General features: G+C 34.4%; 7 protein-coding genes, 1 long non-coding RNA gene and 1 pseudogene across 10 annotated transcripts; 4 read left to right on the forward strand and 5 right to left on the reverse strand.

Moving 5' to 3' along the window:
• Positions 1 to 5,083: 5,083 nt before the first annotated feature.
• On the reverse strand, positions 5,084 to 8,246 carry LOC128168915 (uncharacterized). Its single transcript, XM_052835081.1, has 3 exons — positions 8,105 to 8,246; positions 6,236 to 6,406; positions 5,084 to 6,081 (listed from the first exon to the last, which is right to left on the reverse strand). Exons 1-3 carry the CDS (start codon positions 8,244 to 8,246, stop codon positions 5,084 to 5,086), a joined length of 1,311 nt encoding a protein of 436 aa, XP_052691041.1.
• Positions 8,247 to 23,247: 15,001 nt separating this feature from the next.
• Positions 23,248 to 27,094, reverse strand: LOC128168922 (uncharacterized; annotated as a pseudogene).
• A 5,514-nt stretch (positions 27,095 to 32,608) lies between these two features.
• Positions 32,609 to 35,593, reverse strand: LOC128168918 (uncharacterized). Its single transcript, XR_008241476.1, has 3 exons — positions 35,122 to 35,593; positions 34,031 to 34,097; positions 32,609 to 32,761 (listed from the first exon to the last, which is right to left on the reverse strand). It is a non-coding gene; the product is annotated as an uncharacterized LOC128168918 (long non-coding RNA).
• Positions 35,594 to 38,972: 3,379 nt separating this feature from the next.
• Positions 38,973 to 45,413, forward strand: LOC128168917 (uncharacterized). Its single transcript, XM_052835082.1, has 6 exons — positions 38,973 to 39,039; positions 39,535 to 39,694; positions 39,825 to 40,048; positions 40,225 to 40,449; positions 42,687 to 42,764; positions 43,963 to 45,413. Exons 1-6 carry the CDS (start codon positions 38,973 to 38,975, stop codon positions 44,214 to 44,216), a joined length of 1,008 nt encoding a protein of 335 aa, XP_052691042.1. The 3' UTR covers positions 44,217 to 45,413.
• A 6,470-nt stretch (positions 45,414 to 51,883) lies between these two features.
• LOC128168920 (conditioned medium factor receptor 1-like) lies at positions 51,884 to 63,525 on the reverse strand. Its single transcript, XM_052835083.1, has 11 exons — positions 63,311 to 63,525; positions 63,139 to 63,220; positions 62,473 to 62,621; positions 60,075 to 60,211; positions 59,718 to 59,829; positions 58,542 to 58,701; positions 57,609 to 57,788; positions 55,211 to 55,300; positions 54,335 to 54,479; positions 52,323 to 52,438; positions 51,884 to 52,011 (listed from the first exon to the last, which is right to left on the reverse strand). Exons 1-11 carry the CDS (start codon positions 63,434 to 63,436, stop codon positions 51,890 to 51,892), a joined length of 1,419 nt encoding a protein of 472 aa, XP_052691043.1. The 5' UTR covers positions 63,437 to 63,525; the 3' UTR covers positions 51,884 to 51,889.
• A 102-nt stretch (positions 63,526 to 63,627) lies between these two features.
• On the forward strand, positions 63,628 to 77,343 carry LOC128168921 (phosphatidylinositol transfer protein alpha isoform-like). Its single transcript, XM_052835084.1, has 10 exons — positions 63,628 to 63,770; positions 64,534 to 64,564; positions 66,484 to 66,680; positions 66,954 to 67,053; positions 67,305 to 67,382; positions 68,038 to 68,118; positions 73,020 to 73,097; positions 74,112 to 74,207; positions 75,681 to 75,803; positions 76,222 to 77,343. The coding sequence occupies exons 1-10, from the start codon at positions 63,742 to 63,744 to the stop codon at positions 76,273 to 76,275; spliced, it is 867 nt and encodes a 288-aa protein (XP_052691044.1). The 5' UTR covers positions 63,628 to 63,741; the 3' UTR covers positions 76,276 to 77,343.
• Positions 77,344 to 78,346: 1,003 nt separating this feature from the next.
• On the forward strand, positions 78,347 to 102,718 carry LOC128168923 (ATP-binding cassette sub-family C member 3-like). Of its 2 annotated transcripts, none has more exons than XM_052835086.1 (30): positions 78,347 to 78,627; positions 88,443 to 88,625; positions 89,138 to 89,269; positions 89,910 to 90,038; positions 90,250 to 90,378; positions 90,506 to 90,600; positions 92,063 to 92,200; positions 93,053 to 93,313; positions 93,484 to 93,664; positions 93,990 to 94,310; positions 94,550 to 94,687; positions 95,110 to 95,256; positions 95,839 to 95,923; positions 96,037 to 96,106; positions 96,261 to 96,387; positions 96,498 to 96,674; positions 96,800 to 96,967; positions 97,085 to 97,277; positions 97,393 to 97,492; positions 97,578 to 97,692; positions 97,787 to 98,018; positions 98,238 to 98,548; positions 98,788 to 98,987; positions 99,433 to 99,553; positions 99,668 to 99,772; positions 99,879 to 100,022; positions 100,723 to 100,881; positions 101,061 to 101,227; positions 101,309 to 101,503; positions 101,668 to 102,718. In XM_052835086.1, exons 1-30 carry the CDS (start codon positions 78,577 to 78,579, stop codon positions 102,050 to 102,052), a joined length of 4,959 nt encoding a protein of 1,652 aa, XP_052691046.1. In that variant the 5' UTR covers positions 78,347 to 78,576; the 3' UTR covers positions 102,053 to 102,718. The 2 variants fall into 2 exon arrangements, with proteins under 2 accessions (XP_052691046.1, XP_052691047.1); XM_052835087.1 differs by having other exon boundaries at positions 90,539 to 90,600.
• An 8,170-nt stretch (positions 102,719 to 110,888) lies between these two features.
• Positions 110,889 to 116,734, reverse strand: LOC128168925 (60S ribosomal protein L23a-like). Its single transcript, XM_052835090.1, has 5 exons — positions 116,603 to 116,734; positions 115,163 to 115,397; positions 113,427 to 113,603; positions 112,361 to 112,430; positions 110,889 to 110,954 (listed from the first exon to the last, which is right to left on the reverse strand). Exons 1-5 carry the CDS (start codon positions 116,628 to 116,630, stop codon positions 110,940 to 110,942), a joined length of 525 nt encoding a protein of 174 aa, XP_052691050.1. The 5' UTR covers positions 116,631 to 116,734; the 3' UTR covers positions 110,889 to 110,939.
• An 88-nt stretch (positions 116,735 to 116,822) lies between these two features.
• On the forward strand, positions 116,823 to 129,184 carry LOC128168924 (ras-related protein Rab-34-like). 2 transcript variants are annotated; one of them, XM_052835088.1, is made up of 10 exons: positions 116,823 to 117,094; positions 117,428 to 117,517; positions 118,799 to 118,890; positions 119,864 to 119,929; positions 120,227 to 120,328; positions 120,764 to 120,828; positions 122,288 to 122,415; positions 123,765 to 123,855; positions 124,715 to 124,831; positions 125,669 to 129,184. In XM_052835088.1, the coding sequence occupies exons 2-10, from the start codon at positions 117,449 to 117,451 to the stop codon at positions 125,731 to 125,733; spliced, it is 795 nt and encodes a 264-aa protein (XP_052691048.1). In that variant the 5' UTR covers positions 116,823 to 117,094; positions 117,428 to 117,448; the 3' UTR covers positions 125,734 to 129,184. The 2 variants fall into 2 exon arrangements, with proteins under 2 accessions (XP_052691048.1, XP_052691049.1); XM_052835089.1 differs by having other exon boundaries at positions 116,823 to 117,050.
• The last annotated feature ends 383 nt before the right edge of the window (positions 129,185 to 129,567 follow it).

A 129,567-nucleotide genomic window follows, 5' to 3' on the forward strand; every position in this document is an offset into this window, starting at 1 on the left:
TGGCGACCGAAAACCAACACGATTGCCTTGATATATAAAGATAGACGAGAACGAGTACATATGAAATTCAATTCTATTTATAGACAACGTTTTAAAGTTATATTTAGAAACTTGATCAAGATTCCTTGATCAAGCAGACAGGTCATCTACTAACCCTAACCCTAACCGAACCCTAACCCAAACCCCTAACCCCTAACCTTAACCCTATATGCTTTTGTTTAAAAATTCCACCCCAATGAAGGTACCCATTATTTTCTGTTTCTCATTAAATTATCAGTATGGTTAATCACAAAGAAAACATTCTAAATCTTTTGGAATTTATATTGGCACCCTTTTTTGGTGCCTAATATATATATATATATATATATATATATATATATATATATATATATATATATATATATATATATATATATATATATATATATATAGTGATTGTTGTTTAGGTTAAATTTCTTAACCAGCCATTTTACCTTATATTTTAACTTAAGCGTGAAACCTAAAACCATAAACTTCTTTTTGAACCCTGTATGGGGGTTAGGTTTTATATAAATATATTGAAACACAATAAAATCCACAGTGGTCGGCGAGTTATGGATAAAAAGTAAAATAAGAAAACACGAAAAACGTTCAATATAGCTTGAGCGCTTTCATTTTAAAATCTTCAGAAGCTATATAATGGTAACATAGTAACGTGACGTCAAAAAACTTGAACGGCATATCTATTAAGACGTCATAGCTAAATTTAGCGGAAAAAATATAATTTACAACATAGTAGATAATATACAATTCAATACATTATTATTACAGACAGTTCAATTTGGGTTTAAAAATACAGATGAAATGTTTTTCTTTTTCTCTTCTTTGAACATTACTGTCACTCAACAGTTTGTAAAATGGAAATATTTTAAACTGTTTATTGCTGCAAGTATCCAAAATGTTCACTTAACGGTATCTGTCGATATCCCGGGGTGTTTATGTGTTGTTTATGCACACGTACACGGGCCCGAAGTGGATTGCTTGTTTCCCCAATATAGTACTCGTTGCAGCCTGGACATGTTATAACATATAATACATTCTTAGTGTCACATGACATGACCGTCTTTACGATGAATTCTTTTCCGCTGAAGTCGTACTTAGATCCCTCTGTAATATGGTCACAGGTCCCGCATCGTGGGTTTCTACACTTAGTAACTGTGTGTTTAGTATCAAAATGGGAAGTGCATAATATTCGTTTTAGATTTTGAGGCTGACGTCAGCTGTTAATGAAGTTTACATCTTTGTAAATTTCTTTCGTGGATTGGTCTTTGATGAGGATATTATTAAACTGATGAATTATTGGCGTAATGTTCATATTTCTTGGATTAAAGGTATGTACAAATGGAATAATATCAATGGTTTTTTCCGGATGTTTACTGGCTAATTATTCCGATCTATCATACTTCCTGGCTTTACGAATTCCGTCGTCAATGAGACCTTCGGGAGAACCTTGGTTAGTGAGGTAATGTTTGAGTTCCTTGAAGCGTATGTCTTGGGTGTTTTCATCGCTCACAATGGTACAAATACGTCGAGCTAAATTATATGGAATAGCGTTTTTTGTATGATGAGGGTGACACGAGTTAATATGAAGATATTGATGTGTGTCAGTTGTTTTGAAGTATATATCAGTAAAAAGTTTTGAATTCTTCTTTATAACCAGAACGTCCAAAAATGGTAATTTGGTGTCACTACTTTCTAAAGTAAATTTGATGTTGGGATCAAGGTTGTTCACAAGTTGATGAAATATCTCTAAATTTTCGTCACTATTATTCCATAAAATAAAGCAATCGTCTAAAAATCGTTTCCAACTAGATTTAATAGATCTGGCTTCTTCTTCTCCCCAGAGTGAAAGTATTTGTTCGTGTAGCTTTTCTTCAAGGTTTCCAAGAGTTAGAGTGGCGTATGTTGGTGCCACCTTTGTCCCCATTGCTGTACCTTTCACTTGTAAATAATGATTTTTTCTGAATGCAAAGGTGTTGTTTTGAAGTATTATATGTAATCCTTCGAGTATAAATTCTTTTTTAATGCGATCTTGCAGAATTTCAGGATGCTTGTTGATCCAATAGCTCACCGCTTTTATTCCAAGCTCTGTTGGTATATAAGAATATAAACTGACCACGTCAAATGACACAAGTTTTGCGGTATGTTGAACACTTTCAGGCAATGGGTTTATAAAATTCACATCATCCTTGTAACGCTTCTACCATCTTTTTTTTTATAGTTTTATTTAGATGATAGACAGTGGTAATAACTACAACAAAACAAAGACGAACATAAGCACATATGACATGACGACATCAAATGTTTTCTTTTAAATATTATAAAAATAGTCAAAATTTATATGCTTAGAATAATCAGAATGTACAATTATGAATTTTCATTATTATTAAACTTATTAACGTTAATTAACTTACTCCATTGTGGTTTAAAACATGAAAAAGATTGACAGTAACTGATGTTTCTACTGTGTTTCCTCACGAACCGCACGAGACACGCTGAGTTCCACAAATCACAACACACGGATATAAACGGAACATACACAAATTTCACAACACAGACAAAAACGGATAAACACACAAAATAAGCCGTGTAACGGCACACTCCCCGCCTGTGAAGTCCAACATCGCAAACATTCTTACGGTACAAACAGCAGAACAGTCTCTGTAACTGGTCTCACATATGTAACGACACGGCCATTTTTACGACACGTAATTCTATTTTACGCACTCGTCCATCTTCACTCGGGAAGACACGCTGTACGATACCCATCGGCCATTCATTTCTGGGAGAGTCTTGGTCTTTCAATAGTATGACGTCGCCTTCAGCAAGGTTGTTTCGAGGGTCTATCCATTTCCGTCTAGACTGCAACAACTGTAGGTATTGGGAATGCCAGTTTTTCCAGAATTGGTTAGTCAAGATATGGACATATTTCCAATGAGATTTATACATGTCCTTAATATCGAAATGTTCAAAAGGTCCAACGTCCAATTCGGTCTTCTGTGTTAATAGAGTGTATGGAGATAACACAGAGGGTTGAGATGGGTCTGTTGATTCAGGCACTATAGGTCGGCTGTTTATGATTGCTGTAACTTCGGCCATAAGGGTGTTCAATACGTCATGGGTAAGATTTTTCTTTGATTCCTTAAGGATCATAGAGTCCAATATGCGTTGCGTCATTCCAATCATCCTCTCCAACTCTCCTCCCATATGGGAAGAATGGGGAGGGTTGAAGATCCAAGTACATCCATTGTTGGTAAGAAAATTTTTCATCGATAAACTTTCTACGTTGACTGCAGCAATCCCTAGAGCATCTGTGCTACCAACAAAATGTGTCCCTCTATCAGAACGGAATTCTGCTACTTTTCCCCGGATGGCTACAAATCTTCTCAAAGCATTGATAAAAGTAGGTGATGACATATCTTCTACTAGTTCAATATGCACGGCACGACATGTCAGGCATGTGAATAAAATTCCCCAACGTTTACTGTTCACTGATCCGCCCCTTGTATTACGTGTAGTAATCTCCCATGGTCCAAAGGCGTCAACGCCAACATAGGTAAATGGAGGGGATGGTCTTGTACGACATTCCGGAAGATTTCCCATCTTCTGATGTTCTAATTCACGTCTAGGTTTTCTGCAGATTACACACGAATGTATGATTGATGAGATCAATCTTTTCCCACCAATTACCCAATATCCAGATGAACGAACAAGTCCTTCCGTCAAATGTCTCCCCTGGTGTTTAATAGTTTCGTGACAACGTTGAACAAGAAGTCAAGCTAGGTGGGTTTTCTCATGGATGATGATTGGACCATGTTCATTGGATAGAGCATCTCCAGTACGAACTCTTCCTCCTAGTCGTATGATTCCATCATGAAGGTAAGGATCCAGATATCGTAAACAGCTATCATTGGGTACGGGTTTGTTACCAGCAAGATTTGTGATTTCAGCAGCAAATGTAGTATTCTGACATAATTTCACTAGGAATAGTTCGGTAGCACGGTTCATGTGCACAGTGTCCAATGGAGGTAGGTTAAGCTTCTTCCTAACAGCTCTTCTAAGAACAGTAAAGGCTCTAACCATAGACGTCCAGGAGGAAAATTTCTCTATTTTCTTGTACACTTCCAAAGTTTTTACACACATTTTTTGCGATATGACATTCACATTTTTTATTTCACTGTCATTATCTGGGTTGACAAGTGGATAGTCTTCTTTTTCTGCTCTGTCAGTTTGCAAATAACTAGGTCCTTGAAACCACAGGCTTTGTGTTAATTCGTTTGCTAGGACTCCTCTGCTTCCGACATCTGCAGGATTGTCTTCTGTTGAAATATAATTCCATTGTTCTGGATCTGAATGTTGACGGATACGCTGAACACGATTTGCGACGTAAGTATGGAAACGCCTCGTTTGGTTATGGATGTATCCAAGGACTATGCGACTATCCGTAAAAAAAAATCACTTCATGAATGGTTGTGTCAATATGTTTTAACACAAATGATGCCATTTTTGTTGATAAAACTGCTGCAAATAACTCTAGTCTGGGAATAGTGTTACTGTGTTGAGGTGATAATTTCGACTTTTCCGTTAATAGTCCATGATAAGTTTGTCCTTTGTTGGAGACCACACGCAGGTAAGCTACTGCACAAACTGCTTTCTCTGATGCGTCTGAGAACACGTGCATCTCTGTACGAACACTATCTTTAAGTGTGGTTGGAACAATGGTTCTCGAAATTTGTATGTTTGACAAATGATACAGGGAATTACACCAAGTTCTCCATCTGTTTGCAATTTTCAATGGAACAATGTCATCCCAACCAATATGTAAGTTGATCACTTCCCGAAATATGAATCTGCCTTGCAAAATCACAGGTGCTATATATCCAAGTGGATCATACAAGTTGTTCAAACATGAAAGAATATCTCTCTTTGTAGGTGAAAAGTCCTTGGTACGAATTGAAATGTAAACGTATCCGACTTTAAATTCCACGCGAGTCCCAGACTTCGCTGTAAAAGGTATTTGATGAAAGTCTAAATTCACATCCCCTTAGTCTTTCGCCCTATCTTCTGGAGGAAGTTTATCCATGACTTGTGGACTGTTCGACGCAAATTTATGAAAGTTCAAGTTCCCTTCCTCTTTAAGTATAGTTTGTGTACTCTGTAAGATTTCAAATGCTTCATCTTCTTCTGTATAAGATACGAGACCATCATCGACATAGAAATTTCGGTTCACAAATTCATATACTCTTGGGTCACAGTCTCTTCTCTCTTGAATACATCGTCTTAAACAATAAGTTGCTACTGCCGGAGATAGTGAATTACCAAAGAGATGAACACACATCCGGTATTCCGTTAGTGGTAGAGTGGGATCATTGTCTTGAAACCAAATAAAGCGAACAAAGTTCCTGTGATCTTCTCGAATTTTGAATGAATGGAACATTTGTTCAATGTCACTTGTCACTCCTATTTTCTCCTTTCTGAATCTTAACAGTACTCCATGAAGACTGTAAGTTAAATCTGGATCACATAACAAGATGGAGTTGAGAGATTGTCCGTGGAATGTTGCGGAAGAATCAAAAACCATGCGTTTTTGCTTCGGTTTTTTGGGGTTGTAGACTCCAAATATAGGAAGATACCAACACTCTTCTTCATTTTTAAGTACTGGTGCTATTTCTGCGTGTCCTTTGGAAAATACTTTCTCCATAAAAGAAATTGAATGTTCCATTTTCAAAGGGTTCTTCTTACAAGATGCTAAGAATGATAAAGTTCTCTTCATAACTAGTTCATGGTTGTTGGGAAGTCTTTTTCGATCTGTTTTAAATGGAAGAGGTGCGGTCCGGGACCCATTTTCATCTCGGTAACATTCACTATCCATGATCTTCAGGAATTCTCTGTCATTCACTGATAGGCCAGGTTGATCATCATCGGGTGTTCTCACAAAGATATCAGTAGTTATGATCTCCTCGTTTAATGTATCATACAAATTATTTCTAACTTCTGACACTTTCATGTAGGCTGGACAAGGTAGAAAGGTTGAACTTCTTCCTGGTAAGATATATGTTTTGTTAGTCACAACATGAGGTATATGTGTGTTGTCAAGCTCTGCTCTGATCATCTATGATCGCGTACATAGATTTTTTGTCGGATGGATTATCTGTTGGATAAACATTAACAAGAATAATTTTCGAGCATGATTTGCCTTCAAAGTTCATTCCACATATCACAATACACTTGTTCTGCACATCAACTTTCTTTTGGTAAGTTGTCTCCTTGTACTGGGCTTCACGACTGAGTCGGTCATCTTGAAGTGCGCTGTGATGATTTTCACTATCACAGTACTCACATTTCACGACTGTTCTGCAATCTCGAGCTAGGTGATTCCAATCCAAACATCAGAAACACCCGAATTTTTATGTATTGTTTTTCTTTCTGATAATGGTTTATGGCGAAATGTTTTACAGTCCTGAAGACTATGGTTAGCATTATGAATAGGACACCACTTTTGCCCTCTGTAGTCTAAATTTCTGTTGGGTTCCACTTCAGTTTTGCATGATAGAACTGTAGTATTTTTTGTTTTTCTGTTCTGGTTAGGTGTAGGAGCACTCAAGGATGCTTCGTACTGAAATCCCGGATCATTAGGGATCTTGCTCATTTCTTGTAAAAATTCAACAAAATATGAAAATGGTGGGTATGGAACACTCTATTTGGTTTTATAGTTTGAGGCACGCATTGTCCACTTTTCTTGAATGTTGAACGGTAGTTTATTTACAATTGGGTTGATTCCAGATGATGAATCAAAGTAAGACAACAATGCTGAATAGTTTGGATCTTCTTTAATGGCCTCAATTTCTGCTAAAATGTCCACTAACTCGTGTAGTCGTTTACTGTCTCGATTGGTAATTCTGGGAAAGTCTCTGAGTTTTGTTTTCAATGCATATTCAACTAACTGCGGGCTTCCATAACGTTCTTGAAGTCTTGACCAAATTCTTTCAAGTCCTCTCTTTGGATATGTTGTATTTGCTGTTCTGATACTAGCTGCAAATTTGGAGGATTCAGGACCCAGGAATTTCACCAATAAATCCATCTCTTCAAATGGGGTAACTTGTAATTCTTCAGTAATACTCTTGAAGCTAGTTTTCCATGTAGTGAATGTTTCTGATTTATCGTTGAAATGTGAGAATCTTGAGAACAAAAAATCTTTCTTGAGTAAAAATCTTGTAAGATCACTCACAACAGTTGGACTTTCAGGAGTTTTTACATTTTGACTTGATAATTCTCTCAATATAGATTTTTGCATGGTTGGAGTCTCTTTGTTGTTTGACTTTTCATGGTTAGTTTTTGAAAAAACACTTTCTGAATCACAGGTTGAAAAGGGATCCATGTCAAATTTGTCATCACTGTGATCATTGATATAACGAGCAGTGTACTGATTACGGTTAACTGGGGTATCAATGTGTTTTGTTATGATGGATCTCTGTTTACTATCCGTATCAAAATTCTGTAATACTCGTACTTCTGCCTCCGCCACAGCCGCTTTACGCTCCTCTTCTAAAAATTGATGAGTGGCCTCTAGTTCTGCTTTTTTCCTTGACGTTTAGCTTCCATTTCTCTGAGGGATGCTTTCTGTTTTAAAAGGGATAGTTCTTTTTCACGGAACTGAACATTTGCACGTTGTGTTTCTGCTTCCATGCGCTTCTTGAATAACATTGAACTAACACTAGATGACATAGTTCCTTGTGAACTCTTTGAGACACTTTCAGTGATTTCCATGCGAGAATCCCGGATTCTTTTTCTTAAATTCTGAATAATATCTTTTCCTTTGTCAAAGATAGCCTTCTGGGAGTCCACCTCCTTTTGACTTTCAGATGTATTGGTTCGAATAAGATATTCGAGAAACATTTTATTTTCATTTTCATATCTTTTTCCCATGTCATCAAGATTGGAAGCCAGAGCACGTAGTGCTTTGATATCGTAACCAATGTTTTCAATTTCACTTGGAATATCTCATTCCATATTTTGTCAATTTTTGCAGAATATTTCTGTACTTCATTTTCGATAAGTTCTTTACCTTTGTTAGTAAGAGTTCTTACACGTTTTTCGTCTTCCGTACGTTCAGGTTCAGTTTGTTCAGCTGTCTGATTTTGGTCCTTTTCTTCGTGATCTCCGTCGACAACGGTTTCTTGTGGGTTCGATTTATCTGCTGACGCCATGTTGAAATATGGGAATGGATTATTACTGTAACGCTTCAACCATCGTTTTTTATAGTTTTATTTAGATGATAGACAGTGGTAATAACTTCAACAAAACAAAGACGAACATAAGCACATATGACATGACGACATCAAATGTTTTCTTTTAAATATTATAAAAATAGTCAATATTTATATGCTTAGAATAATCAGAATGTACAATTATGAATTTTCATTATTATTAAACTTATTAAAGTTAATTAACTTACTCCATTGTGGTCTAAACTATGAAAAAGATTGACAGTCACTGATGTTTCTACTGTGTTTCCTCACGAACCGCACGAGACACACTGAGTTCCACAAATCACAACACACGGATATAAACGGAACATACACAAATTTCACAACACAGACAAAAACGGATAAACACACAAAATAAGCCGTGTAACGGCACAATCCTTAATAAAACTGGGAACTTTATTACAGTAGGGTTTTAGTAAAATATCAATCAAATGACTTAATCTTTGGGTGGATGAATTAGGTCCTCCTACAATAGGTCTAAAAGAGAGGACTTCTGGATTTAGGCAGCAAATATATTCTCCAGTCTGGGTTTCTACAGCATTTTTTATTTGTAATGATTTATGCACTTTTGGTAATCCGTAGAATTGACTTTCTCGGGCATCAAAGTTAATAAGATAGTCTCATTATTTTGTAGTGATATTTGATAAATTTTCATTCACAAATTGTTTAATTTTTGACAATTTTTTCTCCTGGTTTTCTTCAACGTGTTTATAATATTCTGGGTCATTAAGCATATCTAATATTTTAACTTCATAATATGCCCTATTCATTACAACAACTCCGCCTCCTTTGTCGGCCGCTTTGATAACAAAGCTGTCATCATCACATAAATCTTGTAAGGTTTGTTCCTCTTTTTTCGATATATTTGACTTTGTTTGTCTTGGAACGTTAGAAAGTTGGAAATTATCAAGAGTATTACACACTGTATCTAAAGTTTGATTTCTACACCGTTTTGTATTAAAATTTGACTTTGTTCTTGTTCCTCATCTAGATTTTGTGTAGAATCGTCATCATCCTCGTAAAAATATGCCTTTAGTCGAAGTTTTCTTGTAAATTCCTTAATATCCGTTTTAAGTTGTTCGTTATTCATACGGGGAGTTGGTGTATATTTCAAACCTTTTTATATTAATTTTATTTCAGTTTCATTTAATACTCTGTTCGAGAGGTTGAACACTTTAGGATTATGTTGCATTGGTTTCTGTGTGAAATTAGCTTCACGAACATTTAATACATCTGTGTCCATTGTTGGCGTTTCCTCGGCATGTATCTTTGCCCTCGATTGGGCTTGCCTCCTCCTAAAAAATGATGTTGTACTGAATGTTGAGGAATTTCCATGTTTTTTACTATTGTTGGATACAGGAGAAGTGGTTTCCGTTTGTTCAGCATTCCCAGAATCCATATCCGCTACAGAGGCATAGCTTGCATTTAGGTTTTGCTTTGTTGTTTGTTTATGTGAGTTTGAAGTCGGTTTTGGTTTCTTAGAAGTCGGCTGTATATGTGTTTGTTTAACATTATCTTTGCCGTAATTTTTCGCATAATCAAGTAACCAGGCTTCGGTGTACCGCCATTTGTTGAATAATCGGTCCTCCTTCTTTTGACAGTCAGATTTCCACATTTTCTGCAATTTTTCTACGATAAATCCACTGGCAATTTGATGTAATATTTGATCAATTTCTTCATCAATCTTTAAAACGTTCAATTGATTGTTTTCTGCTCTCATTTGCAGGAATAATATCTCTCCGTTTATCCGATTTATAGCCATTTCTACCCGAATTTCAGTATGGTTTTACGGTTCTCCACGAATTTCTTTGATTCTGAATTTTCGAGGGATGATGGGATTGCCCTGACTTATCCATTTTACAAAGTAATTTGCATGATTAGCATTGTTAATTTGCTTGTATTATGTTTATTTTCTGTAGCGAAGAAGTCTACTCCATTCGGCTTTAATTCTTTGTTTAATCCGATATGCTTCTTTTTGTAACATAAGCTCATTTGTTTCTCTTTGAATCATTAATGTTGGTGATTGGTATGAGCTTACTTCCAAATCAGTTGTTTTCAGGTACGTCTCCTCCGTATCTTCTGTATTCTCTATATTGTTGATGATAACATTGTTGGAAGATTTTCCCAAACTATTTTACTGCTTTACTGCATCAATCAGTTCTCTTAAAAGATCGTTCGTTATGTCCGTTTTCATCAAAAGTTCCGCTATGATATCCTTATCCATTTCTTTCTCTTTATTCGCTGTTCTCCGTGTCTCCATCTCGATCACTGGTAGTAACACATTGAAACACAATAATATCCAGTGGTCGAGTTTTAACTTTTCACTTTCACCATATTTTATCCTATTAAATCAATTATGTTATGATTTTCCTTAAATTCTTTCCTTCAAAGAAGTCTACATTACATAGAGATATGAATAAATGTTATAAAAACTTATCTTACTTAAAGACAAACAAAAAGTTCCCTGCACTACAACAAGAAATAAAAAATGGCGACCGAAAACCAACACGATTGCCTTGATATATAAAGATAGACGAGAACGAGTACATATGAAATTCAATTCTATTTATAGACAACGTTTTAAAGTTATATTTAGAAACTTGATCAAGATTCCTTGATCAAGCAGACAGGTCATCTACTAACCCTAACCCTAACCGAACCCTAACCCAAACCCCTAACCCCTAACCTTAACCCTATATGCTTTTGTTTAAAAATTCCACCCCAATGAAGGTACCCATTATTTTCTGTTTCTCATTAAATTATCAGTATGGTTAATCACAAAGAAAACATTCTAAATCTTTTGGAATTTATATTGGCACCCTTTTTTGGTGCCTAATATATATATATATATATATATATATATATATATATATATATATATATATATATATATATATATATATATATATATATATATAGTGATTGTTGTTTTGTTGTTTAGGTTAAATTTCTTAACCAGCCATTTTACCTTATATTTTAACTTAAGCGTGAAACCTAAAACCATAAACTTCTTTTTGAACCCTGTATGGGGGTTAGGTTTTATATAAATATATTGAAACACAATAAAATCCACAGTGGTCGGCGAGTTATAGATAAAAAGTAAAATAAGAAAACACGAAAAACGTTCAATATAGCTTGAGCGCTTTCATTTTAAAATCTTCTGAAGCTATATAATGGTAACATAGTAACGTGACGTCAAAAAACTTGAACGTTAAACGGCAATGTCTTTTATGACGTCATAGCTAGATTTAGCGGAAAAAAGTATAATTTACAACATAGTAGATAATATAATTCAATACATTATTATTACAGACAGTTCAATTTGGGTTTAAAAATACGGATGAAATGTTTTTCTTTTTCTCTTCTTTGAACATTACTGTCACTCAACAGTTTGTAAAATGGAAATATGTTAAACTGTTTATTGCCGCAAGTATCCAAATGCTCACTTTACGGTATCTGTCGATATCCCGGGGTGTTTATGTGTTGTTTATGCACACGCACACGGGCCCGAAGTGGATTGCTCAATTCCCCAATATAGTACTCGTTGCAGCCTGGACATGTTATAACATATAAAATATTCTTAGTGTTACATGACATGTCCGTCTTTACGATGAATTCTTTTCCGCCGAAGTCGTACTTAGATCCCTGTAATATGGTCACAGGTCCCGCAGTCAAGGTATATTGTGTAGGGGTTACAAGTGTTAAGGTATATGGTGTACGGTGTGACGGCTAGAAGGGTTAAGGTATAGGGTATAGGGTGTATGGGTTGCAAGGGTTGCAAGGGTTAAGGTATATGTTGAAGGGGCTATAAGAGTTAAGGATTCGGGTGTAGAGGTTACAAAGGTTAAGGTATACGGTGTATGGTCTAGGGGTTAGAAGGGTTAAGGTATAGGTGGAAGTGAAAGGTTAAGGCTCAAAAGTCCGAGTATCCTCTGCTGTCGATAAATAGTTGCCATGTGTTTTTTGTACAAAAGTACTTTTCGGTATTCAATTACAAATCGTTAATTAACACCAAAATAACGTGTGCAAAATATTCTGTGTTTACCCATAAGAACAAAGGAGGCTTAATGTATATTTTCAATATTTTTGAAATATTTATTCTTATTGTAACGGCATATGCTGACTAAAGTGTTAAAATTAAATCCTTACACTAATCTCTTCACCAGCCATTTGAATTTACACAAAATGCCCCAACACCAAATGTTCCATACCGTATAATGTACACCCATTTGCTAAAACATAAACAATTAATCGAGAATTTATCGGTATTCTTAACCGCTTTCTAACCTTAACATTTTCCAAACGACCTCATTTCTACCTTATTAACTCTTAAATAACACCAAAACCTACAAAACATTAACATTGGATGGAAGATTGACCCTTTATATAGCAATAAAGACAACATGAACAAATGATAATTTGTACACACATTTCAAGTTATTTCACATTTTGTTATTTTTTACAATTTAGATGATTTGAAATTAAATCACTCTTTTGTAAAACATATTTACCATTTACACATTGTACTAGGTTTATTCCTTGCACACAAGTCCTTTGTTAAAATTAAAAATTTTTCTTTAGATTACACTTTAAGTCAAGAAACGCACTGAACAAAGGAAACATTTGTTATATGCATCCAAATACAGACAACAAGTTTCAAATCGTTGATTGTATGAGTTTTTAAATACATTACAAAATTCTCAGGACATATACTGTAATTAAACAACTTTTCCTTATGAACAATACAGTATAATGTCTCTTTCGAAAAGAATATCCAAAATGACGTTCAAAAGGGACAAATATCAAAACGAGACTACAAAGGACAAAATGAGAATAATATCATACTCATTTCTATTTTTAAGCAACATGATAAACTAGCTATGATCAAGCAGCAGGGTCAACCTATAACCCTTAACCTTAACCTCACCCTATAACCCTAACCGTAAGGGTTGGGTTAGGTAAGGGTTAGGTTTGTTTTGGGTTAGGGTTTGGGTTAGTACCTCAGATTAGACATTAAACATTGTTAATTTCTCAAGTCACATTTGTTTTGTGGGTCCTTTTACGAGGTTATAAACAATGTACGTGACTCATTAGGCTTTGGCTAATTTTCTAATGATTGGATTAACTCCGGTCTAACCCTAATGATAAATACATCTGAAAAAAATTGGGAAAAAAGCTTTGTTTCCTGGGATGTTTGAAATGTCACTTTTTTAACTAGTGTTTCGAAAAAGTAGGCATATCTTGCATAACTTACTAAATATCGTAGTAGAGCACTTAAACTTCATGGAAGGATTAAAAATGGGGTGAAAAATTACAATGTTTACAATTTTCACAATTTTTCACAATAACTTAGGAAATAAAACTTTTCAGCGGATAGATATTTAGGTATATCTTGCCTTTAAGAATTATTGTAAAAAATTTTACATTAATTTCAAAAGTACGATGGCTTTCGTAGCCATAGGTACGAAAGCCCTGAAGAAACATGTCGATTTTTTTAAATAAAGCAAACAGTAATTCGAGATCTCGAATTACACATCTCGTTATCACGAATTACTAACTCGTTCTCTCGGATTGAGAATCCGTTATCACGAATTACTAACTCGTTCCCATATATTATTAATTCGTCCCCTCGATTTAAACAGTTTTCTCGGATTGTAATTTGTTTTCTCGGTTTGAAAAATCTTATCAATCAGATTTTAATTCGTTATTACGTTTTGATGAATCCATTAATCCCTCATATCCCTCATATTAATCAGTAGCAAGAACAGGCACTAGAATGAAACATAAAAAGTAAATGTAATTAAAGCGATTAGAGAGTAATTTTGACTAAAGATATATATATTTATTCTGTACCGTTAAGTGCAAAAATGATAAGTTGGATGTCTTTGCAACTTTGAATTGTCTTAATAAATCCCGGGCTAGTTATCTTTATTAGTTTAATTTATAACTAGATTTTGACCCGTGCGTGCACGGGTTGACATTGCATATGATATCAGACATTTAAGAAATAGACACATCGACACACCGTATTGCTGACATTTACCAGGCTTGGGGTAATGCTTAATGTTATGGTAATGCATTGCAATGCATTACATGTTTTCAAAGTAATGGTAGTAATGTGTAATGCCACAAAATACGCATTGCAAGTAATGGTAATGTAATTCATTACTTTCCAAAATCTAGTGTAATGCAGGCATTACATGGCGTTACTTTGCATCATTATGCTTATTTAAGCATGCTCATTTTAAAAAATGTGATGAATAAATGAATAGTTGAAATAGAATTTGATTAAATTTAGTTTTAAAGAAGAAAGAAATAATTATTGAGATAAAAATGTTTTAATTGTATTATTAAAAAGATTTCTAAAGATTCATTTTTGAATTGTTAATATTACTAAATATAACAGCACAATTTCATAACATTTTCAAGAGTGTTGTTATTAAGAGTTTTAATCGTTTAAACAATTTACTCTAATTAGTCTGCACTTCAATAAGAAATGTGTCAACAACACACTATGCCCCCCAGGATAATCTAAGTATCAAAACAATCTATTGTTATAAAAAGTGCTTAACACCCCAATCCCCTTCCCTTCACTATGTCCCAATAGAATAGGAGAGAGACATGCACCTTTAAAAGCAAAATGAATGCACTGTCCATCCATGATGAAAACCAATATCACTTCCAGTATTATAACCCATTTGAAAATATTTTTACTTACTTATTCTCTCTCTCTCTCTCTCTCTCTCTCTCTCTCTCTCTGCCTCTCTCTCTCTCTCTCTTATATTAAGTACATTGTACATTAGTTTGGACTGATAGAAAATACAAGATTCATGTATTTTTTCTATTATTGCATTTAATATATCCTAAGATAAAGATCGTCAAACAGTACTTTTCAGTCCAAGCTTCGACTGCTTCTGTAAAACATTTATTTAGTATAGCTGGGAAGATTTTCAAACTAACAGGATGCAGTTAAAAGATGAACACTTTAAAACTTCGATCATAAAATGCAACAGCAATCTTTTGTCTTAAAGTGTCCTCAGAAGAAAGAAATATGATTAAAATACCGTATCTTAAGACATATAACTGGGAAAAACCATCTGTTTATGATTTTATACAATTAGGTGTCCAAAATTATAAAGATTTGTGTAATCTGGGGAAATATCTCTATTTAGCTTTTGATAACCGCAATATTATTCCATAAATTGCTTTTTGTTATGCATGTAATTCTGTGTCTCTATTTCGTATCCTACATTGTATTATGCCAAATGTCTATAAACATCATTTTACTTATGTAATATGTTGTTCATAATGCCACAAGATGATTATATATTGAGCAAATAAAGAATGACTCTTGTATAGTCATTGAATTTGAACCTGATACTGAACATGAACCTGTAGATATGTTAAAGAGTGTTTTATATTTGAAACATTTGCTTTATTAGCTTTACTTTTTAAAACAAAATAATGGTAATGGTAATGCATTACTTTACTCATGTAATGGTAATGTAATGCATTACTTCAAGAAAATCAAGTAATGGTAATTGTAATTTAATGCCCAAATTCATGAAGTAATGGTAATGTAATGCATTACTTTACAATGTAATTCGCCCCAAGCCTGACATTTACATAACCAAGCTTTAAACCTACAATAATGCTATTAATTTCACTGCACTATGCTTAGTTAAAATTTCACTGTGTCTCAGGAAGGCATTCACCACAATTAAAATGCCTCCCATATGCCCATTGTAATATTCATGTTTCTTAAGAACATGTTGAAGAACAACCAAGTCCGTGCTGCACGTTTTACTAACTAGTTTATTCCCGGAAGTCCCATTTTACAAGTTACAAAAATGTAAATAAATGAAAACCTGATAAAAACGGAATTTACAAATAACATTACACCCATAATGTAGCAAAACATTGGAGGATCGCTCCAAAACGATTTTGGAGAAAAGTAATGAAGCTGTACTGATAATAACACACAAATTATTCATAACAAACCATTTTGAGGCTATAAATACCTTTCATTTAAAAATTTAATTCATATTGATAAGAAATTAAACACTTTTTCACCAACGTTTTTAACGCTTTTTGTAATATCGTTTCTGAGTTTATCCATGAAAATGAGATATTCTGAAAACATAAACTAAAGAGCCTCTCATGATTTAGCGTGAATGTAATGCGCATGCCCAAGATTGTAAAATCCCAAAAATCCAGATGATTCCCAGACTTTTTAAAGGAATTTTCGTTGATTGTTAATTCGCGAAGCTTGATTGAGAAAAAATAAAAACAAATTCGTAACCGTCGAGTACCAATGATGTTTAAGGTATATATATATATATATATATATATATATATATATATATATATATATATATATATATATATATATATATATATATATATATAGAAAATTTGAAAAACGAAAGACAACACAGAGTAAAACGTTAGCGCTTTCATTCAATCTTCAGACGTTTTTAAAATTTTAAAAACGTCTGAAGATTGAATGAAAGCGCTAACGTTTTACTCTGTGTTGTCTTTCGTTTTTCAAATTTTCTATATATAAAACCGGACACTGCGATATTTTTTGGATTTAACTATATATATATATATATATATATATATATATATATATATATATATATATATATATATATATATATATATATATATATATATATATATATATATCCGTGTCCCAAACCTTTTCCTGTCACCTTGGGCAAAATATTCTGGTATTTCAACCACAAAGCCATGTAATATAACCCTATATGTGCAATAAAAAAAAAGGAAAACGCGATTTATATATCTTATAGTCATGAATGTGATAAGAATGTTATGAATATTTGGTTTATACTAAAAAGAAATTAATTGAATATTTGAGAGGACAATAAAAGTAATGTTACAGGAAAACAACAGGCACGTAGCTTCAAAGAAGGGAGAGGGGGTGGCAGGGAGACAGGGAGAGGCCTGTCTCCCCACCCCTACCCCACCCCACTTTTGCTCACAGCAAATATTTTCTTAAATTTACATATAAAGACGTGAATTAATATGGAGTTGCTCCCAACATTTTTAAATCATGTACAAAATTGAAGTGAAAGAGAGGAAATAAACAGTGAAATTGAAGTATAAGGTACCCTTAGCCTTACTATAGCTACCCCCACGGTTTACTATTTTTGCATTTTTGAGAAGTATTTTTTTTTGCATGTAAAGAATTTTTGAGTGAGTCTCTCCTCACCCTTTCCACTTTTCTACTATGCTACCTTTTTGAACAACATATCATGGTTTCATTACAAACACTAGTAAGAGGAATTGGGTATATATATAAACCAATATTATTTCATGCACTGTGCCATTAACCGGGTTCTATAAACACCTAAGCTTAGTTTCAATTTAAAAAATCCAATGTAAGGAGGGGAGAGAGGGATAATTTATTTTGTTTTTCTTTTCTTGTCAAGGGTTTTGGGGGTAAGTGGGTCAGAACACCGACTACTTGTAGATCTATCTAAGACCCCTCACTAAGGTATCTGTGCCCATCACCAGGGTCTGTATACACATAACTAGAGTCAGTATACCTATCACCAGGGTCAGAGTACATATCGACAAGGTCTGTTTGCCCATCACTACGGTGTGTATACCCATAGCCAGAATTCCACCTAACCATCATCAGGGTCTCAATAGCTTTTACCAGGGTCAGTGTACGTATCATCAGGGTCTATATAGAAGTACCCATCACCAGAATCGGTATACCCATCACCAAATGAGTTTACCTCTATAACCAAGGTCAGTGTACGTATCACAAGGGTCTTTACATGTATACGCATAACCAGAGTCAGTATACCCTTCACCAGGGTCGCAATATTTATCACAAGATATGTATTGAGACCCTGCTGATGTGCACCCAGACCCTGGTGATACGTATACTGACCTTGGTGATATGCATTGAGATCCTAGTGATGGGAACACAGACCCTAGTGATACGCACACTGACCCTGATCATAGGAATTGAGACCTTGATGATGGGTCTACTTACCCTGGTGATTGGCAAACAAACCCTTGTGATACGTACACTGATCTTGGTGTTAGATATTGAAATCTTGGTTATCGGTATACTAACAAAGCTTATAACCATACAGACCCTGGTGGTGGGCAAACAAACCCTGGTGATACGTACTCTGACCCTGGTTAAAGGTATTATGACCCTTGTGATGGTCGAACAGACCGAGGTTATACGTACACTAACTCTGTTGATAGGTATTGAGACCCTGGTGATGGGTATACTGACTCTGGTGATGGGCACATATACCCTGGTGATGCGTAATGACCCTGGTGATAGGTATACTGACACTGGTGATAGGTTTAAAAAATCGAAGTGATACTTATAATGACCCTTATTATGTTTATAAAGACCTGTGGACATACAGACCCTGGTGATGGGTTATTAATAGATCTTCAAGGGGTCGGAGTCCTGACAATCCCACCCATCCCTCAAATTATCCCTGATGAGAAATTGAAAAGAAAAACAAAATGAATTATCCAACTCGCTCTCCTAGCCTTGAATTTATAATTGAATCGGAGCTTAGGTGTTTATAAAACCTGGTGAACGGCACAGAATGCAAGAGATAATATTGGTTTAAACCCAAGTCTGTATTACTGGTATACGGTTTGTAATGAAACCATGATATTTTGTTCAGGCACGTATCATTGTAGCAAAGTGGAGGTTTGGATAAAACCCATCAAGAAATCTTGACATACAAAAAGAAAAATACTTCTCAAAATTTTGAAAATCCTAATGTGGGGGTATGAGGACAACGTGTACCTTTATCTTCAATTTCACTGTTTATTTCCACCCTTCCACTTCAATTGTTGATATGCTCCTAACAAACTTAATTCACATTTTATATGTAAATTTAAGAAAAATGTTTGCTGCAACAACAAGTTTGTGGGGGGGGGGGGAGCTGCCCCCTCCTTCTGATGCTATGTGCCTGTTGTTTTACCTGTAGCATTGCTTTTATTGTCCACTCAAATATTAAGTGCAAAACCAAATATTCATAACTTTTTTATCACTTTTAATGACTATATGATATAACATATTTCATTTTCCTTTGTATTGCATATATATCATTTCGAAGTTCCTCCAAAAAGCACATCCTAGTTATAATGCATGGTTACGTTATATAATATACTATCAATCCTAAACCAGACCGGCGCATAATTCACTTTTTTTTAAATATATTTAAAAAATGCTCGTTGTTGTAAGCAGTGATTTAACAAATTTTTGAAATTTTGCGCAGAAACCAGATTTATTTCCTGGTACTTTTGGTGAAATTGCGTTGTTACATATTTAACAGTTCCTATCTATGTAGAAATTCTGGCAAAGCCCATAAAGATGTGACTTTTGGAGTTGTTACATCTGTTGGCAGGATTACACCAACAGCTGTGACGATATGTTCCTCCATTTTTGTTTTTACATCAGTTTACTTCATTTGCCATTTTGTCCTTTAACGTCATTCAATTGATCAGCGCATTTCAGCGTACGCCCATAAGGGACCAATGAAGTCTGCCCCGTTTAATTTTATCCCGCAATATATGAAATTTGTGTATGGACGCAGCACAGTCAAAGACCGGGAAAATAAGCACTGCCTTCAAATTTACCTGGTCAGTGTACCACTATCAATCAACGGAATTGAGACATGAGATTGGATGTTAGAAAATGATTGAAATTCGTTTACTCGTCCCGTATATACCATGTCTAGCGCTCACAAAGATCGCGCAATTCACTTTTGTCTATTCGCGCATACCGTGACGATAAAACGCCATGTCCCAAAGCAATGTAATAAAAAGAAGGTATTGTCGACAGAATTTTTTTTCAAAAATTGATAAATATGAAATAAATATTTACTCATATGAAATCTATGTTTGACACCAAAACTGCTGATCACATAGTCTATCAAAATCATGCGGCACCGATCATCAATGAAAACGTACTTTTAATAATAATTATGTTTATTTGTAAATAATTGAGAATAAATAATAAAATTAAACCAAACCTTCTGTCCACGATTTAAAAGTACACGTTTGACATTTCTTTAAGAAAATTTACGAGCCGATACCGTAAGAGAAACAAGTACAGACATTTCCGGTACGTGCACAGCTAGTAGAATTATTGTTCACAAAAGCAACTGATCAGAGAAGTTATACAAACGTATGTTGCATGAATGTTGCATTAGTGTTTAAGTATATGGTACTATGATCATTTATTGCATAAAACATTGCAGCAAATATTCATTCACTCCTGTCGAAAAATTGTTCAAACAATCGAAGATTTTGTTCACGTCGCACATAGTAGTCCACGTTTTAATTCATTTCAACGATCGACAATTTGTTTTCCTAGTACATATATAAATACGATAATTTTCTAGATCATTGGAATAATTTTGTTAAGAGCAATTTTAAGTCCAGTGCATAAAGACATGCATACCAAAGCGAGCATATTTGCCTTGGGGCTTCTTATCTTTATCAGTTGGGCTCCATCCCTACCTGAACTTCCTTTCATTTCATTTTATTCAGGTAAGTATATCAAAGAATGCCATGATTACCAGATAAACACATCATATAATGCCTAGTTAACCCGAACACGAGCACTTTTCTATCAACTTTATTCGTGCGTACTTGTGTATGTATGTATGGTAAGAAACTACAATATTACAGAAAGAAAAAATATCAGTACATATATCATTACCCAAAAAGCGTGTTCCGCATACACAGAAAATACTAAAAATGTTTAACATTAATGCAATACACAAATAACTATTACGTGTTTACTCGTTACAATACTATACAACTTTATCGAGACTTATAAAAACTTCACTTAAGAAGTAAATACTACGGTATCTTAGAAAAGACTTAAATGTTATAACAAATGAGAAATGATATAATAATTAGTAAACTTTGATTAAAACAGCAAATAATTTGTAAACTTACATTTGTGACCTGACTGCAAACTACAGTTACATTGGCGGTAAAACTGCACGGACTAACGCTCTTCAGTAAAAAAAAGTCAAATATATATACCCTAGAAATTAATAGAATTTCGAACCCGATGGAAAAAACAATATTGCCTATCGTAACAGCACACATCAAATAAAAAAACCAGACATTATCACAGCACTATGCAAGTTCATAAGAATCAATTTGTTCAATATTATTATGATATAGATTTCATGACATACAAACGATAAATATTACCTAAGGATAACCCATTAAAGCCTTGTTAGAAAGCTTATTTCCGATGGGGTCCTTACAGAACAGTTAATAACACCAAAAGTGCAGGATAAATTTACATAATGGAAATAAGGCAGAATACTGAAAAGGAATATAGCACAATGCTTTGCAAAATGACATGTTTCCTTAATTATTTATTTTACTTGAAAGTAATAACAATACATAAGTTAAAAATGGATTTGGACAAGCAGTTATATGGTATCTCTTGCATTTGTAGATATGAAAGATTTTACGGCTTTCTTAAATTTTTGTTTAGAATTACTATTATAATAGTAATTTTCTTGACCTCCAAGGGCAATCCATTCAAGTCTTTGATAACATTGTAGAAAAAAACATGAATTCTCTCTACCTTTCATCTTAGGTATAATGAAATTCTTATTTGTTGTGCATTTCATGCAATATTGTTATTCAATACAAAATGATCATTAAGTTACTTACATATATCTTAGGTAAAATGACCGGTTGAAAACCTCAGCCTTAAGGTACCTCACTACACCAACACTTATACTTTTTAAGACACCACGTCACAAGATGGCGATTTAAATGTTTTGTTAAAGTGTTTATGTCATTCAATTAGGTTGTATATCGTCGTAGCTCAGTGATTAAAGTAGTGGGCTTCTGCACCGCAGATCCGCCTGGGGCTTTTGTTCATGTTAACTGAATTAAATTTTTGAAAATGTAATTTTTCATTCAAAATTGCAAATTGTTTTTGCCTATTAGACTTAAATACTTCTTATCCGTTATGATATCTATCATAATCAAGTAATTCTCTGCTGATTTGAGAAAATATTTCACGTTGTAGTGAGCCACCTTAAATTTCTTTACTGAAAACATGCATATGTTGAATGGTCGTGTATCATTTAACCCATATGAAATCATAAAATAAAATATATTCCAGTCACGTGTAGAAGCAGTATAAAGGTCATCAAAATGTTTTACTACCACGGCAGCTTCGTGTTAAAAATCACAATTTAATAAATTGATATCTTTAAATCATATTGAAGTATATGAAAATAGCTTGAAGAGATTCATTTAATATGATAAGTAAGCATATTCATCAGGACCGTGATAAACGTTTTAAAGGTCACTTTATACATATATCAAGAGCAAATCAAAGTATGTTGAACAATGTATTAAGCCTAAACATGAAAATACTTTACAATTATTCGACACCAACAAAAGCACAACAAATAAATATACTGACAAAGCATAGATTAAAAAATATCACACAAAATACAACATATTTGGCCTTCTCGGGGGCTATTCACATATAAAACTGAAAAACTCCTGGGTTGACACCATCAGGAAATTATAAGCTGTACTTAAGAAACCCGGGTTGACACCGTCGGGTTAATAATGGTTCCCGGGTTGACACCATCGGGATTTAAAGAGTAATTCCCGGGTTGACACCATCGGGATTTAAGGAATGGTTCCCGGGTTGACACCATCGGGATTTAAGGAATGGAACCTGGGTTGACATCAGGTTTAAATGCAGGGACCCGGGTTGACACCAGCGGGTAGATATACCTAATTACATAATGCATAGAAATTTATCTGAATTGGGGGTAACCAGGCCAAAACGAATAAACATCATATTGTAGTGGATACTAATAATTGATGTGAGTGAGTGCCCCCAAGAAGATAAAATTACAATAATTTACAGTGAGCACATTTTTGTTTGTGCAGACTTGATAATATTTTGATTGATTCTAATGTACCTTGTATAAGAGTCTGAATTCCAGCGACCTAATGACTGAATTAAGTTATCTTGAATACCCACTGCAGCAGCAGAAGTGGCTGCACCAATTCTGAAGGAATGCCCAGAATATCTTGCCTCTTCAAAACCTAATCTACAGAGGATTTGTTTCACATGAAATAAGAAAAATTTCCTGGACATTGGGTTACCTTTGTCATCAATACATAAAGCAGCATGATCTTGAGTGTGACAAAGGTTCAAGCGTCTATCGAGATACATTTTCATAGTTTTAACTGGATTTAAATAAGAGTTCTCAAAAATTTTAATGTCAATCCCATGTCGAAAGGGATCTGTTTCTGATGAATTCAACCTCAAGATATAAAAAGACTCGTCCTCTGAAAATGTGACATCTTGTATAGTTAAAAAATCTTTCTGCTGGCGAAAATTTGTTGTAAATTCTCCACATCTTAGGAAACCAAAAAAAGGCATTTTACAGATACAGTCAAACATAAGATCTAACATTGGTGAAAAAATACCTTTGTTCAGACAATCATACATTTGAGACAAAATTGAAAAGTTGATTGGTAATCTCTTTGATCTAATGTTGCATTGTTGCTTTTTGACACCACACAAGACACAATGAAGCCTCTCAAAATCTTTAAACATAAGACATAGGCCATCTTTCAGGTAGAAAAAACGTAAACCAGCAAGATAAGTTTTGATTGTTTCATACCTCAATGTTAACATAAGTTGACAATGGGATACGAAATACACAAGGATATCTTCATTTATGACAGGTAATTTATCAAAGGCTGAGCACATTCGAGACATCAATAGAAACCTTAAAAAACAGTCTAGTCCTGCTCTGTATGTTGCAGTGCTGGCCTCAATGGAGGCATCAATTAAATGTTCGGCATGGTTCTTCAGATCGCGATGAGGTTCGAATATGCTGGGCATGGTTTCGGTACAGGGTCGGCTTGTGGGGGCCAGATGTCGGAAGCGGTCCATCTGAAATCGAGGCATCACAAGGCATCAGCAGTACAGTTTTTGACACCACTTATATGTTAAGCAAGGATAATAAAATTGTTTTTTGCTGAACATAGAGTTAGTTTCCGCATAAACTTCATAATTAAGGGTATTTTTGAACGCCCTTTGTTAATGATGTGGACTGTCGCTTCATTGTCACAGTTGAATACAATTCTGAAACCAGACCACTGTGCCCCCCAGAGCACAGATGCGACGACGATAGGATAGAGCTCGAATAAAGCTATTGATAGGGATTGGTCTTCCGAGGTCAGTTCTTTGGGAAAATAACCTTGAAACCACTGATTTTTAAAAAATCCTCCAAAAGCCGTATCTGTCGCCTCTGTGAACAGATGAAGATCGGTGGCATCTGTGGTAGCATTGTCCAAGAAAAACGACCTTCCATTCCATCCTTCCAGGAATTTGGACCACATATGCAGGTCAAGTCTACACTCCGAATTCAAGGCGACGTAATGGTGTAATTCCCGAGCTTAGGTGGAAAGCGAAATAAGATAAGACAAAAATGATCTGCCATGAAGGACCACACGACTGGCAAAATTAAGATGACCGAGAAGACTGAGTAATTCACGTTTCGTGCAGGATTTCCTTGTAGAAAACTGCTGTACCAGTTGAGATATTCTAACCAATTTTTCTTCTGGTAACCTCGCCTCCATCCTGTCGGTATCCAAGGTAATTCCAAGATATTCTAGTTCTGTAGATGGTCCCATTGTTTTCTTATGTGATAATGGGATACTAAGTTTAGCAAAAACATAGTGAACCAAGGCCATAGTTCGTGTTGCTTCAAAGTCTGGTGAATCAGTTGTTAAGCAATCATCAAGTAAATGAAGAATGTTTGAAATTCCATAATTTTCCCGCAAAATCCAACACAACACATATGATAGGTAGTCAAATATTTTTGGGTTTGATCGGCTACCAAAGACTAGTCTATTGAAAAAATAATATTTGTTGTTGTTTTTAATCCCATGATATGGCCACAATGCAGGGTGAATTGGGTTAAGTTTGAAAGCGTCCATAATATCAGCTTTACATAGCCAGCTTCCTTTACCCAAGGATTGGATTATTCGCACTGCATGATCTATAGTCACATATTGTAACGAAAAATTCTCTTTGTTAATGAGTTCGTTTAGACTTGGATGATCTTGGTTATTGTGTGGAGCTGACATATCCACTATCAAACGCTTCTTTTTAGAGTATTTACTTTGTGCTAGTCCTAGGGGGTTGATCAAAAGGTATCTCCTCATACGGTCCAATGAGATAACCCTTATTAAGTTCATCGTCTATTAACCGAGTAATTGTGTCTGGATCTTGCCTTGCCGATAAATGATTTTTACATTCTAAAGGTATGGTGGGTAGGGGGTTAATTCCTGTGTGGAATCCTTCTGTCAAACTTTTAATGAGAAAATTCACAAATGATTGGTCGGGATAATGTTTCAGTTCCTCTTGCAGCACGGATACTTTTAAAGATGATGAAACACTAGACTGAAAATTAACCCCGCTTAATGTTTGGAGCGGGGTGTCTGGCCGTTTTTTGAGTCGTTGCATTTTTTGGCTGAATGATCTCCTCGGCACCGCAAACAAACATGGGCATTTCCAAATCTAGCATTTACACAACCTTTAAATGAGTTGAAGCTATTGCAAATTTCCCTGTCTTGATATGCTACACGAGGACGTCCTTCACTGTCTGATTCTTGACCTTTCCTTTGAATCTGTATAGTGGAGTTGTTCTTGGATGTTGTCAAAGGGCAAAATCCAGCAGTATGGCTAATGCTATTACATACATGTATGTAGCATGCAGAAGGACGCAAGTTTGCAAATATGTTGCAGAAAAGAGTTTTATCCCTAACAGACCAGTCTACAGGTATGTTTCAGTACTTCAAATGTGCTGCTGCTCGTGCTAAAAAGGTTTTATGGTATTCATAAAAGCCCTTACCGCCATAGCGATTAGATATGTCTACAATGTCTCTCTCATACAAGTCCAGCTCCTCTCTTCTCTGCGGGTAGGTTTGGCACATGATATTTTTGTAAATGCCAAACGGATAGATGAATTCTGAGATTGACAGACTTCTATAAAGTCTTGGATCTTTTTCCGGTTTCTCTTCTCCATATTTCATTTCTTTGTCCCTGAGAGAAATGGCGTTGGTCGTTGGTATCAGGAGCTGTGCTAGGTTTACGTCTTTGCCTTCAATAATGGCCTTACTAATCGAAGGGGACACAGTTTCCACAAAGGGCAATGATTCAATAGCATAACCAAACTTCGTTTTTTGAAGAAAGCTTGACCTACCCTCGACACTTTGGCTTGGATTCCGTAGAGCGGATTGTAGAGTGAAGCCATCGTGATGATCGTCTTAGGGCCTCTGCTGTTCCCGTGCGATCGACCGTCCCGTATCCATTGCATCAGAACTCGTTGCTTGATCGCTGTATACTTTACCATTCTTAGTATATCTTGTAGCTTAGACACTGTTTCCGTTAGAGTCAAGATCGTTTGCATTAGTTGGCGATGGTCGCCGCCATCTTGGTATGCGTTTCCGTTACTCGAGCCCGAGGCTAACTCTACAGGGCGATCTTCATGTTCCACGCGACTACGACTGAGGGTCAGGTCCTTCACCTTCTTCAAGAGCACACTCTTTTTGTCGGACTGACGAAAACTAACGTTGTTCTTTCTCAACTCCTCTCTGAGTTTCTCGACTGTCCAGTTCTCGGGTCTGTTGAGATCGTACGGGGCACCTGCACCAGATCTCGCTCGTGCACTTCGGCGGTCTGCCATTGTAATTCCTGTGAAATTATAGAAAATTTTAATGGTTTGAAAAGCTGGTTAAAAGTTTGGAAAATAATAATTGAAAACACAATGCGGCTGCTTAGGTCCGGACAAAGGAATGATGCTACAAGTAGTTACTGAAACTTAATACTGCTTAGATAAGAGAATCACGCGGTGGCTGACCACCAGAGATGTAGCTGCCCATTACGCAATGCATTACCTAATTTGGACATGGAATTTAGGTATCTGCAATAATTAGGGACCCACTGTCCTGTCTAAAAATAACTACTTACAGAGTGACGATCATGCTTGTTTGCATATAAAGTATAAAACAAAATCCTACATTGTTGACTATAAAATAATATCCAGCAAATGATTGCTTAAACCTAAATACATGTAGACTACACATTACATGAAGAATGAAAATATACACATGAAAATAATTGGTTTATATGTATAAACAAAATTTTTTATGCATAAAAAATAACATATAATATATGGCGCGTAAGGAGGTGCGTATTATATGCCACATAATCTAATAAAACACCACCTGCATCAAATTATAACAGGTATTGTAAAGTCGAAATACCGATTCGAATCTTTAAAATGCAGCAAACTTAAAAAATATAAAACACTTTATTCTTCAATCATATTTCTTTATGCTTTATTTTTTTTAACTGCATTGATTTCCTCTCTGTGTCATTTTGTAGCAGATGTGGTCATAATTAGAATTCCTGTGTGATCAGCCTCTCCTAAGTTTCAGTGTGGTAGAATTAAATTGATGACGGTTTTGTTATTAATTGCTTGGTTTCATTTATTAATACACTGACAACTTTTATAAGCTTACCGATTCTTTGACGCCATTATAGACATATCCCGTACATTTTTGTCTAAACTGACTTTTTTGGCAGTCTGAACAGAGCTGCACGTAATCAAATTCTAATGGACTGATTCTGATTATTATATACCTGGTACTCAATCAGGGACTTATTGAATAAATTTGACACCGGATGTAAACTAGTGATTGTTTTCCTGTTTCTCAATTAATTTGCCTCAAACTTTCATTTTTAGAAAAACAAACATCTATTGTTAGCGTGAGGATGAATAATACAGCGTATAATCAATAAGTTGATTTGTTTTCAAAATCAATCAAATATACTGACTATGTCCTTTCAACGATTCCATGCTATACTACTCAGACATTTATCTTTTTATTGAAATAGTTATTTTAGGTATTTTGAATTGTTCATCAATGGATACTTTCATTCTTGGGATACAAACTTTGAAGGTATTTAATTATTAATGTTGTATCTTAAATTATTTCCAGATCGATATAAAATGATTTAAGATATTGTAACGATATATTTTTATTGTTAAAAAACTGATGTACTATTATACGTTCGGGGAGTTCTTTTCTTTGTAATCAAATTGACTACACCAACATTGGACATTCTAGAACAAAATGTGTTCATTAAAGTAGAATTGATTATAAAAATAAGCGCTTAATATCCTATTTTGCAAAACAGGATATTAAGCGCTTATTTTTATAATAATAAGTTTTTTTTCTAATAAACCTTTATAAAATGATTTTGGAGAGAATTAATTCTTTCCAATTTTTACCGATTAGATTGCTAAATTGGTAATTAGTTATCAACTCGAGAAAAAACTTTTTTGTAAAATATTTTTTGGCCATACATTTTAATTTCAATTAATCCGTCATTGTTGTAAAAAGAAAACACATTCTTGATTTTTAACACTATTTATTGGCTTCAAAAGCCATGATAAATAGTATTGTTATACTTTCATGTTAAATACTGAAATCTGATTGGTTAAGACGCAGTTAATAATATTTACTATTACCCTCAGCGTTAGCAACGCACTTGGCAACGGGTAACATTAAAAAATGTTACATGCGCGAAAATTATGCGCGTACGTTTCGCTGTAGAATTCACGTTATTCCTATATAAAAGCAGTAAAATTTTCTTAAAAATTTTAAAAAAGACATTCAGTATAACAAAATAAATAATGCCTGTTTGGGAGGATAACAGTTGAAATTGACACCCCCTCGAAAACCATTGTCAACCTCCGCTTCGCGTCGGTTGACATTGGTTTTCTCGGGGTGTCAATTTCAACTGTTACCCTCCCAAACAGGCGCTATTTATATAAAATTGTTAGAATTTAGCGTATACTCTATCAGACATATACGTTTAATGAATCAGTAATTTCTCTCATAATGAATCACCACGCTTTTGATGACACGTTGCTTGTGAGATAAATTTGCATATCTTATCAAAGGTTTATTGCACAACAATACAATGAGCTTTAATCTCAGCAGTGTTCTACAATTATTGACTTAGCATATTGACATGTTTGTCCACTAGTATCAACCACACTTACCAAAAAACTTGAATATTAAGGGAAGACTGATATTAAATTTCAAAGTTGATAAAGATCAGGTAATTACGTTTCGTTTTATATAAATAGTGCCTGTTTGGGAGGGTAACAGTTGAAATTGACACCCCGAGAAAACCATTGTCAACCGACGCGAAGCACTATTTATTTTGTTATACTGAATGTCTTTTTTAAAATTTTTAAGAAAAATTTAAGAAAATTTTACTGCTTTTATATAGGAATAACGTGAATTCTACAGCGAACCGTAAGCGCATAATTTTCGCGCATGTAACATTTTTTAATGTTACCCGTTGCCAAGTGCGTTGCTAACGCTGAGGGTAATAGTAAATATTATTAACTGCGTCTTAACCAATCAGATTTCAGTATTTAACATGAAAGTATAACAATATAATTTATCATCCGGACCTTAATCTATTTTCAACTGTTGAACGACGCTCACAAGATTTAATGGTATCTTTAAAGTCAAAATCAATTCCAGCAATGCTTTTAATGGTTATAATTGTTCTCGTTATTGTAAAACAAATCAAACAAGATAAATCATCTCATGACGAAGAGCAGGGTTTTTTTAATAAACGGCGTACTGTCCAGGATGTTTGTAATTAAACACAACACATCGTCATCTGATATCCCGTGAATCAATTTAAGAAATGAGTTCCCTTTAATCAATTTTCTTAAGGCGTAGTACTTTGTATGAGGACATAGGAAATTATTCAAAAATTAAATCTAAAATGTATGGGTATTTTTATTTTTATTTATGATACAGTTTTGCTTGAAAGTAATTTTTGAGATTATAAGGTGGATCTGAATGTTTGTTTATCAAGCATCACATCTCTTTAACGTATTTTTTATATTAGCAGTAACGATTACGTAACTTTTGAAATCGATGAATAAAAGCATTAACTGTAGAAACCTACTTGTAGGCTGAAATTGTGTAAATGAACTCTGGGAACTATGTGAGAAGTGATTGCTTAGAAAAGAGAAAGAATAACAAAGCATCAAAATATGCCTTAAAACTAGAAAAATTGTCTTATTTGATAAAATAGGGTTCATTTTTCTGCTAATATCTATGCAAATTTTTATTTACCTCGAAACCACCAATTCACAAATGCGCAACATTTATCATTCAATGGTTGTTAAGAATAACTGAAAATTGTAGATTTCACTGCCGTATTTTCCATGTTTGTATATGGCAACAGTTGAGTACCTCTTTAAAATGTTTAAAACAGAGAGATATTGCAGATATGCACCTTCCTGCAGAATATCTTAAAGGTACTCACGTGAACCAATATGTATTTTACGAATTTTTGAAATGTTAAGAACAAGTAAAAACAAGATGATTAAACAGGATGATAAACAGTCTCGTTTGAAGTCATCTTCTTGTAAGTTCTATGGTCGATACAACGACCTTGTCAGCAAATACAATCTTCTACTGGGTCTCATGCTGACTGACGTTAATTATCCAAATTGCTTATATTATGCAAACAAGCAACGAACTCTTCATGTGAATTATCCAAATTGAATATGTACACTTTGTTTTTCTTACTGTTTATTTAATATGTATATGTTCGTATATATAACCTATGAGACATTTGTCTCTCGGAATAAAGAACTTGAAGTAGACCATAATTAATCACCTAATTTTCTACGGACTTTTTCGGGGTTTTTCCCGATTACGAAAAAGAGCACAGGGCGTGTGTGACCGGTCAGCAGAGGATGCTCACTCCTCCTAGGCACCCACCTCTATCTTTTTAGAGGCCTGTGTTGCTCTGCTTTGTATTTGTATTTTGTTTTATTGATCTTTTAAATGGTTGACGGTTTGTTACTGTCATTTTTCATAAGAACAGAAAATAAAAGAAAAAAACACTATTTTTATGGTAATCATTTCCCTCATTTTTTGATAAGCAGAAACTGATTAATAATGATAGTGACTTTTTGTGATAATCATATCACCTGTTATACTTTGTAGGTAGATAGGGTATAAGCTTAATTTACAACAACAAAATTTGTAAATACATTTGTCAATATCTAATCAGCCACCTGCTGATTTATTGTGTGTTCAGTGTATTTCCAGTGAAACATGCACCAGTCTATTGTCGGACTCCCCGGTTGAATTGATTGCAAATTTATCAACTCTAATGTTTTGATTTCAAACTCTTTCATTTTCTTCTTGTATCCCGTTACATGTAGTTAAAGATCGATCGTGTCCAATTTAGTTAGTATGATTTTCGGTATGATTTCCGGTATACACTCTTTGGAATTCATAATAAATATGTCCACACAAAAACATGTATGGTTTCTATGAATTCAGCCTCTCAAGACAATATCACAACATTATCTATGTGTTCTTGGCTTTAAATAATCAAATATTAATTTTAATGTTATCTTCGCTTCCAATATTGATCCCATAATCTCTCTCTCTCTCTCTCTCTCTCTCTCTCTCTCTCTCTTTCTCTCTCTCTCTCTCTCTCTCTCTCTCTCCATTAAATATGATCTTAATTCTTAAGACATGTAAATACATGTAAGAATAGTTAAAAGGTTCTAGATACGATTTGAAATCAATTTTTTTTTCATGTGTCATGTATAAAATTGTCTACTTGTGCGCTTAAAAACATTGACTAACATCTGAATGTTATAAGTCAAGATGCAAGCGTAATGTAGATGTCAGAAGTCATTGATATGTAGGCAAAGGTCGAACTTTATATTTGTTTACATAGAAATTGTCTTTTCTTCGACAAATTCGTGTCTAGGTCCCTTTAACCCTTTAAACTATTATCAGAAGAGATATGCATATCACTAGAACAAAAATAAAATGTAAATGAAGAAACGTATTTATAATGGCTTGCTAGCAAAGCATGCTTACGGAGTATATGTTTCATAGAAATATTTCTCAATAAATCTGTATTACTTTTTCATTTAATTAATGAAAAATATACCCCGGCATCTAACAATATAAAACGCGAGATTTTGTGTGAAAATATCAATGCCTTAAACGAAGAAATAATAATATACACAGACTAAAATAATTCAAACTTCGATATTTACCTGTTTCTTCGTTAAATTCAATTACCATATGGGTATAGTCCACTAATGCATTTTCCATAGGCGGTAATGTTAACGTTATGGTTCATAGCTCCGGCCCTAATTTTCGTTCAGCAACGAGAGACCTCTCGAATGAAAGCTCATCAAATTGTCTCTTTCCTGTTAAAATTTCGTGGTTTGAAGTCAGATTCGTTTTCCGGCAAAATGCGTCTGTATTGAAAAACTCTGAAAATGAAAGTAAAAGTAGGGAATTTCTCAGTTTTGGAAAGGGTGTACATCAAACAATTTCAATTCTTTTCTTCAAATGATAATTCAATTTTGACACTTGTTTTAAAAATTGCAAATCCTCTTTTCTGACATGTGTCAAGCATTCTGATTTAAAATGTCCCAATAAATGTATATACACTCTGCAAGTATAGGGACTATTTTGCTTAAAGGCACTTCTTTGTTGTCCTACCGATTCTAAAAATAGTTAGAGGGATATACCCAATATAAAACAGTCATTGTGGTTATTTACAATTCTTAGCTTATATATTCACTCTAGACACTATAAAGAACCATGATTCCAAATTTGGAAAAATTCAATACATAACTATGGATTTTGCAGCATTGATACACATGCATGAAATTTGAAAAAACAGTCCAGTCATAATTTACCTAAACAACATATAGCTCATTGGCACTCGATGCTCTTCAAATTGCATAAATTGAGGAAACTTTAATCTCAAGGATTAAAATACATGTAAAACATAAACATTCAATATTTTACCAAATTTATTTTGTTCATATTCTTATGAAAAAGCTCAATTATGTATGATTTTATAAAATTGTTGTCGTAAAAATCATGAGTTTTTCTTTAGTTACAAAAAAGAATTGTTTTCAAACACCACGAAAAAGGTAAAATAGAAAAGTATAGGAATTTCCCTATCCGTCAAGGTATTACATGTAGGTATTGGTTTATAAATGATAAAGTTATATGACTCTATAATGTGAGGCCCTCATTTCAGTTTTTGCTCCATTTTGATGCTAGCTTGAGATTACCTCACCTATGACGTCATAATGACGTCATAGTGATGAGTTGTTTTTACTCATATAAGTGTAATATTTGCTGAACTTTTATTTAAGCCTAATTTCGGAACAAATGCACCATGACTTAACTCATTAAATATATGTCATAGGGAAAAGAAACTTGCTAATAAGGATTTTTTCTTTTACTCTTGTATATTGTTACCATGGTAACAAATTTAACAAAAATTATCAAAAGACATATCCTGTGGAAGAGAGTCTACATTTAACTAAAGTTCAAAATCCAGAAGAACAAGAAATACCACCACAAAGACTGTGAAATATGTATAATCAATGTAAAGTTTCCCAGTATCTATAATATTCTAAATTATCTGCATGTAAAATACTGGCCATGCAGGGTATATAGTTTTGATAGGTTCCTTCTTTTAAACTTGGACGAGTGAAGTTACAAAAATAAATTTTACTTACATCAAGTGTGGCTCATTGTTGTGTTTTTATTCTTTGAAGAAGACTTCCATATCAATTTACATGTTATCTAAAATGAAATGTTTTGAATTAATTAATTCTACATTATCCAACACTATTCCCAACATTTGCAATTCCATATCAAAAGCAGCCATATGTTGAGAGAGAGAGAGACAGGCAGACAGACAGACATACAGAGACAGACAGAGAGAATTAGAGAGAGGGGGAAAGATACAGAAAGAGAGAACAGATAGGCAACAATAACTACATCTTCATGCACAACACATCTATACAGCCTAAAGACCAACACCCCACCCCCCCCCCACCCCCAATAACATTCAATATCAACCCCCACCCCAACATATTGATCTATTTTTTCAATAGTATGAATAAATAAATACTAGTAAATATCTACTTAAAATGATTACTGATAATTTCATTCAATTTTGATTATGATAAACAAAGATAGATTTTGTGGATTTGAAAGTACTAACCAACATGGTAGGCTTCTACAGGTTTAAGAGTGCATACCTACATCTTCGGTACATATAGTCATGTCACATGCATGACAAATTAATTTACTCCAATTTAATGCAAATCTATCATCATAAATATACAATTGGAACCTACCGGACACTAATACAATTCCCTTACAATGCAAACTAATCTTAGATAGCTGGACACTGCTAGAATGAAGTATTTTTCCTCACCGGAAAACTTTCACTTTTGCTCGCTTGAAATGATCGCACTAAAAACCCGAAGTGATATTTGGTCTCAAAATTTATAAAAATGTCTTCTTAACTCATATATAATTAGAAACACGCCTACATTTTCATTTTTTTAAATGTAAAAACTCAAAATGAATTACATTCAAGTTAAGATCACAAATTCTTTAATTTAATTGTTTTTTTTTTTTGAAAATCCCGGGGGGGGGGGGTGTTGTGATGGATATTTTCTTGGAAAATATGCTATTAAAATGATTAAACTTGTTGAACTTGTTGGAAATTTAGTTTATTTATATAAATGAGAAAATGTACAAAAGAAAAATGCACGTTTATCATAATAATTGCAAATAAACAAGAAATACGCCTTACCAGCATGGAGCTCAATATGGGTATAGTCCACTAATGCATTTTCCATAGGCGGTAATGTTAACGTTATGGTTCATAGCTCCGGCCCTAATTTTCGTTCAGCAACGAGGGACCTCTCGAATGAAAGCTCATCAAATTGTCTCTTTCCTGTTAAAATTTCGTGGTTTGAAGTCAGATTCGTTTTCCGGCAAAATGCGTCTGTATTGAAAAACTCTGAAAATGAAAGTAAAAGTAGGGAATTTCTCAGTTTTGGAAAGGGTGTACATCAAACAATTTCAATTCTTTTCTTCAAATGATAATTCAATTTTGACACTTGTTTTAAAAATTGCAAATCCTCTTTTCTGACATGTGTCAAGCATTCTGATTTAAAATGTCCCAATAAATGTATATACACTCTGCAAGTATAGGGACTATTTTGCTTAAAGGCACTTCTTTGTTGTCCTACCGATTCTAAAAATAGTTAGAGGGATATACCCATATACCCGTCATATTTCTACATTCATTTTTTAAATCATAAAATCGGTATAATTCATTTCTTAAACCTCACTATTTCTACAAAGACACCTACATATTTAATCCTCGGTATTACTACAAAGACACCTACATATTTAATCCTCGGTATTACTACAAAGACACCTACATATTTAAATGCACCACCGTAATATTGTATATCAGCACTGATCCATGTTTTTATATGAAAAAAACTTTAAGCTAATTTTCATATAAAAATTTTAATAAAAAAAATTTCATCAATTGATTATAATGTCTAAAAAAATGTTATTTCATAACGTTTCTGTACAAAACCTAACGTCTGGCTTGCATTTTTCTCATCAAAATATTAATATGGTAAACTCTGTTTGTAAAAGTATGATAAATCAGAAAAAGAAACACAGTAAACGTTAAAAATCTACACTATACCAACTGTGGTAATTTTTTAAGATAAGACGATTTTTTTGTGTCTCTAGCTCTTTGAAATGCAAGTAACTTTTACTAACACTCAATTCTATATAGAAAATAGAGGGGGAGAAATGAATTTGTATAAAGTGCATAATCTGTTAATTCTTATAATAAAGCAAAACATATTTGAAGGTAAATATCCAGAATTTCTAAAACGAGTTTTTTCGTTTTTCGGGGTAGACTATCTGTCTGACGTTACTGTGGGATAAGGGCCAGTGTAGAATCAGACCTCAGAGAACAAAACAGATAAACGCAACGTATGTACAAAATCTTGGTCTACCATTACCAGGCTATGGATGAAACCGAGCACTATCTCAGCTTCTCTATTAGGTGTCATAGACCAGTGGCCTAAACCAATGTCTCTTACCAAACGACCCAAACCAAGTGACCAAGCACAAGGTCTTCGTGCTACCTGGTGAATCTTTACCAAGTTACTTCTCAGTAACAAGGGTATCTGCGCTACTAGTGGGTCTATACAACAGAATCAGTAACAAGGGTATCTTCGCTACTATTCGGTCTATACAACAGAATCAGAAACAAGGGTATCTGCGCTACTATTCGGTCTATACAACAGAATCAGTAACAAGGGTATCTGCGCTACTATTCGGTCTATACAACAGAATCAGAAACAAGGGTATCTGCGCTACTATTCGGTCTATACAACAGAATCAGTAACAAGGGTATCTGCGCTACTATTCGGTCTATACAACAGAATCAGTAACAAGGGTATCTGCGCTACTATTGGGTCTATATAACAGAAGTTCATACACCTCTTCCTGTCCCCTATGGAGGATACAAACACCAACACCGTAGCCAAATTGCTCAACAGAGGATACCCACTCCTCCAAGAGCCCGATACCCTAGATAAGACGCCAACACTTCTCTTTTCTGAAAACCACTACGTGTTCAACCTTTCTAATTCCCTCTCGAGCTGTACCTACCGCTGTATGATGCCAACACCTCTCTCTCCATCGAGAACGCAACCGCTACAAAAGTGTTCAACACTTACCCCGCAAAAAGTACCCACAGACAAGAGTTTCAAGGTTATAATATCATGGCTATGAACATGCAATATATCTATTACACACTTTAGGAAGAGCCTTGTATAGATAAACTGATCTAAACAATTAATGGCTGTTTAGTTTCATCCAAGCCATATTTTAAATAAATAATATTGCCTGTATTATGCAAAAACCTCTGTTATCTCTGCGGCTAACTATTTCTATACAATAATTATTATTGTAAAGAAGAATTGATAATATACTAATGATTGAAAATAAGTAACAAGCATCTTATTATGTTAATCGATACAACTAAGAGAGGTAACTCTTTCAACAAAAATGTGTGGCTTGCTACAAGTTTCATTGCACTTAAAAATCTTATAAAAAAAACAAAATATCTTTTGCAAAATATATTTTGCTCAAAAACTGTAGATTCTCAGATTTTTTAGAGGCATTAATACAATACATGTGACTTATTATTATAGCAGACTGATTATATTTGTTGACCAAAATATAAGACAGTAGATAATAAACAAGTACTTCTTTTAAAGGAATGATCGGCATTAAATATCATTGGTCAGCTCTGTTTATATAATATACGCTAAATGCAGTAAACTATATATAGCACCGTTTTATTGATTTCCGAAATGGCAAGGCATGAATGAGCTTTACTTTTAGTAGGCGAATTATACTTCCAACTAATATTCTAAGTGAAAAAAAACGTGATTTGAATCACTACGTATGTAACTCTATAAATGTTTTATTTTCAGGGTAAACGGATAAAATTACCGTTTTAGTAATCTACGTCTAATTAAAGATTTGAATAAGGCTGTCATTGCAAAGTAAATAAAATAGTGCAAGGCACAATGCATGCGCAAATATGCCTCATATGGACACAACTGTGATCGGCCGAAGCCGATCACAATAATTAAACCCCCACAGCACTTCTTCGAGAACCTTTCTCTTTTTTACTGGCTTTATCTATCTTTTACATGTAGTTTACTAAAACATGTGTAAATTAGTAAAATGTGTAGTTTTGTATATGTGACCAATTTTATTCTCATGTTAATTTTAACAGATGATTTGTTTTATTTTAAGTTGTATGTACTTGTAATATTTTGTACTGTTTTGCCAATAAAATGTATATAATTTTTTTATATAAATGATATAAATTATTTTATCCTTTTTTACATACACCCAGGTGCCAAAAGTATGTCATAATTTTTTTTTCTTTTCACTATATATTTCATTGAAAACCGACTTTCTTTAAAGAAAAGCATCATATTTAAATAATTGTCCAACCTTCAGTTCTTGAGATTTGATATGCACAATCCAAAGTAAGATTTTTCGGCTTGCATTTTGCAAAAAAATATATAGAATTTAAAACTATCTTTGTGTTCTGTTTGAAATATCGTATTTTACAAATGAGTTGTCAAAAACTATTTCAGGTTATGTCAAAAAGTGCTAATTGAATCTACTTTAATTAATAACAATTTCTTCAAAATCTGTCAAAAAAAATATCAACAAACACCCTTTTAAATACAAGTCTTGTTTTCAAAGAAAAGTTGAGATACTTTTGGCACCTTAGTGTATGTGTTAGTCCATGCGCAGATCCAGAAATTTTTTCCAAGGGGGGGGGGGGTCCGTAGGATAATTGTTTGCCCGGGGGAGGGGGTGGGTGTGAGGCATATTTGCCATAGTTATACTATGCATATTTAATAAATTCTCATTTTCTGGGGGGGGGGGGTCGGGACCTCCCTGACCCCCCCCCCCCCCCTTTTGGATCCGCGCATTTAATTTGTAATGAGATAGCAAAAGTTAGCAATAACAAATATAAAAGATTCCAGTCCTTAGATACCGCTGAAATATGTTACCCTTGATTGTTAATGTTTACAGATGCACAGTTTATTCATCCTGATCATCTCGTGTATATTTGGTCCGAGGCCTTTGTTGAGTTTATTGGGTACGTTCAGTTATTGCGTTTTTTCTTACATCTAATATGAACAAGGAATAAAATTAAGATAAATGCAAAATACGAATGTGTTAATGTTGAATATGAAAATCTCAAAGCAGAAATAAAAAAAAATAATACAATAATAGTTAAAAGCAAAAGCTACAGACAAGATTAAATAATTCTTCTTGAATTTTATGCCATTTTATAATTTTATGCCATCCAATAAATTCAAGTACCTCATAAACATATGAAAATGAATCTAAAGAGAAGTGGATGTTGGTGGTCATGTTTAGGCTATGTTAATATGCCTGCGACCAGCACAGAGAAGACTGATTAAATAATATTTTAATTGACAAAATAAAAAATTACGAGTTTATACGAAAACAAAACATTTAATACCAATTATTGATATTTGAGTATGTATCGTATGAATGGGTGTTGTTTAATACTTGGACAAATACGTTTAAAGCTGTGGCACTATTTTAATTGGTTTTATTTACTTAGATAAAGATCCAAAATGTCGATATAGAGTGCACTTTCCGGAAGCGCCTTGGCAGACGGCGTATGACGTTTGCTCACGTGACAACATGACCCTGGCAAAGGTGTCAACCCCAATTGAGATACATTTTATTGACATCGTTCTCTACGAAGCACTACCCATATTGTAAGAAAGATTGATGATGATGTGCTTATTTCACAAAATTTGTAAAGAGTGCAAATCGTGAAACATTTGCTCTTTGTTATGAATTTGTCAGTGCAATGTTTGTTACTTTTTAGTGTATTTATTTTTAAAGGGAATCCGATACAATCGAGGTCTGGACTGGAGGGTTCTTGCAGACCATCAACAACAGAAGCATGACGCTAGATTGTCAGGTCCTTGACCCTCAGCTGACCATTAAGGAGAATCGAAACCTTTCCAGTGATATTCTCTGTCTCTTCTATCATTTCGCTGAAAAAGCTGTCCGTGCCGGTGATTGTCTGGCAAAAAAGGCGTTCATATGTGAAACTTTAACATATGGTAAATCATCCGACGCTGGCAATGTTACATAAGTCTGGCTTTTTTAGCATTTGAACTGACTATGATTTCACCTTTTCCTGGATTAAAGCACTAATTTTTTTCCATACAGACATACATATACTTCCAATATGACAAGATGGATGGAGGTTTTAATACTGTATTATGTATCATTTTAGATCCTAAAGACTGTCTTGTAATGACAAACATGTCGTTCCTGGGGAATATAACTTTAGACTGGTGGGCACCATTTGACCAGTGCAAACAATGGTGTTTGAATACAACATCCTGTTATGGCATCATTAACGAAAGCAACAAGCGTTGCACAACGTTTCGCTATGATGCAGAGTCAAAAAATAATTTGAACACAGAGGATTGGGAAAACATGCAAATCATGCACAAAAGTAAGTGATGCTTGAAGTGTGGTAGAAAACTTTGGAAAAGAATGGTGTTTCTGATTTCCGTTTTCATTGCCGAAATAGATTGAACAAAATCAAATTAAATTCATATTTTTTTTAACGTAGCTTTAAGAAAAATTTCGTTGACTGCTTGCTCATTCCCCGATTATGCATACCAGAAGGTTTACTCCAGTAAAAATTTGTATCTACCAATCATATTCACCAATCAAAGTTTTATATGTGTATATGGCATAAGAAAAAGTAAAATTTTCTATGGTTTTTTTTAGATAAATGTCTACTTTCCTTACTCATGTAGCAATATACAGTGGTTGCAACGTTTTTGTTAACAAACGACACGCACAATTCTGATACAGGAACGATCACGCACGATCACGCACGATACACGGACGATCACTAACTTACTGAATTCTCACGATACACGAACAAAAACGATAAAACACGCAACCAAATGATTCTACACCATTAAACACGTAAAATCAAAATTAATTTTTAAGATTAGAATTAAGGAAACGTATTGATTTAATTTGTATTGCTTTATGTTTGTGGTTTATTGAAAAACGGCATGAGCAGTAGCCATGCACTGTTTTATATTTAACGAGTAAACAAGTTTTACATATCCATACAAAAAAAAATATAGGATTCATACACAAATTATTTTTTTTGTCTCCATAACGAATAACAACTTAAGTGTAAATGAAATGAAGATAATGCATAAGCTACACAAAATTATTTACATACATGTACGAGTTGGCTGTTTATATTATTCAATTCCCTTACGTACGATTTGATAGAGGTAAATTTGTTACCTTGTTACATAGAATTTCGATTTTACACATCCGATATTTTCATTATTTGCAGTACATAATTCATTTATTTCTATTTATTCTAGATTTTAAATCGTCTTAATAAATTTTATTTCAAACAAATGTTTACACAATGTACCAGATAGGAATGAGCATCGTATTCTCATTTGAAAGAAAAACGTTTGGAATAATCGTTTAGTTTAAAACGGGGAATGTGTTAGCTTGGCCGCTTTCATTCAACGTGTCGCTCTGGCTAATATGATTAAAATTATGTGTCAAGACACAATGAATGCTTGATATAGGCTGTTTATAAAATAATGCAAAACTAACTCGACCGAAGAAAGGATTGAATGAGCTATGGAAATACTTACTAAATGTATTTAACGACGACAGATAGAATTATATAATTCTTCTATAAAAAAAGGTTTAAAATTCACATTGTTTTACAAAACTACGTGTCCTGGTTTTAAGAATAAATCCTGACATTCCGTAAAAAAAAGTTACAAAACGAAAAAACCGCACGATCACGCACGAACACGCACGTTAAAAAACGCAGACTAATTTTCCTGATACACGCACGATCCCGCAGGTTACACGAACGATCACCCACGTTACACGAACTATTTAACATGATTGGCTTGTCAACAATAACGTTGTTACCACTGTACCTCATCACCTGCATATGGAGTTTTTGTTTCTTAGTTGATTCGATACGAAGGGTTTGCTCTATGTATGAACAATTTCTAAAACGAGGCAAGCTACTGTTGATAAAACATGATTATCAACAGTCATTGAAGTCATCATTTCTTAAGTTATAAGGTCGATACAACAAATGCTGACTGGCGTTTTTCATACTTATTGTAAGGCCAATATTACTCAACGAACTGTCTACGGATTTTTACGATAAAGAGCAAACGGCGGGTGTGACAGGTCAGCACAGGATGCCCACTCCACCATGGCACGTGATTTACCCTCTGGTTTTTTTTTTGGTTTTTTTTTTGTAGAGGTCTAAATTTGCTCTGCTCCTGTTTTGTGCTTTTCTTTGGACGTTTGATTTTAAACACTGTTCGTTATCAACGTCTTTCACACTGTTTTATCATTTGTTCTCAATAGGTATCACAAAAAACAAATGTCATTTAATTAATTTTTTTCTGGAAACGATCCTCTATTGTCTAGTTGTACATTTGCTTCCAAAATTGAAACATTTCCCTTATGCATGTATTTATTATATTTAAAATCTTAAACGATGTATTTGTAATTTTAAAAAGTAACAATTTCTATGTTCTTTGGAAACTACTGGTGTATCGCTTATTCTCAGTCAGCTCATCAATGGTATCACAAATAAATCAAATGTCAAAATTGAAACATATATTGTTATGGTTCTTTTGTTTAATATGTATTGCTGCTTTGTCTCTTTAGGTTTCTTTATTCCCCATAATACTATCTACACACCCTATCCAGTGTCGGCTCCAAAACCGTTCAATGGTTGGTGTCAAGGTAAGAGTATTATTTTATACAGAGTGCCTCATAATATATGGTACCATTTTCTCTGTAAATAACATTTGATTAGATTTATTTAACAAACACATCAATGCATTTTCATAAAAATATCTGATGTAAATTTTCACTCCGAAAATTCCACAAACATTCATAAGTTATTGAAAAATTGAGCGTTGATTATAAAACACAAGAAATTTCGAGAGAGTGTTCAAAATGATGTCCGTTCTATCAATAACAACGTCAAGATGGTGAGTAAAATTCCTAGCAACAGCCACTGTAGGGGTTCCTTTTATTGAGACCTTCCACTGGGTCGTATGTTGACTGACGTTTTTCATACTAATTTTTGGACCATAATTAATCACCTAATTGTCTAAGGACTTTTCCGGTTTTTTTCCCCGATTACGACAAAGAGCACACGGCGGGTGTGACCGGTCAGCAAAGGATGCTCACTCCTCCATGGCACCTGATCCTACCTCTATCTTTTAGAGGTCCGTGTTGCTCTGCTTTGAATTTGTATTTCGTTTTATGGTTTTTTGAGATGGTTGACAGTTTGTTATTGTAATTTTTTCACCTTCTCACTACTCTAAGAATCTGTTGTTTGTTGGGTTGTTTTTCCCCAGTGTATTTTTTTGCATAATTTTTATAACCGTAAATGGGTACTGTATTTGATAAAACGGTCGTTAAACTAAAGATTCCTGTTCTATTGCTAAATCCATTTTGAAAAAAATCATTTCAACCAAAGAAATATGATGCAATTGTGTGATGTTATAATAAAAATAGAAGAACTTTCTCCCCAATCTTTTTATAAGGGAAAAAAATTGAATGATTTTATTTTTATTTCAGCCATAATTAAAATTTTTGGGGCAAATATTGTTTAATTTATACTAATCTTAAATGGTATTAGATATTCTTGGAGATCCTGTACTTAATCATAATAATTATATTTACTAAGACGATCTGACGAATAAAAAGCTTTCCAAAAACTTAAGCATCATGCAATGAATGATTTATTTTATCCTAAATTCTAGTAAGTAATAGCTGGTTTTGAATCATCATTGGTATAAAATGATTTTCGATTAAATATCAGACGGATAATTGATATGAAGCAATCAATGATTGATATATTATTTTACTGTTGATTATTGATTGATATGAACTTCATATGATAATTGATTATATAATTTTGATTATAAAGAAATCACAACGACTGTTATCGAAGAAAAGATTAAAAATATGCAGAAAAATCTGACGGTGAACAAGAAAGTAACAAGCCGGTACGTCCGTACCCTGACCAGCTCTCCCGACAAGCGACGATCAGCACAAAACGTGGGGGTCGTGGGCGTGTCCATCATTGCAACGGTAGTGGGGGTGGTCGTCCTGTCAGATTGTGTCAACGTCATCAAAGCGCTTCAAAACAAACACAGAGGAGCAAAGGTCGGCTGCGGCTGATTGAACTGCATTGTGCTTTTAGTGGTGAAAGGATAAACATCTCTAAGTATGTCTTATACATTAACTTCGTTTCCGTTTTGTAAGTATGTAAAGAACTAAATATTTATCTTGATGACACGTGTTGAAGATTCATTGACAATTTGCAATGTATTGCAAAATGTTAACATCGAAAGTACATATAAATGTCACGTTATACATGTACAAGACAATACAAATTACCATTGTTTTTTTGTGATTCTACGTACGTAGGCTAGTTAATGCTAAAATTGATTAGGAATGAGTTTTTTAACATTGAAACATTGACAACTATTTGTAAATAGATAGTCATGCCGTGACCTTGAATTGCTAGTATAACCTATTGTTCACTATGATACTTATGTATACCTAGATACTGCGCAATGAATAGTGGTAATGATAACTAACAGAATGAACTCTATGACTCTTGTAGCAATTCGTAGTATGATGTTATGAAACCAGGAGCATAATACGGGAATAATAATATCCAAATAGAGAGTTCAAAATAAGTATCATATTTGGCGATTATGTGTCTGCATCGATAGCTCTGGTACTCTATATTGAGTCATGTATTGCATATTCCATATCACCTTTGTAACCTTTTAAACCATGCACTCGTGTATCCAAATACTCTTAGTCCTAAGTGAGGCTAATTTATTCTGGCACAGTAAATCCAAACTGAAAATATATGAACAAGTTATCAACAAATTGTCATATTTGGCATCCTATGTCCGCAATGAAGGGCCTATTGCGAGTTAGTCTTGTAATGCTATTTAACCTTTGTAACCATTAAGCCATGTATGAATGAATGATTTATGCGCAAGCGATGCAACACACCCAAGTAAGAAACTCAGAGACTCGGACTCGGAGACTCAAAGCCTGCATCACAATATTATTTCTGACAGTTCTGACAGTTTAGTTGCTTATTAACTCTTGAATTTGACCACTAAATGTTCACTCATGATCATCGTAGATGGGCCCAACTGGTCAAAACTGTCAATCAGAAGTAAAATGTTATATATACCCCTATAAAATGATGTTAGACGAGAATTTTAGAATTTTAGAACTTTTAACTAGAATTGTATTTCTGGTTTTGATTCCGCTTATAGAGATTCTTTGATTTGGGCTGCTTTTAATTGTTGTAACTTTGACTATACGATCACGCTTTAATAAAACCGCTTGTGAAAGAACTACTGGACTTGGTTATTACTAAGTTTGAGCTTACCCTCAAGTGGATCAATAAGACGGAAGGGTTAAATATTTCTCGTTCCAGTACTTTCAAACTTGCCACATTTGAAACTTTATGCATGTCTTCAATATTTTTATTCAAATGATTTAATAACTCTAAAAATAAAGAAAAAAATCATCTTCGACAAACAATTTGCAAAAATTACACATACGTTTTTCTCTTGAAATAGGAGGTTTAGAATATTTACAAGTTTCAATAAACGATGACTGGGTACTAATTCTTAGTTTTTTTTAAGGACAGATCCAGTGGCATAGCTATGGAATCTATATTTGTTAGCAGGGTGGGCGGCAGCCCCCCCCCCCCCCATCCCCCCCCCCCCAAAAAAAAAGAAGCGGTGCAAATTGTTCAATTACGGTGGCAATAACTTTAATCTAGTAAAATGTATTAATTCACAAATATTAGTATTCAACGGATATTGATAAAAGCACAGTATTTGGGGTTTCTCTTTTGTCTGCATAAAATCTAATTAAAAAGGGAATAAAAAGTAAAGACAAACTAAAGAAATATAATAGACAATGTCACACACGTACCAACAGATACCAAAGAATGAAAAAAAACATTTAATTAAACTAAAAACAAAGTTTGTAATAACTTCCTTTTTACCAAAACTATGTTCTAAAAAAAACGTTCTTTTTATTTTAATAGGTATTGGTGCGCTGAGTCGATTGTAATGAAATTAAAATTTGTTAATATTCATTGAATATTGGTCGAAATCCATAACTGATCCTTCAATTTGAGCCATTCGATTGTATTACTATAAAAGCTTGTTCCTACGATAAAGTACTTGTATATCGCATGATATAATAACAAGGTATCTATTGTCTACAAAAACGCGGAATACACCATCTGTTACTGATATAAGCAAAAAACATATAGTTCATCGGCATAGTACCTACATAAGCATGATATGTGGGTACATTCTTGAAATAAGTAACAACATTTTAAATGAAGATATCAAAAGTAGGTAATCACAGATTACAAATGTTACCGAGACGGGGCATCATCTTTATGAGGCCACCTTAATCATATTATATGAAAATCATAGTTAATGATCTTGGATATTCGTGGATACTATAGTGTACTTGACACAATATCATATGTTAAAAATTGTTTGATAATCAAACGTTAATTTTAAACGCTATTGTTATAAACCATTTTAATGAATATAGAAGCATAATTTAAAACACAATATTGCATTTTATGATACTATATAATATTGTGTGATATGATATATCGTATAATACAATATAATACTGTAATATATAATGAAACAAAATGATATTGTTACATATGACATTATATCAAGATATGGTATTTAATCATAAAATATAATATGTTATTGTATCATGTTAAATATAACCGTATTACATCGCATTATACAATATCATAAAATGATAATCTATAGTATAATATGATAAAACTTCATTTCACATAATACATAACAATATTGTAACATATGGTATTATATTGTATGATATCATTTAAACAATAAAATGCTTTCTTTGGTGATTCATTCGGAATATGAAGCTAGTGACTTTGCTGAAAAAATACATAACCCGCGTTAGCGGGTTATGTAAATTTTTTCTGCAATGATCACTACCTTCATAATCCAAATGAATCATCAAAGAAAGCATTTTATTGTTTATATTAACATCTTTCTTTAAGCTAATCGATCAAATTACTTAGAAAAAGTAAGTAAAATTCACTTAATTACTGTTTATGTACGTAAGTAAGTTCGCTAAATGAAACAGCCAAATCGTCTCCCGTGAGACTTTGAGTCTGACATCGTCATTATTATTTCGTGCAGTCCGTGATTTTTCCTAGGTCGCTATAGGTTTGGACCAATCGATAAACAGGGCGTGTCGATATCAGCCCTGTCATTTTCTTATCAGTTTCAGCCGCTGTAGATTTCGACCAATCGATAAATGGGGCGAGTAGATTTCAGTCTGGCTGTTTCTATAGAGCTATGAATTACTTATAATTTTCCGTAAGAAATAGAGGGGAAAATACTTGGGAGATGTAAATATATAGAAATGATATTGTATCATATCATATCATATTGTTTTGTAAAATATTGAATCATATTTGATACATACTAATTTGTATTATATAATGTGATGTTTTTTTATCGTATATTACAATATCATATGATACAAAATCATTAGATAAAAATTTTATATTACATAATTCAATATCATATTTTTTATACAATATCAAATCATATGATACAATATTATGTTTTTTACATTATCATATGATACAATTTTATTTGATACAATAATACATTTTTTAATACAATAACATATAAAACTATTTTGAATCATATGATATAATATAATATTAAATACAATATTTATCACACGATACAATATTATTACAATATCACGTAATAAAAAAATTTATTTTATAATAAAATATTATACAATATCGTATCATAATAAACAATATGATACATGTATATAAATATTTTATGATACAATATCATAATATACAAAAAGTTTAATACAATTCTCACATTGTATCATGTTATTTCAATTACAATATAATATTATATTATATAAATTTGTATCAAATAATACAATAGTGTATCATATCATGCAATACTGTTTTTAAAAAAAATTCTATCAAGCAAAGTCGGGGTTTTTTAGCATCCTTGATAATGAAGATCAGGCTCTATATCTGAAGATTCCTCTGCGATCATTTATATTATAGGTGAATCAACCATACAAGTTTGAAATAGAACTATTATCTATTAAACATGTGACCTGCTCGAAAACACTAACTGTCGTCGGGCATCTTAAACCTATTGCTCCGATATAGCATCCTTGCCTGTGGAGTGCATTATATTCATAAGACGCACCATCTATGCAAGTTCGGTGAAGTTAGGCCCATCAATAACGAGGCTATAATCATCAGAGGGCACCTGCTCCAAAAACTTTCACCTGTTCCAAAAACCTTTACCTCATTCAGCATCCGAAACCATTAGCTCATATTCATCATTCAAGCCTATCATGTGCATCAGTATCATACGACGCACCATCTATGCAAGTCTGGTGATGTTAGGACTAGTTGTAGCTTAGAAATGGCTATCAAAGTGCACCTGCACCAAAACCTTCAACCTGCTCCAAAAACAATAACCTCCTCCATCATCTGGAATTCATGACCCAGATTCAGCATCCAAGTTTTTAGTCCATAAGTAGGTCCAGATGTATCATCCATGGAAGTTTGGTGAAGATAGGACAAGTAATAACTTAGATACAGGACCTGCAACAGAAACGTTAACCAGGTCCGGACACCGACGTCGATGCCGAGTCGAGATAATTATCCAAACGTTTATGTAAAAGGCCTATAAAGAGTTTCCCGAGACACCTTGTAAATGTATAACACTTAGAGTTCTATAATTGTGTTTGTATTATTGGGGTCTTTTTATGTATAATAATGTAATGAGTGAAAGATAAAATTCTTTGGCATCTTTCAATTTTGTAGCAAGATAATAAAAAAATTTGTAAGAATTGGTAATAGGATATTGTGGTTGACCTTGATAAACTCATTAAAAGTCAGGTACAGCACTTTAACAATTTTTTCAGCTTCAGATTGCTTTGATTTACTTCATTTTAAGTAGCTAAAGGTTTTAGTTCCATATATAGTTCAGTATAATTGTACTTTGAGCTTTCCTCGTCAGTATAATAAATGTTTAGTAGAGTTTGTAGTGATCGACAAATTCGAAAATTCCCGACAGTTTATGCATTCGTTTTCCTAAATTTGTTTTCTGTAGTGTTATTCCAGGAGTTATTTTTATTTTGTGGTGACTATGATCATGAGTTTATTTCATCTACAATTTAATTGTAAACAATTGATTCAAGACTTTTCCTTAGCTTATTCTAAGTATTTCTACCTTTTGAAAAGGTGTTTAGTTACCAGTTATTCTGATATTTTTGTACTTTCTACCCCAAATTTCTTACTTCCTTTGGAAGTACACAACTTTTGTTTTTGTTTCATTTTCGGTCGTGTTTTTGTTTCATTTTCGGTCGTGTTTGCTGCATTAATCATAATACTTGATAGAGTCACATCAAGTTTATTTAGATCATATAATTTATCATCTTTTACTTGGTCAAGTAAATTATCAAGCATCAATGTTTGATTTTTAGTATCTCCTTCCATAAGAGCGTCTGGATATTTGTTTTTACAAATACTTGACCTAAGGTATAGTCCTTCCAAAAAGCATTTAAATTTTTCATTTCAAAGCACGTCAATGTTCATATAAATGCTTGCAGTTATAAGACAATGATTTGACATTTCTGTTGGGGGTAATACTATGAAATGTTCAACTTTGTAGTATATAACATATAATTAACAGTGCTTAAACCATTTGAATTATAAAATGTGAAATATCCTTGAAAGTCACAAAGAAATATCCCATTTTGAATAGAAAATCTACAAGTATATGTTTTACAAATAGTTGTGAGCAATTGCCCTTGAAAATTTGATGTCTTATCGAATTGGCATCTGAATAAAGTTGTCTTCCGCTCGGTATTTTGTTGAAACAAACAATTTCATTGAAGTTGATTTCCATTTACATCGGCTCTGAATCCTTTTATAGATGTGAAATGTCGATAAATTTGACTTCCATTGAGAATCTCTTTATCTTTGCAGAGACAAACAATTCCAATGAAGATGACCTCGAAAGAGTACAGGCCTTTTCCCTTTAGATACAGACATGCCAATAAATTCACTTCCATAGAGTACCGTTATCTATCTTAATAGGGAAGGAAAATTCCAATGAAGTTGACTTCTATAAAGTATAATTGTTTATTTATAAATGGACGGACATGCCAATAAAACTGACTTCTAATGAAAACTGCTTTATATCTGAAAATAGACGGACATGCCAATGAAGTTGAATTCCACGAATTATAGCTTTTTATCTTTGAATAGACAGACACTGAAGATGACTTCCATCGTATACTGCTCTTTATCTTTGTAGAGACGGACATGCCAATAAAGTTTATCTCACTAGAATACCGCTCTTTACCTTTATAGAAAAGGACACTATCGATGAAGTTGAATTTTATAAAACAGTTTTTATTATCTTTGCAGAGACTGACATGCGTGTGAAGTTGACTTCCACAGAGAATCATTCTATGTCTTTTTGAGAGGGAGTTCATAATTCAGTTGACTTTTATAGAGTACAGTTTTTTTATCTTTGAATAAACGGACATGAAAATGAAGTTGACTTTCATAGAGTACTGCTATTATACAATATATTTTAAGTTACAGCAATGACAACAATGTTGACCTCCATAGAGTACCGCTCTCATCTTTGAAAAGGCAAACATGCCTATAAAACTGAATTCAACAGTGTAACGCTCTTTATTTTAACAGAAAAGGATATTTTCTGTGATTTCATAGAGTACCGCTCTTTTCTTTGGTGGAGACGGAGATACCAATATAGTTGACTTGTTTTTATAAATAAATGGACATATTATCAAAGAAGATAACTTGCAACTTTGTTGACAAGAACATACCATAGAAGCTGACTTATCTTTAAAAAGAAAGGGACATTATCAATAAAGTTAACTTGCATCTTTGTTGACACGGAACGCTCTTTTTCTTTATAAAAAAAAAATGACCTCATTAATGAAGTTAATTTCCATTGAAAATAGCTATTTATCTGTGTAGAGACAGATAGACCAATGAAGTTGACTTCCATAGAGTACCACTCTTTATCTTTTGATAGACGGATAATAGCAAAGAAAATGGTATGTTGTGACAGAACAAGTGTTAGCATTATTAAATTTACGATAGATGGATATTTCCTTTTCTTATTTTTCAAGTCAAATCTAATTTGATAACACATAGACCAATCCAAAACAATCTATAATCTTAGTAGCATTTTTTTCCAGAGTTAAATCCACTGGCGCTATTTACTCCTTTGTGTAATAATCATACAATGTCTTCGATCTTTGAGAAATGTTTTGACACTTTTTATGTAGATGTGAGAAAATAAAGGTTAAAATACAAAACTATAAATTTGTAGTTTAATTTAATCGTTGTAGAGGAGCCTTTTCAAAAACTCCTGCTTCTTTGAGAAATGTTGCAATATACAGAAGGGCCCTTCTCCATATAATATTGGGTTCGATACATTGCTCTATTATTATACTATGGAATAAACTTCATCTCAAAGGCAAGAACACGTGGTCAAACAATTGCTCTAAGTAGCTACGTTATTCCCAACACAACTTTTATTAGAACGTAAGACTTATAGTGTACACTTACTCATTTTACTGTATAAACATTTGTTCAACAAAGAATCAGTACTCATTTCTTTCAATCAATATTTGTTTTAACTTAAAATCATTTATGATTATACTCTATCAATACTTACTTTACATATATAGAATCAGTGTTTTTACAGAGATTTATTTTCATTTTTCTTTTGACCGTTAAATCTGGCTATTAGTAGTCTCAATAATTCATATCCTAAAGTTAAGGAAAACTCTGGCTTCAGCATGTACATTTTTGGAACTCTTCCTGCAAAAACATATTTTAAGTTTTATTATTAATTCCTTTGAAATCTTATCATTTATGAGATATTGTGACATAAGAATAAAATAAATATGCTATTAAAATTGAACACAGCACCATTTAATTCATTTTTTTTTCAAGCATCAATCAATGCATATCAAAGTTTACCATAATGACTAAAACAGCGCACTTCTAAAGATATAACTATTCAAATCTGTAGCTTTTATTGACAGAAACTTTATAATGATGACAAAAAAGACAACCTAGTTTTCACTGTTTTATTTCACAGATGCAGTAACTCCATGATTTCAATTTACCTGTCATGATATCAGCCCATTTAGCAAGGAATTTGTCTCCCTTTCTCTTCAGAGCAGCCGCAGAGGCGTCCAATAAAATCGGATAGCGATACATCATTTGGCAGAAGATCATGGACCTTCAAAAACATAGTAAAAACAAAATAAGTACTACAACAAGCATAATCATGATGCTTTACAGAGTAACCATGTACAGGGCACTAAATTATACTAAATACATAAAAGGAGTACTAGGTAGTGGGCACTATGATACATTAACGGAGCACCAGGTAGTGGGCACTATGATACATAAGAGGAGTATCAGGTAGTGGGCACTATGATACATTAAAGGAGCACCAAGTAATAGCCACTATGATATATTAGATGGTTACCAGGTAGTGGACACTATGATACATTAGAGAAGTACAAGGTAGTGGGCACTATGATACATTAGAGGAGTACTAGGTAGTGGACACTATGATACATTAGAGAAGTACAAGGTAGTGGGCACTATGATACATTAGAGGAGTACTAGGTAGTGGGTACTATGATACATTACATGAGTACCAGGTAGTGGGCAATATGTTACATTAGAGGAGTACTAGGTAGTAGCCACTATGATATATTAGAGGAGTACCAGGTAGTAGGCACTTAGAGGAGTTCCAGATAGTGGGCACTATGATACATTACATGAGTACTAGGTAGTGTGCACTATGATACATTAGAGGAGTACCAGGTAGTGGGTACTATGATACATTAAAGGAGTACCAGGTAGTGGGCACACTGATACTTAAGAGGAGTACCAGGTAATAGCCACTATGATATATTAGAGGAGTACCAGGTAGTGGGCACTATGATACATTAGAGGAGCACCAGGTAGTGGACACTATGATACATTAGAGAAGTACAAGGTAGTGGGCACTATGATATATTAGAGGAGTAAAAGGTAGTGGGCACTATGATACATTAGAGGAGTACCAGGTAGTAGACACTAATATAAATTAGAGGAGTACCATGTAGTGGGCGCTATGATACATTAGAGGAGTACCAGGTAGTGGACACTATGATACATTAGAGAAGTACAAGGTAGTTGGCATTATGATACACTAGAGGAGCACCAGGTAGTTGGCACTTAGAGGAGTACCAGATAGTGGGCACTATGATACATTACATGAGTACTAGGTAGTGGGCACTATGATACATTAGAGGAGTACCAGGTAGTGGACACTATGATACATTAGAGGAGTACCGGTAAGTAGGCACTGTGATACATTAGAGGAGTAAAGGGTAGTAGGAAGGTATATAGGACATTAAAACAAAACAGTAAATGTGTTTAGTTCTAGCTAACCTATGATCCTTAACGATGTTACAGTGCAGTTGAGGCTTTGATACAGTAAAACGCAGCAAGCAATACAATTGCTGCTATGATTACAAAACTCCCTTGCAGGAGTGATTTTGTACATGCCAACTCTTTGTATTTTTATGCAAGCACCCTTTACTCAGCCTCTTATAAACTTCCAAATTTCCCTAACACTGAGAGCACTTTCCATTCTTCACTGCGTCAGGTATTTCATTCACCTGAACATATCAAATAAAACACCAACAAAAGTTCAAAAAGTGCACTGGAAGGACCTATCCAAGAAGACACCTAACAAACACATAAAATAAATTCAAGCCCACATGTTTCAAAAATCATATTTACAGAGCTTCTATCTTTGTCTGTCATGACATTTGACTGGTGTAGATGGTGCTGAGATGGTGTGTTTATTTGTAGAAACCGACAAAAATTATAACAATAGAATGAATTTGATATTGGAGCAAATTTTCCTATAAACGTTTTAATTTTCTACTGAGTGTACATTCTTTAATCAATTCTTTTTGCAAAATAAAGTGCAACTTCTTTGGAAGTAGAAGAATTTCATTCTTTTGCTCGAAGAGCAACTGACCAGTAAAATTATGTAACAGTTGAGAAACTATAAAAAAAAAATCAAATAGTGACAAATACTTTTTTGACTGGGTTAGTTTTAACAACTCACCACTTAAAATCAAAACCAAATTTGTTCATCCAACGCTGATGGTAAATTTTCATCAGGCCCTCATCATAGTTACCCTTTTTGATGGCTTCATCCAGAAACAAAGCAGCCAACTTCCCTCCCTCCATAGCATGGTGTATGCCTTCTCCTTGTCATCACAAATTTAAAATCAACAGTCACTGTCTAAATTAGCTGCAGGTCTGTAGCTCTTGGGCTGAGAAAATTTCAGATGGACAACCTGGGAGCTAGTTCCATATGGGTTATAAAAAATTGTGCTAGCTTTGGACTGATGTATCTTATTTCCACACAAATTCTAGAGATAAAATTACTACAATAAAATTCTTCCGGCAATTTTCTACTGATAATGATATGGTCACTTTACTTGCCCCAGACGTTCTATGTAATTCAGGTAAAGATTTAGAGTCACCATTTTGACATGTAAAAAAAAACTGCTCTTGATGTTTAAAAGAATATCGGAGACAAGTGATGATATCTATAGTACCGGGTAGAATGTCTGTGAAATTTTTGGGAATCAAATTATTTGTTCAGAGTTTGTGTGAAAATAAAATTAATCAGTCCAAAACTAGCAAAACTTTTGTGTGCCATAAATTGCAACTTTTTAACATGTATGGAACAGTAGCTCTATTGCACTCCAAATTGTTTTAGACCCGAAGCTAAAGACCTGCAACTATGTCTAAGTCAGCTGCCTAACTTCAACCAATATGATTTTAATTCACATTCAATACAATTGGATAAGCTTTATGAGCAGAACACTTGTTTACTGAGATATGAGAGATTTCCCTTCTACAGAGAGATACACCTTAAAATAAATCTAACTGATGTAAGAGATCTTATCTTCAAACTATTACATTACCTTACCTGTTAATGGATCTATCATTCCTGCTGCATCCCCGACAATCAAAACATGATGTCCATACGACACTTGCTCTCCACCAAGTCTCAAACTGGCTACAATTAATATCACTCTGTTAGGGGCTTTAATAGATATCATGTTCTCTGACTAACTACAGTAACTTTATCATATATTCAGACTGGCTATAACCTTAAAACTTAAGCTAACTCTCCCATATCTTGACTTATATTAGTGACTTGCTTGCATTTATCCTCTCTTTAATAAGCCAACTTTCTCAGATCTTGACCTATGCTTGTGACTTACCTGCATTTATCCTCTCTATTTAATCATACTCTCTCAGAACTTGACTATTATTATTCATTCTTTATATCAAGGCACTTTTTCCGATCTTGAATGTTATTTCTGACTTACTTCTATTCACACTCTCTAAGCCAACTCTCTGAAATTTTGACTGTTATTTGTAACAAACCTGTACCCATTATCCCTATAAAAGACCACTCTTCTGGATCTTGACATATATTAGTGACTAGCTTGCATTTATCATCTCTATATAAGCCCACTCTAACAGATTTTGACATACATTAGTGACTTGCTTGCATTTATCTCCTCTATATAAGCCCTCTCTGACAGATCTTGACATATATTAGTGACTTGCTTGCTTTTATCATCTCTATATAAGCCCACTCTAACAGATCTTGACATAAATTAGTGACTAGCTTGCATTTATCCCCTCTATATAAGCCCCCTCTGACAGATCTTGACATAAATTAGTGACTAGCTTGCATTTATCCCCTCTATATAAGCCCTCTCTGACAGATCTTGACATAAATTAGTGACTTGCTTGCATTTATCCCCTCTATATAAGCCCTCTCTGACAGATCTTGACATAAATTAGTGACTTGCTTGCATTTATCTTCTCTATATAAGCCCACTCTAACAGATCTTGACATATATTAGAGACTAGCTTGCATTTATCCCCTCTATATAAGCCTACTCTAACACATCTTGACATATATTAGTGACTTGCTTGCATTTATCTTCTCTATATAAGCCCTCTCTGACAGATCTTGACATATATTAGTGACTTGCTTGCTTTTATCATCTCTATATAAGCCCTCTCTGACAGATCTTGACATAAATTAGTGACTTGCTTGCATTTATCTTCTCTATATAAGCCCACTCTAACAGATCTTGACATATATTAGTGACTAGCTTGCATTTATCTTCTCTATATAAGCCCTCTCTGACAGATCTTGACATATATTAGTGACTTGCTTGCATTTATCTTCTCTATATAAGCCCTCTCTGACAGATCTTGACATAAATTAGTGACTTGCTTGCATTTATCATCTCTATATAAGCCCACTCTAACAGATCTTGACATAAATTAGTGACTTGCTTGCATTTATCATCTCTATATAAGCCCACTCTAACAGATCTTGACATATATTAGTGACTTGCTTGCATTTATCTTCTCTATATAAGCCCTCTCTGACAGATCTTGACATAAATTAGTGACTTGCTTGCATTTATCATCTCTATATAAGCCCACTCTAACAGATCTTGACATAAATTAGTGACTTGCTTGCATTTATCTTCTCTATATAAGCCCTCTCTGACAGATCTTGACATAAATTAGTGACTTGCTTGCATTTATCATCTCTATATAAGCCCACTCTAACAGATCTTGACATAAATTAGTGACTTGCTTGCATTTATCTTCTCTATATAAGCCCACTCTAACAGATCTTGACATATATTATTAGTGACTAGCTTGCATTTATCTTCTCTATATAAGCCCACTCTAACAGATCTTGACATATATTATTAGTGACTAGCTTGCATTTATCATCTCTATATAAGCCCACTCTCACAGATCTTGACATATATTAGTGACTAGCTTGCATTTATCCCCTCTATATAAGCCCACTCTCACAGATCTTGACATATATTAGAGACTTGCTTGCATTTATCCTCTCTATATAAGCCCACTCTAACAGATTTTGACATATATAAGTGACTTGCTTGCATTTATCCCCTCTCTATAAACCCACTCTAACAGATCTTGACATATATTAGAGAATAGCTTGCATTAATCCCCTCTATATAAGCCCACTCTAACAGATCTTGACATATTTTAGTGACTTGCTTGCATTTATCCTCTCTATATAAGCCCAATCTTACAGATCGTGACATATATTATTAGTGACTTGCTTGCATTTATCTTCTCTATATAAGCCCAATCTTACAGATCGTGACATATATTATTAGTGACTTGCTTGCATTTATCTTCTCTATATAAGCCCACTCTAACAGATCTTGACATATATTAGTGACTAGCTTGCATTTATCCCTCCTATATAAGCCCACTCTCACAGACACTGACATATATTTGTGACTTACCAGCATTCATTCTCTCTATTTTGGCCTCTCCTCCCAGAGCTCGACTTATGTTAGGGTCGTTTGTTTGCAGATATTCATGCCAGTATTTCAGATCATCAGGGGTCACTTTTGGATTGCCAGGAATAATGTATACACAGTAGTTGAGCTCATCGTTTGGATGACGAAAAAGAGCAGAATATCCTGAAACAGATTGTACTAGCATGACAACATGGAAGACAGGGACTCGCAACATTGAAATAATTAACATACCTATATATTCACATCTACCGATTATGATTCCCTCTATTTCTTACAGAAACTAAAAGTTGATTCATAGCTCTATAGAAACCTAGAAACAGCCAGACTGTAATTTACAGGCCCCATTTATCAATTGGTCAAACAGCAACCACAGAAAAATAATGGACTGCATGAAAAATCATCATAATGTCAGACTAAAATTCCTATAAAAGACGATTTGGCTGTTTCTTTTAGCTAACATACTGATGTACATAACAGTAATTTAGTGAACTTTACTTACTTTTTACAATCAATTCATTAATTTGTTAAAAGAAAGATGTAAATATAAACAATAGAATGTTTTCTTTCATGGTTCTGGCAGGTTATGAAGGTTGCAATCATTGCAGAAAAAATAATTAATCCACTAACACAGGCAAGTTATTTTTTCTGCACTTTTCTGCATTTTCTGCTTTCTTTAATTTCAAAACCAGTGCAGGCACAAACAAAATACTGCTTGCTGTTAAGGCATTTCGTTTTACTAACATAGTATACTTTATTACTTATCAAACAGCTTATTCTTAAAAATCACATGCAAATGCCTTCTAAATGAAAAAGAGAAATCCACAGCTAATATTTTATTCAGGTGCATTTATATAAGAAAGATTTAATCATACTATATGTATGCCTGTCAACAATATAATCTAAACATTTGTTTACCTGGCAGCATTTCTTTATTGTAAAAGACAACTCCATCGGCTTTGAATTTGTGGGTTCCTCCTTCCACATAAGCCCTTGAACAGGTGCTATCTGGGGGGCGAGTTATCAAACCAAGCTGTGTTCCCAGCCTAGAGGGGGCCCCATCTGCACACACCAACACCTGTAAAAAACAGTTCAATGTTCTAATTAGAACATTTGTAGTTTACTCCTATAAACAATGGGTCAGTTTTCTTATGAGAAACTTATAGTTTACTCCTGTAAACAACAGTTCAATGTTCTAATGGGAACACTTGTAGTTTACCTTTGTAAACAACGGATCAATGTTCTAATGAGAACAGTTGTAGTTTACTCTTGTAACCAAATGAGATCACTTGTAGCTTACTCCTGTAAATAACGGGTCAATGTCTAATGAGAAACATGTAGTTTACTCCTGTAAACAACAGTTCAATGTTCTATACTCTGTCCCGAGTTTTTGCTTCCACCACTTTTTGCATGATATTTCAATAATAGTAAATTCCTTTGTGCTCAAACTACGTTCATCCACTAATATGAAAAATGTCCAGATTACCTGTTTTGAAACGCCCCCTCTACCGCTTCAGGTTTCAATACACATCCAAAAATTGAAAGTCTATGGAGATTTTGCATTGCATCAGCCATTAATAAGCCCGGATGATAACGTTAAAAAATTGTGCGATGTATTCCGAGTGTATTCCGAATGGAGAAAAGATGTAATTTATAAACATTCCCCATTATAAATCTCCGTAAGAAAATTGTTTTCGTTCCTGTGAAATTTTATGAGTGAAAAGGGATAATTGTTCAATGAAGATATCTTGGATATATTCCCTTTCATCGATTTCAATTGTATTTCTTTCACAGGTATGTGTATTTTTATTAAAAATCATCAAAAATTGATGGAAGCAATAACTTGGGACAGACTATAATGAGAACGCATGCAGTTTACTTCTGTAAACAATGGATCAATATTCTTATGAGAACACTTGTAGTTTACTCTTGTAACCAAATGAGATCACTTGTAGTTTACTCCTGTAAACATTGGGTTAATGTTCTAATGAGAACAACCTATACCTGTAAACAACAGATAAATGTTTTTGGGAGCTCACATGTGGCTTACACATCATTGGCTTTGTTGACAAGATTATGTCTTTTTTTACTCACCCTTGCTTTGAATGTATCAGTTGCTCCTTCCCGATAAAGTGTCCAGAGACCAGCAGAGTTATCAAACTTGGCTTCATTGACAGCCCACTCTTCTCGAAGATCAGCACCCATCCTAATCAGCAACAAAAAATAATTTTACTACAAGTCAGCATTCATCAAAACAAAAAAAAATTAACATTTAACAACAAGATCAACCCCATCCTACAAAAAATAAAAACCAAAAGAGCACCTATTCTATAAAACTAAAAGAATTATAGAACCAAATTATAAATAGTTAATTATTAACAATCTGAACCAAAAACTTTGGGATAATTATTGAAAAAATTTATCAGTTCTCTAACATGAAAAAGGCAGTACCTTTGGGCTGCTTTAGCAATGGCTTCATCCAAGTGTATCCGCTTGCAAGCAATGGCTGCAGGGATTTCGCCAAGAACCTCTTTGCTGCGCCCAATATAGCTCAAGCCCCCAGGACTGACTAGTCCCCCACTGTCTGCCTAAAAATAAAGCCACCATCAGTCTAGAAATATATTACATCTGTCTTCTAGAAGTATTATGGATAAAACAGTTCCAAACCTTACTCCTTTTGAAAACAAGTAGATTTACCCCTTAAAGGTGGGTGGCATCACAGAGTTGAAAATGTCATTAAATCATCATGATAACATTGCTAAAAACCCACGGATAGTCCCCACCCATTTTGTGACTGCGGGTAACTATTAACTCACAGATTTTCCTTTCACATGAAACTCCTTTATTCAGAGTACACATGAGTGTAACAGATTTACAGCTGATGTTATGAAAATATGTTATATTACAGATTATAGGTACTAAGGAATCATTTAAATTCGTGGGGGCCAATTTCGCAGCACTGTTCAGGTTTTCTTTGTGGTCGCCCCGACCAGAAGGTATGGGACATGTTAACTATGACATCATACAGAACAATAAGTCGTCAAAAATGCTAATAAATAAAGTAATTTCCAATTGTTATAGGTACAAAAACATTAAACTTCATTAAAAATTGCCTATGCGTGCAACTTTGTAGTCAAATTAGTCCAACAATGATAAATATAATCAACTGACTGATCACTGTGCACTTGTCGATGTGATGTCATACTGTAAATTTTGACGAATATTTTGTCTAGAGAGAGGCGGATCAATTAATTTTCTAACATGGAAAAATGCATTTTATAAATGAACAGAAGATAATCTTAAAACAATTAATATACCATTAAATTCTATTTACTATGCTTGTATTGATTCAGCAAGTGATTATTTTTTAGAGGGTGTCTTATTTCTTTTACTGTACAAAATCGATGTGTTTGACATTGGGAAACCTATCTAAATCCGCTTTACATGGGCATACACTAAACAGATCATTGCAATCTTTTGGATATAAATGAAGTGAATGTTTAGTTCATTAAGAAGTACTGCTGCTTCAATGAAATCTATAGAATGAATTAATAAATACGTAAATATTACACGAAGGTCATATAAATTCCAACCACAGCTCATTTCTTTGATATTTATTCTAATAAAAGATGAACTCTATACAAAGCAGCAGCACTTTTCAGAATCTACCAGAAAAGTAGAATTTCATTATCATTTAAATTTTTAATTCAAATAAGGTTATGCCCTTGTAATATTAAAATTTGTTTATGACCTCCATTCGGGAGATTTATCAAGAAATGCCTCGTGACTCTCAATTCAGGGGACCACACTTAGTGTCATACAAAGTAGCATTTACAATACTAGAGAGGTAAAGCATTTCAACGTGTACGTGTACAAGTACGTGTAACTAGGGGAATCCCCTAATTTTATGTGTATTATGTCACATTTTCCGCATACCGCGTAATTCTACAAGTTGTACAAAACGTGTAGAATCAAAAGTACACGTAGGTGAAAACTTGTGTACATCAGATGTTGTGTAATGTAAAGCAGACAACAAATTAAGGACAACTATGCTTTTGGTTTCATCAAAGTCATAGAATAATTTCATAAACAATGAGAGTAGACTAAACATGTTGAAAACGTTGAATCTAATTATTTTACACGTACGCGTACACTTACAGTTATATAACATAATCCAAATTTTGGTACGTGTACGTGTAAACAGACTTGTAGCTTCACAGGTACCCGTAGACGTACACGTTTAATTGCTTAACCTCTCTAATGTTTCACTTTATACTACGTACATGTACATTTACATCATGATAAAATAACTTTACATAAATATTTTGTTATAATAGATGCATCGTTTTATGAACATTTAAATCTGCAGATATTTTCATAGTAAGCCTTAACAGTGCTGCGTTACATAGATTGTTGGTTTTTTCGTTGAGGTTGTAAATTCACGGGGAAGGGCTACCAATAAATACCACAAAAATTGAGCCACCACGAATTCTAATGATTCTAATGATTCCACAGTAATCAGCTATATGCCGGACATCTGAGATTAACTGGTGCATATACTGCTCACATTGAGGGTCTTTTAATTTGATCACACAGAGGCCAGACATTATAATATGTTAAAAAGGAAAATTCAATATGTTACTTGCATTAAACCCATTCTTAATTTTATGGAATCATTAAAAATATAAAAAGTTATGTGACCTTTCAATTTGCAAAAAGTCTATCAAAACAAGTTAAAAAGATTATAGGCATGCAGTTCAGCTGGACATTAAATTACCAGTTGAGAATACAAAGAATTAAATTATGGAAGTTTTTTCCTATATAAATCTTGTACATTATTTTTGTTTACCACGTGTGCCTTGTTTTCTCGAATGAGTTGATCATAAACGCCCATGTCCATCAAAATCTCTATAGCTGTTTTACAAACTGCATCGCCGCAATATTTGTCCCGAGGAAATTTCTTTTTTTCCAGAATGAGGCATTTCCAGCCAAGCTTAGCTGTGGTATTCAGTTTTACAAATATTTGGTAATTTTTGGTAATTATATATTGCATTAACAAACTGAAAATAAAACCTATATACAAAGTAACATTTGATCCATACAGTCAAACTTTGTTATCTCAAACTAGATGGGACTGTTAAAAAAACTTAAATTGAGATATCAAAATATTCGATCAAGATATTGAGGGTAAAAAAGTTAAAAAATAAGTGGTTGGGACTAAATTTTTCAGATCACTTTGTATTTGAGATTTCAAAATTAAACTGTATATATATATATAGGATATGTTTTTCAAATAGGATTGTTTACAATTAAAACATTATTTCTCATTTCAATTTATTTTGTATTTAAATAAACCAAAGGCACAAAATTTCATGCCAACCCTGATTACAACAAATTAAATTACAAACTGCTAATTGGCTTTTTTCATATATAAATACTAGAATATCAAATTAATTAATCATTGTTTGGTAAAAGTTTTAATGTCCAAATAAAATCCTGCTGAAAATTCTCTTACCTAAATAATAGGCACAGGTACTGCCTGCCGGGCCTGCCCCACAGATCGCTACGTCATAATGGACTTGTTCTGTGGGTTTGTTCTGTTCACAAGTAGAAAATCATCAGATGAATGGGCAGCAATATTTACCTATATTTCAAAAAGAGTAGTCTCTCTTTGACGAATATCTCACCTTTATTTTATCGGCTGGAAACTTTGACACAAAGTCAGAGATCTTTCTTTCGCCTTTCTTTCTGTAAAACAAATAGAACACGCATGCAGTTATAACTAAAAGGCATGACAATTCGAAGAAGTCCATCTTTTTGCACAAGGTTGATCTGTCACTTAATGAACAGCGTAATCGATGAACATGATCAGCACATGCTGACCTTTGAACTTTGATCCTCGGGAATCGCTTACAAGTTAGTTAACATAAAAAAATAAATGCCTAATTTTGAAAGGTTAATGCTTGTTTATAAGTTCTCCTTAAGAAATCTTAGGATCTCTTTTACAGATACCAGGTGGGTTTATTAACTGCGGTCTTAGTGTTGCTGCGGCGCAACTGACGTCACTTCGTTCCACCCCGTCAACTCAGAATTCACTGGAAACCGAGAGATCGCAGTCATGCCGTCCTCTCCCAACATTAGCGAGTAGTAAGTGACTCCATGAACTAACACGTTTTAAATTTGTTGTCATTTTGCCGTTAACGTGAGTTTTAGAACGAAGCAGTTCAGTGTGTGATTGTCGGCTTTTTGCCCTAGTTCTCCAGATCGTGTTGAGTCACAGGGAACCAGCTGATCTTGTTAAAATCACAATTATTCTCTTCTTAAGCTATCTTCTGGTTTAAGTCAAAGACATAGAAGTCCTGTGAAAAATGGAATTGGATTCGGCTTTTCAGCATGAAAATGAAACTGTATTTCGTCGTTGTCAATACACTACTTGTGTAGTGTAGTGACATGCAAAGGGGATTGAAACCTTTGACGCACAAGTTTTAAGTAAATTAACTACACCAACCTTTACAAAAACTAGGTGTCGAGATAAATCAATCATCACAAATAGTGTTTATTGTCCTTGCTAGTTTCGGAATGTCCTGAAAATAGGGTCAAATTTGGCCACATCAGTATCCATGTTTTTTGTGAAAGATTATGAACTCTGAAATCTCACAAAGATTTCATTATCATAGTGAAACAGATAGCATTTGGACATCTATAATATCTGATGAAGAAATAAGTGAATATAAATAGTGATTGACCAGTGAATATGATTCACATTTCTTTAATTTCTTTAATATTAATTAGATAATATCTAATTAAAAAATCTTAAAGGCTCAGAGTTAAGAATCATGTTGATTTAACTAATCTGAAATGTATTTTTGTGCATGAATTGTTATTAAAGCGAATGTTTATTCTTTTTCAGTCGCATAGTTTTACCAATGACTGTTGATGAGGTAATGTTTTTTCTCTCTTGTGAGATTGCTTGTAGTATGATAGAATTCAATTTTATTTGACAGTTCTATAGCTGTTGATTATGTTGAATAATTCAATATCATTTTAAAATTAGTAAATATCCGTATTATCCCTCTTAAGCACCCTCTCCAGCTTTTTTCAATTGTCGGAAAATAAAGGCTTCATTTGTTAACTTGTAATGAAATTTTACTCTTTCATTGTGTTGCTGGTCCTTACATAGTCATAACACTTCTCCCTGTATATCTAAATCATCCAATTGTCTGTATTTTCCGTTATGTATCGAAAGTCAGTCATTACGAAAAGAGTGTAACAATGAAGTTCAGTAATCTGCACATAAAGAAGTGCTAGTGTTAAAAACAAACAAATATTCTATGAACGACTCAATAAATGATAAATATTTCCTGAAAGTGATAGTTTCGGACTTTCCTATCAGTTGTGTATTAAACCATTTTTGCTATATATTTTTTCCATGGAAGTAAATCAATAGATAAAACTTGAGTGGATTATCTTATTGTAAAGGAAAGTATTTATAACAATCATTAAAAGGTTATATGAATTTCAATTTTTTTTCGAACATTTCTTAAACTAAAAAACGATCACAGAAAAGATTTTAATACAAATACCATAAAACTGTAGGTACATTCCATTTTCACAATTTTCATAGTGGTTGGGGTGCTTGTTAGGGATGATATGATAAGCAGTATTACATTTAGTTTTTTATGACATCTATACTGTTTATAACTTTTGTTAGTGTGAAGATTCAATTTTGTATGAATAATTGTTGGTGAGAACTCAACAGCCATTATTTCTTACATCCCTTTAATAATTGTATTCTAAATAACACAAGGTACAGATCTTTAATGAACAAAGTAATATTTGTTTTGATAAATACACACTGTCTTGAGTGCTGTGAATTATAAAGCAAGGGGAAAAAAGAGATGTTTAAGGAATTTTTTAGTGAAGCTAGAAAGCTATAAATCCCCAGTCTTAAGTTTATAAAAGTAATATCTCATATTGGTATCTTTTTAACACTGAGTGATCATAGTATATGTATTGAGTGAGAGATAGTGTTACAGTAAATAGTTCTAATGATAAGTAATGTTGATCAAGGTGTTCTGATTGGTGCCCCTCTGTTACCTGTCTACCTGCTCAACTACCTGTGACAGGTGGGAAGAGAGTTTAGGTAGGAGAGACAGGAAGGGCCCGGGGCTGACCGCTGTCCCAGCCCCAGGGTTCTTACATAGTTAAACCCGGTGTGATTGGATGCCAGCATATAGGTGCATCGGTCTGTTCTAAAATAATGCAATCCTCTATGTACATAAACAAGACTTCATCATACAGTGTTCAACCATTGAAAGTCGAATTCTGTTTGTTGTAAGTGTATGTATATATATCAATAAAGATATGACAGAGCACACTAAAAATACCTAACAGCTGGCTCTGTAAGCCAGCTAACTTCTTGTAGATTATAAACACACACTCACTTCTTGATGATCTAGCTGATACACACATTTTTTTATCTAGATCAATAATACTCTATAAACTAAGCACTCTAACATCCTCACAATCAGGATCTCTACAGATCAATAGTAAACAGTGGGCTGCTTAAATCAGCTTAATTTTTTTCTCTTTTAATGAAACTTCTGATTTTGTGTTACAAGTAACATTGGCAATATTTTTAAAGTACTTCTTTAAAGGTATTTTTGGAAAATTGAAATTCGGACATTTTTTAAGTGCTCTAGAGTAAAGGCTAGCAAACACTAGAATGTTTTATAAAATAAAAAATGACAATGTCGCAGGGTTGATAAATCATTGTTTGAGAACAAGTTCAGAATGTCAGATCAATCAAACTGCTTACCCAATGACCACCACTCACAAACTTGACATGAACCTATTTCAGTACCAAGTTGGACAGCTGTGGTCTGTAGCTGAAGCCAGCAAGAATGAGACCGGAGGAGGGGAGGGGATCGAAGTGAGGGTAAACGAACCATTTGATGAGAACAACTACCCACCAGAAAGTCCCCTACTCCCCCTAACCCCTGGGGGACCTCCCTTAACAAAGGGCCAGTACACCCACAAAGTGTACCACTTAGCAAGGTAGGAACATTGCCTCACAGCCAGTATGTATATCTGTCTGACAGATATAGTCAGAAGGCTGAACAGGCTTTGGGTAATATTTGTAGGATTTTGTGATAAGGATTTAGTTTTGTTTTTTTCCTTCAAATAGTGAGACTTCTTCATTTACAATTTTTTTAACCATTTAATGTGTGCAGATAGATGTATATATGTAGTGTATATAGATTGAGTATTTCAAAAATATTTGTGTAATTTCAGAAAAGTTTTACATTAAAAATAACCCTATTGTTTCAGTCGTGTCCCAGCCTTTATTCGACTGATTGCTCCCAAAGGATCACTAGAGATTCATGAGAAGGCTTGGAATGCCTATCCCTACTGTAGGACCATTGTGACGGTGAGTCTGCCCTTTCATTTGTTATCTGTGAGTCTGTGTATCACCTGTTATTTCTGAGTCTGTGTATCACCTGTTATTTCTAAGTCTGCCCTTTCACCTGTTATTTCTGCGTCTGCTGTTTCACCTGTTATCTCTCAGTGTTTTCCTTACTCAGTGGGCAGATGAAATTGGAATAAAACCTCTGCCGTTAATGTTACATGTCTTATGTGTCTCTTACTCTACATTTACCAGAGATTGTTTTTGTTTTCTAGAACCCTGACTATATGAAGGAGAATTTCTACATCAAGATTGAGACAATGCACTGTCCAGACAGGGGAACTCAGGAAAATGTACGTATAGTATGGCAGATTGATTATAGATCTACTTACAGTGATACACATTTATAACAAGGCACTGAAGACATGCATATTTACTCTGTTGTAAATCTACCTTGTTAAGAGCTACAACATTCTACTATTTTTTGTTAAATGCATGAATTTCATATTAGTGTGAGGGGCAATAAAAAATGATGAAGACTTGTGTCATCTTAACGTCATGTTTCAAAGATTACTGTGCTACGTGATGACAAAACATGTTGTTTTTAAAATCAGATAACATAAGTACCATTCCATTGAAATGACTGAAACTTCACTTATCAATAAAATAAGTGTTGGTGCATAGATTTATTTGTTAGATAGTACTTTTATGAGAAAATATGATAAACAGCCAGTTTGTATTTTTTGATTGACCCTTGTAACTTAGCTTTGAAAGAGATAAAGCAAAGACAGTACATTGTATTAGCTGGTTTTTGTCATCAGTTCTTTATAAGCATGTTTTATTATGAAAGGTCTCACTGATGAAGTAAAATGTCATAAAAAGAAAGGATACTGTTTAGAGACACTGATACCAACATCACAGTCATTAATGTTGTACTATGTATATAATTCAAATGTTTCTATGGATACTCCAACTCCCAATGTAATTATATGTGTGTATTTTCTACAGATACACCAACTTTCCCCTGACGATTTGAAGATTAGGAAGATAGAAAACATTGATATTGCTAACGATCCTATCAAGTCCTCTGTAAGTATTTCTTAGTTTTATGTTACTGGTGGTCCAACCAAAGTCAACTTTAGTCTGTCCCAAGTTATCGTTTCCATCACTTTTTTATGATTTTAACTGGGTTTTCCAACGAAAAAATCCAGTTATTAGTCCCCTACGGGTTTTCACCGGAGGGGACTATAGCTTTCCTCTGCATCCGTCAGTCCGTCTGTCCGTCCGTCTGTCTGTCCCACTTCAGTTTTCCACACTTTTTTCTTTATACGTTTGAGGAATAATATGAAAGTTGCTGAACAGCTTCAAAATGTCAAACTACAGATCAAGTTTACACTTTTGTGGCGTCTGGTTGACGTATTTTTCGAGAAAATTAATTTTTTATATTCCAATTTTTTAATGTTCGGGTTAGATATTCTGCACAAACAGGTAGGGGACGTGTATTGCTTATGCAAAACTCTCAGAATGCTTGTTAAAATGGTGAAAATGGGGGGCGGGTGGGCGACTGCTAAAAGGGTACCCTCATTATACGGATAACTCCTCCTACGGTTTTCAAGATAGGAAGTTGTTCTGTTGCAGATTAATTGTACATATACCAGAGGTGTGCATATTGCTAGGATTTTGATTTCCGATAATTTATGGAAAAAATACCAGCTTTTGAATTTAGTCATTTTTTGGCAAAATATTGCATGTAGGGTACCCTCATTGTAGGGATAATTTTCCTACAGTTTTCAAGATAGGAAGTTGTTCTTTTGCAGATCAATTGTACTTATATTAGAGGTATGCATATTGCTAGGATTTTGATTTCTGATTATTTATGAAAAAAATACCAGCTTTTGAATTTAGTCATTTTTTGGCAAAATATTGCATATAGGGTACTCCATTTCACTAGATACGGGTTGACATGGATTATGGATACAGTTCACATAAAAGTAAATCGGTTTGCTGTCACATTGACAGCTTTTCACTTGTTAATTAATATAATCATACCTGTCCAAGTAGGGTAGTGCACAAGGCACTCGCTTGTCACCGCTGCGACCCGAGTTCGATACCCGTGATCGACAGTGGTTGTATGTGATAGGGTATGGCGGTCGCCCGCTTGGACACGTGGGTTCTCTCCGGGTACTCCGGCTTCTTCCCACACCAATGACCCCCTCGCGCTAACATCCGTGCCAACGAGAGATATTAATATAAGTTGTAGAACTTGCTTATCAATCGTTGTAAAATAAATAAAGTTCAGGTTTTTTTTTGTTTTTTGTTTTTTTAATCATACCTGTGAAGTGTCAGTGAAGTACAATTCAAATCCATAAAAGACAATAAATCCAAAATTTCTTCTTTGATACATCATCTGCTTTTACCCGGAGAATTTCAAAGAAACAAAAACAAGTATCATATGGAGATTCAAAATGGGAAATGTTTACATCTTCTCTCCATTTGGAAGTACCTACATGTACATGCACCTCACACAATTGTTCAACATTATCATCCATGTACTTTTGCAATGCAAAATCCCCGTAGACTTTCTATTTTGGACTGTGTATTAAACCTGAAGTTGCAGAGGAGGCATTTCTAAACATATGATCTGGATTTTTTCATTCTAGTAAATGGGTGTAGTTTCGGCTCAAAGGTATTTATGAATATCAAGATATTACTCAAAAAGTGGTGGAAGTAGAAACTTGGGACAGAGTATAGAAGTATATCATTATGTAATGCTGTTGGTAGGTCAAACTTAATCATTTAGATATACATGGTTGTCTGTTGTTATAACCAACAAAGTCATCTAGATGTTTATCATTGTCTTGTACAATAGCTGTTTTAAGGTATCTTGGTATAACACTGACAAAGTTGTTTGTTTTGATCATGTCTTACATGCTTAATGCTATAACAAAGTTTAAATCCATGCTTTCTGTCTTTTTCTGAATAAAAATATTCTTGCTAGTGCTTGGATATAAAGCTCAAATATAACAAACAAGTTTTGCATCCAAAGTTAAATATATGTAAATGTAGGAGTGTTGAAGTCCAAAGGTCAAACAAAATGAATTACAAGGGTGGAAAATGCTGTTCAGCTTGTTCCCAGTGTCAGCAACATTATCACTGGGTGATGATGCCTGGCCAGGAGACTGTAGACACAAAGAGACCTTGACCCCCCTCTTGTTGTCCTTGAACTCCCCCAAAAACCATGTCGTCCATTATGTACCCACAGCTGTGGTGGTAAATTTGCATGCATCATGTTTTGTTTTTATATTTTATGACCTGCAGAGGGTAAGATATATGTTTCCCTGATTGTCACATTTTGTGAATCTCTAATCTACATTATAACAAGATGTTGACATCTCTCTGAACAATTATTTTCCTCTATGCACTACAATGATTTCATAGCAATTAGTCATACCAGTTTCTAATCTCAACACAGTTTTCAATATATATGTGAATTTTTTGGCAATGCAGAATAATATCTTCCCAATAGATTTTCTTAAAGCTTTTGGGGCAGAATTGGCAAAGGATTTATTTAGCATTAATGCTTTCAGTTTTAAACTCTATGGAGTTTGTAAGACTTTGCGGTTTGCTTATTTATCTCAGACACCAGATGAGTTTCTAGAGTCCAGTGAGGATGGATTAATCAGCATTGTTGTTAGACATCACAACCGAACTATGAACACATTTTTACCTCATTGAATAATTTGTTAAAGATTCCAATTTAAATCAATTTAACTATAGAACATATTTTAGGTATATGAGATTACAATATTAACATTTTGTATGATAAATAATATCTTAGCTCTGTTTGAACTTATAAAAAAATATTTTAGACAATTTACCAGTAGAGAATCAACATCAAGTAAATTTATTTCAATTGTTGACACTTGCATATATGATGATATTCTTAGTTTGCAATAGTTAACACAAAACAAGAGTAGAAGAGAGGAGGAAACAGAAATAAATTATTCTGTCAATACAAATTATTATTAAAAATTATTCTTTTTGAGCGTCAGAACCTATTCAATTAATATTATGAATGCTCATTATGCATGATGTTTATTATACATGAGCTAGATGACAGTGAGACTTAGAAAAAGACATCCAGTAGTTTACTGATGCCATTGTTAGAGCGTGGAATATTTACTGATGCCATTGTTAGAGCGTGGAATATTTACTGATGCCATTGTTAGAGCGTGGAATATTTACTGATGCCATTGTTAGAGCGTGGAATATTTACTGATTATATTGTTAGAGCGTGGAATATTTACTGATGCCATTGTTAGAGCGTGGAATATTTACTGATTATATTGTTAGAGCGTGGAATATTTACAGATGCCAATGTTAGAGCGTGGAATATTTACTGATGCCATTGTTAGAGCGTGGAATATTTACTGATGCCATTGTTAGAGCGTGGAATATTTACTGATGCCATTGTTAGAGCGTGGAATATTTACTGATGCCATTGTTAGAGCGTGGAATATTTACTGATGCCATTGTTAGAGCGTGGAATATTTACTGATGCCATTGTTAGAGCGTGGAATATTTACTGATGCCATTGTTAGAGCGTGGAATATTTACTGATGCCATTGTTAGAGCGTGGAATATTTACTGACTCTGTTATTTACAGCTCTTTTATTTATTAAAAATAAGAGTGTATTACTATATATCTCTAACGAAAAAACTGTATGTTTATACTTCTGAATTATTAATATACAGTGAGAGAAAACACATTCATATACATTGTAGTTTAAAAGACGACTTATTAAGTTAATTTGTAAGCTGTTTATAATAATATAAATTTACTGAAGGTGTTGATGGATATTAATAGCTACATAGAGAGCTAAGATAAGAAGCAACCATGCTTTCCAGCCGTCCGTTCAGTACTGTCGTTGAGACGTAACGGTGGTCAGGCCGTCAACAGACGTTCAGGCGTTGTTAAGAACAGCCTGAATCACTTGTGATGTCGGCAATGAACCCTACATATAAAACATGTAACAATATAGAAATACATGCTATATAATGATGAATATAGTCACAACAATACAACAACACAAGATGTAATGATTACCGGTACTGTGCGCTACGTTTACAGAGGTCCTGATAGTTTTTAATTGACAAAGCTTAAGATCTATCAGAATGAGAATAAATGGGATGAAAAATGGTTAGTGAGAAATATATTATCACAAGACTTAGTAGTACACTGTAGACCTTTATTATAACAATGAATAGCATTACCTGATCTCTTCCCAACAACTCCAATAATTCCACTAATTTCTTTATCATATAACCATACTTGATGTTCATTTAACAATCTATGTTTGAATTTGGATGAGGTCAGGTAGAAGTATTTTTTTTTCTAAAGTAATCTGGTTATTAAAGCTAACAGTATTGAGGGTAAAATGTTCATGAGAAGAAATATAACCCTGTAGATTTATAGAAAAATATAACTTTGATGACGTTATAGGATTACAAAGAAGTATGGATAAATAATGTTGATGTTATAGGATTACAAAGAAGTATAGATAAATGCAATGTTGATGATGTTATAGGATAACAAAGAAGTATAGATAAATGCAATGTTGATGATGTTAAAGGATTACAAAGAAGTATAAATAAATGTAAAGTTGATGATGTAATAGGATTACAAAGAAGTATGGATAAATAATGTTGATGTTATAGGATTACAAAGAAGTATAGATAAATGCAATGTTGATGATGTTATAGGGTAACAAAGAAGTATAGATAAATGCAATGTTGATGATGTTATAGGATAACAAAGAAGTATAGATAAATGTAATGTTGATGATGTTAAAGGATTACAAAGAAGTATAGATAAATGCAATGTTGATGATGTTAAAGGATTACAAAGAAGTATAGATAAATGCAATGTTGATGATGTTAAAGAATTACAAAGAAGTATAGATTATAATGTAAAGTTGATGATGTTATAGGATTACAAAGAAGAATGGGATCCTTCAAAAGTGAAATCTGAGAAAACTGGAAGGGGTCCCCTACAGGGAGACTGGAAGGTAATATATATATATATATATATCACTGTATCCTAATTAACACTAAAGGTTACATATAAATTTATTATACTTTCATGTTAAATACTAAAATCTGATTGGTTGAGATGCAATTGATAATCCGTTCAATAACCCTCAACATTAGCAACACACTTGGCAACGGGTAACACAACGAATTGTTCCATGCGTGTAACTTATGTGCATCAATTCACCATAAATTTCACGTCATTCCTATATAAAAGCAGTGAAGTTTTCTTTAAAATTAAGACATTCAGTATAATAAAATAAATTGTGCCTGTTTGGGAGGGTTAGAGTTGAAATTGACACATCTCGGAAACCATTGTCAACCTCCGCTTCGCATCGGTTGTTTTCTCGGGGTGTCAATTTCAACTCTTACCCTCCCAAACAGGCACTATTTTTATAATATCTCACTGTATTCTTATTAACACTAAAGGTAGCATATATATTATCTCATGGTAACCAAATTAACACTAAAAATTACATATCTACCTCACTATATCTTAATTAGCACTATAACTTGTATACTTTACTGTGTCCTAATTAGCAAATAAAGTTACATATCTACCTCACTATCACCTAATTAACACTAAAAGTAACATATCTACCAATCTGTTCCCTAATTAGCAATGAAGGTAACATCTCTACCTCACTTTATCCTTATTAACAGAGCAACAAATCTTCCTCACTAATTATCAGGAAGGGAAATGGACCTTCCTTACAGTATCCTAATTAATAGTTAAGTTAACATATCTCCCCCATGGTGTCCTAGTAAACAGGAGGTAACATATCTACCTATTATTTTAGGAAGTTAAACCTCTATTATAATATGTTGTGCATTTAATGCATACCCTGTCATTTATATTGTTCAGTAATGTCAAGAGATTTGTTTGTGTGGGCTTGCTCACTTCTTTTTTCTTTAGGTTCACATTAGTGGATCAGTGTTTCTGTATCAATTTTATTTTGGCTTCATCAAGTACAGATTTCATTGCTTTGTAGAAAACCTGTGAACCTGTGATGTGCTGCTATAAATTAGTGTCAGTCAAATTCAAGTGGTTTGGTCTACAAAACCGTGTGGAGAAGTTTATTCAAACAGTAAGTAAAAATAAGTAACCGATGTGCATGAGAGAGTTTATCAATGATGCTGAAATCTATTGGTTTCCCATGTGTTATGAGACAGTCTATCAATGATGCTGTAATCTTTAGGTTTCCCATGAGACAGTCTATCAATGATGCTGTAATTTATTGGTTTCCCATGAGACAGTCTATCAATGATGCTGTAATCTATTGGTTTCCCATGTGTTATGAGACAGTCTATCAATGATGCTGTAATCTATTGGTTTCCCATGAGACAGTCTATCAATGATGCTGTAATCTATTGGTTTCCCATGTGTTATGAGACAGTCTATCAATGATGCTGTAATCTATTGGTTTCCCATGAGACAGTTTATCAATGATGCTGTAATCTATTGGTTTCCCATGTGTTATGAGACAGTCCATCACTGATGCTGTAATCTATTGGTTTCCCATGTGTCATGAGACAGTCTATCAATGATGCTGTAATCTATTGGTTTCCCATGAGACAGTCTATCAATGATGCTGAAATCTATTGGTTTCCCATGTGTTATGAGACAATCCATCACTGATGCTGTAATCTATTGGTTTCCCATGTGTTATGAGACAGTCTATCAATGATGCTGTAATCTATTGGTTTCCCATGAGACAGTCTATCAATGATGCTGTAATCTATTGGTTTCCCATGTGTTATTGTTATTATTAATTTTCTATTTCTGGGCTGGACCAAAATTGGACCTACAATATATACCAATTATTTTGTCAGATTTTTTTGATGGATCCATATAACTTCAATAAGAACTAACTGTCAGTTTATTTCTTAACATCAGAGAAGTAAACAAAATTTCGAAGTTGCCATCAGGTGGTGGTAAAATTTGACTTCCGATTCTGTGTACACACTCCATTATTTATTCTCCTTAAAAAAGAATAATGCTAAAACCAGAAAAGTTAATTTAAAAATTCTGTTATTTATTATGTTACCTTTTGATTTACGTTAGTGTTGCTTTATAAGTGTATTGACTTCCATGAAGGGTTATCTTTCTTTTTATCAACTTTGACATTCTTTTATGTGTGACAGTGAACTCATAATCAGGGTTGTCTCTAAAAATTGAAGAAGAAGGAGGAAATGAAAAAGTAGAAGGGGGTCTGGGGGTCTTGCTTATAGTTACATTGTGTTTAAAATGCAGAAATAGCTGGATAATTAAGGCATTATAGGCAGGGGAATTGGATGTTAGAGACAACCCTGCACAATTCATATTTAACTCTGAAATGAAATTAAGAACCTGTTTTTGTGAAAACCTAATGATAAATGTATGGCTCATGAAGCATAAATACAATCCCCATACAAGCCACTTGGAACTATGCAAAGAATGAAGGTTTTCAATTGTTAACCTTGTGTGTTTTATCCAATTTACTGTATAACCTCATCATTCTGCCTGTGCAAAATTATGCTACGATAATTTCATTGAAACCTTTCATTTATTGTGTTTTTAGCAAGAAAAGAGAATATTCACGAATTTCCACCGACAAGTTTATTGTTGGCTAGATAAATATCATGGTTTAACAATGGATGACATTCGAAGAATAGAAGAACAAACAAAGAAAGAACTAGATGAGGTATGTACAAAGCTTTTGAAATAATGTGAACGCAAGCCATAATAACCCCAACAAAAATATATAAAAAATATATGTATCTCGCATACTGTCTACAAGTGTACACAAACACCACATCTTTATATACACACACAGACATATCACCTTTTTTACCAATGTAAACATACATATTCAAATACTACAAACTTATATATATATACACACACAGACATATCACATTGTATACCAATGTAAACACACACACACACACAAACACTACAAACATAACACAAACAGCACACTTTATAACACTTATATTCAGAGACAGATACATTATGTAATTTTTTTTATATTTTTGGATTGATTTTGGTGTTCATTTTCTAAGAATGTTGCTGGTAGTAGGTTGTGTGATCATTCATTAATGGTTGTGTTTCTGTTACAGGCTCGCAGTAAAGGTGAAATACGTGGAACCACAGCTGCCGATGAAAAAGAGTGATAACATTAGCATTCTAGGTCATTCCAATCGCCATGACAACACCCAGTGGACAACATTGTCACTGACCTTTCACAAAATGTCCATTTTTGAAAAGAGAAAATATTTTCTGTAGATCCCTTTTTGTATTTTTTAAATGAGATTTTATTGATGATAAATTTTGAGAATTCACCATATTGAGTGTGAGGAGAGATGACCAATCTCCGCCATCACTGGACTGTAATTTAAGGTTGTAGACCATGTCTTAGACTGTCCACTCTGTGGGGATACCACCCTTTGTGAATACAAAGGGAGATAATCTCATAGTTGTCATGTGCTTTATTTTTTTCTTTTTTTGTTAAGGTTTATGTATTATTTATTGAGATTCTGGCTTTTGAATGCAACAATGTAACAATATTTTTTTTGTTTATCAAGACTTGTACTGCTGCTGTAGAAATATAAAATGTCAGAATACGGGATTCTTTCATAACCATGGCAACATTTTCTTCTTTGTTAATGATACTCATCTTTAAAGTTTCCTTTCATATCCTAGCTCTTATAATTCAATAGTGTTAACATACCATAGATAATTCAATAGGGTTTACACCAGAGATAACTTATTTGTATTAACCACACGAAAGGTAATTGGATATATTAACACCAGAGATAATTGGTAATGTTAAAACCAGAGATTATTGTATAATGTTAACACACAGTTAATATCGCCCGTTACAGTTGGTTGTGGTTGGCACAAAGTTGTCTGGTAGGGGCTGATATCTGGTGGACACTTAATAATTGTCTGTGTTGGACACTGTGAAAGTTTGGGGCTGAGTTATCTGTGGTGGACACTATATTTTTGTCTGTGATAGAGACAGTAGCGGTTTGCGGTGATCTGTGGGTAGGCTGGCTTCCTGTCCAGTGACAACAGCGACCTCTACTATAGTCAGACAACACTATTGAACATAAGTGCAATATAAAAGCCCATCTTAAAGCAACACAATGAAATCCTTACTTATCTTGATACAGAACACATAATAATCATGCATTACCATTGATGTGTAAATTGTAATAAAGGTGAAAACTTACAATTAATTGACAGTTTTGTGTTTCTTTGCTGAACTATACAAACCTGCCCGACGGACCACAATAAAGATTCGCTGTATATGTGTATGGGCTAGAGAATTATAATTATATACCTCGCTCGTTATATTTTGGTAAAAATTGTCATTACTTTTTTGCCCCTGCTACATGGAACAGTTAGGGTTCAGCCCGTTTCGTTCAAATTTTCTTTCTTCTATATTTGAATTTAAATTAATGTCTTTCAACATAAATTTGGGCCCAGCACCGCCTCCCTTGTTGCTACATGCCTTGATAATTGCGAGTTAACAGAAACAAAGTGAGATTATTTTCTACGAAAGTTATCTCTCTTATCAGAGGGACATTCCACCTTAATGAGCTCCCAAAAAAGAAATTATTTCTCCATTTACATAATTAACTTTATATTTACGTCAGTATGTACTTTTTTAAACTTATATCCGTGCAGTATTTTACAAAACAATTATTCTGATGTGTACAAAAAAATATTTTATGAAGGTGTTTTGCTGCTTCAATTCGATGCACTGGATTCGTTCCATGAGAGGTGATGTTGAATACGGTAATACCGGCCGCTTCTTTGTAAAATGTAGTCGCTCTGATGTATATTAATGCAATATGAGTCTACAAATATCCCTGTAAATTGCTACTATCACATGCCGACATGATACAAATTGCTTTAGGCTTATCAATATATATTAAAGAAGTGAGATATTTAACATTTTCTACGTAAAGTTAAGATCCCAGATCTCTCCTACTTAAATGACTTGAAGCTTACAGGTTGCAAAGGATGTCCTATGAATGGGCTTTGATAGAGATGAACAGAAACAACAAACTTCCTTTTGTGGTGAACAAAGCGGAACTTCATTCTAAACCCCTTACAACATCAGCGTTGAACACTCGAATTATTGTTTTTTAAGCGCACATGGAAATTAGTGTATAACATAATGACACATTGTTCGGGGGGGGGGGGGGGGGGGTGTCACTCTCTCTTCTCTATTATCGTCATACTGTGTTTTCTATCTTCGTAACGCGGACCTTACCAAGGTAAAGATTCCGTGTGCTATTTATAGACTGGCGTTGACAGACCTTGAGCGTATACGCATGGCCAATACACACAGCCTTGGAAGCATGTGACATCCTCGCTACTCTCAGCGACAATATTCTCCGACTATTAATTCACTGCAAGTTTAGTGCATTCAATGATGGGGGATAATGTAAGATAATTCAGTAATGGCGACGGACGAAAATCTCCAGGAATTCTGTAATACTTCCGTGTTCTGGGTAAGTCTTTAAAACCTCTTGACGGAAAGTAGCGCTCTTGTAGTGTAAAACGCATCAAAATCTCTATTTCTAGGCATCAATTATCAATGATAATATTCTAGCGTACAAAAAAGCTTACGCTCTATTTTCGTTACAAAATTGGACGGGACAGGCTTTATAGAGTTAAAATGTACATATATTCATGTATTGAATGAATATATAATGACGATCAAGGAGGTGTGATTTCTATAATTATGCGTGGATCCAGAAATCATTTCGCGGGGGGGGGGGGGGGGGGTCAAAGGGATATCCATGTTTTCCGGGGGGTGTCAGAGGCCTATTTGGTAATCTTATAAATTATCTTAAAAATGTGGCCCCCCCCCCCCCCCGCCCCTTAAATCCTCTCATAATGATTTAATTATTCTCTCTCTCTCTCTCTCTCTCTCTCTCTCTCTCTCTCTCTCTCTCTCTCTCTCTCTCTCTCTCTCCATTGAAATTGTATGAATATTTATATACTTTTAAATAGATTCATGTGATGATCATGAGCTAACTTTCGAAATTCAAGTACATGTATACTACAAACGAGTAGAGAGATTTTAAAATAAGAAATAGACCGGTAAGGAACAGTGTTACCATGTCCGGAGAGATCCGACTAGGACGACATAGTATAATATAATGGTGTCCCAGAACTTCTTAGGTTTCCCTACACACACTTTTTGATAGCAGGTTTATGGGCAGGTTAACGGGTTGTCATGCACTAAAACAAACAGATACGAACATCTCAAGGTGGAATAACACACCTCAGAAAAATGTCAAATCAACAGTAAAGAAACTGGGCGCACAAGATTACTAGTATAAGTTTGTAGGATTCATCGACACGGATCAGTAGTGAATTAAATGTCTATAACCTAGAAAGGCTATACAGGTTTGAACAAAATTTAATTACTCAAACTTGCGAGTTAAAGTACATGTCTATTCCGGCTATTAAGAAAACCCTCAAAAGCTTTCTAAAAATGACATTGAGGGGGTAAACCGATGCATACATATTTTAATTCAGTTATATTGTATATATCTTAATAAACTAATAATAAGAACAGAAAATAGTGTTCATACGGCAAAAACCAATAACGGCAAATTAAAATATACCTGAGGAATGGCCATGTAAATTTGACCGGAAAATTTTTAGCCGAAAAAGTGTAATTTGCAGTGACAATTTATTTGGGATTTTACAGAATTCCTAATCGTAAGTTATGAACATCTTCGGATATAGTTTTTGACAATTTTAAATACCGAAAAGACGTTTATTTGTGAAAATGTCAACAAACCAACAACAACAAAGGGTCACTAAAAAGTCCGAGCAGTGTTCACTGAGTTCATCGAGCCAGGTAAACAAAGATGTAAACAAAAGTATTCAGGAGTTACAGACCTCGATAAACAATTTAAAGCACAAACTCTTTAAATATGAATCTTTGGTTGACGATGTTGCCAAAATAAAATCTATAATCGAAGATGAGGATTCTGGGGTAGTCAAATCACTGAAATATGTGTCCGAACAATCGGAATGCAATTACGATGAGATTCACTCTATTCGTTCTGAAAATGCGCAACTTCCAGGTGAAGTCGATTTATTACGTGAGATGATTAAGATGGATCGAAAGATGGGCCACCTCGAACATGAAATAACAAATTTACGTTCGCGTTCAATGCGAGATAACATTTTGATTCATAATTTTGCTTACACCCCCGGCGAGAACCTATCAGAAAGTATTCCTCAGCTAATTCATGAAGTTTTAGGGGTGCATGTCTCGTTTGTTCGTATTCACAGGAACAGTGTAAAGGGCATGATTAACTCGAGACCAGTGTCAATAACCGCAAAATTGGTAGACAGAAGCAAGAAAGACGAGATTCTGCAAGCACAGAAAGCTAAGAAACTACAAAGGGTTAAATTACCATTCTTTATAACATCACAAGACCCACCTAGCTGTAGTACTTGAAGAGCGCAAAAGGTTATATGCCATTTCAGATTCTCTCCGGTAGCAAAAAATTAAGTCAAAGGTGGACCGAGGGCGGTTGGTCCTACCTAATGGTGAATATTACTAAGATCCTGTTCCAAAGATTGAGATGGCGGATGCCCTGCAGATAACACCAGACGCGATCGATGCCCTACAACTACCAACACATTCTACGCAGCCTGCTAAACTTACGGGTTCCGAATTTTTTGCAACGGGTGTAAAAGTTAGCTCGGTGGAAAAGGTCCAGGGCCTGTACAGAAAGGTGTGTGTTGATCCATATTCTGCGGCGGCGGATCACCGTATTCTGATCTATAGGTGGATTCTGCGGGGAAAACTCATGAAAGTTTCTGGGATGACGGGGAGCATGGTGCCGGCCGATGCCTTCTCCAATACATGAAAACAAATCAACAAATCAAATAAACAATGTGGGCGTGGTCATTACGCGCTGGAGTGGCCCTAGACACCTTGGTCCGGACCGTTGGCGAATCATGGAGGAACACTTGTGTGAGGTAGCCAATACTCTGGATGGGTGATCTTATTATATCGTATTGTTAAATTACATCCTAGCCAATACAATGACAAGGAATAATGATTACATAAATTTTATCTTGAGAATATTTCACTTGTATGGACAGATATTGAGATTATTTTTGGTTCACTAAATTCACTAAAATTTGTCATCCAAACAGGCAAACACTGAATTATTAAACATTCTGATTCAATGATTGATTTCTGCATTAAAACTTGAGAATTGAGATACCCTAGCTAATTCACATCATAAGGTGCAAATCATGTCCTTCATGTATATTGTACATACCAGGGTATATATATCGCATAGCCCCCTAACTCCGTCACTTTCGGGAAACTCCTTGCCGTTTGAAATCAAGTGCGATTATGACGTCATTTTTTGCATGTCAAATATCTTCAATCAAATGTCAACAATATTACAACGGTTAATTTTAAAAATGTGTTCAAACATAACGAAATTACACCTTGTTCATTTTATTCGAAGATTTACGGTGGTCAGTCATTTTAAGAAAGGTCAAGATGAAAAATTTCACGTTATGTATTTTTTATTATAACTCTATCCCAAGTTTTTGCTTCTACCACTTTTTGCTTGATATTTCAATAATAGTAAATACCTTTGTGCTCAAACTACGTTCATCCACTATATAATATAAAAATGTCCAGATTATTTGTTTTGAAACGCCCCCTCTACCGCTCCAGGTTTCAATAAACATCCAAAACTTGCATCAGCCATTAATAAGCCCGGATGATAACGTTAAAAAATTGCGCTATGTATTCCGAGTGTATTCCGAATGGAGAAAGATGTAAACATTTCCCATTACAAATCTCCGTAAGAAAATTGTTTTCGTTTCTGTGAAATTTTATGAGTGAAAAGGGATAATTGTTCAATGAAGATATCTCGGATATATTCCCTTTCATCGATTTCAATTGTATTTCTTTCACAGGTATGTGTATTTTTATTGCAAATCATCAAAAATTGATGGAAGCAATAACTTGGGACAGACTATATGGTTATTAATGCATTTTTTTCAGTCAGAAATAGCGTTTATGCATTACACATGATGATAACGTCAAATCCTCATGCCGTAATTTTTGCCTTATAAAGGGTTACAGATATATATATATATATATATATATATATATATATATATATATATATATATATATATATATATATATATATATATATATATATATATATATATATATAAAATTTGAAAAACGAAAGACAACACAGAGTAAAACGTTAGCGCTTTCATTCAATCTTCCGTATATATATATATACGGTATGTCTGTATTTAGAATATCTACATTTATTAAAAATGTTATAAATAAATAATATAATCATTAATATATTCATTATTGATATGATATATTTGAAATATGTAAGGACAGAAATCAAACGGCATCCATACATTCTGAAAAAGTCATTGTGATTGTTGTTACAAGGACCCATTTTTTGTTCTGGCGATCATTCAATTTGATGAAATTAAATAAAATTTAAATTGTATAAACCGACTTTACTTATTATAACTTGGCCTTGATACAAATTGTGTTTAAACTAAATTGTTAATGTGTCTTCATTCATTGACGTATCATAGATCTTGTGGGTGACGGAGTTAGGTTCATAAGTTATGATAGCGCGTGTGATAAACGTCGTATTCAGAGGGCTTATAATAATAAAAATATTTTTGTAAATAATTTTATAAATAATAATGTTTCACATTATACTTAGTGATTGCAAATGATAAAAACCGCAAAAAATAATTTACCGAGAAACGCGGAATGTTTTCTGCTTATGGTGACGGAGTTTGGGTACTCGGGGATAATTTAATCTGAGTTTGTCTGACAAATGTCTTGCATTTAGTGTGCAATGCATATTTATGATTGTGAATGCTGATAAGTACTTCCTATTATGCATAATTTTTACGTATTTATAATGCATCTTGCCCCCAAAAAAACTTCCTTTTTGCTTTTATTTTCATGGCTGATTGGGGGTAATTTGAATATTTATTGTATTTTTTAATCATATACGAATGATTTACACATTTTTTTTTTTGGGGGGGGGGGGGGGGGGAGATTAGAATGGGGAAATATTTTACAACATGTCTGTCAAAGATTAGTGTACAAAATTTACTTTTGATTATCTTTAGTTTTTATAGAATTGGTTAATGGTGGTAACTTAATTTTTTTGTTTTGGATTCTATTAATTAATTTGAATTTTGGGTACGAAATGACCTGGATATGAGTATGTCAGGCTACGATTTGAGCTAAACCCTAAAAAACGAAATTTTAAATTGAAAGTAGGAGAAAAAACGTCTTTGGTGTTTTCAAAAAGTAATCAGAAAGCAAATTCAATTAAAATGCATGATGTTATTTTAATAACAATGAAATAAAACTGCTTCACTGTTGAAACACGTTTTTAGTCCAATCAGATGTGATCGGATCTAATGCAACTGTTGAAAGTTGTAGGAAACGAAAATTTGTTTTCTTAATTAGGAACACAGGCGCTTGTTTCATACAGGAAGTCTATTAACTATACACAATAACACAAGGTCTCCATCTTTTTTTAGGTAAAAAATGTAGGTCACCGATTCAACCCCTAATATCTTTATTCATAATCCGTATATCGCGACAGTAACTCATTCACTGCTTCGCGGAAACCCTTTCCAGCACCCCTTACTTTCATCCTCACTCCCTCGAGAACCCTGACAATGACCCTAATAATCCATGGTTCACCACTCACGAAAATAAGTGCAGCTCTAAATAGTCTCGTTCAACCAGACGCTCGGCTGTCTCCGTAAATCTCCGACGAGCAGAGATTTACGGAGACAGCCGAGCGTCTGGTTGAACGAGACTAAGCTCCAAACTGCTCAGAACTTCCGGTTTGGCGATCGCGATTTGTTACACGCGATCTCATTCGTTCACGACTCTCTCGGGTGTTTTCCATTCATTAGAATAACAAGTATTCCTTTTAAAGGAATGATCGGCAATTATGATATATTGATAGCAAGAAGCAATCAACATGATCAGTTTGATGTAAAATATTTTAAAAAGTACTGTATTTTTAAAAAATATAGAATATTTTGAATCTGTACATCATAAATTCATCATTAAAAACCGTCAACAAATTTAATTTTGAAATAAATTTGGGGAAAGCCGTTCGTAAACTCCTTGTGTAGTTTATATTTTTAACGTAATTATTAAATTTTAATGTATCTTCTTCTGAATACTGAGTAGGGCTCTAAAAGAGCGTTAACACGTATACAAAGAAAGAGTTGTATTAAAATAATTTAATGCGACTGAAAAAAATTTGAATGCCATCATAACTTGCTATTGAGGTCGCATTATAACGTAATCTTGTTTATAAATCAAGCCGTCTTCCTTAGCTTCTATTATGCAACACCAATAGATCGAGGTCAGTTCATGGAGCATCTTCTTATGATTGAGGTCAGTTCATCGAGGTCATCTGCATTACTGAATGAATCTTTCGATCGGAATTCTTACGCGTGAGACAAAATGTGCATTCTTGAATTAACAGGTCGAACTGTATTTTATGTATGTTTGCATCTCTTATGGTAAATGAATTGAAATAAAAATGAGTAAAATGTTATATAAATACTAAACCAAACTTCAAGTATTTATAAGAACTACTAATGCAAGCGGAATGTTTGCGCACGTGGAAGCATTTGCCGGATGCCTCAGATGGACACAATAGTGATCGGCCGAAGCCGATCACAAAAACAATATATTTAGCGCTAAATTCGAAATCGGTAGGCTATATTTATTACTAAAGAGCTCGAGCCAATGAGATCAAATTAAATGACCAAACTGGTTTCATCTCTGGAAGATATAATGGGGAAAATAATAGATTGATTTATGATCTGATGAACTATACAGAAAATAATTATATTCCAGGGGTATTAGTTTGATTGATTTTGAGAAAGCTTTTGATTCTGTAGCTTGGGTATTTATAGAAAATACGCTCAATTATTTTAATTTTGGCCCATTTAAATCTGTAACTGGATTAAAACTTTTCAATGTAATGCTATGTCCTGTGTGTCCCAGGCAGGCCTTTTATCAAACTTGGGCGAGGCTGTAGACAAGGTGATCCAATATCGCGTTATATTTTTTTATTATGTGCGGAAATATTGTCAATTAAAATTAAAAATAATGAAGATATTACAGGAATCAAAATTAATAACACCCATTATTTAACATCACACTATGCAGATGATACATCAATAATCCTTGATGGATCTGAAAAATCATTAAGGGCAACCATGAAAGAAATAGATGACTATTATAAATTATCTGGTCTTAAAATAAACCAAGAAAAACTCAGATTGTGTGGATAGGGAGTAAGAAATATTCTGAAGATAAAAGCTGTTCAGAAATGAATTTTCAATGGACAACTGAATTCAAACTTTTGGGCATATATTATGATGTAGATTTAGATAAAATTATAAAACTTAATTATGACAAGAAACTTGTTAGGATAAAATCTGTAATAGAACAATGGAGCAAACGACACTTGACTGCAATTGGAAGGATAACACTGGTTAAGTCTCTTTTAATTTCACAATTAAACCACTTATTTATAGCCTTACCAAACCCTAAGAGTAAAACAATAAAAGAATTAAACAATATTCTATTCAATTTTGTTTGGAATTCAAAATGTGATAAAATTAAAAGACAAGTATGTACTCAGAAGTATGAACATGGTGGGTTAATGATGGTTGATATGAATTCCTATATTAAAGGATTAAAGTCTACTTGGATTAGGAGATTAATTAAGGATAATAATTCAAAATGGAAAACACTACTGGAGAATACTATTAATATAGAAAAGTAATGAAATACAGGTTCATACTATATATTGCAAATGCAGGAAATGATGTTACGAAATGGTTTTTGGAAGGAAGTTACCATAGCTTTTAAAGAAATCCAAGATAAGTCAAATGTAAAATCCTGGCATGATTATTGTTGCCAGCCATTGTGGAACAATAATAAATTTAAGATAGGAAATCAGTCCTTTTTTCATAAATCAAGGTATGTTAAAGGAGTAAGATGTGTAATTGACTTGTTTGATGAAAATAAAAACGTTATAGATTTTGAAATGTTAAAAAGAAAATTTAATGTTCAAACAAATTATTTAACATATATGGGAGTAAGATAAGCTGTACTTTCAGATCTCAGGAAATACAACTTAATCAGAAATGAAGTTTTCAAACCTTTTATACCATTTAATATTAAAACCTTTGTATTAACAAAAAAAGGTTCAAAACCAATGTATGATATATTAAATCAGACAAATGTAACACCAGTGGGAAGGAAAAATGGAGTAGACATTTTGATTTTACAAAAAAACAATGGGTTTCAATACAATGTATTTCATTTACCTTTTACAATTACCTCGGACTCTAAATTTCAATGGTTGCAGTACAGAATAAACCATTATATATTAACAACAAACACTTTTATGTATAAAATTGGTAACATGGATACTAATCTATGTACCTTTTGTGAAGATGCCGAGGAAACAATATATCACTTATTATGGGAATGTCCAAGGGTACAGCATTTACTAGCAGAATTTTTTTAGAGTTTGCAACTCTAAAGGAATTAGATTAGTCCTTGATAATAAAACTTTTATTTTTGGTGTCTTAGATGGCGTGGAGTCAAAAGTGTTCAATATTGTATTCATCGTGATAAAAAAATACATATACAGAAGTAGGTACCAGAAAAACCAATTACCAGTAAATGCCCTTATGAATGATTTAAACAGTTATATAAAGTATTCCAATTCCGTGAAAAAGAAAGAAGTGAAATGGATAAGTCCAATACAGACTGGGAAATTTGGACCCCTGTGATTAACTCATTCTAGAGCCCCTCTCTCTCTCTCTCTCTCTCTCTCTCTCTCTCTCTCTCTCTCTCTCTCTCTCTCTCTCTCTCTCTCTCTCTCAATAAAAAATGTGCTTAATTAGTATTTTGGTTCTTTTTCTTAGTAAACGTTCGTTATATATATACGCAATATTGATGATAATTGTTTCGTTGCATTCCTAAACAAACTTTGTGTCCTTGAAAATTTGTGATGTATGTAGAAGCAGTTGGCTTATTGATATGATATGACTTATGACAATCACAAAGACACCTTACACAGACATGAACATCTAACTTATGACAATCACAAAGACACCTAACACATACCTAAACATCTGACTTATGACAATCACAAAGACACCTTACACAGACATGAACATCTAACTTATGACAATCACAAAGACACCTATCACAGACATGAACACCTGACTTATGACAATCACAAAGACACCTTACACAGACATGAACATCTAACTTATGACAATCACAAAGACACCTATCACAGACATGAACACCTGACTTATGACAATCACAAAGACACCTTACACAGACATGAACACCTGACTTATGACAATCACAAAGACACCTATCACAGACATGAACACCTGACTTATGACAATCACAAAGACACCTTATACACAGACATGAACATCTAACTTATGACAATCACAAAGACACCTTACACAGACATGAACACCTGACTTATGACAATCACAAAGACACCTATCACAGACATGAACACCTGACTTATGACAATCACAAAGACACCTATCACAGACATGAACACCTGACTTATGACAATCACAAAGACACCTTACACAGACATGAACATCTAACTTATGACAATCAAAAAGACACCTATCACAGACATGAACACCTGACTTATGACAATCACAAAGACACCTATCACAGACATGAACATCTAACTTATGACAATCACAAAGACACCTAACACAGACCTAAACATATGACTTATGACAATCACAAAGACACCTAACAAATACCTAAACATCTGACTTATGACAATGACAAAGACACCTTACACAGACATGTTATTTTAAATTTCTTTGCATAGTGAAAAATTAAACAATAAACAATCCATACATGCCAGAAAAGAATAGTTTGCCTTCATTTGTAAATTGTAAGTCTTCATTGCTCTTAGTAGCGGGTATCCAACGCCTTAAGCGTCCTCGTCCTTGCAGAACGCACATGAAACTAAGTCCTTGATACTTAAATATTCCACTATACCTTGTCGATGCTGCAGTATCACCGTAAGGTTTGCCACGCCCCGCTTCAAAGAAGAATATTGTATGAGTGTGACTGGGGAGTCGTGTTTCAATTGTTACCCATTTAACAGGACCTGTTTAAGAAGCTCTCCCCCAACGATCTCTGTAATGCCTTTACTCTCTACAGAACAGCACGGAGTTTGTGAACAGTCCATGGCCCCGCGTGCCGCCGTGCTTCCAGACGACAGTGCTGACGTGGATCCCGTGCGCCTGGTTATGGCTGACTCTGCCTCCCTACTGCTACTTCCTATACCACTCCGACAACAGGAAAAGGAACATCCCAGCAAACGCCCTCAGCGCCATCAAATCTGTAAGTAATCGCTGCGAACGCCCTCAAATCTATAAGTAATCCCAGCGAACGCCCTCAATGTAATCAAATCTGTAAGTAATCACAGCAAACGCCCTCAGCCCAAACAATTCTAGAAGTAAACCCAGCAAAAAAAACCCAGTGCCATAAAATCTGTAACCCCTGCGATTGCCTTCACTTCATCAAACTGTAAGCAACAAGTTTCATCTGTAACCAGTAAAAGTAAAAATACTTGTACTGACTACAACTAACCTCAATAATTCAGGCATCACACGTTCTCCTCACCTATTGTCCCAGCGTCTGTTATCATCTTTAGTGCTGTCAAATCATTGGACAGGGTGTACAAATTGAATTGTTCATTCAGTTAAACAAAGGATAATATCGTTCTGATCCAAAGTCGAATAATTGAATCTGGATAGGGCAAGCAAAACATTTCAAAGTGGCCTAAATATTGCTTAAATTGACGAGTTTTATATACATTTGAGTCCAATTTTACATTTTTGTGTATCTTTCAGGGAATCAGTTTCATGCTTGGGATCATGGTACTAGTGGGCTTGATCCATGACATCACAAAGGATGTGGGCGGACGGCTGTCCAATGTGCCCCCCGCCGTCCTACTGAGCGTCTTCCTACGACTGGCCACCTTTGTAAGGACTATACACGACAAGCTGTACATCCCGACCTACCATCCACTGTGCTCATGTCTATTCTCAGTCCCAAGATGTTTATGACACAATTTTTTTTCGAATTATTTGATATTTTATAAATAGCTCAGGGTTTAAACGATGTTCATTCAATATTATGAAAACACCCCAAAATTTCTATTTTAAAACGCCCCCCCCCCCCCCCCCCCCCCCCAGCTGGTCAGAGTTTAATACAAGGCATTACAACAGACATGGAAGTACTCAGATAATAATTTTCCGTAACAAAACTGTTTTCGTTCTTGTTTTTCTTTGTAAGAGTAAAAATGATAATGTTTCATGAAGATATCCCTTTCATCGATTTCAATTGCATATCTTTTACAGGTATGCGTATTTTTATTAATATATCGTGGATAGACTATAGTTATTATCAAGATCTTTACAAAAAATATATATTTTCTAAATTTCAATATTCAATAGTATACCCTTTTTTATTAAAAACATATAAATGTTAAGGTAGCTTTTGAATGGCTTCTGATGTCAATTTAAGATCCAGTTGAGATACAATAATCAGGTCAATGCAGGACTAAGCTTCTCAGCCGCCGGTCATCCAATGGACGTTATATCCTGTTTGTCTTTTGGACAGGTGTTAGCTGGAATTCTGAGTCAAGTGGAGCGGCTTTGTGGCATCGTTTCCTCTGGTATACAATTTCTGTTCTGGATGATGTTGCTCGTCTTCAATATTGTACCATTTTATTCGAAAATCATAATAAAGGTAAACAGTATATAAACAGTTTCTGTAAAAAAAAAAATAAAATTCATTTTAAAAAAAAATCGGATACCATATACATATTACAACGTTAATGAGTCTTTTCCTACGATGCCTGCTTGTGTGTTGATTTTACACTCGTTGAAAATAAGAATTTCAAAAAATGATTAAGAAGGGAATCTGTAAATATTCTCTATATACATATTTTATTTTTCAGGAATATGACAAAGACCTGTTTAAATTTATTATATTTTACCTGTATTTCGCCGCCATATTGTGTCAGTTCATTCTCCATTGTGTGGCAGAGAAGTCGGACGATGCTGATCCATCGACTCCAGAGGAGAAGGTACCACTGATGCTCATATCTTATCATCCTAAATCATCGTTCATAACGGCTGAAATGAGACCGCCAAAGCCATTATATGTATACCAGTTATTAATACGACCCTTCCCTTCTTTTGTATTCCATTTAGAGTAAACTGTCTCCCCTATATTGTTTCAAACAGACGGCGAGTCCTGAGAAAACCAGCTCTGTGTTAAACAGACTGTACTTCTGGTGGCTCAATCCGTAAGTATAGCATCAACAGAGACATCTACAAGACTAATTTTTAACTTATTGACAACACGTCTATCTTATATCTACAGTCTAGTATTATGTTCAGAAGTCCACAAGTCTAGCAGTTTGTCTTCATATCCGCATGTACATCATTTTATCCACAAGTCAAGCATAAAATCCACAAGTCAAGCACTATTTCTATTATTGTCAAGCATTATATTCACAAGTCTAAAAGTCTGGCTTCATATACCTAGGTCTACACACAACATTTTATCCACAAGTCCAACATTATATCCATAAGTCTAGATTAATATCCACAGGTCCAGCATTATGAAACAAGTTCGGCATTATATCCAAAAATCTAACTTCATAACTACAAGTCTAATATAACATCAAATCCACAAGTCAAACATTATATTCACAGTATATCATCATTATCAATACAGGTCTAGCATAATATTCACAAAACTAACTTTAATTTATATCCAGGAGTTGCGCCTTACATCTACAAGTTCAGTATTATATCCACAAGTCTAGCTTTATATCAACAAGCCCAGCATTATATCCACAAGTCAAGCATTATTTCCAATTGTCGAGCTTTATATCCACAAGTTAAGCATTATTTCCAATTGTCGGGCATTATTTCTAATTGTCGCGCATTATATTCACAAGTCTAACAGTCTGGCTTCATATTCCTAGGTCTCCACACAACATTTTATTCAGCTTTATATCCACAAGTCTAACATTATATCTGTCAGTTTAGCCTAATATCCACAAGTCCAGCATTGTATCCACATGTCTAGCTTTATATCCACATGTCTAGCTTTATATCCACAAGTTAAGCATTATTTTCAATTGTTAAGCACTATATCTACAGGTCTAGCCATCTAACTTCATATCCACAAGTCTATTGTAACATCAAATCCACAAGTCAACCGTTATATCCACAGTCTATTGTAACATCAAATCCACAAGTCAACCGTTATATCCACAGTCTATCATCATAATTAATACAAGTCTAGCATTATATCCTATTATATAACCTTATATCCACAAGTCCAGCATTATATTTACATGTAAAACATTATATCTACAAATCTACCAGTCTGGATTAATAACCACAAGTATACAACTAGTATTATGTCCACAAGTCCGTCATCACTATCCACAAGTCAAGTATTATATCCTCGAGTTTTATTTCCACAAACCCAGCATTATATCCAAAAGTTGAGCTTTATATCCACAAGTCTATCATCATTATCGATGCATGTCTAGCATTATATTCCTATGTCTAACTTTATACCCAAAATCTAGCATTATTGACACATTCAGCATTATATATACATGTCAAGCATTATTTCCACAAGTCATCAGGCATCAAGCAATGTTGTAAAAGATCGGTTTTAAAATACCTAGAATATATTCAAAATCTCATGTCTAAGCTAATTACCTGACATGAATTTTGATTTTATAGACTTGTTATATCGTCTGTGAAAACAACACTAAAACTGGAAGACATGTGGCGACTGAACGAAGAGGACAAAAACAGTACACTGACCGCCAAGTTTGAGAAACACTGGCGACAGCAAATAATCAACTCCAAAATCAAGTTGTAAGTAAGAAATAGTCAACGCCAAATTCAAGTTGTAATTAAGAAATAATAAACTCAAAAATAAAGTTAAAAGTAAGAAATAATCATCTCAAAATCAAGTTGTAATTAAGAAATAATCGACTCCAAAATCAAGTTAAGAGTAAGAAATAATCAACTCCTGAATTAGTTTATATGTAAGAAACAATTTATTCAAAAATTATTAATTTTTAATTAGCAAATAGTCAACTCCAAATCAAGTTGTAATTGAAAAATTAACAACTCTATAAGAAGGTTGTAAGGAAAATGATCAATTCCAATTTCAAGTTGTAAGTGAAAAACAGTCAACTTCAAAATCGAGAATGTAAAAATGGGATAATTTAGATAATGATTTAAATCACTGACTACATGTTATAACTTATAGTATACCCAAGTTGTAAATAAGACATTAGCGAAATGAAAGACTTATTTCCAAAATCAATTGCAGAACCCTAGCGATAGGAGAAAACAATATATGGAACCCGAAATCAAGTTTTATGACAATGAAAACATGGATGTAATCAGCCCCATTGTCAGATTTAATTTAAAGTAAAACATCAACTAAACAATAAAGTCGATATTGACACCAGAAAACAGCCAACGACATTTTTGAAGTCAAGTAAATCAAAATTAACATTTTTGTCTCTATCAATAAAACTGTGGCGAATGAATAATCGTTTATTATTAACAAATTCGGCCTAAAACAGAAGACTTTAAATACAAAACACTGATTTATCTTCTGTTAGTATAAAGTATATCAGTATAAAGTATCTCCCCATGTCAAGCACCGCAGACAAGGCAAATCATAAACACGAAGTATTTTGTCTTTCCACCCAGACAGAAAATAATGGCATCAGTCAGGAGAAAACAGAACGTCTACACAAAGGCGTCCGAAACTAGCGAGAAAACCCCCCTACTTGGCGGGAAATCTGGCCCGGTGTTCAAGGAGGGTCGTGTCCCTGACCCGCCCGTCCCCCCGTCCGCCACCCCCTCTCTCTCCACCGCACTAGTCAAAACCTTTGGGTTTATGTACCTGGTGTCTCTGGCATTCAAATTCATCTCGGATGTGTTGCAGTTTGCCAGTCCTTTGTTACTAGGGTAAGTAGAAGTACAGAACTTGATGTAAAAACGTAGGCTTGCTCTATTGCTGTAATTTTGATATATGCCTCGGGTGGGACCCTGATGGGCTTTATTCGTATACCTGTTATTACCACTGGAAGGATCCCGATAAACAGTTATTTGATATTTCCCTGTGTGAATTCCTGTAGAATCCTGATAGACTACGCTGACAACAGGGGAGAGTTCTCCTCGTGGAGGGGCTACATGCCCGCCATTGCGCTGTTCCTGGCCTCTTGTGTCCAGTCGGTCTTCTATCATCAGAACTACCATGTTGGTATGGCGGTAGGAATGAGGATCCGATCAACGCTTATCGCCGCCATATTTAGAAAGGTACACAACAGAAAGCGACAACAACCTGGATAAAACATAGAATCCACAGGATGTTAATTAATCTGCATTAGTTAAAGATCGGCTTATTGTGACTAGTTGTACAAGGGTTGATCCTAAAGTAATGTCACACTATGCACTGCTTTTCACACTGGCGATGTATTGTATAAATCAAAATTCTAATTTGAAGAAAAATTTTGACTAAATTTCTTTGGACACTTTACAAGATATTAATGTTTACAGCATGATATATACGAGACATCCCCGCGTCGTGAATTAACGTCTTTTTAAGGCTTGTATTTATGTATAAATTACATACTCTATTCAGGCCCTGACGCTGAGTCCCTCGTCACGGAAGGACAGTACTCTGGGTGAGATCGTGAATCTGATGTCGGTGGACTGTCAGCGGATACAGGACACCTTCACTTACTCCTGGTCTCTAATGACCTGCCCCTTACAACTGGCTCTGGGAATCTACTTGCTCTGGAACGTGGTGGGCGCCTCCTGTATCGCCGGCCTGGTGGTGCTGATCCTGATGGTTCCACTCAACTCCTACGTGGTGGTCAAACAGCGCAAACTCAATGTCAAGGTGCTGCGCCTCAAGGGACAGAGGACCAAGCTGATGACGGACATTCTGAACGGAATAAAGGTAAGACCAAGGGACAGCGAACAGGCATCCTAAATATCACAAAGGTGAAGGTCATGACGTGGCCTAGAAAGGCAAAGGTTGGATTAAATTTAGCTTCAAGATGACGTCATTAGAAGAATTGCGATAGCATATCTATAAAAGAAAATGGTTTTTACTACTTTGAACATAATAATGGGTTATATTGAAAATTGATAATTAATTTTGATATCCTTTTCATCATTTTTTACACATGTTCATAGGTCCTAAAGATGTATGCCTGGGAACCTTTTTTTCAAGAAAAAGTCAAGAATATCCGTGATCAAGAGCTAAAAGACCTGAAAAAGGTTGCGTGGCTGCAAGGAAGTACAACGTTTTGTTGGATTCTAGCCCCCTACCTGGTAAAGGATAATTAAATCCTATGTCAATTGGTTGTTGTATGGTAAAGGATATTTACATCCTATGTCAATTGGTTGTTGTATGGTAAAGGATATTTACATCCTATGTCAATTGGTTGTTGTATGGTAAAGGATAATTAAATCCTATGTCAATTGGTTGTTGTATGGTAAAGGATAATTAAATCCTATGTCAATTGGTTGTTGTATGGTAAAGGATAATTAAATCCTATGTCAATTGGTTGTTGTATGGTAAAGGATAATTAAATCCTATGTCAATTGGTTGTTGTATGGTAAAGGATTATTAAATCCTATGTCAATTGGTTGTTGTATGGTAAAGGATAATTAAATCCTATGTCAATTGGTTGTTGTATGCATTGAGCTCTGTGATTCTAACATGTATACAAACAGAATACACTAACTTACAGGTGACCCTGGCCACCTTTGCTACATACATCTTGGTGTCCCCTGACAATCTCCTAGATGCCAAGAAAGCCTTTGTTGCCCTGGCTCTGTTCAACATCCTGAGACTCCCCATCAACCTGATGTCACAGACAATTTCTCTGCTAGTGCAGGTAAATACTGCTGCCCCAAAGTATATACTAGTTTAAAGATAAATAAGTTTAAATGAGCAAAAGTAATATGATGGTACATTTGATTCTGTAACAGGTTGTCGTATTGATATTACATTCTGTAACATGTTGTCGTATCGATATTACATTCTGTAACAGGTTGTCGTATTGATATTACATTCTGTAACAGGTTGTTTTATCGATATTAATCACCCTCTCCGAATGAGGGGATTTTTCGGAGAGGGGGGTATACTGTTTTACCCTTGTGTGTCTATCTGTCCGTCCGTCTGTCCATAACAAATATTTCTGTCGCATTTTTCTCAGAAACTTTTTATCGCAGATGCTTGAAATTTTAACATATTAATTGTTTAGGCATCCATGCCATATCGTGGGATATTTTTTTGTACAAATCAGATGTCAAATTCTTGTTCAATGTCGATTTTGCTTATTTTGCATATTCACATCAGAGCGGGGGTATCACTAGTGAGCTTTGGCTAACAGATTTCTTGTTGATTCTGTTACAGGCTGTCGTATCGAAACTTGATCTGTTAAAAGTTTTCGTTTCTACATTTGATTTTGTAACAGGCGGTTGTATCAATAAGGAGAATCCAGGATTTCCTGGTCCTGACAGATTTGGATCCAACCAATGTACACCATTCTACTCTCTCGGGTATGTTACAGTTGACTGTTAACTTACTTAACCAAAGGGTATCAATTCTTTGTTGTATTGTCAAAAACTAAGAAACAACTAGTAGCTATATACCGATATTCTATTTAATCTAGACTACGCCATTGAAGTAGAAAATGGATCTTTTTCTTGGGACGTCGATGCCCCAACGCCAATTTTGCGAGAGTGAGTATATATAGATTAATTATAGTGATACAACTGATCACTTTATATTGTATGGTCCCCTGTTTTCATGTCCTTTGATAATATTTTTTTATTTCGTTTATCTCGACATATATGAATACATATTCTGCTTTAACAATGTTGGTATTTTGGCCAGCATAAACTTGAAGATTCCCGAGGGAATGTTGATAGCAGTAGTTGGCCAGGTCGGTAGTGGCAAGTCCTCCCTCGTCTCTGCTCTCCTGGGGGAGATGAATAAACTAGAGGGAACCGTCAATTTCCGGGTAAGAAACCAACACAGGAATATTAGTGTTTGGAGTTTATATTATTTAGATTTATTCGTTGGAATTTCCTGCTTTAATTAAGAAATTTAAAATGACCTTACGTCGTTTAGGGATCTACCGCGTACGTCCCGCAGGAGGCGTGGATACAGAACGCCACGCTGATGAACAACATTCTGTTTGGGAAACCCTTTATACAGAAGAAGTACCAGAAGGTGATTGAGGCGTGCGCCCTGGTGCCGGACCTCGACATGTTGCCGGGGAGAGACCACACGGAGATCGGCGAAAAGGTAATGACCATTAACAACACGCTTAGAATATGAGCGACAAAAGTCACGAAAGCGTTGTCAAAGCTTACATAAGAATGGAAATATTTTCGGATATCAATAGTTATGCTTGGTTTTATCGATAACAGGGGATAAACATCAGCGGCGGACAGAAGCAGCGAGTGAGCCTTGCGCGCGCTGTGTACAGTAACTCCAACGTCTACCTGCTGGACGACCCCCTGTCAGCTGTGGACTCTCACGTCGGAAAGCACATCTTTGACCGCGTCATAGGGCCAAAGGGGCTCCTCAAAAACAAGGTGAAGGGTTTTCCTCATCCTCATTGCAGGTCCAGTCTGTGAAATATTTATAAGGCATACATCTTTTCCTAACTGTAGTGGATCTTGTTTAGGGTGTTATATTGTCATTCCTTGTAGACAAGAGTTCTGGTGACCCACGGTGTTCATTGGCTCCCGATGGTTGACGTAGTGGTTGTCATGGTGAATGGTAAAATCACGGAGACCGGAAGCTATGACCAACTTATTACACATGACGGTCCGTTTGCACAGTTCCTGCGGCAGTACTTCATTAATGAACCGGATACGGAAATAGAGAATGAGCATCCGGATGGTAAGATCTGTTGCTGGGGCCAATTATGCGTCAACTTAGTTCTTCTTCAGCTTATAACAAAAGTTGTTTGTCTTTTATTGTTGCAGTATTGTTTTAAAAAACTCTTTTCAAACAGTGTCCAAAATAAAGACGCAGATGTTAGAAAAGGTGGAGTCTGTGACGTCAGACGCCCTGACCTCTGACACCGACGGCCGGAGGCTCAGTCTCTCCGTCAGGTGACAAACATTTATCATTCTTTTGATAGTTTTTTTTTCGATTGTGCATGCAGATGAAAATATTATTTTAAATTTGGTATTATAGACGAGAATCAAAAAAGCTAGAACTAGGAAAATCATCTTATCCAAAGCCTTTAGAACAACCAGTCACAAACCAGCACCAGAAATTGACGTCCGAGGAGGTATCGCAGGAAGGGCAGGTAATAGTCGGAGACTTGGTATACTTCATTTGGTGTTTGTGTAGTTTGTGAATGTCCGAGCTGATTGGTGAATGACTGTTTTGGTGTCCTGTAGGTGAAGTGGTCTGTGTTCACGGAGTACGGTAAGGGGGTGGGGGTCTTGACCTCTGTGGTGGTGCTGGTCGTATTCTCGCTCTACCACTCCACCAGTGTCTTCTCCAACTACTGGCTCACGTTTTGGACGGAGGACCAGCTCCTGTTAAATCGAACCGAAAGAAACACCACCCAGTATTACAACAGGAAGATGTACTACCTCACTGTGTACGGTGTGCTCGGCGGGATACAAGGTTCGCATTGTCACTGCTTATTATGACTCCGCAATTAATTGCTAAATAAAATTTCAAATAATTCTTTTAAAAAATTCTGTAAAACTAGGCAATAAAACATATACATGTAGTATTAAAATGTGTCTTTCATAAAATCCAATATTGCAAACCCCTCAAAAGGGAAAACAAATAGAAATAGTTTGAATTAGATATAACCTGCGATGTTCGATTTTTTTGCAGGAGTGCTGGTCTTCCTGTATGCCATCATCCTGTCTCTGGGAATGGTAACAGCGGCAGGAAGACTTCACCACAAAATGCTCAGGAAAATCCTCCGCGCACCAATGGCGTTCTTCGACACAACTCCAGTCGGGCGGATCACCAATCGTTTCTCCGCCGACATCGACATCATGGACAATACCCTGCCCCTGACATTCCGGATAACGTTAAATTCCCTGTTCCTTGCTCTGAGTACACTCATTGTGTGTACCATCAACACGCCCTACTTTGCAGCAGTCATTGTTCCTATGGCCATTCTCTATTATTTCATAATGGTAAACACATAATTCAAATTTGCTAATTCCAAAAGTTTGGCTTTTAATATATGTCTATATTGTATCTATAGATATTAAGAAAATAAATAAGACTTCCCTTATTGTCCAATTCACAATTACGTTTTATTTGTTGCTTAGGTTTTCATGCTTTTTTATTCTTAAGTCTATGAAACGGTAGAAAATTGTTCCCCATGTGTCCTTTTTACCCTGTTTTTACGCTTTGTTTTCCGTCCCCACAGAAATTCTACATTCCCACGGCGTCACAGCTGAAGCGCATGGAGTCGGTGACTCGGTCGCCGGTCTTTAACCACTTCAGTGAGACAGTGACAGGCGCCAGCGTCATCCGGGCCTACAAGGTCCAAGAGCGCTTCCGGGACGAGTCCGCCAACCGCGTGGACCGGAACATGGAGCCTTACTACATCAATTTCTCCTCATCAAGGTGGGCAGAAAATGTGTCCTAAAGAAAAAGGAAAATGTTATATAATACTGAGCATATGAGATCAGTTTTCTGTATTTTAACCAAGTCTTTATAGTTCTACAAATGAGAAAGTACGTGAGAGATGAGGTGTCCGGGTAGCGTAGTGGTCAATGTACTCGCGTCTTACCTCTACGACCCGAGTTTGTTCCCCTTATCCACAGTATATGAAAGGTTATATATATCCACTTGGACACGTGGGTTTTCTTCGGGCACTCCAGCTTCCTCCCATATTAATGACCCCCTCGAGCTAACAACCTTATCAACGATAGATATTAGTATAAGTTGTAGGAGGTGTTTATGAAACGTTGCAAAATAAAGTTCAGTTTCAATAAGAATGGAAATGTATGTGTGTTTAGCTGTATATGCTAACGGTTGTCAATGAGTCAAATGACCGTTGTCTCTGTAGGTGGCTGGGGGTACGGCTGGAGTTTTTGGGGAACTGCCTCGTTCTTGGCGCAACCTTGTTTAGCATCTTCTCTGACCTCAACGGTGCCATTGTGGGATTGTCCATTACCTATGCATTACAGGTAAGTACTTATCACGTACATGGAAGTAATTTCACTTCAACAGTTTTGTATTGAACACATTTTAAGAGAACACTAGTAATCATTGTTTTTATCATCTACCTGTTTTTCCTCAAGGCCACCGGGATTTTGAATTTGCTGGTGGTGAACTTCAGTGATCTGGCTAACAACATCGTGTGCGTAGAACGAATCAAAGAATACTACACGGATGTTTCAAGCGAGGTAATACCGAGGCTTGGTTTGATGAATTCAGAGAGATAACAAAATATGCTCTATTAATTTTAATACTGATGTATCACCAATGCATCCATGCTCTCTTACTCTGTAGGCAGAGTGGACCAGCCCCAACCCTCCTCCCCCCGACTGGCCGCTGTCTGGACAGATCACGTTCAACAACTACAAAACCAGGTACCGCGAGGGACTGGATTTGGTCCTGAAAGGTGTAACACTTACCATCAACCACGGAGAAAAGGTAACTACCACACAACTAAAAGTGTGAAACTATCACACCAGTAATGGTGTAAAACAGGCTATATCAACAACGGAGGAAATGAAACATAACTTAAGGTTTGAGGGTGACCTAATGAATCACGGAAAAAAGTAACTTTCACTTAACTAAAGGTATGACACAGACTAGCAACCACGGAGAAAAAGGTAACTACCACATCACTACAGTAAGGTTGTGAAACTTCTCCTGAATCAGAGAAAAGTGAACTATGGCGCGTGGGTACATTATGTATTGAATACTTGTCTTTGGGTAAAACTGGAATCTAGACTTCGAAGTTTTTATAAGCATTAACCATTCGGAAGGTAGCAATAATATTTCACAAATATAAATGTATTATCTGATGTGAATCCCATTGTCTTGCAAGCAACCGTCGTATTTTTGTTCATGAAACGTTTAACCTCCACGCAGTATTTGAAATAAACTGAAGTGTTAAAACGTCTTCTCGAAAGAACAAAAAGTTACCTCAAAACATTAAAGCATTAACGCAAAACATTTTGATAAGCTGAGACATCATCAATCGCTGATATTCTAGTATACGAAAAGTGTTTCGATAGTATTGTACAAGTTTGATTATTGATACTGGGTGTAAGACACACGAACTATTTCTCGATAGACGTACTGTATTCTACGTCTGTCTTTGACGTGACCTTTATGTTATTTGTAGATCGGGATCGTGGGTCGGACAGGGGCTGGCAAATCCTCAATGACGCTTTCTCTGTTCCGGTTAATAGAGAGCGCAGGCGGTGAGATCACAATTGACGGCGTAAGAATATCTGATCTGGGACTTCACGAACTGAGGTCAAAAATTACAATCTTACCGCAAGTAAGTATATCAAATGTACTGTCTGTTACTCGTTCTTTCGAATGTAGATCAGAGGGTAAAGAGAATTTTAGATATTTTATTTAAAATCGAAATTCCGCATTAATTTAATGTACATGTATTCTGATACATGTGTTCAAAGTAACCTTTTTGAAATTCAATGAGCACGTTCTTGACTTTAGGACCCTGTCATTTTCTCTGGAAGTCTGCGGTTGAACCTTGACCCGTTTAATGAGTACACGGACCTCCAGCTATGGAAGGCCCTAGAGACGGCCCATCTCAAGTCGTTCGTCCAGTCACTGACGGGACAGCTTCAGTACGACTGTGGGGAGGGCGGGATGAGCCTGAGGTAATGGCCGCCGTGGATTGATTGTTACATTGACTGCGATGTTGTAATGATGTGTGACTGATAGAACGTCTGTTGTTGTAGCGTGGGACAGCGGCAGTTGCTGTGTCTGGCCCGAACTCTCCTCAAGAAGACAAAGATTCTGATCCTGGACGAGGCCACGGCCGCCGTTGACTTCCAGACGGACGAGCTGATCCAAGAGACCATACAGAAGGAGTTCCGGGACTGTACTATCCTGTCCATAGCCCACCGTCTCAACACTATCATAGATTACGACAGGTAGCCCCGCCGTATCTCACGGCCCGATCACTAATAGTTAATTGTAAAGCTTTAATTAACATGTTATTGCAACATTCAGAGTTATGAATTACCTATACATTGTTAGTTATAACAACAGACATGTTCAGTGTGATTGTCTGTTGATGTGAGTTCCTTTCATTCAGGGTCATGGTGCTTGACAGCGGTCACGTGACGGAGTTTGACAGCCCGGATAACCTGCTGGCCCGTAAGGACAGCCTTTTCTACAGCATGGCAAAGAACGCGGGCCTGGTCGTTGACATTCGGGGCGGCAAACCAGTCTCCCCCTTGGTCACCTCAGAACCTCCACGGGACCCCACCAGTCGACCCGGGTCAGCATCTAGCCAGGAAGGGGTACCCCCACCCGCCTCCCCTGTGGGGCCCCGGCCCATCTCCCCCATAGGACCCCCGCTTACCCCTATCAGTAGAATGGACAGTCAGGATACACTGCCGCGCTCATCAAGCTCAGAATTTGAGACGAATGACCAATCGGGGTCAGCAAACGGAAAGAAAGGCGAATCCGAGGTCTGATGACAGGACAACTAGAGATAATGGAACCGACGAGACTTAATCACTTGTAGACAATCTATTCTGTACAGAGAAAGGAATAAAATGCATAATATATTTTGTTTCTTGGATTTGGTTTAGATAGAGAGTAGCGGCTCGCAGGTATAAGATGAATTCGGTAATTGGCTATACATCTCTAGAAAGTGTCAAGTGAACTCTGTGAGGTTTATCTGTCTTTAGCCAACTTTAAAATTATAATGTAATGTGTGATTCAATATTGAACAAAGAGTTACAAAGACAGTTAATGGTTGCTAAATTTTCACTGGATAAGAACAAATTATAACTTCTAATGAATACCGGTTCCTAAATAGTGTCATCATTCTTGGTAGTGAAGATGAAAAAGACAGCTATCTGTCTAATAATTTTTAATTGTTTATGTTAGAAACTGATTTCTTTTTGTACGTTTGTATTTATACGATTTATAGAATTAATCTTTTTTTATATACCTTATTCAAATTTCCCTTCACTGAGTCACGTGTGGACATTAGATATTCTGTCACGTGACTCATAATCTTGTGACAAAAACCTGGATCAGTGTGACTGGAGACCTTGAAAGATTCAAACTACAATATGAAACCAATCCTGACATGTTAACTCTGTTGGTTTTAACAATTAAAACATATTTTTTCATCGTGTTTTATTATCAATCATTTATACAAAACATAGTGCCACAGTTTTCCTTAATAAAATATACATCATATACATAAATATTTGACGCAAAGATATATAGCGTACAATATGTATCACTTTGAAGTTTTGGAATTGAGTTGATCACACACTGATCATGAAGGCATCAGACACTAGTGTGTAGAGAAAAGGGATACCATATTACACTGTACAGATACAAATTATCCAACACATCCCACTTTATTGAAGAGATACAATTTATCCCATTATACTGTATAGATATATATACGTTATCCTATTACACTGTATAGATATATATACGTTATCCTATTACACTGTATAGATATATATACGTTATCCTATTACACTGTATAGATATATATACGTTATCCTATTACACTGTATAGATATATATACGTTATCCTATTACACTGTATAGATACACATTATTCTTTTACAATATATCACACATTATCCTATTACAATGTATCACACATTATCCTATTACACTGTATAGCAACACGTATTATCCTCTCATACTGTATTACATATTATCTTATATCACTTTATATAATCACATCATCCCATTACATATTATCCTTTTACACTGTATTATACATAATTATATTACACCTCATCTATTTCATTCTATATAATCATATTACACTGTATTACAAAACATCTTATTATACTTTCATGTTAAATACTGAAATCTGTTTGGTTTAGACGCAGTTAGTAATCCGTTTTATTTTACTTTCATGTTAAATACTGAAATCTGATTGGTGTAGACGCCGTTGATAATCCGTTCTATTACCCCTAGCGTTAGCAACGCACTTAGCAACGGGTAACACAACGAACTGTTCCATGCGCGTAAATTATGCGCATACGGTTCGCCGTAGAATTCACGTCATTTCTATATAAAAGCAATATAAAAATTCTCTAAAATTAAGACATTCAGTATAATAAAATAAATAGTGCCTGTTTTGGAGGATAACAGTTGAAATTGACACCCCGAGGAAACCAATGTCAACCTCCGCTTTGCGTTGGTTGACAATGGTTTCCTCGGGGTGTCAATTTCAACTGTTACTCTCCCAAACAGGCACTATTTATATACTATTACACTGTATAGATACACATTATCCCATTTCACTGTTCATAGATACACATCCTATTTGACTCTATAGATACACATTATTCTATTACACTGCATGACACATAAATCTATTATACTGTATATCTACGCATTATCCTATTTCACTGTATAGATACACATTATCCTATTTCATTGTATAGATACACATTATCCTATTTCACTGTACAGATACACATTATCCTATTTCACCGTACAGATACACATTATCCTATTTCACTGTACAGATTCACATTATCCTATTTCATTGTATAGATAAACATTATCTTATTTCACTGTACAGATACACATTATCCTATTACACTGTATAGATACACATTATCCTATTTCACTGTATAGATACACATTATCCTATTTCACTGTACAGATACACATTATCCTATTTCATTGTGTAGATACACATTATCCTATTTCACTGTACAGATACACATTATCCTATTTCACTGTACAGATACACATTATCCTATTTCACTGTACAGATACACATTATCCTATTACACTGTATAGATACACATTATCCTATTTCACTGTATAGATACACATTATCTTTTTACACTGCATAACACATAAATCTATTACACTGTATAAATACACATTATCCTACTTCACTGTTTAGATACACATTATTCTTTTACAGTAAAAGATACACTTTATCCTATTTTACTGTATAGATACACACTATCCTTTTACACTGTATATATACACATAATCACATTACACTGTTTAAATAAAAATAACTTACACAGATTATCCTATTACACTGTGTAGACACACATTATCCTATTACACTGTGTAGACACATGTTATCCTATTACATTGTGTAAATACATGTTATCCTATTACATTGTGTAGATACAAATTATCCTATTACACTGGGTAGACACGTGTTATCCTATTACACTGTGTAGATACACATTATCCTATTACACTGTGTAGACACGATATCCTATTACATTGTGTAGATACACATTATCTTATTACACTGTGTAGATACACATTATCCTATTACACTGTGTAGACACGTTATCCTATTACACTGTGTAGACACACGTTATCCTGTTACATTGTGTAGATACACATTATCCTATTACACTGTGTAGACACACATTATCCTATTTCATTGTATAGATACACATTATCCTATTTCACTGTATAGATACACATTACCTTTTTACACTGCATAACACATAAATCTATAACACTGTACAGATACACATAATCCTACTTCACTGTTTAGATACACATTATTCTTTTACAGTAAAAGATACACTTTATCCTATTTTACTGTATAGATACACACTATCCTTTTACACTGTATATATACACATAATCACATTACACTGTTTAGATACAAATTACTTATACAGATTATCCTATTACATTGTATAGATACACATTATCCTATTACACTGTGTAGATACACATTATCCTATTACACTGTGTAGACATGTTATCCTATTACACTGTGTAGACACATGTTATCCTATTACACTGTGTAGATACACATTATCCTATTACACTGTGTAGATACACATTATCCTATTACACTGTGTAGACACGTTATCCTATTACACTGTGTAGATACACATTATCCTATTACACTGTGTAGATACACATTATCCTATTACACTGTGTAGACACATAATCCTATTACATTGTGTAGATACACATTATCCTATTACACTGTGTAGATACACATTATCCTATTACACTGTGTAGACATGTTATCCTATTACACTGTGTAGACACATGTTATCCTATTACACTGTGTAGATACACATTATCCTATTACACTGTGTAGATACACATTATCCTATTACACTGTGTAGATACACATTATCCTATTACACTGTGTAGACACTTTATCCTATTACACTGTGTAGACACATGTTATCCTATTACATTGTGTAGATACACATTATCCTATTACACTGTGTAGATACACATTATCCTATTACACTGTGTAGACACATGTTATCCTATTACACTGTGTAGACACGTGTTATCCTATTACACTGTGTAGACACATGTTATCCTATTACACTGTGTAGATACACGTTATCCTATTACACTGTGTAGATACACATTATCCTATTACACTGTGTAGACACGTGTTATCCTATTACACTGTGTAGACACATGTTATCCTATTACATTGTGTAGATACACATTATCCTATTACACTGTGTAGATACACATTATCCTATTGCACTGTGTAGACACATGTTATCCTATTACACTGTGTAGACACGTGTTATCCTATTACACTGTGTAGACACTTTATCCTATTACACTGTGTAGATACACGTTATCCTATTACACTGTGTAGACATGTTATCCTATTACACTGTGTAAATACATGTTATCCCATTACACTGTGTAGACACATGTTATCCTATTACACTGTGTAGACACGTTTTATCCTATTACTGTATTGATGAACAATGAACCAATCGGTGTCTGTACTGCTACTTCACTTTATACTGAAAGCAAGGAAAAAGATTTATTGATGCAGGAATATTTGTGACACTATATATTTTGGACTGAAACCATAGCTTTATTGTCCTTCCTTTCTAGACACTGAATGGACAACTTACATGGCTTTGTTTAGACTTTAAGTACCTTTTCTAATAACCACTACACGTCTTTTATTACAGTATAGCTTTGTATTGACTTACTATTGTATAAGTCACTGCATATGTCCTGTATGGCTTAGTATTGACTTACCTTTTTTAGAAGCCACTGTATATTCTGTTTTGCTTTGTGTTGACATACCTTTGGTAGAAGTCACTGCATGCCCTGTATGGGTATGCATTGACTCACCTTTTGTTGTTACCACTGCATGCCATGTCTGGCTTTTTATTGACATAGCTTTGGAAGAAGTAACTGTATGTCCTTTCTGGCTTAGTATTGACTTACCTTTTCTAGAAGCCATTGCATGTCCTGTATTACTTTGTATTCAATTGACTTACTTTTTCTAGAAGCCATTGCATGTCCTGTATGGCTTTGCTCATGATCTGTTTAATTCGTTCTGGGTCTGTCTCATCTGTATGACTATTAAAGTTCTGTTAAAATATAAAATGTCTGAATTAATTAATGGAAATAACAAACCTGTCATCATGAATTTCATTTAAAGAACTTCCAGACTTGCATTATTTTAGAAGTTTTAAAACACTAATTACTTTTAAGAATATCTTTTGAAATTTTACATTTGAAATGCCAATATATGCCTTAAATACTTAACCTTTATGATTTTTTCCCCACAAAAATGAGAGAGAGTCGATAATGGGGGCTAATTTAATAAGACTTCTACCATTTACATTTAAAATACTAAATATTATTATTTTTTAACTTGTCAAGAAAAGGACGTTATAGAGTCTTTTTCATTTAATCAAAAAAATATCTAAGATTATAAAAATCGTTATATAGATTGTTTTTGTTCTTCTTGTCAAATTCAGCAACAAAGATATGACAGTTGTAAACGAGGAACTATTGTAGTTATGACAGGTATGGGTCTTCATACATTCATTTTCTTTTACTTGCAACATTGAATTCTATGGCCTTTATGGGTTAAACATTGGCGATAGACCCATTGAACTTTTCAATGTTTTCGTGTCTTGCAATAAAAAGAATAGTCCCGTTTATATTTGCACACCGTTTTAGAATTTACAGGTTCGAAAATTCTGCCAATCATACGAAGTATTTACCTGTCTAATATAATGTCTGTAATGGCTTTGACTTTCCTTGGGTAGCTTTCGGACGTTTCTAAGAAGATTTCGATATAACTGTACCGGTGTCATTTCGTCACGTCCTACACATTTCTGGTAAAATCACTAAATGTCATCCAAGTTTACCTAACGTGTGTAGGTATTATGGAACGCTGGTGAGAGCATAACACATGCAGTCTACACAAGGTTTATCGCATGCAGGGGTTCGGTTGTCGGATAGTGGAGATCTTTTTTTATTTAAAAAAGAAGACAAAAATGAATAAAATTGAAAGTAACCTTAAGCGAATTTATGTGTATTGCATTAAAAACATTCACTCAAAACCTCTGTTTCACATGTATACGAGTCCGAACCTAAGGGCTGGGGGGGGGGGGGAGCTTACCCCCCCCCCCCTACTTTTTTGCAAAGTTAGACCTAACCAATAGCCACATAGCATCAGGGAGGGGCCACCCCCACCCACCCCCAACTTTTTTACCGCAGCAAACATAATTGTTCCCCAATTACCATAACTTGAAAAGATGGGTTAATGTATTCTGTGAATACCAAAATATTCCCGACACATCACAGTTCTACTACTGATTAACCACTTATTTGCCTTAAACATTTTCCTAAACACCCTAACCTCGGAAAGTTAATTTTATTCAATTCACGTAAAGATTGACAGTCTTCATTTTAGCCTGAAAACAAGACACCATTTCATCCAACATGGGGCTGGTGAGGGTGAAGCCAGGGCCAAGAAAGGTCATTACATCAAAAGTATAAAAATAAGTCAGGAATTGTTTGGTATTAAACTTTTTACATAATATTTTCCTTAATTACTAATATATGTCCAAAACCTGCGTGTGCGCAGTATAGTTTACTGCATGGATGGAACTGTGGCTACACGGTCTTTTAACCCAAATTTCCCATGGAGCTACAGCAAAAGTCTTATACTTGAATTAACCAAGCTAAAACCTTATAGCCTACTAGCATTTACCAAGCTAAAATCTGAAACTTATATTTACCAAGCTAAACCCAATACTTGCATTTACCAAGCTTAAACGTGAAACTTCGGGCTTTATTGGATTTGACCACGCCCCGACCGAAATAATTTCTTCATAGTACTCAAAGAATGATTCCTTATTCCTTAATTATGCCCAATTTATAGAGATATTACTTTCAACATTATATATGGCTTATTTTTGTCATAACACAAATTTTGACCGTGTGCCGTGCCCTCATTTTTGCAGGATTAGATTTTAAATTATTATTAGAAATAAATGTATCCCACTCCTCGATGTTCTTGTATTAAGAATTTCTTGATAAGTATATAATTGAAATCTGCAGACAAATATACTTGAAAAATACAAAGATAAATGGAGGTCAGTGTTCATCCCTCTGAGTTATGTATATGGCCAATTCAATTTGACCTTTTTGCACCTAAAATGCGATTTCAGCCCGATTAGGATTTGTTGTCAGTATTTTCGATTAAGCAAACTCTCTTGAAATATTGTTTTAAATGTTCACACTGAATAGAGGGATTACGGAAAAAAAATTGTACTAAGCTGCATAAATTTTGTGTGTGACCTTTTTGCACTTAACATAGACAATTTCTATAATAGTTACAATTTGATTTGAAATAAAAACATTTCGAATATCAAGAATTTTTTAAGATTAATCCAGTTTGCCTAGATATGTATTCTGGAATATCATTTTGACATAATAAAACATGGGGGCAATGATGTCAAATTTTACATATATGGCTTCAGATGTAAAATTCTCGCAATATTTGGCTTCGAAAATTCGGACATTTGCAATATATAGTTGCACGATTTGATGCTAAAGTCTATCATTCTCTCAAAATTTAGTTTTGTACAAGTCACACAGGACCTATAGAACATGTCACATTTTCAATATAATGAACATAGATCTGCGCAATGGAATCAAGCCGTGAGGAGTGAGATATAATGGACCCTCCTACTTGCATTTGCCAAGCTAAAACCTGATACTTGCATGAACCAATTAAAGCCCGATTCTTGCATTAACAAAGCTAAAACCTGATACTGCATTAAACAAGCTAAAAAATAAAAGTTGCATTTAACAACCTACATGTAAATCCTGATACTTGCATTGACTAAGCAAGTCTGATATTTGCATTAACCCAGCTAAAACCCGATACTTGCCTTAACCATTTAAGCTATGTTTAAAACCCGATATTTGCATTAACCTTGCGGCAGAACTGTAGCTCCAAGGGAGTTTGGGAATTATTAAATAATTGTAGTAATAGATTTTGTTAATATTAAAAAATTCCTGAGGTATTTTACTTCAGTGACTGATTAACAACTTATTTGCCTCAAACATTTTCCTCAACACCCTAACCCTAAAGTGTATTTTGTTCAATTCACGTGAGGATTGCGTCTTGGTTATTTTTAGCTGTAAACAAGCCACCATTATACACGGGGCTGGTGAGGGTGATTAGAAGATATCCAGAGCCAACAAAGGTTATGACATCGAAAGTAAAAATGTTGCCGGGAATATTTTGGTATTAAACTTTTTACATAATATTTTCCTAAATTAGGTTGACAAGTGCAAAACCTGTATATTTTATTATAAAAAATAATAATTATTGTTATTATATTATAATAATAATAAAAAATAATTAATATAAAAAAAAGCTAAAACCTTATACTTGCATAAACAAAGCTAAAACCTGATACTATAAACTAAGCCAAAGCCGTATACAGGCATTAACTAAGCTTAAACCTTATGCTTGCAAAAACCTAGCTAAACACTGATACTTGCATTCGCTAAGCTAAAACCGTATACAGGTATGTACTTGCATTAACAGAGATGGAACCCGACACTTGCATTAACCAAGCTAAAACCTTATACATGCACTTGCATTAATTAAGCTATAACCTGATATTTGCATTAACTAAGCTAAAGCCTTTTACATGTATGTACTTGCATTAACCAAAATAGAACCCAATACTTGCATTAACCAAGCTAAAATCTAATACTTGCTTTAACTAAGCTAAAAACCTTATAATTGCATTAACCAAGCTAAACTCTGGCACTTGCATTAACTATGCTTAAACCTGATACTTGCATTTACCAAGCCATGACGACCAGATGCCAGTAGACTAATTTCAGTGAATCAACAGCAAGTTTTAATGTTGATAGGTCAGCCCTTGAACCACTTACTCCTGACCAGTAGAGTAGCGGTACCAGCACATCTTCAAAAGTTGATGTACTGTTATTCGCTCACCCAATTCTTCATACAGGTAAGATATGTATATCATTTTATAACAAAAACAATTTTCATTCTTTTTTTTTATTTCCCCATATATACATAAAATGATTTTCTGTTTAGATGATACCAATCTGGAAAGAAAATCAAAATCACATTATGAATCTGAGGTATAAATATGGCCAAATACATCTTGGTTCTTTATACATGTACTTTAATACAAAAAATATATATTGTTCTTTTTAATTCATTACAAAAGACACAGGGTCTTTACTTTGTTCTAAAAACTCACAACTTTCAAATTTAAATCCCTAAATCCCTAAATATGTACATCTTTTATCCATATGTATGTTCCTTTAAACTGAGTTCATCTTCAAACTTCTTAGAGTCATTAAGATTCAAAAATGTTTTAATAGGCTTTTCATAAAACACCCAAGTCTGGATGAAACATTTGAGTTGTGTTTAAATAAATCTATTAATGTTGTTAAAGCTGCTTGGTCCGATTTTATATCAAATTTTATGCACGCTTTTAACCAATGGCTATGCTTAGTATATGTACAATAATAGACATTGCAGTAGTTTTACCCGTCAATTATGCCAAATTTCAATGAAGAAAAATATGTACAAAATTTGCTAACAAAACAAACGACATTAAAAGGTACCGCGTTATTTCGCCTCATGTTAAATATCACCCCTGACGACGAGACAGGTATGGTTGTATTACGAATTTGACATCGCTTTAAATAAAGGTCGAAATGATCAGAAAAATTATAAATAAACATGTATACGTTTTGTTCGCTAATATTTCTGAAGTCTGCTTTCTTTACAACCGATGCATAGCATGCGGGTTGAATAACCCCAATCATTCGGGGGACGAAACCAAGCGGTTTCATTTTCTAAACATTCCCGTGATGCATTTTGGTTTGTTTTTTCGTTTGCCCAAAGAGAAATTATTTTTATTTACTTTGAATATTTCTAACTTTGAATGGAGACTGATTCTGCTGGTGTAAATAGGAGAAAGTCCATAACTTTCCAAGATAAATGATTTGTATGGAAAAAATTTTGATACTGTAAAAACAAAAAAATCGGACCAAGCAGCTTTAAATACAATATGGAACAAGTACTTTCTCTAATATGTTCCTAATTTAAAGTAAAACAATTGTTCTTTCCTAATCTACATAGGTATGAAACCCATTGCTATCTCCTAACATAATACCAAGGGTCATTTGATATTTGTTATTCTAGTCTGTTCTATTAAATGTTTTGTTTGTATGTTTTCCAGCATTATCAATGTCAATTGTTTTACTGAAGGCTGCATCTTAAATGCAGTTAGAAATTCTGGATTTATTTTTTTATTTTTCAGGTATAAGGGAGAACATGAAAGAAATGTTATTCCATTTATCTGAGGATAAATATGTGTAATGTACATTGTTACCTTAGATCAGATACTGGCAGGCCCGGGAACCATGTAATTGATTATTTAAGCCTCAAAGATTGACAAATATCTCATTTAAAGAACACTTTTCACATGCAGTCATACCTTGTTGGCCACATCTAATGCATCGTAATCTGGGGCCAGTCTAACATATGCCTTCTTCTCTCCATCAGGCCTGAAATAACGTGTCAGATCAGAAATCATGTGAAATTAAATTATTAAAAGGAGTTGTGATAATAAGAGAACAAGACTGAGGGAATGACTGATGGACAGGTCAAAAACAATTTACCTTGGAATCCTCCACAACTTTTGTTAGCGTAGGTGTTTTATTTACTATTAAGAAGCAAGGTAAATGCATAGGACTAACTCCGACTAAGTTATCTACATGAGGCAAGATTCACTCCCTTAAAGGGGCATGGTCACGATTTCGGTCAAATATTATTTTCTGTTTTTATTATTCATAATGCTTTAGGAATGCATATCTAATGATATATTGAAATTTAAGATTATAAGCAAGATCCAGGGCTCACAATTCTTTGTAATGTAAACAATGCTCATGCCCTGTTTTTGTTTACATAGGTTCAATATACCGGTAAAAAATATTTTTCCAGTTGATTTGTCTATATTCTTATTCATTTTAAGAATATTAAATAAACAGTCCCTAACGATTAACATATTCACTTCAACATTCAAAATGTATTTTGAAAACAAAAGCTTTGTTTACATAGCAAAGAATTGTAAGCTCTGTAACTAGCTAATAACTCACCGAATGACTCTCAAATTTTGGTTGCCTATTAGAAATGCCCTACTGAAGCATTGTAAACATTAAAAGCGGAAAATAATTTTTGATCAAAATCATGACCATGCCCCTTTAACTGAAAGACTTCAAACCTGTTCACACTTACTACAAATAGTCTTATTCACACTTACTATAAATAGTCTTGTTCACACTTACTATAAATAGACTCGTTCACACTGATGATAAATAGACTCGTTCACACTGATGATATAGACTTGTTCACAGTGATGATAAATAGACTCGTTCACAGTGATGATAAATAGACTCGTTCACACTGATGATAAACAGACTCGTTCACAGTGATGATAAATAGAGGACAGATTCCTCACCTGGCCGGTGTGTCGACCTTAGTGACATCATTGTTGTACTCACCTGACCAGTGTGTTGACCTTGGCGACATCAATGTCGTACAGCTTCTTGACGGCCTGTTTGACCTGTGGTTTGTTCGCCCTTTTATCCACGATGAACACCAGAGTGTTGTTGTCTTCAATCTTCTTCATGGCAGACTCTGTAGTTAGGGGGAACTTCACAATGCTAAATCGATCTAATCTGAAAGATGCAAACATTAGAATATCAACCTCATTCAAAAATACACCAGACTTAATTGATCTGGTCCATGACTGACCATGAGATACCAACACTAGAATAAGTTCAAATTTATTGACATAGATCTAATAAGAAAGACATTGTTTGGATTTTTTTAAATTTTAACAGTGCAGATCAGATCTAATGTGACATAGACCAAGAAAGACCAAAAATCTGGTGAAATTACACTAGCCTATATATATCGGATTATAGTGATCAATGACCCATAACACAGTTGGTATTTTCTATAAAAATTTAATTATCAAGAACTAGCTTCGGCTCAGAATTAAAAAGAGCTTCTAAATAAGTAAAACTGCCTTTCATATATTCTTAATCAGTGAGCATACACAGTGTCCATTGGAAGATTGCAGACAAGCCTGCAGGCATGATCATCTAGCGATGAATTCCTGACTGCTTATTGAAGATTCTTAATTACTGAACAACATAATGAAGATAAAAGTGCACTCTTTTATAGGCCGAGATTCAATTTGAAAATGATCTCAAGGGGTCCAGAGGACCCCTCTTAATCATAACTCTGAGTTCAAGCCAATAACAATGAGTTCATATTTTATTCCATAAAGAACATGAATATCAGACACGATACATTTATGTTGACCAAAAATTTGACCATACTAATAGGCAGGCTATGCCGTCACTGGTACTGTCACTGGTACTCTTTCCAGTTTTCTCCTCTATCATTTAATTCACATTCTGGATCAGCGTTCCTTTCAGCATGAACCATTTGTTGTAATTAATGTCAGATTAAATGCCACTTATCTACTCTTTCATAAACCCCTGCTTAATCTATCATGGTTCGAGAATAATTTTACTTGTTTTATTCCGTGGCATCGTGATCGACATCAATTTCCCCGCCCTGATGTCATGTTTTAATGAATCTCATTGGTTAATCACCAAGTGCTGACCAATGAGATTGGGGCTTTTGTAGTGGTTTTTTTTTATTTGAAACATTTCAAGCATCTATTTTGTGAATTAAAAAAGGATCAATCGATGTTCTAGAATTTCTTAACAAAAAAAGTGTATACATGAGCTTTTCTCAGTTTATCGCATCCTTTGGGATGCACATATAATGAAATCATTTTAATAAGGATGTACGTCAAAATGAATCACTATATAGACACAAAGATTTAATTACAAAAAAAACTTTATACTATTGTTTAATGCATAAATAAGGTTGCAAGCTCAATTCCCATTTTTGTTTTATCGTGCGAGTTCCATATCCTTCCTTCATGCCATACTGGCTAAATCAAAAGACTTTGTGGCATGCTGATGAATTTTCAAATACTGGTAATATCAATGTCAAAATTTTAACATGTTGTAACTTACAAGTCAACCACTCACATTCATTTTTCACATCACAAGTTTCAACATTTTCATATGATGAAATGTTTCCAGTGATATGTAAACTTGAATTATTTAAGAATCGGTATACCCTCACATCAAAAGTTTACAATTTGCGCCCTACAATAACACACAGATCTGCTAACTCCATCTCTTCTACTTACTTGCACACTCTGGAGACGCTCTTCTTAGGGTATTTTGGAGCCCTGGGGAGGGACAGGGTCTTGGGTCTCCTGAAGTGAACTGAGGGCCTGAATTTCTTGTTCCTCTTGCTGTGGACTCCACGGAGCACTGCTTTCTTGGCCTTCACTGCCTTCTCTGCTGCCTTTGGGGGCTTTGCCTTGGAGTCTTTCTTTCCTCCACCCTCCTTCTTGGCGGCAGGCTTGGCTGCTGGGGCTTCTATAACACATAAATAATGATGTCAACATGCTTCATGTAGTTTTCTTTATAAGTGCACATAACATTACACAAAAAAATCTTTGCTCATAGCGCACATTATACCGATTGCAGCAAGAGGCGGGGAAAGCCTGCCTTGCGAAGTGATGATTAATGGTAACACATATATCAGTGAAAACAGAGAGTTGAATCAGGGGTACTATGGGCTAAAATATTTTCTTCCAGCACTGGGCATCGCCATATTGGCCGCTATTTTGTTTTCAAATGGTTACTTCGATCATTGATTGACTGGTACATATCAATTTTGCCTCTTAACTCGATTAAAAACTTTCCAAAGTTTTAATTGAAGATAATTCAAATTAAAAGAAATTAAAGTGAAAACCAGATAAGTTTAAATAGTGCTCAAATCAAGAAACAGGACTAGTCCTACGTATGTCTTATAAAATCATCAGCCGGAAAATCAAAACATTAACATCAAGGATCCGATCTTTTAGATACTGAAAAAAGTATTCAATTTTATTACTGGTAGTCAACATACAAGTTAAATTAATAAACTATGAAAGAAATAATATTGGAATCATGCAACTCTATTTGGATATTTACAAATACAAAACTTGGACTTTTACGTATGAAAAATGACATCATACTTGACACTGAGCACACATCGTTTAGTTTAATTTTGACTAATAATTTGAGTTGGCAAACAGGTGGATCCTATAATGTGCATTTCGAATAAATTGTTCCACAATACACAAACTGCACTGTGTTAATTCTGCGCTCTGTCCAACGGTCATACCGTTAAGGTTTTCATATTATATATGTGTCAATGAAAGCTTTTAAAACCCAATTAACACCGGCTTCATTGTAATCATAAAAAAAAATTGTGAAACTCGATAAAGACTATTCATTTTTTACATCCTTTAAAACTCGTTGAATGAAAAAAAAAACACCACGGAATCAAAGAATGTGTCATTTAAAAAGTTGTAATCTAAATTTTCCTTCCTATGTACATGGTATAAAAAAAATACTGATGTTTAATTTAACTTCTTCGTTACAATTCAATTAACTCAATATCCTTTGTTTTAGCCGCTTTGAGAAGTGTTCTTCCCATTAAAAATATAACATATGTTAGGATCAAATGTCTTTGTATCAAATGGCATATGTTGGAATTCAAATATATTCATTTTTGAAGATTTTTATGACCATACTTTCTGATCCCTTCTTCTTGGGAGCCATGTTAATTCTGAAAAGAACGATTCGTGCGCAGCACGTGTTGAGTTTCCGTCTGTGTTATTTTTAGTGGTGATTCTGGACACTCATTCTGTTAAGCTTTCAAGTGACTTGATATTTTTCCTAGTACCTCGTACGTTGGAATTTCGTCACATTTTTATTTAAACAAAAGTCCATGTTGGCTATCTCGAATGTTTAAATTTATTGATGTATTTTCTTTCAGAACATATAAAAATCGACATGATTTTTCTGTTGAAGAGATTTTACAGAATCAACGACTGAGTTGATTAAAGGTGGCGTTCCTAGCTGCAACTTCCGGTGAAATAGTTGAGTGGAACATGTTGAATACGATTTGATGATGAGACAATAAACGGATTGCCGGAGGAGGTTTATACATAATTCCAGGCGTCATAAATTTTAAGCCATGTAAAAAGATTGAGATATATTTAGTTATTTGTGATATACTTCATGTGAGTGGTTTTATTCTATTCTGTTACAACAAAATTTTCTTTTAGTGATTTCTTTACATTAAGTACAATCTCTAGAGTTAGCTTTAAGGCATCAATTAGCTCTTAAGTTTTATTAAGGTTATTTTTAACCTGTTAAAAATAAATTTTGAATTAATGTTTACATTTAGATATATTTTGCTATTTTAAATGCCTTCCTTTCCATGTACCCTTTTTAGGAGTCGAGCAAAACATTAAATACAGTGAATATTGCAATATTTAGGATCTACATATCTAGGTTGACAAAGCCTTCTCCCTCAATGATTCTTTCATATGTATCATGAATTTTATTTCCAGACATTCAGCTATCACTGAAAGATGTCAGCGGGAAGAACAATTCTTACAAACAACGTGGCCAAAGACAGGATGATTACAAAATTTCCACAGGTGAGTGGTCAATTCATACTTTTCAATATATGAAGCATTCCAATCATTCCTGGATTTTTTATTGTTTTTTTTTAAATTTATTGTGAATTCTACAAAAGCAGGCTTTACATTCTATAGCTGATTTTTACGCTTGCCTATCAAACCAATTGTTTTATGTTTGACAGCCAGTGATTGGGAAGGACCTGCGCCACGCGCCATAGTCGCATTTAAGAGAAAAATGGCGCATTAGATCAATTACTCTACGCGCCGAAGTGCGCATTCAAATTTCTCATCGGTTATAAAAGTTTTAGCGATGTCCGCTGGAAATTTACTCTGTACGACTTAGCTAATCGTCTTTTAATACATTTGTTTTAAAACATCAAATTTCATTGGTCGTGTTTGGTAAAACAGAAATAAACAACCAATAAAAACGTTTCCACTCTTTTATGCGTGGTAGATTATTCCTGAATTTCCTCCGAAAGAGAACTTGAAGTCGCCCAATATTCCGAGTTCTCAATTATGTAAACTAACCCCAAATGCAGTAAAATGATGATTATCTAATTGAAAAGACGTTTTCACAGCCTCAATTAATCCCTGTTGTGATTATTAAAACTCACGACTGTCTTACCATGCTTATCGTTACTGTAGGGGTTATAAATACGGGTGATGCAACCACACTGCATTGAAAATTACAACCGATGTTTATTTATTTAAGTGTCGATACTACAATTAGTTGTAACTTGTAATTATTTAATAACTCGCAAAATTAATGTTTAAATAATAAGAAAAACCGTTCCCTACAGTTATCTTCAAAGTTTGAAAGATTCTCTACATAACGGTAATAATTGGGTCAAAGGGTTTGACTAATACCTCCAAAAAACACAGAAGTACAGAGACTGATTTTATTTATCATTAAGCAAACACCATAACAAAAATTGCATCAGTGAAATGTATAAACACATCAAATAAATGAAATTTAACCAGTTCGTTAAGTTTTTAAATTTTATAGAAGTTGTTTGCTCTAGGTCGGTCCTTGATAATTTCAATTTTACAAAATGGCCCCAATGAATAAATAGATGGCCCTTTCATTATGAAAATGGCCCATTAAAATCAATAACTGTGGGGCCATAGTCCCATTGACATTTTTGGCCTTCCCAATCACTGGACAGCGGTGTGTTACTAAGAGCAGTAAAGAATCACTGAACTGTTTATGAGATAGATCTGTTCTTGTTTTGTGATTTTAATAGAATGATTTGATTTGTATTGATTGCTGTTAAACAAGATCAAATGTTACTACTTTAGGCATTTCATCCAGATGCGACACCATATCAGAAAATGAATTTTCACCCAAAAGTGAGACAGGCTTGTGGAGAAAATCGAACAGGGCGTGTGGGGTAGGTACAACAAAAATAGTATGTATGTGGTAATGATAGGTATATGGCATTTATACTAGCTCTGGCTTGTGGGTTATAACCCTTTAGCTTGATCGGTAAAGTTCTAGATGTGCGTGCCAGATGATGTGGGTTCACACCCCAGAAGAGGCAATATTTTTTTTCTGTTAGATATGGCACCCACGTTGGGTCTACAGGATTTTCCAGGAAATACTGGTGCTTGGAATTACCAGTGGGAAATACTAGTACTTCCTATTCCGGGAAATACTGCTGATTTTCTTTAAACTGGGAAGTACTGGGAAATACAAATCTAATTTTTCATTTCTTGGATTTAATCAATGTAAAAAATTGTTTAGGAAATAATATATAAACAGTAAGCATACAGACACAATTCAGCAAATCAGTACAGTTAGAACATGAGCATTCTCTGATGTGTGCGACAGATTGTCTCTAGTACTTTCCTCCATAGGTTTTCGTACTCTTGATGAGTCCAGGACGACTCTTTCCTTTAAGTGGGACAATGTGGGAGAGTCAAGTATATGCCATTCCCACTACATGTAGCTCTGGCTAGTGGGTTAACCCTTTAGCTTGATTGTTAGAGTGCTGGATGTACATGCCTAGGTTTAGATCACAATAGAGGCAACATTTGTCTCTGTAACACATAGAAAATAGCACTAGTGTTGTGTATCTCAAAAAATGTTGAGGATTTGCTATTATAAAAAAAATAGGGAAGTTGGTGCTAAAAGGATAGATGAGGTAAAAAATGAGACCTTTGGCAAATAGTTGCAGCAAGTTCAGATTCTGCCTGCAGCAAATTTATTTTTTGTTTCTACTGCTCCTTCTTTATGTATTTGAAAAGTTAAAAGAAAGACTTTATTTTTTTATCATTGTCACACAATATTACTTTTTTATGACATTCTTTTGTAAATCTATTTAACAAAACCAACTAATATAGTAAACCATATGTTACTTTTAGGTTGAAAATTTGTAAAGCTGTCTTGGTTGGAGATGTCTCTGTTGGGAAAACAAGCTTAGTTAACAGGTGATGATTTAAATCATTAAAACAAGCTTAATTAACAGGTGATAATTTAAATCATTAACACCATCTTAGTTAACAGGTGACGATTTAATCACTAAAACATGCTTATTCAATAACTAATTAACCCAACAAGCTCTAAAAGAAGGATAGTAGGAACATAATCAAGCATCATCTCTATTCAAAGATGTCCATAATTATAGAGTTAGTTTCAGTACCATAAGTACAAACTGTGAGAAAATTACCCAGTTGAGTTTTGATACTGACTGATTGACAAATCAAGCTTATGGTTGGATTGAACAGATTCTGCCATGATGTCTTTGATCGGGACTACAAGGCAACCATAGGCGTGGACTTTGAAGTGGAGAAGTTCTCTGTGCTGTCTGTACCGTTCACTCTCCAAATGTAAGTGTAAAGCAATTCTCCAAATGTAAGTGTAAAGTGATTCTCCAAATGTAGTTGTAAAGTGATTCTCCAAATGTAAGTGTAAAGTGAATGTTCAAATGAAAGTGTAAAGTGACAAATGTAAGTGTAAGGCATCTCTCCAAATGTAAAAGTAAAGCCAGTCTACAAATGTAAGTGTAAAGTGAATGTTCAAATGTAAGTTAAAAGTGATTTTCCAAATGTAAGTGTTAAGAGATTCTGCAAATGTAAGTAAAGGGATTCTATCCACAGTCATTCTAAAAGTATAATGGCTTACACATTACAGGGATTCAGTAAAAAGCATGAAGAAATTTTCAGTGATGATTAAGTTTCTTAACTGTCAAGTAAGAAGTTTGTAATATGCTTCTTTTTATGTTCGCCTTGGCATTACAAAGATTTTTTTCATTTTGATTTCAGCTGGGACACAGCAGGGCAGGAAAGGTTTAAATGTATTGCTGCTTCCTACTACAGAGGAACCAATGGTAAGATACTTTGCATGTAAATACATGCATGCTCTCTAAATGTTACCAATGGTAAGATACTTTTTTAAAACATATAACCAATTGTAAAATACCTTATATGTACATCTAAACATGCAAACTTTCTAAATGTAACCAATGGTAAAATACTTTACATGTAAACACATGCATGCTCTCAAAATGCTACCAATGGTAAGATACTCCTTTACATATCACCAATTGTAAGATATCTTACATGTACATCTAAACATGCATGCCCTCTAAATGTAACCAGTGGTAAGATACTTTACATGTAAATACATGCATGCTCTCTAAATGTTACAAATGGTTAGATACTTCTTTACATATCACCAATTGTAAGATATCTTGCATGTACATCTAAACATGCATGCTCTCTAAATGTTACCAATGGTAAGATACTTTACATGTAAATACATGCATGATCTCTTAATGTTACAAATGGTTAGATACTTCTTTACATATCACCAATTGTAAGATACTTTACATGTAAATACATGCATGATCTCTTAATGTTACAAATGGTTAGATACTTCTTTACATATCACCAATTGTAAGATATCTTACATGTACATCTAAACATGAATGCTCTCTTAATTTACCCAATGGTAAGGTACTTCTTTACTGATAACCAATTGTAAGATATCTTACATGTACATCTAAACATGCATGATCTCTAAATTTAACCAATGATAAGATACTTCTGTACACATTACCAATTATAAGATACATTACATTTAAACATGCATTCTTTCTGAATGTAACCAATGATTAGATACTTCTCTACAGATTACCAATTGTAAGATACCTTACATCTAAAAATGCATGCTCTCTAAATGTAACCAATGGTTATATACTTCTCTACAGATAACCAGATGTGAGATACATTTCATATAAATACAGAACACCTCTTTGTATGTATCCAATGGAAGAAAGTTACATGTAAATACAATGAACATGGCAGTTCTTGAAATGTAATCAGTTGAAAGATACTTTACATATAGTGCATAACAGCTCTCTATACATGTATCCAATTGTTAGATAATCTACAGGTAGTACATGTCAGCTCTCTAAATGCAACAAGTAGTTTGATACATGTAGTTTATATATAGTCTATGACAGCTCTCTACATGTAATCAATTATTGGATACTTTACATGTAGTACATGTCAGCTCTCTAAATGTAACCAGTGGTTAGATAGCTCACTTAAAAACACTATATTTCTCCATATACCAGTACCAAATGGAAAGATACATTACATGTAGAACATTGAAACCAATAAATAGATATATCACATTAACAACCATGTAACCAGCCTTTATTAGGGTCCATAACAATGTGAAATGACTCATTGATTACAAAACCAGTGTTTGATTCATTGTTTGATCAAAGTTGCTGCACTTAGGACAATTTGTTTACACACCTGAGTGCATTATTCTTTCAGTTGTGATGGTAGTTTTTGACTTGAGTGATGAGCGGTCTTTATCAAATGCCTCACGCTGGATGGCCGATGCCTGCGAGAATGCAGACGAACCTGTTAAATTTCTGGTCGGAACCAAAAAGGATAAACTGGTCGGTATACTGGTTGCTTTGTTCAATTTACAGAAGTTGATGGTTGTAAATATCAAGTAATTTAACCCCAGCATACAAAGTTTGTCTGTTCCCTACCTGTAAATTTCTGGAATTGCAGGTGTAGCTCATACAGTCATGTAAAAAGGGTATACTGTAATTACTGGAATGTGTCTTTGTAGTATTATTGGAAATTATTTCTTTATAGCTATATTGCAAACAACCTTGGTAAGAGTATTTTATCTACTTATTAACTTTCTAATGAAGAAGCATTGGAAATTCCTATTTTTGGGAGTTGATTTCAATCAACTCTCCTATGCAGTTACTCAGACAAACCAAAAGTGAAACAGTGTTTGGACCTCAGCACAAATCATCGCTGCTGACAAGACTTAGTTCTTGAAAATGATTGATGAATTCGTTGTAATGTATGCTAAAGCCTTGTTTTTCAAGGAAACTTATTTATAAATACCTTGAAAATAGTCAGATTTTAAATGGTACGAACAATTTAAATATTTTTTGTAGTCGTATGTTTTCCTACGCCAGAGTTCAATACAGTCTCGTTCAACTGGACGATCGGCTGTCTCCGTAAATGCTTGTCGGAGATTTACAGTGTCAGCCGTAAATTTGAGAAATATTTTGTATTACTGATACATAGTTTGATTGAATTAATTTTACTCTAAATATTATTTAACATGATTCATATGGGGGTTCTCGACATTCTTGTCGAAAAAGTCCAAAAATTCATATTATAAAAATGTGCGTAATTCAAATACAAATTAGAAACTACATGTACTTGTCATGCAAAATAACATATCATTGATTTAAAGATACAGTAAACAAACATTGACAAAATCAACTCCCGTCAGTTCTTCAGTATTTAAATACAAAAAGTTTGCTTTTGGCTTGCATAGCATGATCTCATCCAAAGGTAATCTGGGCAAGTTCAGTTCAGTTGACAAAATCGTATAATTCCTGTCTTGGCCATATTTTGTACATGTAATGGAAAAAGATTGCTAGCTTATGGACAAACAACACATGTCTTCCATTATTTTCTGATTTTTTTCTATCTCAGCTATGGGAAGATTTCCACCAAGTAATACACAGGGGCCAAGCCCATTTTAACATTAATTTCAATGTAACCATACATTGAAATTAATGTTAAAATGGGCTTGGCCCCTGTGAAGTAATCTTGTAATTATGTATCATTTTATGTGATGCTTTTCTATTTGGATATATAGTTTCAATTGAAAATATATACTTTAACTTTATTTACATACAATAAAAAACATAGTAAACTTGTAAATTACCTATTTATTGATTTTTGTATTTTGCCAATTTTCTACTTTCTTTAGTCCCCAGCTGCTTATGAGAATGTAGAAAGGAGGGCAGCTGAAGTGGCAAGGACCCTGGGAGCTGAGTACTGGGCAGTGTCCTCTAAATCAGGTAGGTCAACTCCAGCCACCCTCAGTACTGATCTCTCAAAGTAGGTCAACTCCAGCCACCCTCAATATTGATCTCTCAAAGTAGGTCAACTCCAGCCACCCTCAGTATTGATCTCTCAAAGTAGGTCAACTCAAGCCACCCTCAGTACTGATCTCTCAAAGTAGGTCAACTCCAGCCACCCTCAATATTGATCTCTCAAAGTAGGTCAACTCCAGCCACCCTCAGTATTGATCTCTCGAAGTAGGTCAACTCCAGCCACCCTCAGTACTGATCTTTCAAAGTAGGTCAACTCCAGCCACCCTCATTATTGATCTCTCGAAGTAGGTCAACTCAAGCCATCCTCGGTACTGATCTCTCAAAGTAGGTCAACTCAAGCCACCCTCAGTACTGATCTCTCAAAGTAGGTCAACACCAGCCACCCTTAGTACTGATCTCTCAAAGTTGGTCAACTCAGCCACCCTTAGTAATGATCTTTCAAAGTAGGTCAACTCCAGACACCCTCAATACTGATCTCTCAAAGTTGGTTAACTCAAGCCACCGTCAGCACTGATCTCCCAAACTAGGTCAGTTGAAGCCACCCTCAGTATATATAACAACATCTCAAAGAAATTCCGTTCCAGCCACCCATAGTATTGACCCCAATCATGACAAATGTGCCATACAGTTTACTGAAAACAATTTTTAGAACTGTGTTACTAATGGTGACCGTTAGATCAAAAGAATTAGATAAACTTTGGCTTTGCTTCAGTCGGCTCCTATAATGGCATGGATCTATTGGTTCCTCAACCTTACTGTAGTAATATAAACCGCATCATATCATCGCTTTATGCTTGAATTGTGTCCTCTTATTTGTTTACAGGAGAGAATGTGAATGACTATTTTTTTCGAGTTGTATGTTTGACATTTGAGGCAGCTGTGCTCAGAGAGCTAGAGTCCAGTCCAACACAGACAAAACATATTGGAAATGACTTAATTAGTAAGTGTTGTTGGTATGCATTTTAATCAGTAATTAAGTATTGATGGATATGATTTAATCAGTAATTATCATTGGAAATGTTTTAATCAGTAATTATTATTGGTAATATTTAATCAGTAATTATTATTGGAAATGTTTTAATCAGTAATTATTATTGGTAATATTTAATCAGTAACTATTATTGGTAATATTTAATCAGTAAGTATTATCTGAAATGATTTAATTGATAAGCACTATTGGAAAGGATTTATTTTGTAAGTATTACTGAAAACAACTTAAAAGTAAATATTTTTGAAAATGATATAAATTGTAATTATTACTGGAAATGACTTCATCAATCAGTCAATTCAATTTATTCTCTCAAACCATTATCATACAATGGTACATGAGGTACAATAACATATTTACATTAAATTATGATGTCAAGGGTCTAATAAATTATATATAAATTATAATACAACATAGTATTACAATCAGTAAGTATGATTGGAAACAATTTGATTAGTATGAATTACTAGAAGGGATTGAATCAGTATGTGTTTCTGGAAATGATTTACAGAAACAAATATTTGAAAGTATGTCTGGAAATAATCTGTTCTGTAACCATTACCCATGGTGCAATTTTTTTAGAACATGTAATTTTGTAAATCAGGATTAGGCATATTAGAATAAAAAAAAGGTTCAGGGCCCTCTTTATTGCTTTTGAAATTACACTTCAATATATATTTAAGATAATATGACAATGTGAGTCTGGCGAGTCACTGAAGTGATCCATGAACAAGACTATACACTGATAATCACTTTTTTCTTTTTCTACCCTTTTCTTCATTCTTTCAGAAATGGAGAAAAATGACTTATATGAAGAAAAAAGGAAAAAGTCTATAAAATGCTGCAATGCTTAGCCAAGTGATCCCACCATTTTGTTCCTGTAGTCCAGCTAACAAGACTCTTGTGATATTGTTAAATGATGACTGTTTCCTTGACTACAGCACATTGATTCATTCCCACACATTACTGTACAAAACGAAACATAGATACGTTTTGTTCTTCCATTGATGTCACAATACACCACAGAAACCCTGGTAGATGTGTATTGATATGTATGCAGACAGATACAGATTAACACGTTACACCTATGGTGTATTAGTATACACAAGATTCAAATTCTGGGTTAGAGTTTGATATGCTTTGTTTTGATTGAATCTCAGGCACATTGTGTACCTGTTCAATACTAAGGAACAATTTATTTTGTTATGTAAAAGCCGATTTGTTGATATGTTAAATGATATGTGTTTATCACAGAAGATGTAAATCATGTAATACACAATTATTGTACATTGTAAATTGTATAAGAAGTTTTTGAATGTATCAACAGTTGATGTAATTGTTCATATCATTTTTGAACAGTTTACTGGTATTTATTTTTTAGGTCACCTGAGTAAACTCAGGTGACCTATTGCTATCTGTTTTCGTTCGTCGTCGTGCGTTAACAATTTACATTTTTAACTTCTTCTTAAAAACTACAAGGCTGATTGTTACCATTTTTGTTGTGAGGCATCTCTATGGTAAGAGGAATCTAAATTATGAAATCCATGGCTCTACCACCCCTGGGGCGCCACATGTGGGGCCAAATATGCAAAAAAAAGCCAAATTTTCAAAAATCTTCTTCTCTACTCCCACACATGTGAGGAAAATACTGGCTGCATAGTTATGATGTCCATGAAGCCCTCTACCAAAATTGTGAAATTCATGGCCCCTGGATCAGGGCTTCTGGCTCTAGGGTGGGGCCAATATGGCCATATTGTTAAAATGTATTAAATCTTAGAAAATCTTCTCTACTCCCATATATATTTGTTAAAAACTAAATGGATGATTATGATGTCCAAGAAGCCCTCTACCAAAATTGTGAAATTCATGGCCCCTGGATCAGGGCTTCTGGCTCTAGGGTGGGGCCAATATGGCCATATTGTTAAAATGTATTAAATCTTAGAAAATCTTCTCTACTCCCATATATATTTGTTAAAAACTAAATGGATGATTATGATGTCCAAGAAGCCCTCTACCAAAATTGTGAAATTCATGACCCCTGTGTCAGGGGTTCAGGCTCTAGGGTGGGGCCAATATGGCCATATTGTTAAAATGTATTAAATCTTAGAAAATCTTCTCTACTCACATATATATTTGTTAAAAACTAAATGGATGATTATGATGTCCAAGAAGCCCTCTACCAAAATTGTGAAATTCATGACCCCTGTGTCAGGGGTTCAGGCTCTAGGGTGGGGCCAATATGGCCATATTGTTAAAATGTATTAAATCTTAGAAAATCTTCTCTACTCCCATATATACTTGTTAAAAACTAAATGCATGATTATGATGTCCAAGAAGCCCTCTACCAAAATTGTGAAATTCATGACCCCTGTGTCAGGGGTTCAGGCTCTAGGGTGGGGCCAATATGGCCATATACCGGTAGTAAGAATGTAATATTAAATCTTACAAAATCTTTTTCTCTACTCCCATGTATATTTGTTAAAAACTAAATGCATGATTATAATGTCCATGAAACTTTCAACCAAAATTGTGAAATTCATGGCCCCTGTGTCAGGGGTTCGGACCTTAGGGTGGGGCCAGTATGGCCATATAGTAAAAATGTATTAAATCTTAAAAAATCTTTTTCTTTACTCTCACACATGTGGGCAAAAAACTGAATACATTGTTATGATGTCCACTAAATCATCTACCAAAATTGTGAAATTCATGGCCCCTGGGTCAGGGGTTCAGGACTTGGGGGAGGGGGGCAATAGTGTTAATGCATATACCGGTAATGTTTAAAAATCTTCTTCTCTTTTCTCACACATCTTTATGAAAAACTGTCTTCATAATTATGTTTACCAGGAAGTCCTCTACAAAAAAATTTTAATTTCATGTCCCCTGTAGTATGGGTTTTGACTCTAGGGCAGGGCCAAAATGGATGTATAGGTGTTAATGCATATAATGTTTAAAAAATATTTTCTATACTCCCACACACCTGAAAGGAAAACTGAGTTCATGATTTTGTAAACCAGATCTTTAAGTTTTTCACCAAAATTATAGGTTTCATAGTTCGTTTTGAAAGATTTCAGGCAGGGAGGTGCTCGTTATTACAGATTTATATTTTTTCTACTCCAGAATGAAAACTAATTAAATGCATATATGAGACTCCTCGACAAGTTTGTTATGGGTTATATGCTACTCAGGTGACCGTTAAGGCCAATTGGCCTCTTGTCTCCACCATGCAATGGGTAGACATATGTTATCCATTTCTTTTGATTTTAGAAATACAAACCTACAGCAAAAATGTCATTTATTTACTGCTATTTTTCAAAAGTTACAGTGTATTTAAAATCGAGACAACTCTTTGGTAAGACTATGGTGTGGTGTTGGAGCCCGATCTGATTTGAGGCTCGGAAGGAAATGACCTGGTTAGACGTTAGACCTGATATTTATTTTTGTGTTTTTGAAATAAGTTTTCTGCTTTTAGATAGAAGGGTACAAAGCTACTGAGATTCATTAATCTTTTTGTGATTTGGATTTGAGTGCTTGATCTGATATTAATAAATGGTGTCAGATCTCTGATGCAGTTATTGCCTATAGAATATCTACAGCCGTCCATTTTACCCCATATCAGATTGTTTATTGATGGTTCTGATATTAGATTGGTGCATATTATTCTGATTTATTATAACTGATATTTTGTACTTGTTTTTTTTAAGGTTGTGAAATATGGGAAATGATTTAAAAATCAGCTACTAAATTTCAAATGATATAATGTTTTAAAAAATCTCTTTCTTGTTAGAAAAATAATCTGGTTTCTAATTATCTTATAAAGTTTTATATACATGCTATTGTTCCAGTTTTTTTTTAGAGTTTTCAGAGTTTCATCTCTGAGGTGAAGTACATGTATTTAATACTATTCTAAGGACTACATGTCCATGTATTGGTGCTATACAGTTTATTTTTGCCCATGGTCTGTTAATCACTTTTAAAATTTAATAAAACATGTACTTTCTCATTTAAATTATATTTTGATAAGTATGTTATATTTAGTATTTTATAGGGTTGTGAAGTTTCTTATGCACCAAAAAAAGTCCTTTTCAGGTTGTGGTGTGTTTAAGAAGGTCGTAACATTCATTAAACATTGTTTATGATTTATTTTTACAGCACTTTTACACACTATGCATTTAAGTAATTTGATCTGTGCATGTTTCTTATGCAGTTCAACATTTTTTCATGTAAATTTTTTGAACTGCACAATGGCTAGTCAACTTGGATTTGCTTACATGTATTAAATTGAATTAAAACAAAATAATAATTGTATTTTGAGTATCTTTTTTTGTTTTGGACATCTACTATTGTATTAGTTAAATATTACAGCCAAACGCTAACAAACTGATATATTTCTGTAGGTTTATTTGATTATGTGTAAAAACTGTTACTTTTATTCTGTCCATCTAAAAGTAGACCATCCACTTATCACTAGAGGGGTTTGACCCTAGGGTCAGATGTACAACAATCTCTGAGATGAAGGACCTCAACTCAACCCATAAGTATGCTTATTGTCCTACAGTGTCAACCAAAACCATTAGCTGGTTATTGTCCTACAGTGTCAACCAAAACCATTAGCTGGTTTAATGTCAAATAGTGTCAACCAAAACTAATAGCTGGTTTATTTTCCTACAGTTTCGACCAAAACCATTAGC

The sequence above is a fragment of the Crassostrea angulata genome, unplaced genomic scaffold (assembly GCF_025612915.1).
Source record: "Crassostrea angulata isolate pt1a10 unplaced genomic scaffold, ASM2561291v2 HiC_scaffold_69, whole genome shotgun sequence".
In the NCBI taxonomy this organism is placed as follows: Eukaryota; Metazoa; Mollusca; class Bivalvia; order Ostreida; family Ostreidae; genus Magallana; species Magallana angulata.

Coding starts and splice junctions, on each gene's coding strand:
- LOC128168915 (XM_052835081.1), bottom strand. CDS start 8,246: ATGGCGTCAGCAGATAAATCGAACCCACAAGAAACCGTTGTCGACGGA. Junction 6,407..8,104: donor AAGAACTCTTACTAACAAAG/GTAAAGAACTTA, acceptor GGAATCACCTAG/CTCGAGATTGCAGAACAGTC. Junction 6,082..6,235: donor ATGTGGAATGAACTTTGAAG/GCAAATCATGCT, acceptor ATATCTTACCAG/GAAGAAGTTCAACCTTTCTA.
- LOC128168917 (XM_052835082.1), top strand. CDS start 38,973: ATGCACAGTTTATTCATCCTGATCATCTCGTGTATATTTGGTCCGAGG. Junction 40,049..40,224: donor ATGTGAAACTTTAACATATG/GTAAATCATCCG, acceptor GTATCATTTTAG/ATCCTAAAGACTGTCTTGTA. Junction 40,450..42,686: donor CATGCAAATCATGCACAAAA/GTAAGTGATGCT, acceptor TTGTCTCTTTAG/GTTTCTTTATTCCCCATAAT.
- LOC128168920 (XM_052835083.1), bottom strand. CDS start 63,436: ATGGACTTCTTCGAATTGTCATGCCTTTTAGTTATAACTGCATGCGTG. Junction 62,622..63,138: donor TACCTGTGCCTATTATTTAG/GTAAGAGAATTT, acceptor TGAATACCACAG/CTAAGCTTGGCTGGAAATGC. Junction 58,702..59,717: donor CTGATACATTCAAAGCAAGG/GTGAGTAAAAAA, acceptor TGTTTTTTACAG/GTGTTGGTGTGTGCAGATGG.
- LOC128168921 (XM_052835084.1), top strand. CDS start 63,742: ATGCCGTCCTCTCCCAACATTAGCGAGTA. Junction 68,119..73,019: donor ACGATCCTATCAAGTCCTCT/GTAAGTATTTCT, acceptor ATGATGTTATAG/GATTACAAAGAAGAATGGGA. Junction 74,208..75,680: donor TGGAGAAGTTTATTCAAACA/GTAAGTAAAAAT, acceptor TTGTGTTTTTAG/CAAGAAAAGAGAATATTCAC.
- LOC128168923 (XM_052835086.1), top strand. CDS start 78,577: ATGGCGACGGACGAAAATCTCCAGGAATTCTGTAATACTTCCGTGTTC. Junction 90,039..90,249: donor ATTCGAAAATCATAATAAAG/GTAAACAGTATA, acceptor TTTATTTTTCAG/GAATATGACAAAGACCTGTT. Junction 95,924..96,036: donor ACACCATTCTACTCTCTCGG/GTATGTTACAGT, acceptor TATTTAATCTAG/ACTACGCCATTGAAGTAGAA.
- LOC128168925 (XM_052835090.1), bottom strand. CDS start 116,630: ATGGCTCCCAAGAAGAAGGGATCAGAAA. Junction 115,398..116,602: donor CAAGAAGAAGGGATCAGAAA/GTATGGTCATAA, acceptor TATGTGTTATAG/AAGCCCCAGCAGCCAAGCCT. Junction 112,431..113,426: donor AAGGTCAACACACTGGTCAG/GTGAGTACAACA, acceptor ACGTTATTTCAG/GCCTGATGGAGAGAAGAAGG.
- LOC128168924 (XM_052835088.1), top strand. CDS start 117,449: ATGTCAGCGGGAAGAACAATTCTTACAAACAACGTGGCCAAAGACAGG. Junction 120,829..122,287: donor CTACTACAGAGGAACCAATG/GTAAGATACTTT, acceptor TTATTCTTTCAG/TTGTGATGGTAGTTTTTGAC. Junction 123,856..124,714: donor GGCAGTGTCCTCTAAATCAG/GTAGGTCAACTC, acceptor ATTTGTTTACAG/GAGAGAATGTGAATGACTAT.